Source organism: Gossypium hirsutum, chromosome D09 (assembly GCF_007990345.1).
Source record: "Gossypium hirsutum isolate 1008001.06 chromosome D09, Gossypium_hirsutum_v2.1, whole genome shotgun sequence".
Taxonomy (NCBI): domain Eukaryota; kingdom Viridiplantae; phylum Streptophyta; class Magnoliopsida; order Malvales; family Malvaceae; genus Gossypium; species Gossypium hirsutum.
This window is the reverse complement of record NC_053445.1, coordinates 25,317,634-25,461,812: the sequence shown is the minus strand read 5'-3', so window position 1 is coordinate 25,461,812 and position 144,179 is coordinate 25,317,634. Positions and strand designations below refer to the sequence as shown.

The 144,179-nt window shown below is 32.6% G+C and overlaps 5 protein-coding genes and 2 long non-coding RNA genes across 8 annotated transcripts; 2 read left to right on the top strand and 5 right to left on the bottom strand.

Moving 5' to 3' along the window:
- Window positions 1–15,792: 15,792 nt before the first annotated feature.
- Window positions 15,793–17,626, bottom strand: LOC107892988 (transcription factor BEE 1). Its single transcript, XM_016817990.2, has 5 exons — window positions 17,216–17,626; window positions 16,942–17,127; window positions 16,776–16,844; window positions 16,207–16,284; window positions 15,793–16,084 (listed from the first exon to the last, which is right to left on the bottom strand). Exons 1-5 carry the CDS (start codon window positions 17,576–17,578, stop codon window positions 15,971–15,973), a joined length of 810 nt encoding a protein of 269 aa, XP_016673479.1. The 5' UTR covers window positions 17,579–17,626; the 3' UTR covers window positions 15,793–15,970.
- Window positions 17,627–61,093: 43,467 nt separating this feature from the next.
- LOC121221151 (uncharacterized) lies at window positions 61,094–62,890 on the top strand. The gene is made up of 3 exons (XR_005918584.1): window positions 61,094–61,228; window positions 61,671–61,746; window positions 62,676–62,890. It is a non-coding gene; the product is annotated as an uncharacterized lncRNA (long non-coding RNA).
- A 4,477-nt stretch (window positions 62,891–67,367) lies between these two features.
- Window positions 67,368–75,498, top strand: LOC107892033 (uncharacterized). 2 transcript variants are annotated; one of them, XM_016816999.2, is made up of 11 exons: window positions 67,368–67,759; window positions 67,845–67,906; window positions 68,305–68,523; window positions 68,736–68,964; window positions 70,519–70,688; window positions 71,973–72,115; window positions 72,274–72,451; window positions 72,629–73,214; window positions 73,573–73,685; window positions 74,761–75,004; window positions 75,097–75,498. In XM_016816999.2, the coding sequence occupies exons 3-11, from the start codon at window positions 68,360–68,362 to the stop codon at window positions 75,322–75,324; spliced, it is 2,055 nt and encodes a 684-aa protein (XP_016672488.1). In that variant the 5' UTR covers window positions 67,368–67,759; window positions 67,845–67,906; window positions 68,305–68,359; the 3' UTR covers window positions 75,325–75,498. The 2 variants fall into 2 exon arrangements, with proteins under 2 accessions (XP_016672488.1, XP_016672487.1); XM_016816998.2 differs by having other exon boundaries at window positions 68,278–68,523.
- A 3,165-nt stretch (window positions 75,499–78,663) lies between these two features.
- On the bottom strand, window positions 78,664–82,359 carry LOC107892032 (cleavage stimulating factor 64). The gene is made up of 7 exons (XM_016816997.2): window positions 82,144–82,359; window positions 81,944–82,021; window positions 81,409–81,447; window positions 80,760–81,329; window positions 80,572–80,667; window positions 79,173–79,355; window positions 78,664–79,079 (listed from the first exon to the last, which is right to left on the bottom strand). Exons 1-7 carry the CDS (start codon window positions 82,234–82,236, stop codon window positions 78,954–78,956), a joined length of 1,185 nt encoding a protein of 394 aa, XP_016672486.1. The 5' UTR covers window positions 82,237–82,359; the 3' UTR covers window positions 78,664–78,953.
- Window positions 82,360–102,848: 20,489 nt separating this feature from the next.
- Window positions 102,849–104,040, bottom strand: LOC107892986 (uncharacterized). Its single transcript, XR_001682687.2, has 3 exons — window positions 103,892–104,040; window positions 103,545–103,665; window positions 102,849–103,103 (listed from the first exon to the last, which is right to left on the bottom strand). It is a non-coding gene; the product is annotated as an uncharacterized lncRNA (long non-coding RNA).
- Window positions 104,041–104,339: 299 nt separating this feature from the next.
- LOC121220749 (ankyrin repeat-containing protein ITN1) lies at window positions 104,340–106,948 on the bottom strand. Its single transcript, XM_041100191.1, has 3 exons — window positions 106,598–106,948; window positions 106,079–106,177; window positions 104,340–104,350 (listed from the first exon to the last, which is right to left on the bottom strand). Exons 1-3 carry the CDS (start codon window positions 106,845–106,847, stop codon window positions 104,340–104,342), a joined length of 360 nt encoding a protein of 119 aa, XP_040956125.1. The 5' UTR covers window positions 106,848–106,948.
- Window positions 106,949–123,952: 17,004 nt separating this feature from the next.
- On the bottom strand, window positions 123,953–125,486 carry LOC107892031 (NAC domain-containing protein 100-like). Its single transcript, NM_001326794.1, is given in 3 exon segments — window positions 123,953–124,590; window positions 124,673–124,941; window positions 125,282–125,486. Coding segments are annotated over 3 exon segments (972 nt in total). The 5' UTR covers window positions 125,433–125,486; the 3' UTR covers window positions 123,953–124,038.
- Between the last annotated feature and the right edge of the window lie 18,693 nt (window positions 125,487–144,179).

Here is a 144,179-nt window from a genome sequence, read left to right as displayed (position 1 = left end):
CAAACCATTGGTACAAATTGACGGTACCTTTATGTTCAGTAGATATACCCATCGGCTATTGGTAGCAGTGACACAGGATGACAGTGGGAGAATTCTTTCACTTGCGTTTGCAATAACACCGGAGGAGTCAGCTGATGACTGGGATTTCTTTCTATCTAGGTTAAGGAGGCATGTGTGCCCCCAACTTGGCATCTGTGTTATTTCGGATTAGGGCACTGGCATACTAGCTGCAATTGATCGACAGGAAAGCTTATGGCAGCGCACACACCATCGGTATTGCCTAAGGCACGTTGCTTCCAACTATTATAGGCAATATCCATCTAAGAGTGAACGACGACAAGTGACCAACATGGGTATTTAGTCTCAATTAATATAATTTCGTTTGTCATTTTTAATTTATTCTAATTGAAAGAGTGGTAAGTAATATTCACTATGAACTTATATTGGCAGGGCATGAAATAAATAAAGATCGTTTTCATGATATGTTAGCAGTTTTGTGTTCAATTAACGGTGAAGGTGAGGACTACCTTTGCAACATACCTTTCAAACAGTGGGCACAAGCATACAACGACGGCCTACGATATGGTCATATGACCTCAAACGTGGCTGAATGCATAAATTTCATTCTAAAAGGAATGCTTCATCTACCGATAACATCGGTTATACAAGAGATATATTTTCGTTTAGCGGCGCTATTTTCAAAGCGAACAGGGAGTTATACAGGCCAGATACAGGAAGGCTATGTGTAGTGCAATAAGGTAGTGCAAGAAATTAACAAGGCCAAGGCGCGGGAGAACACCATGCACACAGTCTGTCACGACCGAGACAACTTATGGTTTCGCGTGATAAAGTTTGACAGACCGCACCAATGTGTTATTGGCGGGCAATATCGGGTATACTTGCGAAATAGGACTTGCGATTGTGGGATGTTTGACGCACTTTGTTATCCATGCACTCATGTAATTGCAGCTTGTCAGAATCTCCGTCTAGATCCGATGAGCTATGTCGACGAAGTCTAAAAATTAAAAAACATGTACAACGTCTAGAGACACGTATTCCCACCAGTCCCAAATGAACGTAAGTGGCCGTCTGTATCACTTGCTCCCTTTAAGCTATTATCAGATAGCAAGCCAAAGGGTCGACCTTGCTCGACTAGAATACGTAACAATATGAATATCCGAGAAACAACCAGTCAATATAAGTTGTGCAAATGGTGTAGGAACCCAGGCCATACAAGCCGGTCATGCCCAAATCATAATAGTTAAACGTTATTGTAAAAAATTTCGATTATATTAAAAATATTAAAGTAAATTACAATTATTTTATTCAACATATTGCCTTATTTAAAAGAATTTCTATTATATTAAAAATGTAAAAGTAAGTTTCTATTTTAGTACATGAAATAATATAGAAGAATTTCTATTTTATTACATCAAATAATATCAAATTATTCAAAATGTTTGTACAAATATATTAAAATAAAAATCAATCTCCGTGCCTGCCAGATTTAGTGCCACATGGCGATCTTGACGGCTACGCGCTAGATTCCTCTTTCGTCCAGCTTCCGGCGGGGGTTGTGGTTGTTCCGGTTGGGATCCTGGTTCCTCCGATAGGGTATCTTGTTGTCGGTGTTGGGACGATGAGCCTCTTTGATAGAATAGTGACTGTAGAGGTGTTTGCATGACCAACGGCAAAGCTGTTTGAAACTCATATGGTGATAGCGATTGGTAAAAAGAAGAGCTCCCCGACGGTCCTTCTTGTGATCCCTCGTGCGACGCTGGCATATATATCGGCGGCCCACTCGGCGTAATGAAAAATGGAGATGAACCGGGCCATTGACTCCAACCTGCCATAGGACTAGAAAAAGGAAACATATAAGGGTTAGGATACATAAAAGGGCTAGGATACGCACCTGGCATCATCTAAAAAGGCTGTGCCGTGGATATCATCGGCAGAACTGCTGGGTAAGGTGACTGTGCCAGTGCTCTCGTTGGGCCTGGTGATTGAATGGCTGCTGATGATGGGCCGAGTAATTGTCTTGGCCTCGTTGATGGGCTTGCGTCGTTGTCTCTTCGTCTTAGATTTAAAGGGCCACGTCATTCCCTTTGGACACGTAATTGCCGTTGCCTCTCCTCTGCCAACAGTAAATACGGCTTGCCATGTATCCTAAACCATGGCATGTATTCTGGAACGCACGCTAACTCAGGAACGATGATCGGTTCCCGAATAGGTATATAACCATACTGATCTTCTCACATTGGGATGTAGTGTGACCAGAATCTAGGCCAATCCGTATGCAATTGCCGTAGGTCAATTTTGTGATGATCATCCAACACCTTAGGTGCCACGGGAATCGGTTGTTGAAATCCAAATTACCGTAATACTTTGTCCAACTGGTGCATCTCCACGGTCTAATAGTTGACCAACGCGACTTTCACGTGCCAAGCGTTTGGATTTTGCAAGTACTCATCTGGAATTACTGCCCGAATTGCTGGATCCTCGTATGATGTCCATTCAAACTATATGAACATGATGAAAATATTAGTTATATACATAATACATAATACTAAATACTAAATACCAATCGACTAGCTCATGATTGAAATATCAATTTTATTTAATACTTACTTGTGCTTCCGACTTTTGGTCTAATTAAAGCCGTATATCTTCAAGACAGCTAAGTAATCCAGCATAACTTGCCAGATGGTTCCACCTAATTAAATAAATTTTTAGCATACTATTATATTTTAAATCTACGTAATAAATGTAAAATCGGTAGATAAAATTTACCTCGTTATGAGTGAGAATGTATATGGGTGGTCCACTTGAGGACGTAAAAATAGAAAGCGAAATCGTGCCCATGACTGCAGTAGTGACAGACAACCTCCGATTTTCACTTTATTGGGTTGCGTCGCCTCTCACATCTCCTGGTCCAGTGTTGCCAACACGGCCGACCCCCAACTCAATTCACCGGCTGCTCTAAAATCAACGAGTTTCAGCAGCCATCTTAGATGTACGAGGTTTCGTGACAAGTCCGGCATCAGATAACCTTCAATTATCTAAAGAATGTATACCCGAGCATATTAGATTCTTTCTAGTTCGGTTGAATCATCATCCAGATCTGGGAATATGTCTCGTAACCAGCCCATCTCGATCCGACCTCCGTTAATATTCTCCAGAATAGCACCCAAAAGCTCGTAGCATACGGCTCCCCAATCGCCAGATTGAACAGACCCGGTGACTGGGTACCCATCCATCAGCAATCCCAATTGCAGATTCACATATTCCAAAGTGATAGTGCACTCTCCACATGAAAGATGGAATGTGTGCGTCTCGGGTCTCCACCTCTCAATCAACGCACTGATAAGTTTCAGGTCTAAATTGCATCCCCAGCCTACCGCCACGTGCCAAAAACCCGCTTCCCACAGGTAATTCTCTACCAACGGTGATGGACGACCATGCATGTTACGGATATAACATTGCAATATTCGATCTACAGACTTTTATAACAAATAATAAATTAATAATTATTTAAAATTACATAAATAAAAAAATCTTAAATAATATTTAAAAATTAAATTTAATACTTACCATTTTCATTTGTTCGACGGATATGTGTTTGTCATCAAGACGAATCAATTCTCCGGCCATTGCTAAATTCGTACAAATTTTTACGATTTAAAAAAATCAAAACAAAAATTAAATTTTTTTTTGAAATAATTAAAAAATTGAAGCTCTTTTAAATAGGAATTTGAGAGAAATTTGAAAGGAAATTGAGAGCAAATTGAGATTAAATAGGGATTTGAGAGAAATTTGAGAGGAAATTAGAGAAAGAATTTATTTGAGAAAAAAATGAAAGGGTGGGGGGTTTTATAGTTTTTTTTTAACCGTTGGAGGGGTCACCAACGGTCAAAAAATTAGCCGTTGCTACTATTCACGCGCGGCCAAAACGCGTCCCTAGGGGAGCGCTTACATGGCAAGAAAACGCGTCCTTGAAGGCGCGCTTTGTTGCCATGTAGGTAAAGTGCTTCCTTGAGGAAGCGTTTTCCTGCCACGTCCCCTGACATCGCGCTGATGTGTACGCGCTTTCGGGGAATTTGATCATTCCAGTAATTAATTTTTTATCAGGCCCATTTCAATAATTTAAAAAAAAAGACTTTTATTGGTATTTTGCCCAAAAATTTCCAATAACTTAAATAGAACAATTTAATAATTATTTTATAATTTTTTAAAATTAAATAACCAAAATATAAATTTATTAATAGTTTTTATCCTAAAACTTAAAATATCAATGTTATTACGAAAGTTCTTTAGCAATTCCCCTCCCTGAAAAAAAAAACGATAAATGATATTGCGCGTTATGTATGACTTCCGTTTACCAATTGAAATTCTCATAGTATAAGTGTCATATTTAAAACAAATTTACATTTCATGTTTTTGTCTTACCTGTTTAAATTTTTTTTCAAACATTTATTTGGTATGGGTTCAATTTGCATTACTCATCCCCACCCCCAAGTATTATATATAAAAAAACCATGCTTTTCCTACTACCATTGGGACTTTCAAAATTAAAACAATATATGTATAATTATCCAATTTTAAGCGATTTTACATCTTTAATAGAAAATTTAGATTTGGCAGTTAATCAAAAAGTCTAAAGCTGCATTTTAGCACGTTTGGTTCACTGGAATATAATAGAGTTGTAATAGAATGAAATTGAATAAGCATAACAGTGACTTGATTAAATAGAATGGAATGAGTATTATAATAATATTCATGTGTTCGGTTAAGAGAAATAGATATGTAATAGAAAAAAAAATACTAAAAATGATGAACATGCCCTTTTACTAAATTAAATTATATTTTTTATTTTTGTAAAAATATTAAAAAACCAAAAATGTTAAATGCTGGAATAACAATTTTATCCTTAAATTTAAAAAAATATATTGTTATTTAATTTAATTAATAAGATATAATATAAAATATTTATATAAAAAGTAAAACCCAACACCCACAATACTAATGCAAAATCCAGAGACAGTTCAAATCTTTTCTATTTTCTTTTCAAAATAAAAATAAAAATAAAAATATTAATGGACTCTGATTGTGGATTAGGGTAGTAGTTAAAATTTATAATTTATTAAAGGATATTTTAGACTCAAAAAATTTGTTTTGATTCGATGGTAGGTTAAATAGTTATTTATACCCTTCACCATTGAATGTGTATTATGGGACTTCAAGGAATAGAAGAAAAATGATTATTTTGCAGAATCCCTCATGAACCAAGTTATTGTTTTATTGTAGCGCATTGAATAGTGATAGAATAAAATAGCCATTCCTTCCAAACGTGATGTAAACGAAAGGGAAGAGGGAGAGGGGTTTTCTTATGTTTAAAGCAAGGGAATTTCTCAGTTTGGATCACAAAGGATGACTTATATAATTCCTATGAGACAAGTGTTGGGCACATAAGGCCACTAGTATGTCATGTATGATCCACGTGTTTATAATCATGTAGCACTTAGTAAGGTAATCTCCAAGATTGATTGAGCCAAGTCTTTTTGTGTAGTGATTGATCAGGTCTCTCACACGTAGTGCAGACATATAACAAAATTATTTATCAATGGCTTGAACGGCTAAAATTAAAACTATGCAAAAAAATTAAAATTTAATTCACCAAATAGGTAATTTACGTTTATTTTTAATTCCTAATTAAAAAAAAAAACTTAGAAGGTCACTCGACATATTAGACTATATAAAAAGACAACATAAGACAACATAAGTTTGCTGACTCAACCTTTCATTTACCCAAATAATATCTGGGTAAATTACATTTAATGTTACTAAACTATTAATAAGTTTATGTTTGAGCCACTTAACTTCAAAAAGTTACAAAATGGTCATTGAACTATTCAAAAATATTTATTTAAGTCACTATTAAAATCACTATTGAAAGGTCTTCTCTGTTTGCATCGTCTGCACTAATCAAAAGCTCTCATTCCCTTCTCTTCTGCAGTTCATTTTTTTTTCATAAAACAGCTTTGAACATCACGAATCTACAAACCAAAGTCCAAACAACTTTCTTCTTCTTCTTCTTCTTCGATCTTCGACACTAACTGTTAGATTGGTTTGTATCTAATGTATGTTCTTCTACTTGTCGATAGATATTGGTCTACCGTACTGATCGTCGAATTGTCACTTGGAGCTCGCTAGTGGTTTAAAAAAAAAACTTAACAAACTAGTTACTTAAATAAAAACTTTTGAAAATTTAATAACCATTTTATAACTTTTTGAAATTTAATGTCCATAACATAAACTTACTAATAGTTTAGTGTATTAAGTATAATTTACCCATAATATTTAGTGCATGATTTTAATTGTATCATTTGGCTAATATTATAATTAGTGGGATCTTGATATCTCCATCATTAGCTCCTTTATGCCACAATGACATTTACTTTTACCCCGAAAATTGTTTTAACGCTGAGATGACACATAAAGCTACTTTGGGATCAAATTAATGGGATTGAGCTATAGCTTTTGAATGCTTGAAACAAAGATATGCAAACATCCAAGAAGATTTAATACCATTTTTTCTATAGACTAGCTAACAACCTCATGCACTAGCTCCTCCACAACCCAAGGATCCTTGAACTTGTCCCCATTTAATACCCCTATTTCATAACCTCCCAAATCCACCTAAATCTAAATTGGGAATATATATATATATATATATATAGATGAAAATGACATACCCTTTGAGTTCATGCATGTTCCAAGAGTAGGTCAAAAGGGAGTCAAAGAAGAAAGATTTTGATAGGGAAAGAGTAACAAAAGTGGCTTTAAAAGGTTCATAAGCTCTTATCATAGATGTTGGAGAACCCACATGGCCTCATTGCCCATCCTCTTGTGGGAATGGTAAGGTCCATTTCAAGCTGTCCTCCTTTTGCAACCCCAATTTATTGTATGCACTGCATCTGCCCCTTTCACTTTTATTTTACTTTGCACTATAAAACAAAATATAAATTAGAAATAAACAACTAAAAATTGTTCCCCTCCTCCAATCATTCACTTCATGAATTGGCAACATCCATTAGATTTTATGTATCCTTCTATTCTGTGGGATCCCTTGTGTTTGATCCATGTGTATTCGACAAATTGGCCATTGTTCCCATTGCCCTTCCATTTACAACAATTTGTTGTAACCTGTATTTCCATCAAAATCTCACTAGGATTCTTTTTTATCGGAATTTGCTTCTTGATTAGTTTTTGGTCCTACAAGGTCATGGAGCTAGCTATGTCTACCTCATCCACAATGATACCCTACTTGTAATTTAGCCATGGGAGTTATAATGAGAAAAAAAAAATCAAATATTTTACAGCACGTTTCATGAAAGTTTTTCAATATAGCTAAACTACTCAATTACCCACCCAAATATTAGTGTGTTTTTATTTTAGTCACCAAACTTTAAACATTTTCAATTTCATCACTAAAGTTATCTACTTTTATTGTCAGTCCTCAGTTAAATTGTTAATGGCAGGATGATATCAACTTTCTTTAATTACTATATTAATAAATTTAGCCTTCAGCATTGGTAATTTTAGTCATAATTAAAAAAAAGATTAACTTTTACACATTTTGCCAACCGAGTCAAGATTCTCAAAACTAAAATAAATTTTAAAATACAAGGATGCGCCTATTTCACAGAAATGACTTAGTAAAAGGTTTTCTGTATAAAAAAAATATTTTTCTTGTAAATTGATTTACTCCTTTGAAAATAGTAAGTCATTTTTTGTAAAAAATATTCTTTTATGACTAATTTTATTATTATATAAAATTTACTTGAATCAAGCATAATATTACTATATTAATAATATTTTTATTTTAATTTAAAAAATATTAAAATATTGATATCAAATATCATAATGTTAAATATTATTAAACATAAATATTTAATTATTTATATTTAATAATATATTTTCAAATAACATTCTTAATATATTATTGAAAACTATTTATACTGATATTTTAATAATGTGTCATTATCTACTTTCATATATCTAACATATATAGAATTTAAATTAAGTTTTAATTAGACATTTTTTATTATTAAGTTTATATATTATATTTATTATAAAATATTATCTTATTATAAAATAAAATTTGATTGTTAAAAAGAAATGTCACTATAACATTTTGTAACAAATACATTTATAGTGTGTTTGTTTCACTAAGAACAACTTTTAGAAAATGATTTCAGGTTTGTCAAACAATAAAAAATATTTTACACAAATTTATCCAAATATCAAAAAATATAAATTTTTCCAAAAAAAAAATCAATATGTTTTTTAGAAATCATTTTTTAAAAGTTATTTTTAGTGAAATAAACGCAACTTAAATTTTAAAAATAAAAAATATTAAAATTCAAATAATTAACTAAAATATATAAAAATGCTAAATATATATATATATATATATATATAAACTATCTTCAAAGTTCCAAACTTTCTTCCAACAATTCTCTTCACCGAACTACCTTGTGTTAGTATTAATCAACCAAATTAAAACAACAAAAACAATGGTCAACAACATTTTCCTTAAAATTGTATTTCCTGCCAAAACAACAAGCGATGCTGTCCTTTTACTTGTCTCTCTAAAAGCAAAATTTTAAAATCCTAATCCTAATTAAATCCCTTAAGATAAAATTAAGAAATTATCTAATAAAATAGATAAAAGGTAAAAGATAATCTTAATAAAACTCTTAAAATATTATTTTTACAAATAAAGTTAAAAAATAAAAATATCCTAATTTCTTTGTACGTCCATTTAACTGCTTTTGTTCTAAAAATTCTTCTAGAGATCTACATTTTTTTTTATTATTGTCGATTTTTCAAGATTTGTTTCGCACTTAGACAAAAACCAAGTAATGAACCTAAAATTAGCGACATCATATCCAAAAATGTATATGTTAATCCCGCATAACATCAAAAATTTATTCTTTCATTCCATGAATGAGACTATACAATTCTTGGAAAAAATGAAAGATATAATAAACACCCACTATTCGTAGTGAAAGACAAGTTCTACCAACTCGAACAAAGGTTCAACCTCAACAAGAATAGAACATTACAATACGTTAACTATGAGCTTTGTTACACTTCAAGCACGACATATCTAGGGTGACTGTAAGTGTAACACCCCTTGACTCGAGCCGACGATAGTCTCGACCAAACGACGTGTTTGATCCTACTTCTCAGTTTACACTTGGAATCAACTAAACCTATAGTTTTGATACCACTTTATGTAACACCCATTGACTTAAGCCAACGATGGTCCTAGTTAGACAATGTTACATTTGATGCCTAGGGCAACTTTGGTGACTTAGTCATTGAATGGAGAAGAATTACAAGTCTAAGTATTCTAGTATCCTAATACAAACAACTTATGATGAAATCAATGACTTTGCCCATCTATGTACGTGCAACTAAAGGATAGGTAGATTTGTTTTACTCAGCGAAAATAAAATTTATTCATAGGAATTATCTAAACTAACCAAAAAGTTAGTAACAAAAAGTTTGTTGACAGTTACAATATGCTTGAAACAAATATCTGAAAAGATCAGTGAAAAAAAAACATAAGACTTAAAATGTAATACTATAAAACACCAAATCACATAAAAAAACTTGAACACTTCAAAAGTGTCACATCCTAAAAATTGGGTTAGCAGAAATTGGGTTAGTAAACCGAAAGAGAGGTCACGCCCTATTTTTAAATAAATGCTGTGATATTGCTTCAAGTGAGTTAATTTGGTCTAATGGTTGAGTGTTGTGTTTGTGTGAGAAGTCTTGTGTTCAAATTTTTTCCCTTAAATTTTTGTTATTTTTGTCTCGACCCCTATCTTTTAACATCTGGCTTATATATTATTTTCGATCAACTGCTAGCAAGAATGAGCTTGCTGGTTCAATGCTAAGATTTTAGCTTACCCTTAGGTTCTAAGTTTAAATCTTGTTGTGTTTAAGAGGTATCTGTTTTTGTTTTAAATTCTAAGGAAAAAAATCTAATATGGATAATTTATAGGATTTAGTGGGTAGTTATCAGGATTGTTGGGGTATTCTTTTAAAAATATTTTTGGAAATATTCCCCTAAATCTTCTCCCACTCTTTGTCGTCCCTCTCTCCCTCTATCTCTATCATTATATTTTTTTTTTGTTGATGGAAACATCTCTCTGTCGTTTTTTCCCTTTTTTTGATTTCTCCTTCTCATCCTTTCGCTACTCATAAAATTTCTCTTTTCTTTTCACAATAATACTTCTTGTGTGTCGATCTTCCTATGCACTTGCTTCCATTCAGACGTTTAGTCCTAAACTGTCGCTTCTTCTGTATTCATTCGTAGTTGTAAGGGTTTTGAGCTAGTTGTTAGGGTGTTCTTGATCGAGGTAAGTGTTTTTTGTGTCCTCGTTAGTGGTGTTATTTATTTTCTCTATTCTTTTTCAAGGAAGGTATGAGAAGTTTTGGTTTGGTTTGTGGGATTTTGGTCTAATTGATGTGGTGAGTTTGATAGATGAGGAGCGTGAGACGCACTAACCCTTCTGTGAATTGAGAACCTTGTAAAGGTTGATTTTCGATGTTAGGGCCGAATGCTTATCGCTTGTGGCCAAGTAAATTGATTGGATTTTGGTGTATCAATGCTAATTAGCCCATTTTAAATGTTGTTTTTAGGGTCTGGAAGTGTGCCGTATTGTTGTTTTTCAGAAATAGTAAGGTTTGTAACAATACTATCAAAAAACAGCGAACGTCGCTAAGACAAAAAATTCACTATCGACATCACACAGCAGTGTGTCAGACCATGTAAGCCACACCACCGTGTGCTAGGCTGTGTGGGCCACACAGGCGTGTGGGCCTATTTTTTTTTATAAATTTTAGATAAGGTCGTATTTTGAAATGCACTTCGAGGTTAATGATTCTGTAGGGTCGATAAGTTATATGTATTATGTTTGTTAAAATAAAATTATTGTTATGATATGATTGCATAAATTCTGGAGATATGTTGCCTTATACAATGTGGTTATGAAATGTAAACTAGTGAGCATAATTGGAATGTTTCTGATTAGTTAAGAATACACGATTATTGATATGTTATGTTTTGTTCAATTCCTATAGCATGTGACATTGTGGTTGTTCTAATTAAAGTGATTTGTAATTATTGAAATATGATATATTTGTTCTGCAAAGCATGAAATCGCATGTTTACTGGTTTCTGTTAAAAATATGAATGCATGTTCAACATACTTACTATTCTAATTCTGTATTTGCATGCCATGTCACATTGCGTGGGGTTGGGATAATTTATAAAGGAGGAAGTTCTGGCAGTTTAATGATCTGCACTATCTGGTGGTTTAACCACATATTCGTTGTGGTAGCTTGATTGCAATATAGTGGCTTGACCACATATATCTGATCTGGCAGTTTAACTGCAACTCTAGTGGCATTGTCCACAAATATCCGTTGGTGTGTCTTTGGATAGACGAGTTTTAGGGAACTCTTTTTGGTGTCTAGCGGAGTTGGGGTACGAAGTTTTTTGAAAAATCTGTATTATGTTTTTCGAAAATATTGCATTGACATAACCATGCATGCACAGTTTTGCCCATCTGAACTTGATGAGATTCACTACGATGTTTTGATCTGTTTATTATGTTATTTGTGTTTCTGTTTGAATTAAGTTGCACACTAAGCTTTATAGCTCACCCCTTTCATTTCACCATTTCAGGTAATCGATATAATTAGGATTGGGCGGCATTTGGGAACTCGAATTAGTTTTCTCGCATAAAATGGATTGATTTGTTAATAATCAAAATTTCTGGACTTCTGGTTGTTGGACTAATTTTTGGATTAAATTTGTTTTCGGGTTTTGTTGTGGTTTTTGTTATTCAATTAAAGATTTCCACATGATTTTTGTTAATGAAAAATAAATGCTTGGTTTTCAAAATTAAACAAGCTAAGGATTTTCCACTGTAAATTTGAAATGAGTCTTATGGAAATTAATAACGAAAGTTTCAGAATATGCTCAATTGACAAAACTATATGTTTTCACTTATCGAGATCATGGTTTTCAAATTATTGACTCTGAAATTTTTCGCTTCAAAACTAAGTATTAAATTATGAGTTTTTTCGTAAAATAAATAAGTTCTGCGTGTGACTATCTAAACAAAAACATATAAGAGTATTGCTAAAAATAATATTTTCAAATTAAACGATTTTCAAAAGCTAGTTTTTAGTTAGGGTTTTCAAACGGGAAACGTAATACCTCAAGATCTGACCATAACGATTAGGTCAGGTATGGGGTGTTAGAAAAAATCACGATAACTACAAAAAACGATACATGCATGGCAGAAGTGACATGTAAAGAGAGAAATAAGATCAAAAAAAGAAAACTGTAAGCAAAATACACCTTCGTACTATAAAGTATCAATCAAGACACTCATTATCTCCTCCCATCTCTGCAACTGCAAACTTTAAGAAAAGAACAAACCACACAAAGTAAATGAAAATGCAAAATGGAATCTTGCAAATTCAAAAAGAATTCATAAAATCCACATTAAAAAATTCAAAAACTCAAAACCAAAGTTACAAAAATCAAATACTTGATGCAACAAAAAGCAACCAGCATTTGAAGATCCAATGTACGTTGCAAATTCCCCTTAAGGAACTCAACTTATCATCGAAACACCCAACCCAATATCTTACTCATCTGTAGTACCTTTTGCCTCCTTCCCACCCAATTGAATTGGACATTGGTCACAAACACCTAATTTTCTATGGATCCCAAATAGTGAGCTTCGTAACTTGAAGAAGAATCATATATGTCTTTCTTTCATCCTTCAAACCACTAGCCAACCCATGCATAATCCAGGAGAGAATGAAACATCATTATAGCCTCGAACATTCAAAGTTCTAAAGGCGAAGTGACAACACCTTCCAAAAAAATCAAAACGAAATAAACAACCACCTAGAGAACAATACAATAAAAAAATCACCCAGTAAACCAAGAACCCATTACCCCTAATATTGACACTAATGCATAGATTGAACATAATTGGTATGAATCTTTATTAAAATTCACAAAACCAACAATAGCCTAAGAGACAAGCAAAAACATACCTTTTACACTTACCTTCTCTCCGCCTTCCTTTACATTTCCTTTATTTTACTCAAAATGATATTTTTTCTCCTATCATAATTAATCCTAACTCCTTTCCAAAAGACCAAGTAGCAACAGCCTTATAAACCAAAACCTCCTCCTCTAACTACTTTTTAATTAGATTATTCCTATTCAAAAAATCACCGTAAGATAGAGAAGCATTCACTACCCTACTATCGGAATCATCCACACAACAACATTTTCTTTTCTTCCTTCCTCTTTTGGAAATCAATTTCTATTTTTTCCTAACCACTTCCGCTAAGTAACAATCCTTTAACTTGAAAATGCCCTTGACATTTTATTCATGTTTAGGCTTCAAGCCAAGCTTATTAGAGAGACCTTTAGTAATTTTGGCCTCCATCTCATAAAGATTTTAGATTGGCCCAAATTTCATATCCTTCTTAGAGCCCTTCCAAGGAAATCCATCTTGAGGTTGACTAAAAGTCCTTGAATGGTCAGACAATCCCAGCCCATCATCCTTATCACTTAAAAGATTAATACCTTCAATATTTGGGCAATCCAAAATTAGATTCAGATTAGAAATAAAAGTAAGTTGCCCATCTTTCTCACCAAGATGATTAAGATTATTTTTGGAAGAAAGGCCCATGACATCATTCTCTTCCATATCAACCATCATCCTAGTTCCATTAAGTACATGATTCGATTAAGGAACCGAATCCAATTGATTAACCAAAACTCTAACATCATCATGCTACATGTTTTCCATCCCCGTTACCCTTACACACTCTCCCATACTCATAACATGTTGTCCCTTATTGATTGTATCTCTTTGCGCAATGCCTTCATTTGAGTCTTTCTCAAACGTTAATTCATTGCACCATGACCTTATCTCCTCCACAACCCCTTCAAAATCATCTTTATCTTTGCGTAATAGATTCCTACTATGGCCAGAAAATCCATCTTTTCCATTCATCTCTAAGCTCTCTTCAGGAGTACTCTACTCAATTTCACAGTTATACATTAAATTAGGAAGAATAACAAGATTATTTTTAGAGATCTTGATGTTGAAGAACTCATTCCTCAACTTTAACTCGATGATTTCTTCAATCTGATGCAAGGTAAAAGTCACAAATATACCAATCAAACGAATGTTTACTTATAGTAGTTGTGACTCGCAAGAGGTAATGCAACTCTTCAAGCTTGTTTTCAACTCAATGACTCATGACTACTATAAGTAAACCTTTGTTTGATTTGTATATCTGCCTATCCTTTAGTGGCATGTACATAGGTGGTCAAAGTCATTAATTGCACCATAGGTTGCTTGTTTTAGGATGCTAGAATAGTTAGACTTGTAATTTATCTCTAATCAATTGCTACATCACTAAAATTGCCCTAGGCATCGAATGTAACATCATCTAACTAGGGCCATCATTGACTTAGGTCAGAAGGTGTTACATAAGGAAACCAGCTCCTGAGGGTCTAAAGCAACAGGCAAAATTACCTAAAAAACTGAGCATCCACAAAACTAAAGAGAATAACGACAAATCCATCCCTAAAAACACTTGCAAAAGCAAGATTATTACTTCCACATGACAAGAAAAAAATTTCCACCATTTTCGTAAGAATTAAAAGAAAAAATTATTAAACAAAAGAAAATAACATAAAAACACATAAGATTTAAAGCAACACAAGACGGAGTAATAAATATTATGTTTTTAATTTTTTTTAAGATAAGCATATAAATTATTTTTAATCTAAACATAAAATTGTCATTTTTAGTCTATTCTTTACCTATTGAGTAATATTATGTTACCCAACAAAGTAATTTTATTACATATATATTTCATTCACCCAACTAAACTATCTAGTACATGGTAGTTCAATTCAAATGATTGTACTTTGGATTCAAACAAAAAGATTTCATGGGAAGCATTGTAGGGTTGATGTACAAGTTGAGATGAAATCCCATCATAAAAAAAATCAAGGCAAGCAACGTGTGATGCTTCTTTCTGTTGTTTCTTGTACATTAAAAAAAATGTCAAGGTTACATGTCTCTCTACTCAAGCTTTTTAAATGACAGCGTGGGGCTAGCTTTACATATTGAAGACTAAAATAGTACTTAGTGAGTTGAAGAGATGAGGCTATAAGTAATAGTTTTTATATATTCCAATAGATAAGAAGGCAAATCTATAGGAGCTTGATTTAATTAATATTGGATGCATGAAAACTCATGTCTGCTTCAATTTGTTCATTTGTCGGGGTTTTTGTTATCATTTCTTAACCAATTAACGATGGGGTTTCTCCTAATTTGTCATTAAACTTGTGTCTTAAATGCAAGTGAAATCTATTCAGAAAGGAACTGATTGGGATTATTTAACTTTAGTCCTTATTCATATAAGCTTATTGTCTCAAAGTCCAAATTTTGTTTTGGCTCTTATGTGTGCTGTCATTAATTTTGATCATCAATCAACCCTAATCACATCAGTAATGGTTTATAAGCTTTGCATGATATGTCTCCACTGAGAAAATTTGTCGAATTTAGTGGTCATGTTTTGATGCTAATTGTCAGCTTCAAATCCAAGGAAATTGACCAAAGAAAGAAGAAGAAAGCAATGTATAGAAATAGTAAGTTAATCTGTTGTAAACATTGAAATGGAATTCCATAAATGCTTTGTGACTAACAATAAATTACAAGTAAAAAAATTTCACATATGCTAGTGGGGAACATTTGTGACACTTTATAAACTTGAAAAGGTGTTGAAAAATATGGCATCTTCCTCTTGTCATGTGTTGTAAGGCAATATATATTAGGTTTTAAGTCAAAGAGGACCATGTTGATGATGATGATGAGTGGAAGCAAGCTAGCCCTCCAACATATCCTTCTCTCATTAATCTTTCCAACTCTTTTGCCTCCTGTGCCTTTTCCCTCTTAAATTACATTGCAAAAAAAAAAAAAAACAAAGTCATTTGTGAGATTAATTAATGAAATTTACATTTAAATAAAAGAAAAATATTGAAAGATTATGAGCTTTATAAGAATAATATTTTACCTGCATTCTTTCCAAGGCATCTGGCTCTGAGTTGAAATCATAATATGTGCTTGCTGCCGTCAGCTTCATTGAAAGAAACTGTAACATTTAGGAAACAATAGGTCAGTGAGATTGTGTTACAGCTATACAAAAAGGCACACATACAATTTACAATACAAATATGCATGCAACCATACATACATAATAGATTTATATTAAATAAAAAAAAGTATTTATATTAAATCAAAAAATAAATTGATCATTTTGTTAGAATTTTATTTATTTTTGTTGTTAAAAACTGATCTTTACGTTAGCATGACATATCCATAACACCCCACGTGTTATTATCGGGTTATTTTGTCAACTATGTCGGTAATTAAAAGTACAAATGAATAAAACTTTTAACAAAAATAATCAATTTACTCTTTGATATAATGTACAAAGATTATTTTATCTATTTTTTTAATAAAAAAATCAAATGCAATACACTCCTAATACAAAATATTCATGATACTTTTACCATAGATTTATATTCTACACTAAGTTGACAATGGGCCAAGGCAAATGAGTAATCTTTGTTTTAAACCCACCTCAATTTGATTCTGCAAAGATTGTACATAATTGATTATCTCATCTAACATTACTGCCATGCCCATGGTCTGCACAATATCAAACACTATGTGTAAGTGTATAAATAAACTTCCCAGTTTTTCACAAATTCCTTGTCCTTGAAGAAAGAAGAAAAAAAACGTTTACCCTATGGCACCCTGGAACAATATCTTGCAAGCATCTTAACCTTTCATTAATTTTCCCTCTTCTAACCCTTTCTGCCAAGCTGTGACTATCTGTAGCTTGACCTCTTCTGGCTCTAACATGAACTACATCTTTTGGTTTCTCTTCTTCCTTTTCATTACGTTTTGCTCTTTTCCCTCTTCCTGAATCCTGCATACCAATCAAAAAGTCTAATTGAAATTAAAACCCAAAAACATGAAAAGGAAAAAGAAAAAAAAGAAAGAACATATATATTTACATTTCTTCTCTTGACTTCAGCTTCAGAAACCTGAGGAGATGATAATGAGTTCCCAAAACTACTACTTTTTGATACATCCAAAGCTTTTCTCTTCATGCTTTCATGGATTAATTCAGTTTTAGCAGAGAGAAGGGGCTGGAAAACTGATGCTGTGCTCTGCAAGTTTCCTCCCTCGTGGCCTGGGATAGCCTGTGCTTGATTGCTGAAGAAGTTGTCAATGGAGGAGGGCAAGAAGCTTTGGTAATTCATGACTGAATTATCTAAGAGACGGGGGTTTAGTTCAGTGAAATGGTTAAGTGATTCCATATCCAAGAAAGAAAATGATTGTTTAAAACTTTGAAAGTCTGATGTAAAATCAGCCATTGGAATTTATGAGACAAGTGTTTTTATTTGAAGATGGGGAATGGGTATTTTGGATAATGAGGAGTGGGACTTGTATTTATAGAGTGGAATCAAAATTCAATAAGCACACACGTAAAAATGTTTTATGAAAGTAAAGATGCATTCTGAGAGGACCACGTGGCGTTTTAGGCTTCTGTGATTCATGTTCAGAAGCTTTTAGCTAAGGTAGAAATCTCCTTTAACTTTTTTTTCCTCCCACTATATAATTATGAAAAGTTATGAAATAATTATTTTATTATTCTAAAAATTCATAATAATTAGATGATAAAAAATAAAATTGAATAATTAATTATAATTTTTCAAAAACATAATTTAATTATACTAATATAATTTACCCTTTATTTAATTTTAAATTTAATTTATCACTAAAAAGTTTTTTAAAGAGAAAAGAATTATCTTAGAGAGTAAGCATTTAAAAAAAAAAGAAAACTAAGAAAAGAAATTGAGAATTAGTGTAGTGGGGCTTTCATTTTTCCTTCTTTTTTGTTATAATAATAAGATTAAATTCACCATTGGATTCATTGAATTATTTGGATAAAATAATATGTATGGTCCATGGTGTGATTTCCTTTCCTTTTCTTTTTATAATATTATTATAGATTCCGATTATATTTGTTTTTTGACATAATGTCTAAAAAGTTATCCATAGGTCTTCCTCAATTCATAAATAAGAGAATAATGCACTTTAGAACACTCAAATCCACATTCTCTTGCGTTGACAATAAAACTCAATTGACTTTCCTTTATGATTATTTCACAGTTCACACACATATACATATATATACACATTTAAAATTTTGTTTTGAGGGGCTTATCACCACCACCTCATTGAACAAACTCATGTTATCATAACTTTTTTTTATTCATATTAAACACTTATATTCAATAAATATTTAAATAAAGTATGAAATATAATATTTCAAGATATAATATAAAACGGTCCCTTTTATCTAAGTTTTACGTCCTTATGTTTTTTTTTATATACTTCTATATTGTGAAGATGCTGAAATTTAATTGCAAATATTTAATAATTCTCATATTGTGTCATTTATTATTGTGTTTGTATTATTCTTTTCATAATATTTATCAAGATATGTTTTATTTATTGAATATTGAGTTTAAAATCTTATAAATTAAAGGAGACATTTTTATTCTCCTAAACAAATAATTTTAAGTGAAAAATTAAAGCTAAAATTTAAAGAGTAAATTCTTAAATGCATTCACATAAATCCAAGTAACAAAAGCTATCATTTCTGTTTAAGTGCATTTGGACATAAAATGGGAAATATCAAATGCATTTTGCCTTTAGTGGTTACAAAGGTGTGAAGCTTTAATCAAAATATTCAATATGGAACCATGTATTCCTAATTTCTATTTTCTCCACTTGAAGAAAATATATGTCAACCTCACAATGCACTTACCATTTACAAGTGCCCATCCTTTTCCAAGTACCATGATCAATTTTATGGTTTTCTTCACTAAATCCTCTCTTATCAAGATTTTTTTATTTATTTAAAATACATAGTATCTTTGAAATACAAAATGGGGTTTACGGATGGGCTGTTTTTAGTATTAAGGTTTTTTTTTTTAACAATCTCATTATATAGCTTCTAATCGTATCTGTTATTTTTGATATAATGCCTAGAACTATTTATAGTTCCTCCCTAACTTATAAATAGAAGAACAATGCGCTTCAGTGCGCTCGAACCCACGTCCTCTTGCATTGACAATAATGCCCATATTAGTCGAATTAAGACTCAATCGACCTTTTTAGTATTAAGGTTAAAAGCAATGGTAAATATTTTTTAAAGAAAAGGATTTCAACCTAAATCAAAAAGTTAAAATATTTTAACTTAACTTTTGCAAAAGTGTTTTTAGCTAAAATTACTTTCATATCCTTATTAAAGAGGTCCAATATTTTTTTTTACTTTACAACATCATGTTAAAAATGAACATTTATTTTTTTCAAATAAACTTTTTGATAATGATGATAGACAACTAAATTGACTCAGTAGTAGAATTCGAATCTAATTAGACTTTTCAAAATATAAAATTTATTCACTTTGTTTTTTTTCTCCATCTACACAATGGGTGCTTTATAATCTAGCATATGTAAACTCTAAGAAAAAGATTGTTCCCAAGTAAATATTTAAGAAAATGGTAAAAATACCATGGAGGCTTTTGTATTAGGAGTTGGATTGTATTTTTCCTCTACTCAAAAAATGGACAAATTAGTCATTGTGCATCAGATCAAAGAGCAAACCGATCCTTTTGCTAAACATTCCATCCATTTTTCTATTAAAAATTGGTCTTTATACATTAACATAAGATACACGTGCACACCACGTGTAACTATCTGGTTATCTCATCAACCATACCAATTTTTAACAATAGAAATGGATGAAATTTTTAATAGAATAAAACCAGTTTACATTTTAATCTAATGTATAAAGACTAAATTGCCCTTTTTTTCACCTCAAGATAACATAAACACGGTATAAATATACTGTGTACGGGAGGATGAAAATGAGAGAGGTCCGCCCCATATTGGATCCTTATGTGCCGACGTCTTGAAAGCTAAATCTGGCCAACAATAATAATGGCCATTGCCAATCCATTTCCATATATTGCGCGACGAGCGACCAACTTGCATGGGCTCCTTTTGCTTTTTCCACTGTTGGTTTTGGCCGATACCCTTCCTTTTCATCTCCATAAATCCATATTTACATATGTCTATGGTTTATTAATGGGATTCATACAAAAATAGACAACAAAAGCAAAAACTACATCAACAATAATTAAATGAACTCAATTTGCACGTGTGATGTGTGTTTGGCATACGTGGAAAAAACCCATTTATTTCCTTCTAAATGCATAAATTGCTAGGTTTCCACCATGATTTATAGTAGCTATAATTAAAATGATTTCGTTTGTAAAATCTAAGCCCCTTTCCCCAAAATGGGATATGGTTTCACAATTTGATTATTATTAGACTTGTACAAATATTTGGTTATAATTGGATTTGGATATAGATTTTTATGAATTAAATTGTTTTAGATAATCTAAATTTCTATTTAATTATAAGCATGTCAATATAGTAATCTAAAATTTATATATTTAATTTGTACAAAAAGCTTTCAAATTTTACTATTTTTTACTAAAAGAAAAATCTTACTCAAGTTCGATTTGGACCGAACTTATACAAGGAAAAAAAATTAATATTTCAGACCTAATCCTGTTAATTATTAATTACGAGAAGGATTTGGCCTCCATTAAACATATAATAATGATTCCCATTCCTCACAAAGTATTGGATTTTAGCAACCATTGAAATTCGTTTGGTGTACAAATTTACTACTTTGGGAAAGGTTTTGTTTGACTTTAGAAGCATATGATTTTGAGGCCTAACCCATTGGGACTTGGATGTGGCTACACGTTATTTCCAAGTTATGGGGATATTAACTATGAAAATGGGGAAGAAACATAAAAGGAAATTAATATTCTATTCATATGTACACGTTTGTTTATCTCTATGATCTTTTTTTTAAAAATCAAACTAAAGACATGCTGACCATGAATCCAAAATGTAACTCAATTATTTCATTTTAAGAGTCTTAGTTTAATTGATATAAACATTGTTGTTAATGTAAGAGGATGCAGGTTCAAGTGCACTAAACCGAATTATGTCACATCTAAAAACCGGGTTAGTAGAAATTGGGTTAGTAAAACTAAGAGTAGTCACATCCTATTTTTGAATTAAATTTGTGAAAATTTTGTTAAGAAATTTAATCTAGTTTAGTGGATAAGTGTTATGAGAAGAATGTGAGAGGTTTTGGGTTTAAATCATTTCCCTTTGAATTTTGTTAAATTTGTTTTTTCTAATCCCCTACTTGGACCATCTAGCTTAAGTAATATTTTCGCTCAATTGATGATAAGAATGAGCTTGTTGGTTCAATGGTAAGGTATTGACTTATTGAAAGGTCTTATGTTTGAAACCCTATGTGTAAAGTTAAAATTATCTTTGTTTTTAACTCTGCATAAGCTAATAAATTGTTAGAAAATTAGTTTGGTTAGGATTTAATTTTAAAAAAAACAATAGTTAGTTAATATTAATAAAAGATTTAACTTTCCCAACTTTCTTCTTCCATTACCTCACGTTCTTTTACCCATTTTCCCAATTTTTCTTCTGTTTATTCTTTTTCCTTCTGCCATTTTATATTTTGTTTTTTCTTTTAGCTTCTTTGTTGGTTTGTACCTTTACCAGGATGAATATTACGATATTATTTCTCCAGAAAATTGTTAATCCGACACCTCTGATACCAATAGGAGAAGACACATAATATCCCTGTTTAGGATAAAATGGTATTTGAGCAGGTACAAATCCTTTTTTAGAGTTTGATTCTGCTTTCCCTTTATTAGATTTTTTGTGAACAGTAGTCCATTCACCAACTATTTATTGTAGAGGTTTTTTACCTTTATCCATAGGGCTTGCTAAGATAATCAACAACAATATTATCAGTACTTTTTATATATAAAACTTCAAAATAAAAAATACATAAATCATTGTACCACCTAATTCTTCTTGGTACAGTTTTCAAACTGTTGTTAGTTAGGAATTGCTTTACCGCCTGATTATCAGTTTTTATAATAAACTTTTCGGGTGCTAAATATATAAAGAAAGTTTTTATTGCCTTTTTAATTGCTAATAATTCTTTTTCATATATAACATAATTAACCTCATTTGGTTTAAATTTACCAGAACTATATCCACATATTAATTCTTCATTATTAGCAATTTTAGCTTTTAAAATTCATCCCCAATAGTTTTGCGATGCATCAGTTTCTAAAATTAATTTATCACATTGTTTAGGTAGATAAACTTTAGGATTCTGATTTATTTCAGATTTTAAATTTTTTATAATTTCTGAGTCTTTTTTAGACCAGCTAAAAGGTATATCCTTTTTTAATTTCTCATATAACTCACCTATTTTTTCGTATAAGTTATGAAAGATATTTCTTCCATAGTTAACAATTCCCAAAAATTGTTGAAGTTATTTTTTGTCTTCAATCTTTTTAGGAAATTCTTATTTTTACAATAATATGATCTTGGAGTTTAAGATCATCCGCAGATAATTTTAATCCTAAAAATTATGTCTTTGTTTTCTCTAGCTCTATCTTTTTAGGGCTTAATATAATTCCATGTTTTAGGAATTCTTGAGAAATAATATTTAGATTATTTCTATGCTTTTCTAGTGTTTCTGAAAAGACTAAAATATCATCTATATATACCACACAAAATCTTTTATACTTATGGAAAATGGAATCCATCCATCTCTGGAAGATTTGTGGAGCATTAAATAATCCAAATGGCATTACCTTCCATTGATAATGACCATTAGGGGCACTAAAAACCGTTAAAGTTTTTGACTCTTCGTATAGCATAATTTGCCAAAATCTCGATTTACAGTCAAATTTACTTAAGTATTTAGCTTGTTTAGCCTGATTAATCAAAACTTCTTTTCTTGGGATAAAGTATCCGTCAAAAATAGTATATTGATTTAATCTTTTATAATTAATTACCATCCTAGCTTTTCTTCTTTTAATTTCAGCATGGTTTCTTACCTTGAAAGCTGGACTAGAATGAGGACTATTAGTTTTTTCTATTAATCCTTTTTCTAATAGTTCATTTATTTGAACATCAAACTCATCTATATCTTGTTTAGTATAGATCATTGGCTTAACCTTAATGATTTTTTTAGGATTTTCTAATTTTATCTCACAATATCTAGGGCTATTTTTTCCATAATTTTAGTGGTTCTTCACTAAAATTATCTTCTAGGATTTTAAACAACCAATGATTTGTTCCAAGTTGTTTAATTTGTTCCTTTTGAGTTGGTGTAAAGTTTTTATCATACACAAACTTATGGTTTTCTACAAGTGGTATTTCCACTGAGAAATTTTCTACGGATAAAGTGACTAGATTTTTATCTATAGAAAATGGTAGATGTTGATATATAAAATTATTTCCTAGTAATATGTCTCCATGCATTTCAGGAAAACATAAAATCTTAGGAATTACAAATCTAACATTGTTTATGTAGATTGGTATATTTCTAGCTTTGAATTGTATTATGGTTTCGTTACCATCTATTCCTATTGCTCTTATAGGATTATTCATAGGTTCCATTTTTTCTATAGGAATAGCATTTTTTCTGCAACTACTGGTTGTAGCTCCAGTATCTAATAAAGCATGTAAAGAATATTTTTTATATTCTCTAAATTGAAAATTAATTTCAATATATGTATAATATTTCCTGGGTTGAAAATTTGAAAATGTAATAATATCATTTTTTTCAATTTTCATTTGTTGAATAATTGTTTTTAACTTTCCAATTCTAGTGTTTCTAGAATTTTCTAATAGAAATATATTTTCATTAGTATTAATTTTAAATTCTAATTCATAACATATTTCTAAATCTTGTTTTTCAAGACTTTTAATTCTTTTTCTAACTTCTTTTCTTTAGTTAGAAAAGTTTTTGACTATATGACCTTTCTTAATATCTAAAATACATTTAAGTTTTCTAGAAGTTTTTCTTCTAAAAGACTGACTATTATAACCAGAAAATTTTTTATTTCCTGTTAGGATCACCCCAATTAAGCAACAAACAAGTAAAAATTGTAGAAGAAATTGAGAAGATGAACACACAAATTTAACGTGGAAAAACCCCTCCAAAGAGGATAAAAAACCACGGGCAAAGATAATTTTACTATAATGGCAAAGGAATGAAGAGTACAAAAGATGGAGATAAAAACTAAACCCCGAAAACCCGAAAACAAAGAACCCTCAAAACGTAAACACAAAATTCTCTGAATGTGTTATGAGTTCTAATCTAATGGGTGTATTTTTCTAAGATTGTAAAAGAGCCTATTTATAGGCTAAATTATTAAGTCAAATAAACTATGCTAATAAAAACTAAAAATATATTATACTAATAAATACTAAATCTTCTAGAAAGAAAATATATTTTTGTTTAACTTGACTTGCAAGCAATCTCTTAGAATTTGGGTCACACAACTCTAACAATGTCTACCTTTACACAAATTCTTTCAACGCCATATTTGCCAAAACCTGCCACGGGCCTATCTTGAACTATGCAGGAAATTAACTGAGTCGAATCTATGCTTAGAAGCTGGAAGACTTCTAGCCTTCAACTTGTGCACTGTCAAATCAAAACTAACCCCGGTCTAATTTTCACGAACACAGTGCCCTAACTTTTCAAAACCTGCATCCAAAAGAGAACCTCTCTTCAACGAAACGGTCATACCTTTTTCCCTCCTATGACCAAGTTGTCTTTGCTCCAAACGAGTTGACTTTGACTCCGTAACGGATGAGGGACGTTCGATTTCACCGGTCACTGTAGAACCTTCCAGAATATAAAGACTGCCGTTCTTTTACCTATTAAAAAAACGAGAGCTCTACGAGATACTTTAATGTCGCTCAACTCGATATTGATTCTGCATCCTTTCAAGTCTAAAATACTCAAGGAGATAAGATTCTTTCGTAAATCAGGTACATAACTGACATCTGAGAGTGTCCTAATCGTCCCATCGTGTATCCTAATTTTAACAGTACCAATACCAATTATCTTACTAGATGAATCGTTTCCCATGTGTACAACTCCACCTTCAATTGAACTGTATGTGGAGAACCATTCTCTATTGGGACACATGTGGAAAGAACATCCTAAATCTAGGATCCACTCAGACGTAAGCTTGGAGTTATCGCTTGTTGACACTAACAAGAAATCATCACTCCTTCATCGACCAAATTAGCACCAGCTACATCTTCCTCGTTACTCTCAGCAGCTCTTTTATTTCGCAGTTTATAACAATCTGCTTTGACGTGACCTAACTTTTTACAATAGCGATACCTTTTATCTCTTTTCTTTGATGCTACCAAAACAGAAGCTTGACTATTTACTTTACTATTCAAACCAAACTCATTGTCGAGTTTGTCTCTACTTAACAAATGACCCTTCACATCTTCGAATGAAAGTGTGTCTCTGTCATAAATCAGGGTCTCCTTGAAAGACTTGTATGAAGAGGGTAAAGAGCACAATAATAGCATAGCTTGATCTTCATCATCGTCAATATGAACCTCAACATTCTTTAAATCATTTAAAGGAGTAATGAATTGACTGATGTGATCTCTAAGAAGCTCACCTTCGTTCATGCGAAATGTAAATAGACATTGTTTCAACACTAAACGGTTAGTCAGAGACTTATTCGCATAAAGAGTTTCTAACCTTTTCCACAAGGCAGATGAGGTCTTCTCCATCAATACCTCCTGCAATACTGTATTCGTGAGGCACAACTGGATTGCAGACAAGGCTTTTTCATCAAGCTCTTCCCATTCTATTTAATTTAGATTCTCAGGCTTTTTCCCTGTAACAACATTTTTCAAGCCGTTTTGAACTAGAATTACCATAATTCGAACTTGCCACAGATTAAAATTTGTCTCACCATCGAACTTCTCAATTTCAAACCTTGTTGCTGCCATCTCTGAACAAGCTGATCTATAAAGATTGAACTAGCTCTGATACCACTTGTTAGGATCGTCCCGATTAAGCAACGAACAAGTAAAATAGTATAAGAAATTGAGAAGATGAACACACAAATTTAACATGGAAAAACCCCTCCAAAGAGGATAAAAAACCACGGGCAAAGATAATTTTACTATAATGGCAAAGGAATAAAGAGTACAAAAGATGGAGATAAAAACTAAACCCCGAAAACCCGAAAAACAAAGAACCCTCAAAACGTAAACACAAAATTCTCTGAATGTGTTATGAGTTCTAATCTAATAGGTGCATTTTTCTAAGATTGTAAAAGAGCCTATTTATAGGCTAAATTATTAAGTCAAATAAACTATGCTAATAAAAACTAAAAATATATTATACTAATAAATACTAAATCTTCTAGAAAGAAAATATATTTTTGTTTAACTTGACTTGCAAGCAATTTCTTAGAATTTGGGTTACACAACTCTAACATCCTAGTTTCCATTTGACTAGCTTATAGTATTTTTTCTTTTTATACTATTTTCTTTTGCAAATTTAACCTTTGTGCAATCTGTTTTCTTTTTCTATGTTGTGCTTATCGGACGAATTTTTAACGGTTTTATTATTGTATAAGTGCCCCGTTGGTTTCCTCTTTCCATAGCATGCGCCTATTTTTTATGTTTCCATTAATTCATGTATAGTCATTGTTCTAGGTCGCGTTTGTTTCTAATTTTATAGGTAAAACATGTAAAACATCAATTTCTTCAGAGGGTTAATTGCGATTTAGAATGTTGTCGTTCTTTCAAGGGTAAATGGCTAATCATCTTTGTTAGAGACTGATTTCGTTGTAATGAAGTTCGATTATTAATAGTGGTTTTTGAATTAGCGTTTCGAGTTTGGTAAATTCATGTTAATTAATTCGTGTGAATTGTCAATTTAGGGTTCTAGAATTATTGTCGTGATGTTTGCTTCAGAAATTAGTAAGGTGTGTAACGAAAACACTAGAAAACAGCGAACGGTAAAAGCCAAAATTGGGACTGCCGACGCTACACGGCCGTGTGTCAGACCATGTGGTAGGTCGTGTGTCGTGTGACAGGCCATGTTCTAGATCCTGTGAACCATACAGTCTGGGTTAATTGGGTCGTGTGAGCCACACAGGTGTGTAGGCCACACAGGCATGTGTGAGATCTTGTGACAGGTGGTGTGGGCCTAGTTAGAACACCGGTACACCCCATGGCATAGCGAAAAAATTAAATCCGGTGATCACATCCAATGATCTATGTGCGAGGAATGAATCGGGGTAAGAAAGGTATGAACGAATTACCTTTAATTGTCTAGAAAAACAAAGATAACTATTGTGAAACTGATTACGCAATTGTATGTCGATTCCAAGCCGCTATGAAAAGTTTCGCTCTCTACGTATTCCGCCCAGTGTGACAACGAACAATAAGAACTCTCTTAAACTTTTTAGAGAATTCACTATATAACAGCTGCTAGACCTCACTCTTTTTATTTTAGGTATATTAGGTTCTTCTAAAAATCCTTATATTTCCTAATTCGAGAATAGTTTATATTTAAATATGAATCAAATTTTATTATAATAATTAACCAAATATAATAATTATAATTACCATAATTATAGTAATGTTTGACCGAAAATTACAATTACAATAATTATAATAATATTCTATCGTAAATTATAATTACAATAATTATAATAAGGATTTCGGTAAATTATGTTTAGTTAAATTTTATACGAATCAAATTCATATATATTAATTTAACCAGGTTCTCATTATGTGTACAACATACTTTTACATATAATTCATTCGATATTTAATTGCCTAATTAAATTTATTCTATAATCAATTTAATTCATGTGACAGCTAAAAACAATACCAACTATGTTTGGATTCCATTCGTTTTAACCATAGAGGGTGACCTTGTAGGTTATTGTAACATTAGTAGTAATACTAGAACGATTCTAATATTACAAACAATGAGTGACATCTAGTAATGCATCATTGTCACCTAAGTTACAAGAAGTCATGATTCGACATAGCCTCTATGTGATTGACCCTTCATGTATTAAATTCTTTTGTCCTTTATATCTAGAATGGACACAAGTCATGGAATAGTCACACTTGTATAGTGCATCTAATGTTTTTTGATATCCTGAGTAGACTATGAGAAACAAATAAGTATGATATCTCATATCAATTTATTCGAGCATGACCATGCATTTCTAGTCTTACACAATCAAGTGGTCTAAGATATTACTCTCAATATGTAGGAGGGACAAATCCTATTTGATCAACCATATCCCATTACATAGATTGTGGTTTATCCAACATCATCATTTATAGAACAACCAGTTATGATGGACATTTGACTATATCAAAATATATGACTCACGATGTTGGGATAATGATGATTTTAAGTCTGAGGATTGTTTGTATAGTAATCACTATGAGTAATGTTGTGATTATTACATAATAATCCAAGAAACATACTCATAGCGGGTCAATCCAATATGCTGTTCTCTAACACTTACTCATATATTGATTTTAACATCCCATGCCAATGACAACACTTTGTCATCAATAGACTACACGTTAGTCTTAATGCATTATTATTGTCCAAACCCACAATAATACTCGACTAAGAACTTTTTAAGAATAATAATATTATTCTCAGGACATTATTAGAAAACAGCTTATTTATATATACAGAAAAGAAGCTGAAATAATTATGGCAATGCCTTATATGAATAAACAAGGTAAAATAAGCATTTTATTACAATCATCTCATGACTGGTCTTTGGGCATACTCTAAAAATCTCCCACTAGCACTAAGACCAATCACTCATATATCTAATACCAAGTTATTTAGTGTGACGATCATGCTTTTGCTGTGTCAGAGGCTTGGTTAGTGGATCAACAATGTTATCTTCTATAGGTATCTACATATCTTCACATCCCATCGATCGATAATCTCTCTAATAAGATGATATCGCCTAAGTATATGTTTAGATTGTTAGTGAGATCTAGGTTCCTTGGCTTGTGCAATGGCTCCTTTGTTGTTACAATGGAGTTCTATAGCATTTAATATGCTAGGCATTACCCCTAATTCAGTAATGAACTTCTTGATCCGAACAGCTTCTTTTGCTGCCTCGCTAGATGCAATATACTCAGCCTTTATTTTAGATTCAGCTATTGTATCTTGCTTTGAACTTTTCCAGCTCACAGCACGACAACTAAGGCAAAACAAAAAACCTGATTTCGATCGAGAATCATCCTTATCGGTTTGGAAGCTAGCATTAGTGTAACCTTTTACACTTAGCTCTTCCTCACCTCCATACATAAGGAATGTATCCTTAGTCCTTCTCAAGTATTTAAGGATGTTTTTAACTGCCACCTAATGACCTTCACCGGGATCTACTTGGTATCGACTTGTCATGCTTAAACTATACGACACATCTGGATGAGTACATAGCATGGCATACATGATAGACCCTATAACCGAAGCATATGGAATCTTACTCATGTGTTCTCTCTCTTGTGGAATTGAAGGACACATTTCCTTCTTGAGTGAAGTATCATGTCTCATAGGTAGGAATCCTCTCTTAGATTCTTTCATACTGAACCTTTTCAGTACTTTATCTATATATGTACTTTGGCTTAGACCTAGAAGTCGTCTTGACCTATCTTTATGAATCTTGACTCCTAAAATATAAGTAGCTTCGCCCAAGTCTTTCATAGAAAAACAACTTCCTTACCAAGTCTTAATAGACTAGAAGATAGGTATGTCGTTTCCTATAATAAGTATGTCATCCACATACAATACCAAGAATGTGATAATGCTCCCACTAACTTTCTTGTAAACATCAGGTTCATCTTCATTTGTGATAAAACCAAACTCTTTGATTGCATCATTAAAACGAAGATTCCAACTTCGAGAAGCTTGCTTTAATCCATAAATGGATCTTTGTAGCTTGCTATAAACTCGAAATTATATAGGACTTTTCTATATATTTTTACCACCTTTTTTTACATAATTATTATGTTTATCTCGAGTAATTATTATTAAAATAAGTTAATTTTACTTAATTAGTAATTTTAGACATGAATTCGGAAGTATGTGAAATTATGCTTAATTATATGATTTTCATGCATATTTTATATTAATTCATGTTAATTTATTAATGTATGTATTTTTCACTATGTAAGTAGGCTATTGGAAACATGATTTAAATAAATAAAATATGGTCATGCACAAATTATCCATGTGGATGGCAAGACCATGTAATTTTAGGCATGGGGTTGACTACTTGACCTAGTAAAGAAAGGTGATAAAAGATGGACATGTCTGCTAAGTTATTGGACTGAGAAAATCATCCAACAAGGAAAATTAAAAGTCCAATTTCGGCACTTGATGTTGGCTGCCCAAAATGTATTTCAGGATATTTAATTGAAGGTCTCTGTAGTTGAAAAAAAATCAAAATTCAGCCCAACAACTTCCCTGTTGAAACCGTCCACTCTATAGCTATTTTTAGCTTGAAATTCAAATTCAAATTGAGAAGACTTGATCATCCCTTTTCCTTGAAGCACAGCCGACCACATAAGAGAGGCAAAGAAGGAAATTTAAACCTGTTTTTAGTAAACTCAAACCCTTACCTTCACCTATAAATACTTTGTCATTCCTCACTCTGCCATCATCCTTCATCACTCAACATTTCTATTTCACTCACATTAGTTTTCTCTCAATTTCTTTTCCCTTTTTCCCTTGCATAACCATCCATCCCCTCTCCCATCTTTAGCCTCAAAAGCTTTGTCTAAAGTGCTCTTTAGCTTGCTACCTTTTAAACCCTTAGAAAAAGAAGCTTTAATCAGAATGGAAGAGTGCTTCAGTCAGAATAGATCCGAAAGGCTGTTGAACTGAGCAACTTCTTTCCTCTTGTCATTTATTTTAAACATGCTTGTTTTTTGTTTTATGTTTTTGTCATCAACTATGAAGTTTTAATTCCTATATACTAGGATGATTATATCAATTTAATGAGATTTATTTAATTCATGTTAACATGTTTTGTGCCTCATCCAATTATGTTTTCAATTAATATCATAATTCATTTCATTCATACGTGATTGGGTGCACTCAGATTACCTGAGCTATCCTAACCTGACAATGGCTAGTAGACGCATAATTGAAAAGTGCAATGCTTAATTTAGGTCATTAAAATCGACTAAGTTAAGGTTCATAATATCTTTAGTTAACTCTATTATCTTACATGGTTTTTAGATTTATGTAATTAAACTGTTGCAAACGTAAATGTCCCTATGACCATGCATAAATTGTAACACCCCTATACCTAATTTGATTACCGAATCAAGTATAAAAGTGCTACACTGGTTTTCAGGAACTCTAATAATAATATCTAAATAGAAATAACATTATAATTTGTACATATTAGTTTCGTTGTTCCAATATATTAATTATTGGTATTCGAGATAAGCCGAAATAAAATTTTTCAACCATTCTTATATTTAGAACAATATACTAAAGTGAAAGAAGGGCCATTGTGAAAAATAGGGAACATGGTTGTGTGGATTTCAGAAACCATGTTTAAATTTGAAATTCAAGGGATAATTTTCCAAATTAAATCCTAAAGTTTACCTAGTTTAACCCTTGTTCACATCTCAAATTTTAAGCCAATTTAATTCAAATATAAATCGTAATTAAGCATTTTAAAAATCCAATTTTCTTATATTACTTAATTAACATTTAAATTATTTCATATAAATTAAGCAAATATCGAGTCTTGCATTTAAGTCCCATCACATTCAACTTTAATACACACACCTAGGTACATGCCATTTACTGAAACGACATAAATTAATACTTTACCCCTTTCTCGGATCCACTGATGTGATGAGATAAGGTACCTTCAATCTTCAAAGATCCTTTTCCTCTACTTTTAACCTACGCGTATAAACACTCGTTAAGCTATTGCTAGCTTAGTAAGTACAACTAATATTTAGATCATAATCGATATTATAAATTATAACTTATTTATTATTACTACATAGAATCATTTAAATGACCTGTTTGTATTCATCATACATAATTTACCAATCAATTCACTTATTCTTACAATTAGGTCTACATTTATTATTATGTACTCATTAATCACCAACTAAACATATTGATTTAATTATCATCTATATAATACTAGAATCACATGATTTATTTTAAATTCTCATTTACTCCATTTAGCTAAAATTTATGATCATTTGCTTTACTTATTTCAACCATATATTTTCTTATTTTCCTCAATTTCAAAACTTTTCAACACATAAAATCTATATAATTCAATAATCACCAAAATAGTTTTGTACCTTTTTCAGAGGCCTAGAAGACTTAATAGAATACACAGGATATATGGAATAGAACAGAACACCGCCGAAACAGATAAACAGAGAGCACAAATGTGCTAATCGGAGAGCACTGATGTGCTAATAATCAGAGAGCACTAATGTGCTAATAATTAGAGAGCGCACTAAGGTTTCTTAATGGCATGTCACTAATATCTCAATAGTTCTTATCTCGTCTACTTGGGCAAGTCGTAAAATACACATGTCACTTTTACACTTTTACCATTTAATCCTTTTAACAATACTTCATATGATTATATATTCCTCTTTCATTAACACGTGTAACTTGTCTCAATATTTAATAATCTTACATATTTTCATTAATAATTCTTATTATACATTTCACCTATCACTTTTACTTACTTTACAATTTAGGCCTCATCATGACATTTCATGTAACAATGTCTTTCACTATATATAACATATTTCATTTCTTAGTTTAATTTTCATATTTCACCACGAATTCTTATTATCATATTTATATATTATTCTTAGTCCTTAGGTCATCAATTCACTAAATAAAACTTTCGTATCTTTTTAATACATGTAGCATGTTTCGTATTTAAATTTCCATAATTCATCATTCATTCATATCTTATCTACCTTATACAACTTTTACATTTTTAACATTTTAGTCCTCGTAACAATAGTTTATTTAACATTATTTTCCACTAACAATAATACATGTAATCCTCCATAATTTACTATTAATTCTTATTATATATATTTTTCATATTTCAATTTTACATACTTTACAATGTTATCCCTTTCTTTCTCATATTTTATCATATAATCTCACAACATTAACACATCAATCTACTCATCAATTATATACATATATCATTTCATAGATTCATTTTATTATTTATAAAAAAATTTAGTTCTATTAACTTTTGTACCTCTTTTGAATTAGTCATTTGTACACTTATAATCTTTTCCTTACTTTTCTTTTATTTTCTCTATTACATTTTACTTAGTCAATTCATCATACCAATATACTCAATCTTTATCGCATTTTATTATTTAATTATATAATATGTAAATTTCTAATTAAACACTATATCTAGATTTATCCTCAACAAATTTTACTTAATAATTCATCACATATTTAAAATAAACAAAACTTTAGTTGTACTTACAACTCAAAGTATGGAATCAAGCTTTCTTCCTCTTATTCCTCCTTTAGCTCCTCATTTGCTTTAATTCTCTACTTGTTTCTCACTTCCCTTTACTTTTTCTTTAATTTTCCATATCAAAATACACAATATTTGCACATTAAAATCATATCCACATATCATATTTCATGTTTTTCAAATAAAACCAACATGTATTTCAAGAGAAGTTTAACTTTCTTACCTTAATCACTTGTATTCAACACTAATTCTTATTTTCTCTCTCCTTCATGACAAGTATGGATTCATTTCTTTTAACAGTTGGGTAGTTAAAACACTTCTCTACTAATTTTACTCACTAATTGTGAAGAAAATTGGAAGAAACTAGCTTAATTGGTTTCTATTTGATGAAAAGGACTAAATTAAAAGAAAAATAAAAGTTGAAATGGTGTAAAAATGGTGGCTGACGTGAAACACTATGGCTGATGGCTTTTTTATAGCCATCCCATCCTTTCTTTTCTCCATTTCTCTAGTTTCTTCCATTAAAAATATCTCTTTTATTTTATTTACCATTTTGTCCCCACTATTCGCACTTTTACTATTTATCCTTAATTAGTACATTTCATAATTATCTTTTCAATTCATTTACCATTTTACCCCTTTACTTTTTTTTATAATACCACCCATATGTCCTATTTCCTTTTAGTATATTTTCACCTTTTTCATCAATTTAATTTAATTCTTCAACACCCAATTTTCTCACCTTGTCCTAATACTTTCCATTAATTTCACTGTTTCCCCCAAATAAATTTATATTAATATTTATACTTTTCCAAATAGCTTATGTATATCTTTTTTATTTAAATTTCCAATTTTCTAACTTTTCTCAAAATTTCTACTAATTTATTGTATATTTATCACTATTCAAGACTTTAGAAATTTTTGGGGATGTTACATAAATGCTAAGAAACCCTTAGTCTAATATGATTAGTAACATGCATATTTAACTAAGTAAAAGATCCAAGAGGACTTAATTTGGTTTCCAAACCCATAAGAGATCGAGTTGCCATGGAAGTAATTTCGAACATATTAGCATGATGAAAGTAAGTTGATTTGATTAATATAATTATCCTAACTCATTTAATGTTGATTGTTGTTGTTGCTAAAGCCTTCATTTCATACATTTAGGTAAATTGCGTCTATATTAGTTTGCATTAGGAATCACTCTTACATTTAATTAATCTAATCATCACTATCCAAATTTATTGAGTTTTTTACATCAAATTGTTAATTATAATTTTGCAATTAATTGTTTAAGCTTATACAGTCCATGTGGAGACGATAACTCATTTTTACTTACTTATTACTTGAACGACTACGTACACTTACGTAACACGTTACAATTCATTACAAATTTTTGGCGCCGTTACCGAGGACTGTTGCCTTAACCATTTTCTTTATGAAATTATTTTTACAATTTGGTTCGTATTTTTTTTATTTAACCCTACTAATTTATTATTTATTCTTTTTTGTGATTTATTCTCATGTGTTTTATAAGCATAAATCGAGTCATTGATCTATTACCCGTGGACCCTGAAATCGAGTGGACTTTTAAACAAAGAAGATGCGAGAGATTTGCTCAAAGACAAACCAAGATGGACATTGTAAATCAAAATGAGGAACAAGGTAATGGAGTCAATCATGCGCACAACCCAATCCTTATTATTGATGATAGGGATCGTGCTATTAGAAAATACGTTGTGCCATTCTTTAATGAGTTAAATTTGGGAATTAGAAGGACGGATATTGAGGCACCCCACATTTGAGTTGAAACCAATGATGTTTCAAATGCTCCAAACGGTGGGTCAGTTCAATGGTATATCCACAGAAGATCCATACTTACACCTTCAATTATTCATGGAGGTTAGTGATTCATTTAAGTTAGTTGGTGTGACTGAAGACGCACTAAGGTTGAAACTATTTCCATACTCGTTGCGAGATCATGCACGAGCATGACTGAATTCATTGCCACCAAGTTCAATATCTACTTGGAAAGAATTAGCAGAAAGATTTTTGGTTAAGTATTTTCCACCAAGTAGGAACGTAAAGTTGTGTAATGAGATAACAACTTTCGATTATTCATGGAGGTTAGTGATTCATTTAAGTTAGTTGGTGTGACTGAAGACGCACTAAGGTTGAAACTATTTCCATACTCGTTGCGAGATCATGCACAAGCATGACTAAATTCATTGCCACCAAGTTCAATATCTACTTGGAAAGAATTAGCAGAAAGATTTTTTGTTAAGTATTTTCCACCAAGTAGGAACGTAAAGTTGTGTAATGAGATAACAACTTTCCAACAATTAGATGACGAATCTTTGTATGAGGCTTGGTAAATATTCAAGGAATTACATCGTAAGTGTTCTCATCATAGGATTCCTCATTGTATCCAATTGGAGACGTTTTATAATGGTCTCAACGTACATACAAGATTAATGGTGGATGCTTCTGCAAATGGTGCGATTTTTTCTAAGTCTTATAACAAGGCTTATGAGACCATTGAAAGGATTACAAGTAACAACTGCCAATGGCCGACGAATATAGCAGTTTCAAAAAGTCGAGTAGCCCGAGTCCGTATCACACAAGTGGCTTTGATACTACATTAAAACACCGGTACACCCTATGGCGTATCGAAAAAATTAAATCCGGCTATCATATCTAGGGATCCATGTGTGAGGAACGAATTGGGGTGAGAAGGGTATGAAGATTACCTTTAATCGTCTGAAAAAAACAAAGATAATTGTTGTGAAACTGATTATGCAATTGTATGTCGATTCCAAGCCACTACAAAAAGTTTCGACCTCTACGTAATCCACCAGATGTGACAACGAACAGCAAGAACTCTCTTAAACTTTTTAGAGAGAATTCACTATATAACGGCTACTAGACCTCACTCTTTTTATTTTAGGTATATTAGTTTTTCTTTAAAACCCCATACTTCTTAATTCGGGAATAGTTGATATTTTAATATGAATCAAAATTCATTATAATTATCATAATTTTAATAATGTTTGACTGAAAAAATTAAATTTACAATTATTATAATAATATTCTATCGTAAATTATAATTACAATAATTATAACTAAGATTTCGATAAATTATATTTGGTTAAATTTTATACGAATCAAATTCATATATATTAATTTAACCATGTTCTCATTATGTGTAAAACATACTTATACATATAATTCGTTCATACTTAACTACCTAATTAAATTAATTCTATAATCAAATTAATTCATATGACAGATAAAAACAATATCAACTATGCTTGGATTCTGTTCGTTCCAACCATAGAGTGTGACCCTGTAGGTTATTGTAACGTTAGCAGTAATACTAGAACGATTCTAATATTAAAAACAATAAATGACATCTAGCAATGCATCATTGCTACCTAAGTTACAAGAAGTCATGATTCGACATAACCTCTCTGTGATTAAACCTTTATGTATTAATCCTTTTGTCCTTTATATACAGAATGGACAAAGTCATGGGATAATCACACTTGCATATTCCATCTAATGTTTCTTGATATCCTGAGTAGACTATGATAAACAAATAAAGATGACATCTCATATCAACTTATTCGAGCATGACCATGCATTTCTAGTTTTACTCAATCAAATGGCCTAAGATATTTCTCCCATTATATAGAAGGGACAAATCCTATATTGATCCACCATATCCCACTACATAGATTGTGGTATATCCAACATCAGTCGTTAGAACAACTAGTTACGGTGGACATTTGGCTGTATCAAAATATATGACTCACAATGTTGGGATAATGATGATCTCAAGTTTGAGAATCGTATATATAATAATCACTATGAGTAATGTTATGACTATTACATAATAATCCAAAAAACATACTCATAGCGGGTTAGTCCAATATGTTGTTCTCTAACACACATACTCATGTATTGATTTTGACATCCCATGTTAATGACAACACTTTGTCTTCAATAGACTACACATTAGTCTTAATGCATTATTGTTGTCCAAGCCGACAATAATACTCAACTAAGAACCTTTTAAGAATAATTATATTATTTTCAGGACATTATTATAAAACAATTTATTTATATACACAGAAAAGAATCTGAAATAATAATGGCAATACCTTATATTAATAAATGAGGTAAAACATAGGTGTTATTACAATCATCTTATGATTGGTCTTTGGACATACTCTAACAAGCCCATTGTCTGAAAATTTCCATCTAGGCCTGTTTTGACACGTAATAAGTATTTAGACTTTTATTAGGGTCCATACTACATAAATAAGGTGTCAAAACATGATATTTGTTAATATGCTACCGTAGGTGATATGATTAAGGTATGTGAATTAAGTACGCGTGATCTGTCTACTATTTATTTTGATGGTATGTATTTGTTCTACTATGTTTTGTATGATATTTTTTCTACTAGGTGATATGATATTTCATAAGCAAATGATGATGTCTAAATATGTTATTATGTATTTCTCTGAATTTTCTATATGACCATGTAGGTGACGATATGGCGAAACTAATTTGGTTTTGTTGAGTTTGTGATATATCTGTTTACAAAGCATGTAATTGCATGTGTATTGGTTTCTGTTAAAGATATAAATGTATGTTTAACATGCTTATCATTTTGTTTCTGTATTTGCATGCCATGTCACTTTACATGGGGTTGAGATATGATAAGTGATGGAGGAAGTGTGATTCTGACAGTATTATTACACCTTCTGGTAGTGTATTTGCAATATTTGTTCTAATAGCTTGACTACTATTATAGTGACTTAACAACATATATATTTGATTCTGGCGGTTTACCGTAACATCTCTGTTTGGTAGCTCAGCTGCATTTATATGAATGGCATACCATCACGACCCAGTGTGATGGAATCTCGTAGTCCTAATTGGTGTGATTGGTTGGATGGAGTTGGTGTGTAGTGGATAGGGGTAGGATCTGTGTTTACATCTGCATTTGAATCTATGTTTGCATTTGTATCTAAACATGTATACGCATTTGTATTTGATTATGATAATACATCTGATTCCGTATATGAGAATATGTTTGAATTTGTAACTGAAAACGTATCTGTTTGTGTATATGCTTCTGATTTGTTGCTTGAGATGTGTTACACACTAGGCTTCTAGCTTACTCATTTGTTTAATACATTTCAAGCGGTCTTCTGACTTAGGATTGGACGGCGTGTGGGAGCTTGGATTGTTTTCTCAGTTAATTAAAATATGGTGATTTTCGTAATTATCTATTTTGAACTTTTGGGATTGTAATTTGTTTTGGGCTTGTTTTGGTTTTTGTTTAAATCGTCGATAATTAATATTTTTGAATGTGAAACTGCAAAATCACACGAGTTAACAAAATGGACTTCGATTTTCAAAATTAAAACTCTGAAAATTTTTCCACTACAAATTAAGTAATCACATAAGTGTTTTTCTGTAAACGAATAAATAAGCTCTATGTATAATTTTCGAAATAATATGCAAGTGTTTTGCTAAAAATATTGTTTTCAAAATTCTCGGTTTCTAAAGTTAGGATTTAACTTTTGGTTTTCAAACAAACCAATGTAATATCTCCAGATTCGGCCATAACGTCTACGCCGAGTTTGGGGGTGTCACACATTATCTTCCCATTTATGGATTGGAGAAGGGCTATGGATAGTTATGGGCATTGTGTAAAAAAAAATAGATATGATCAAAACAAATTATATTGGGATAATCCTAAAATATATAGTTTTTAGGCACCAATAATAAAATGTCACATATCAACTTTTAAAATATAAAAGTCTTATTATACATTCATCCGTATTTAATATATTCTCTAACTTAATTTAACTTTAATTAAATAACTTAACAAATTAAAAATTTTAATAAATAAACAAACATGTTTTCTTCTTTTATAAAGTTTAGGTAAACTACAACCATGGTCATTTTTGTTTACCTCAGGTTACATTTTAGTCACTTAAGTTTGAAATGTTACATTTTAGTCACTTATGTTTTCGTGTTGTAACATTTTAGTCACTGAGCTGTTAATTGTTGTTAACGGTGTAACGGTAAGCTGACGTGACACGTTAAATCATCATTTCAAACAAAAATTTTAGGTTAAATTATTCAATTGGTCCCCATAATTTTTTGTTTTATGTTCTTTTATTTTTTTTATTTTCTATTCTTTTTTGCTTCTCCCTCTGTTTTCCTACCTTCTCCATTTTTTTTAACATATCAGGAAGTTGAATTGGCAATGAAGAAAGAAATATGGTATGGGTTTATAGGTTTTGGTTATAGGCAATGATGACTTTTGACTTCCTACTTCTTTTTTCACTGCCAATTCGATTTCTTGATATGCTAAAAGAAATGGAGAATGTAGGAAAACAGAGGGAGAAATAGAAGAGAATGGGAAAAAGAAAGAAAAAAATAGGAAAGTTTAAAAAAATAAAAGAAAAAAATTAAATTGTTCAAAATGAAAAAAAATATGGGGATTGATTGTATAATTTAACCTAAAATTTTTGTTTGAAATGATGATTTGACGTACCAAGTCAGCTTACTGTTACACCGTTGACGACAATTAACGGCTCAGTGACTAAAATGTTACAACACGATAACGAAAGTGGCTAAAACTTAAAATTTCAAACATAAATGACTAAAATGTAACCTAAGATAAATAAAATTGACCATGGGTATAGTTTACCCTAAATTTTAAATAATTTTAGTTTTTTTTAATTTAATCGTCTTTTATTTCTTTATTTTCAAATTGTGTTTTATTTTTATGTAGTAAATTTTTTTTAATTTTTCTAATTTCTAGACAAATAATTTATCTTTTTCAATTTTAGTTTGCTTTTTCTTTTAATTTTAATCAAAATTCAAATTTTTATAAAACCACGAATGATGGTTATAATTTTTCAAATTTTGATTTTTCTACTAGTGGTTTTTTTTAGATTTTTAATGGTTTATTTTTTTTTTCAATATATTTTTTGGGCATGTAATTTCAACATTTTTAAAATTAATTATTTTAATTAAATTAGAGATGATATCATGATTGAATGTAAATTGACATTTTTATATCTTTAAAAATTAATGACATAACATTCTTTGATACCTAAAAATTATAAAATTATATATTTTAGAATCTTATTCTTTAAAAGAAAGCATAAACATTGAAACCTTTACTTTTATAATGAAAAATTCCATGTACTAAATTAACATTAGAATTAAAGTCTACGAAAAAGACATGAACAAAGTTCATCAAGCAAATGAAATGATGATAAACAATAAACAAGCAAATATTGGAACATAAGCCAAATTACATCCCACAACCAAAATCTACAGAAATGCTTCAGCAAAACTACAAACACTAGCCATACTGATTCATATTCACTTATTATAATGCTCAACCAAGTTTATGCTAATCTCCTAACAACAATCCCCTTTTTGCCAAACTGATGAAATAAATCATCTTTTCAAACAAAATTTGTCTGTCAAAGTGGAGACAGCTTGAGGAAAATGAAAGTCTGATTTCTCAACAGCGCAATGAAATCCAAAGCCTCGTCAAATAACTATCGCTAAACAAAAAATCTCAACAATGTGTAGTGTACTGCCACCTCCTCTCTCTCGATCTCAACTAAAATAAATGTCTTAGCATGCAATAATATGATGAGCAGAGGACAGTTGAACTGAAGGTGCTTCCACCTTCGGGTTCTTGAGTTGGGGGCGTTGGCCAGAAGTCTGCAAAAGATAAGGCTTAGTTTGGATGAGCGGTGTGTTTACTTCCGGTGAGGTTAAAAACAGTGGTGGCGGTGAGATTAGTTATTGTAGCGGTGAGATTGGATACTGTAGCGGTGAGATTAGAAACAATGGTGGAGTGTGTGTTTGGATTCAAACGCAGCTGTAGCGGTGAGGTGAAAAAAAATTGACTATTAAGGACATCAGATTAGAATTGATATATAATAGAAGTTTTTTAAATTATTTTACTTTTTTAAAATTATTAAAATATGTGAATTTATAAATTAATTTAATAAAATATTAAAATGTATCTTCTAATATTTTAATGAATTATATAATTAATTTAAATTATTTATTAGATAAAATGATAATTATTTTTAATTTTTTATAGTTAAATATTTTTTATAACAATGATAAATATTATTTTCACAAATAGTAACATTATATTTGGATCAAATTTTGAAGTATCTATATGGATGATTTTTAATAAAAAAATATAGTAACATAAGACATAACAAGTTTCATTATTACTAGAAATTAGGTTATGATACAAAATGTTTTTACAAATATGGATTCATTAAACTAGTTGGAATGGTTTCTCTTAACATCGTGATTTCAAGGTCACTTTCTCTGTTAGAAAAACTCGATTCACCTCTATCAAACTAGCTTGAAGAGACGAACACAATTTAACTAAAATCAATTAGCACCAGCAAATTACAACATCCAATCAATTAGGAAGGGCACTGTACCGAATAACACTTGTTTTTTGGTTAATGGGAAAGTCTGAACCATCCAATGATCGCAAAACAATCAAGGGGAAAAAACACCAATTTCACCCTGAAAGAGATAAGGAAAAGATACTCAGCCATCAGACAAAACTGGTGTGTATCACAGCACTAATGCGATGTTCAAAAGAACTAGATTTAACAATCTGTCAAAATAATAATCATACTTTAAGACACTCTCAGAATCGCAACAAAAGCACAGCAAATATCCCAGTAGCATATTGCCACAAAGAAATAAACAGTCAGACAAATTCTCGTAGCAGATTCTTCCCACAAATAGAGTACATAAATGCAAGATAACCTGAAAAATGACAGGGGACTGCGAAACTGAAGCCCTCAACAAAGCATATGAGAGATATGCTTTCACTGAATCAATGAAATGAAATTTCTTTGTAAATGAATGGCTAACCCCTTCCAACAAACCGTGAAATAACATAGGCTAGCAAACATGATGAATTACATAAGCAATCACTCCTTTGTTACCTTTAGAAAGTAAACAAATTTTGGCATTTTAAAACGTTATTTGTGCTGATAAGATTATTTTAGAGATACAAATGAAAGTCTACTCTACAATGTCAAAAGGCTTTCCATCTATTCAAACTCAAATACAAAGATGCTACATGGATGCCTTTTCCCCAGAGAAAGAAAATATCAAAAATATCATATTAACAGAGAATTAATATGATGAGGTGCAACTGAGAAGTGAATAGAAAGCACAGAATATCCTATTTGAATAGAAAGCACAGAATATGCTATAGTTTCAGTCATGGCAAGAATACTTCTCAAACTTTGACTCCCATTTGATAACTTGAGGAAAGCATCTAAACTTTGACTACCTTGAGGTTCCGGATAAACACGCCGTCAGGCTTGATTCTTCCAAAATTCCTAAACTCTTGCTCAAATTCAGTAGCAAAATTCCTAAATTCCTAAGCAAATCAATTTTGTTGCTTTTATTTAAAATAAATAACTAAATAGTTAAAAAGAAAAAATTGATTAACACCTACACCAAAATCCTAACTTTCAAGCTTAAACAATGTATTCAAGTACTGAGCAGCCAATTGCTTCACAGTCAAGACCACCCATAGCTATTCATTCACGAAAAGCAAAGCAACCCAATGTTGTTTCATATCTAAAAACCAAGCTCAATGCTCAAATTCAAGTCTTTATTCTCCCAAAGATCCTAGCTTTCAAGCTAAAAGCGATGAAATAAAATTAAGTAGAACACAGCAAATCACAAGAACGCAATCATTACAATAGATAATTGAACAACTCCAGCTCTTCAGTTGGGATAAAAAAAATAAAACTTTTAAATTAGATCCAGGCATGATAATCATGTAAACAAAAAACAATAATTCAAACAACTGGTGGAAGCATTGAATTAAAATCAATGAACAATAGAAGCAAAGATAGAAAAAGTTTGAATCTTGGGTGAATATTTAGATGGGTTACCTTAGATTCAAAGGATTTATCTCTGTTCTTGGTGAGGAAGTCAGGAGAAGTAAATTTCTGGCATAGAAATGAGGGAACCTAACCTCAATGAAAAATAAAATGTCTGTGAAGTTCCCAAATTTAAAAACAAATAAAGTTGGGAAAGAAATTACTTTACCTTTCAAGGATAAAATGGTAAAATAATAAATAAAAATATGAGCATTTTTGTCTGCTAAAAAAGTTGACTGCCCACTGTGTATAGACTAGAGCTTTTAGCTCCAGTCCAAAATGAGGCTGGCAATGAGGTTGAAATTTTCAACTGCACCTCACCATTGTTTATCCAAACATCAAAACAATGCAGTAAAAAAGAATATTCCCTCAACATTCCATCTCACCATGGCTGATTTTGCATCCAAATGGAGCCGAAGACGATGATGGTGAAGGACGAATGACGGTGGTTGGCTGGTGGCTTGATGCTGGGGGACGTCCGACTAGTGTGGTTGTGTGGCCTCCAGTAGTGGGTAACTGTTGGGGAGGGGCTGGTGGTGGTGCAAATATGTTGTGAATTCGGTCAGTTCGATTTTTTATGCAAAAAATTGAATAAAGCGGATTATCTATGCAAACTGAATAACCGAACTTACTTAGGGAACAAAATCAAATAAATCGAACTAAAAATTTTGGTTCAGTTCAGTTTGGTTTTTCGATTTTTTTAGTTGGAAAAAATTTCTAATTGAAATACTTATAATTTTATTTCCTTTAAATTTTTTTCACATAATTACCTTATTTCTTCAATTTAGTATATCATATTACTTTTACTTTTATTTCTAACTCATTACAAAAATATTAAATATTAAATCAAATAATTTTAATGAACTCAAAAAATATTTATTTTCTTATTGGTCAATATACAATTTCCATCTCTTCTACTATTCTTAATAGATATATATCAATTTGGGTTTTTTATATATTAATAATAATAATTAAAATGAATATCATAAAAAATTAAAATTATTTATGTATTATATATATACATTAAAATTATAATTAAATTAATTATAAAATTGGAATTATAATTTTTAATTTGAACTTGGATTTTATTTGTTATATTTGGGTTGAATTTTTAGTTTATATTATTTTTTTGGATTTGATTTATATTGGGTTGGGTTATAAGTATAATTATAAAATTATTTTTTAATATTTAAAAAATTTGTTTATTCGGTGATTTTGGTTGAGATAATCAAAATCAAAATTAAACCAAGCTAACAATTTTAATTGATATAGGTAATTGAATATATCAAAAATTTTGAAAAAAAATTATCTATTTGATTCAATTTAATTGGTTTAACATGGTAAAAATTGTTAAAATTTGCAGCTTACCGTAAATAAGAGAGGTCCAAATGCAAAGAAGAAGATGATGGTAGATGGATGCTTGATTTGCTGTCGTTTAAGAAGCTAAATTTTTAGGGTTTTATCTTTGGGAAAAAGTTGATAGAATAGATTGAATAAACTGAACTGGGGCAAAACTCTGTTTTCTTAAGTCTAGAAAGCTATACGATAAGTTTTGCTTTTAGGGTTGTTTTTTTTGTACTTAGCTTATATATTAAATGATAAAATTATATCATAAAAAAATAAAATTATTATTTCAATTTGGGTTTTAAATTTTAATGGATATTGGGGTTTAAAGTTTTTTTATTGGATTTTGGCTTTTAAGAGTATTAAGTTTTAAAGGGTATTTAGTTTTAAGGTTTAAATCTAAGTTTGGGTATGTAAATGGGTTATGACCTTATGGGTTTAATAACTAAAATTTTAATCAGATTATTTGATTTAAAATATAAAAATTGAAAACTAACTAAATAAATTAGTTAAATTGAAAAATTGAAGAAACAAAAAACATTAATTTTTTCAATTTAAAATATTTTTATCACCCCTACTTAAGACAAGGGGATACATTGTCCCCTATCATTTCTTATCATGTATTAAAAGGTTCTCAACTCTATTGAATAATGCACAAAGGGTGGTCTATTGAAGGGAAAAAGGGTTAGTTAGAATTGCCCGAGGGTAAATCATTTTTTTTTCTGGGGATAGTATCTTGTTTGTCCAGAATAAAGAGGTGGAGGCTAGAAAAGTAAGGGAGCTACTTGTAGCCTTTGAGGATACTTTTGGTCAGAAAATCAATCTTGAAAGTCCTCTTTTTATTTTAGTCTTAATGCCCTACTAGCTAATCGTCTGGAGGTAAGAGTGGTTGTTGGGCTAGAATGTATAGGGGATCAACTTTGACAATTAGTTGTAATAAGATGAATGCATTTAAGCTACTGATTGATAATTGCATATGTGAACCAAAGGGTAACCAAAACTTCTTCTCTTATATGGGGGTAAACAAGTCAAAGAAAGGTGCCAAGAGGAGTTAGACTATATTGGAAATAATCCATTCTGATATATTTTGCCCATATATGGATATGTAAGGTTAGAAGTACTTCATCACTTTCATAGACGATTGCTTACGATACATGTATCTCTACATGTTCCAGCACAAGAGTAAAGCATTAGAAACTTTTAAAGTTTTAAGGATAAAGTAGAGAAACAACACGGTAAGCAAATTAAGATTGTGAGAACCGATAGAGGTGTTGCGTATTATAGTAGATACACTAACGATGGACAAGCACATGGTCCATTTGCGAAGTTTCTTCAAGACAATGGTATAGTTGGCCAATACACCATAACGGGCTCACTTGATCAGAAAAGTGCTATGGAAAGAAGAAACCGAACTTTAATAGACATGGTGTGAAGTATGCTTAGTAGCTTTAAACTACCTAAGTCCTTATGGGTTGAATCTCTCAAAACAACTCTGTATATATTAAATCAAGTTCCAACCAAGGTTGTCCTAAGGACACCTTTTGAGTTCTTCATAGGTTGAAAACCGAGTTTGCGACATATACACCTATGGGGATGCCCATATGAAGTAAGAGTTTATAACCCACAAGAAAAGAAACCAGGCCCCAAAGATCATTAGTGTGTATTTCATTGGATATGCCAAATGTCCAAAGGATACAAATTCTATTGTCCATATTATAACATTATAATTGTAGAATCGAGAAATGTAAAATTTCTTGAGAATGACTCAATCAAAGAGAACGATCTGTCTCGGGATACGATTTCCGTAGTTCAACTTTCCACTTCAGATGAGAGATTGGTTATCATGCATAACACTCATTAAGCTCAATTGGGTGTTAAACAACTAATCAATGAAAATCCACAAGCTGCTGAAAACACTCCAATAGATCAAGCTATTCAAGAAAGTTTGAAATTTATTGAACAATCAGTTAAACAACACAATCCACAAGAAAATCTTGGTTCAACATTGAGGAGATCTACTAGAGAAAGGAAGTCAACAATTTATAGTAACTATATTCTATATCTGTAAGAGTCTGACTATAATATTAGAGTTGAGAATGATCCTAAGTCATTTTCACAAGCCATGAGTTGCAAAAAGTTAGAATTGTGGTACAATGCTATGAAAAAAAGATATGAATACCCTGAAAAGTAATAATATTTTGGATCTTGTGTCGTTGCCTAAAGGAGTAAAAAACATTAGATGTAAAAGGGTCTTCAAAACAAAAAGAGACTCAGTGGGCAATATAGAAAGATATAAAGCTAGACTCATTGTGAAAGGATTCACTCAGCTAGAAGGAATTGATTATACTAAGACTTTTAGTCTTGTATCTTAGAAAGATTCCTTGTGCATTCTGTTAGCATTAATAGCTCATTTTGACCTTGAGTTACAACAAATGAATGTAAAAACTGCCTTTCTCAATGGTAACCTAGAGAAAGAGGTATACATGAAATATATTTAAGAATTCTTCTCTAGTGATGGTGAACACTTGGTATGCAAGCTAAAGAAGTTCATATATGGATTGAAACAAGCCTCCCAATAGTGGTATTTAAAATTCCATGAATTAATCTCTTTGTTTGGTTTTGTTGAGAATATCATGGATTAATGCTTATACCAGAAGGTTAGTAGGAGTAAAATTTGTTTCTTTATTCTATATGTGGAAGACATTTTACTTGTAACGAATGGCAGAGGTATGCTACATGAGGTGAAACAATTTCTTTCTAAAAAATTTTATATGAAATATATGAGTAATGTATCTTATGTCATTGGCATTAAGATTCATCGTGATAGACATCACGTTATCTTAGGTCTATCTCAAAAAACCTATATCAACAAAGTTTTAGAATGATTTTGGATGAAAGATTGTTCACCAAGTGTTGCTCCTACCGTGAAAGGTGATAAGTTCAATTTAAACCAGTACTCGAAGAACGAATTTGAGAAGGAGCAAATGAAAAGCATTTCATATGCTTTTGTTGTTGGAAGACTGATGTATGCTCAAGTCTGTTCAAGACCTGACGTTGCATTTGCAGTTGGAATGTTGGGAAGATATCAAAGTAATCTAGGCATTGACCGCTAGCGAGTTACAAATAAACAATTACATATACCTCTGAGAATAAATGAACATATAGAATACCTAACCTAACAATACTCTCGTCTAACATTATAGTTGGTTGGCATTCTTTTATGACAAGAATCACATCTGAAGATGAACAATTACATATACCTCTGAGAATAAATGAACATAGGGAATACCCAAAAGAGATCGTCGTAAGATACTCGACTATAACCGTTGCATTCAGATATTTTTGCAGTTCAAACACTATTCCACTAACTACTAAAGTCATCGATGATCTCACATTATTTCGTTTCATTAAAGAAATCAATTCAGAAGAAATTCTGGTTAATCTGTTCTTTAGATACCATACCTGAATAAGTCGATTACCTATGAATAACCTCTTCTTTAACAGTGACATTACATACCCCGAATGATCTTCAGAAAAATCTAATATCCCTTCTAGAACTCTCTTTATTTGCTAACCCATCCTCGGCTCTAAACGCATTATTATTCATTAAGCCACTGAACTTTTCGATTTCATACTTGTGGGCTTAATCAACATAAATCTTATGAATTTTGTTGTATAAGATTTTGAGGGTGAGGGGGAGGAGATCGTAAAGCCTCTAAATTTGACTATCGTATATACACATAACCTAACATTCATTAATAACATAACATTATGAACTTTTTCTCTTACCTTTATGAGTTCTGACTCATCATAAGTAACTTTTTACTTATGCCCATGAATATCGCTTCCAACATTATCGGAATTAGCTCGATTGGAAACATCTATGTTTATAAGTAAACCAAATCTCATCAAAGTCAAGAGATATCACACTATCATAGGATATATAATGACATGTATTTCTAGACTTCATACATGTTACGCTCAATCCGAGAATTGACTAAATCGTAGCTCTGATACCACAAAATGTAACACCCTTAACCCGTATCCGTCGCCAGAATAGGGTTATAGAGCATTACCAAAAAAAATTTAACTTAAAACATTCGTTTACAATCATTTATAAAACACATCATATTCCATTTAAACACATGCATAGCGTCCCTTTTTTGAGCCCTTAAAGCCTTAGAAACACTTTAGAAATGATTCGGGATCAAATCGAAAACATTTAGAACTTCATAGCAAAAGATACAAAAATTTATACTACAAGGGCCACACGGTCTCACACGGCTGAGACACATGCCCATGTCTTAGGCCGTATAGGGACTCAAAGTAGGGATACATGGCCGTGTTCTAGCCCGTGTCTGTGCCCCTATAACTCTCTGACTTGGTTTACACGGCCAAGCCACACGCCTATATGCCAGGCCGTGTAATTCTCGAAATGCAACCTTTAAAAACCTATAAGGGACACACGACCGTGTCACATGGTCGTGTGTCACACACGGCTGAGACACACACCCATGTCTTAGGCCGTGTGGACAAGAAATAGGCAATTTTCAAGCCATTTCTTTCACCTAAAACATGCTTATACATACAAACCCTTGTACCTATTTCAAGCATTCAAAAATATACGTAAAACATGCATAATAAAGCTAGATCAATATGGTATTTATCCATACAACCAATATGCTCAAAAGGCACCTCAAAGCAAGCACTCAACTTAACAACACATATGCATAATTGATCACCTTGCTACCATTTTAAAACATGTCATGCTTAACTTATACCTTGTCATTAGAACTTATCATTTGAACTATAGTTTTCATGCATCCCAAATATACATGTATCTAACTTATACATATTTGACCATAACTTATCCATATATATATAGTTTAATTCCATACCAAGTTATACCATAATTGACCACATGCCAAAATCACATTCAAACATACCGATTTGGTTATTCAAAACACAACTTCAAATGACCATTTCCACTCCAACCATCAAGGCCATCTAAATTACACTAATCTAACCGTATTTAGATGGTTCCAACAATCAACATGTATAAAAACCGTATTTCAATTATGCACATCTATTCAAAACCTTACCAAAGCATACCATATCTTGACCATCTTGAAGTCAATTCATTATATATCACTTTGGCAATTCAAACATGTTTTAACACATTATCAAATTAACACATATCAACAAGGCACCAAATTTACCAAGGCTTCATCACCCAAAATGACCTATACATGCCAAACTCATCAACCAACATTCAACTAATCATCAACCATAAGTCCACCTATACATGCCATTATAACATTAACCAAGACATCAAAATCTATTGATATAATCGATGGATAGTGTGATAGATCTCCGACTAGCTTCCAACTCGATCGAGCTTCCAATAATCTAAAAAGTAAAAGAAAAACAACTACGTAAGCAATGCATGCTTAGTAAGCTCATATACTTTAGTCATATCAATTCATTTCAAATATGAAATTTATACATATCAAGAATAATCCTATACCAATACAGCAAGATTCATGAAACCATAATCAACAACTCACAAAGTGAATAAAACCACAGCATCACATATACATATCATCCCTAACTAGGATTTTATAAAACTTTAAACCCTTTCAAATTTTCTTATTTTCATTTGCATTTCATTACTTTCTATTGCATTTACTTTCTTTAGCTTAAACAACAACATCAATTCAACTCATCATTCCCTTTTTCATCAATTTACACTTCAAGTATGGACTTACAATTTCATTACCTTTCCACACTCGTTTTATATGCATAACACACAAGACATAAGCATATCATCAACCATAGCCACAAGCTAGTGCATTTAAACATAGCTCTTTTGGAATTAACCACATGATAAACCATTTCATAAGAAATTACATAATTTAAATATTACCACTCTTTCATGAACACAAGCTTATTTTCATTTTGACACTTACCATTTCAATGCATAACTTATAAGTAAACATAATACAATCCAACCAATAGCTTGGCACATGCCTAAGCATCAAACAACAACACATGTTAGCATACTTGAACATATTTCACATGAATTCAACATGGATAACCATTATACTTGAATATGATTCAATTTGAATATAACATCCTTCATAACATAACATGGTTTCCATGTATCTCATCATTTCAATGTATTTCATGTATACCTGTATTTGCTTATATTGAACATTTACCATTTCCTTTCCAATTCATGCCCGTTGAACCGAATAGAATATCGTTGGATACCCGGGATAGCTCACACAAAGTGTGCTAATTCATATAATCGTAACCCATCAATTCATGTACATATATGCTCACACGAGCTGTGAATAAGTATGTTCACATGAGCTGTGAAAATGGGTCTGCTCACATGAGCTGTGGATCGGAACGTAGCTACACGATGCTGCTCACACGAGCTGTAGAGTATCCGCAACACATGCCGGACCTCAGCCACCAGTAAGACAATCAAGACTAGCACCCGAATCATGTAAACCCTAATGACATGTCATTTGTATCCTATGAATTCTTAAGGTTCAAACGAGGCTCGATAGTCGTCGTATGTCGTTGAATTTCTATCGTTTCATGACATAATAAATTGCATAATCACATCTATATATTAATTCATGTAGGGGTGAGCATTCGATCGAATCGAATAGAATCGAATCGAAAATTTTCAAGTTAATCGAGTTTTCGAATCTCATTTTATCATCCTAACTTTATTTGAAGTTTTCTCGAATCGAGTCGAGTGAGATGGAATTCGAATTGAATCGAATCGAATATATTTGTTCGAGTTAAATTTTAAAAAATAATTTTGGGTCCTTGTAACCATTGTCACCCATCGTAATAAAATTTGTCCACCTTAATCAAAATTTTTATTAATTTCATCACTTCATAATTTATTTATTAATTTTTTATATATTGATTAGCTTCTTTGCTTGCTTAGTTGTTTCAATTATCTTCAGATTCTTGTCACTATGTATTTTAGAATTAAAAAATATATTAAATGTAAAAATATGATTTTTAATAAAAGTTATTTTAAAAATAAAATGTGAAATTGATACCAATATAAAATTTTAACACGAATATTTTATGGCATAATTAATAATTTAATTTTAATATAAATATTCAATATGACTAAACAATTTAATAATATAAATAATATAAAATGTGAAATTTAATTTAATAATATAAATAGTAGATATAAATAAAATTATTACTATTTATGTTTAGTTATTTTTTTTGGATAATTTTGATTTTTTATTTGAGAGTAAAAGGTGAGAAGTAAAAGTTTAGGGGAAAAATAAAAAGTTTTGGAGAATAAAAGTTTGAGGGAAAGTAAATAGATGGAAGGAAAATATTAAAAAAAAAAATTGGAGGGGGAAGGGTTTGGGATAGATGGGAGGTGGGATGGGAAGGGAATAAAAGTTTTAGGGGAAAAGTGGGAGGAAGTAAAAATTTTGGGGGAAAATAAAAGGTTTTGAGGGTTTTTGGGAGTAAAATTTGAGAAAAAATAAATGGGAGAGTAAAATTTTGGTGGGAAATGGATTTTGGGTAGATTGGGGGGTTGGGAGGGGAGGGGAATAAAAGTTTTGGGGGAAAAGTGGGAAGGAGTAAAAGTTTTGAGGGAAAGGTAAAAAGATTTGGGAGTTTGGGGTAAAAATGTAAAATATTATATTTTGATATTCGAACTATTCGAATTATTCGAGTTATTCGAATTCGAAAACTCAACTCGATTCGAACTCGAAATTCGAAAAACAAATTCGAGTTGATTCGAATAACTCGATTAATTCGAATAACTCGATTCGTTTAACTCGAAATTCAATTTTTTTTTCGATTTTTTCGAGTCGAATCGAGTTTTGGTCAACCCTAAATTCATGTACAATAGAATAGCATATTAAATAGTCAATTTAACTCACAACTAAGTGTTTATAGCTCATACAAACTTACTTGGCTAAATTGCAGAAATGTCAAAGTATAGGGGTATTTTGGTAATTTTTTATCTATTCGATTTTTCACCCGATCTTGATATAAATTAATAATTTCATTCAATCTATCAAATTAAATAGTAAAAAATATACTTTATGCAGTTTAGTCATTTTTGAAATTTTTATAAAATTTCCCTTAAAGTTTTACTTTTATTCAATTTAGTCCCTAAGCCTAAAACATGCAAATTAACCATTATTACCCAAAATTGAGCCTATCCAAATACTTATAGCATCCAAAACAGCTCATTAATTCAACAATTTCACATCAAATCCTTGTACTTTTACTATTTAACAACTTAGTCACTAATTAAAAAATTCATCAAAAATCACTTAATAAAATACTTTTAAATAACAACTAATATTTCAAATTAATCATTTAACATCTAAAATCACAAGTTTCATCAATGGAAACATTCAAAATCTTTAACACTTTCAAAATCGAAGGTACAGGCTAGCTGGACCTAGTTGCAATGATCTCAAAAACATAAAAATTAAAAGAAAACGGGGCTAAAACGAACTTACATGCACCATCCAAAGCAAGGCCAAAGCTTGAAGCTTGTCCCATTCTTTTTCCATGGCAACTTTCGGTGGTGAAAAACAAATGGGGAAGAAAACATTTTGCTTTCTTTATTTTATTAACCTTTTATTTTATTTTATTAAGTAAATAACATATAAAACATTATAATTAAAAGAAATTAAGCATCCAACCGCCCCACTATCTTTAGGATGGCTAATTTACTCAATAAGCTCTTTCAATTATAATTCATTAAGCAATTAACACCTTTAAACTAATAGCAATTGATTTTTTTCAACTTTTACAATTTAGTCCTTTTTGCTTAATTAACTATCGAAACGTTAAAATTTTTTAACAAAACCTTAATACCACCTTAATGACACTCTGTAAATATTTATAAAAATATCTACGACTCAGTTTATAGAAACAAGATCTGATACCTCATTTTCTAAAACTACCTGACCTCAGGGTCATACCACTTGAACTTAATAAATCGCTTAAATAACATAAATTATCAACTCAAAAACCTTTCAAAAATCACGTTTGACTCGTAAATATTGAATAATAATATTTACGATAAATATTAAATAATAATATTTACAAACTTACTCGTCGGATTTGGTGGCCTCAAAACCACTATTTTTGACACCACTAAAAAATAGGTTGTTACACTAGAAGTTATAACCGAATTTGGAGAAATCACATCCCCTTGTTTGGAAAACTAATTTCAAAAAGTATTTAGTAAATATGAATTTCGCAAATAGTCATTAGAAAACTATTTGTCCGCTTTCAGAAAACACTTAAGAAATTACTTAATTTGCAACGGAAAACCATTTTTGGAGTTTTAGTTTTGAAAACCGAAATTCGTTTTGTTGACTTAAGTGATTTTGCAATCTCGCGTTAGAAAATATCAATTACTGACAAATTAAGCAAAAACCCAAAACAAGTTCAGAAACATATTACAAACTTCAAAAGATCAAAACAAATAATTACGAAATTCACCATATTTACATTAAGTGCAAAAATAATTTGAGCTCCCACATGTTGTTCGGTCCTAAGTTAGAGGTTTACCTGAATAAACAAAGATAAAACAAATGGGTGAGTTATGAAGCTTAGTGTATAACTAAACTCAAACAGAGATTAAACAAAACACAATATACAAATTAGAGTAATACAGAGAATTTCATAACGATAATATAACCAGAGCGGAACAAATCAAAGTATCACAGAGATTTTCATAACAGTCGTATAACAGAACAGAGGATGTATGGTTATGCCAATGCAGTGTTTTTCAGAAAATTAGAATGCACATTTATCTCAAAAATCCTACCTAACTCTGCTACACACCAAAATAGAGTTCCCCAAAACCCATCTAGTTAAATCACACCAACAGATAATTGTGGACAGTACCACCAGAATTGCAGTCAAAATTGCCAAATTAGATATATGTGGTCAAACCACTATGTTGCAGCCATGCTGCCAGATAGAATTGTGGATAAACCACCATATAATACAGATCATTGAACTTCTAGAAACTTCCTCCTTTCACATCACCCAGAACCTCATGCAATGTGTCATTGTATGCATATTCAGAATCAGAATGATAAGCATGTAGGGCATGTTGTCATACAATAACAGAAACAGAAGACAAGGAAATACATGCTTTACAAAACATATTAATCAAATATTAATGAATCATAATAGATTTTTCATGAAGTCACATGCATTGTTACATATCAGAATCAGTATCACACACAACAACTTATTCGGATATCACATGTTCACAACCAACTAGGTAACACAGAAAAGAATCATCAAAATTAAAAGAGACCAGATCGTACCTGAATAAATCACATACCTTAAATACTTCCCAAACAAAATTACATTATACGCTAACAAATCATGCTTACTTAGCTTATATCATATCAGACATACGTACAAATAACAAATTATACATCAATAGATCAACAAAAATTAAGTTTTATAGCTTATTTTAGATCATACAGACTCAACAGAAGGCTTACGTTCGATTCGAACGATGTCTACGACCCTAGGAAAAATTTTCAATTTTTTGCCCACACACCCATGTGGATTTACACGGCCTACATGGATGGCGCATGTGGCCCACATAGCCTGGCACATGTCCATATGGCTTATCTTAGTATCTCACACGGCTTGGCACACGACCGTGTGGCTCAAGTCAGTCCCTCACACGACCTGGACACATGCCCATGTGACCTAAGTCGGTGCCTCACATGGCCTGACACACGGCCTGACACATGGCCGTGTGGCATCGACAACCTCAATTTCAGCTTTCGCAGATCGTAGATCACTCGGGTTTTTGTTATACACCTGATACAGTTTTGACATAGAAGCAACAAAGATGAGCTCGGAACTGAAAAATGAATCAACCAACATGTAATTCTTAAATCGTTAGAGGGACGTAAATCTCAAGATATTTCGCAGTTCGATTGAAAGATCGACAGCACAACGGAACTTAGAGTAATAGATTTGAAACGATTCAAACAATAAACAAAGGGTGGAAAAAGATCACAACCAAAAATAAAAGAAAAAGAATAAACGGTAGAGAGAATAAATGGAAAAGGAATGTGAAAAAGAGAGGAAGTTTTTGGGAAAAACTTCAAAAATTTAAGAAAAAAAAAACTAACTTACAAGGCAACAAAAAAAGACATTTTCTTATTGCTTTCGTAGGGACTCAAACACAAGACCAAAAGGTATACAAAAGCTTAACCACTGAACCACTAGGCTCATCGTTGTCCTTAATTGAGCGAAAATAATATATAAACCAGATATTCAAGAATAGGGGTTTAGAAAAAAATAGAAAAATTTCAAAAGAAATGGTTCGAACCCAAAACCTCGCACACACAAACACAACACTTATCCACTAAACCAAATTAATTCACTTATCATAATTTCACAATCTTAACTCAAACTCAAGACGTAATCACTTTGAGTTTCACTAACCCAATTTCTTCTAACCCGGTTTTTGGGATGTTACAATGGAACTTGTTCCTACCTTGTAAATTTTCATTATAAGAAAGATTATAAAGAAAATATGTTAAGTTTGATGTTTCTCATATTTTGTGCGCACATTAATTTGATTATTTCGAGAATTATCACTAAAGTTTGGATCTAGAATAAACATTAGGTTTATTCATTAAGAAATTTGGGCTAAAGTGTTGAGACATGGTAGATTATGATATATGGAAGATGCTACTCAAATTCTAAGACAAAATATCACCATGATTCATGCATTATGTTTCGACTTAAGTCTTGATGGGAAATATGAGCCAAGTGGGAGAATGTTGGAACTGTTGTGGTTCATGAGGTCATTCCCACATTTCCCCTGCCCCTTAGTTTCATGTTGCATAGTGGTTAGTGTGAACTACCTTTTTATGTGTGATAGTGGGACATGTAGTTGGTGGTTTTTTATGTGGAACTGTAACACCCCTAACTCGTGTTGTCGCTGGATTAAGGTTACGAAGCACTACCGAACAATCATAAACATTTAACATCATAATATTTAAATAAATTAAACATATCATAATCCAATCAATCACATGTATTATCTCCCTAAATCGAGCTCTTAAGGCCCTAAAATAGCTTTGAGGCAATTCAGGACTAATTTGAAACAAAACGAAAAGCTTAGGAAAAAGTTACAAAAATTGGAAATAGGGGTCACATGACCGCGTGGTCAGGCCGTGTGACATCACCCCAGGCCATGTAACAATCGAACAAGGGATACACGGTCATGTCCTAGCCCGTGTCCTCACCAGTGTAACTCACTGAGATGTGTCACATGCTCGTGTGCCAAGCCGTGTACTAGGCCGTGTAACTCTCTAAGTTGTCTCACACACTTGTGTGCTATGTCGTGTAACTCACTGACTTGAAACATTAAGAAACTCTCAAAAGACACACGACCGGGTCGTCAGCTCGTGTCTCAGTCCATGTGAACCCAAAATTTACCTAAAATCAAGTCATTTCAAAACCAATTCCTAGCTAACTATTCATACCATTTGGGCACATATTCAGGGGGTTCAAATATCATCCAAACATACATAAACATGCCATATCAACCATTCTAAATCACATAACCAATATGCCATTTAAAGGCACCACAATTGTATCAAAACATTAATTACCAAGACATACCAACAATGCCATATTCCAAACATACCAACCTAGTTCAAATAACCATTACATGAAACCATAAAAGACCATTTCCAAACCATCACTTACATACTAAAAGAGCCATATAAACAAGTACTTAAAGATGGTCAAAATAACCTAACTTAAACAAGTATTAAAAGTTCATCAATTTCAAACTTAAACTTCACAAGTATGATCATACCAATTCACCATTTACACATTCACAAAATATCTTAGTCCTAAAGACTCTTCGTATTATATGCCACTTTAGACCAACTTCAAACAAGTATAAAATGACTACTAAGGTATAGATGATAGTGTGTGAGCTTCCAAGTCGATCCAATCGATGCAACGATTCCAAGAGTCCTACAAAATCAAATTAAACGAATAAGCACAAAGAAGCTTAGTAAGTTCAATAAGTCAACTCATTTACTATAAATTTCCAAATTTCCAAGGGACGTTAAAATACATTACACCGGCAATAAATCTGAATAACACTGGTACTAAGCCTGCTAGGCACTAAGCCTAAATAACATTGGCACTAAGCCTGCTACGCACTAATCCTGAATAACACTGGCACTGAGTCTGCTAGGCACTAAGCCTGAATAACACCGGCACTAAGCCTGCTAGGCACTAAACCTAAATAATAGTATGGTTCAACATTTAAATATCAATACATAACAAAATTTAAAGATTAAATCACTGATGTGATCTCAATCGCATCATGTTGTGGCACCACTCGTTGCTATCATGATTGGCCTAAACACGAGGGCCCCAAGTGCAAGATGAAGAAGCTCAATCTCAGCTCAACAAGCTCAATCTTAGTTTTTCCCAGCTCGATTTAGCTCACATGAGCTTAATTTAGCTCGTTTGAGCTCAATTTAGCTTACTTTAGCTCGTTTGAGCTTGGCTTAAGTTTATTTCAACTCATTTATTTTAATGTCTGAATAAATTAAGTAATTTATTAATTTAGCTTAAATTACTACAGCTCATAATTATGTTTTGACTTATTACATGTTTTAAATGTGTCTTGGCCGAATTTAATATGTCTTGTTAAGACTTTATTAAATTTGTCTAATTTAATTTATGTTTAATTAGTGTGTCTAAATTATATTAATGTTTGTTCAGCTGAATTTTATGTGATTTAATTTCGGTTCATGTGTTTTTGTAGGTGAGTTGAATTTGGAGAGTAATTAAACAAGGTTCATGCATGATAGGTTCAATGTATGGGACGGAGCATGTAAGGCCTCTTTCAATGAATGGTGGCTGATCCATTTGGCTCCCCAAGGCACCTATTTGGCCAAAAGGTGTCCAGCAACTTAAAGCACAAGCTTGGCCGATCGTATTCCCAAGGCAGCATCTAAGCCATTCACACCTCAATTTGACCAATCAGCTCCTACACATGTATGGGTGGATTCATGAACGTCCAAAGGGAGGGAATATTACCTTAATTCATCACATTGAATGTATAATGTGCATGTACAAAGGGGAGAACGAATTTACAAGGTACATGCTTCCATTCATGAACCAGCCCATCATTAAAGTTTTAATTAAGAGAGATGCATGACCCATGCACCTAGCATTCGTCCAAGAGGGGTTGGATATGAATTGAAGATGCACATTCATGGAACAAGGAAGCTTTCTTATTGGTTAAGCATGCATGAACGGGTTTTGGGAAGAAACATGACTATTCAACCATGCATGAACTTACACTATCCATGAACAGAGATTTAATGCTTGAAGTGTGAACATTTTTAATTGTTGTGTGAACACATTAGTAGCTGAATTTTAATAGGCATTAGAGAGCCTATAAATAGTTTATTTTGTTTATTGTAAAAGGTTACAGAATTTGATTATTGAAAACTTGATTGTGAGGTTTCCTCCTATCTTATTTCGTACGAGTCTCGTTCTTACTTATCTAGCTAGCTAGTGGCGTCAACCCGACTTCTTGAACTTATCACCATCCTGGTGTGGCGTTCATCCACCTTTTTATACCTTTGGTTCCTACCTCTCTATAGGTAACGGGTCAAGGTCCATCTTCGACAATCCATTAAACCCACCTTAAGCAATATAAGTCCCGGGGCAATACTTCATATAGTATTGAATCGTTCTTCGCTTGAGTTCTATTTTCCATTCCATTTTAACTATTAAATTATAAACAATATTTCTTTATTTCACCGAGCCTATCAAACATCTATCCAAACCATCTTGTGAACCCATTTTCTCAACTTCTGCTATAAAAAAATCATCTAACTCCATCTATCTACAAAATCGAACAAACTTCTCGTCGACGATCGGGCAATCAAGTGAATCGACTCAATCAACCGAGCCGGATCACATCAATCACTAACAAGGAATTGAATTCAACTATACATAAACATAAAACGAACTTATTGGACTAGTTTGCAGTAATCGCAAAAGCACAAGAACTACTCTAAAGTCTTTTGTTTTCCACAATCGTCAACACGCTCGTGATCTAAAACAATAGTTTCATTCAATTAAGTACTTCTAAAACTTTAATTTAATTAATAATTCATGTTTATGTAAAATTACAAAATTACCCCTAACATTTTAATTTTTCACAATTCAATCCTTAAGCCCATAACTTGAAATTTAACTATTTCAATAGAAATCCAATTTAACCAATGTTACAAAGAACCTTGAAACAATCCATATTTACCATCATTTCACAATAAAACTGCAACGACCCAATTTTCAGTAGTGTCAGAATAGTGATTTGAGATCACTAAATCCGATGAAAAAAAGTTAGAAACTTTTATTAATTAATAATTATAAGTTAAGCATGATTTTTAAAATATTTTTGAATTAGTGAATTTTGTGATTTAAAAGAAATTATTAGGTAAATTGGGTCGAAAACCAGGTATCGAGACCTCGATATTATAAACTAAGTCACAAATAATTTTATAAATATTTACGGAGTGTCATTAGAATAGTATTAAAGTTTTGTTAAGAAATTTTAGTGTTCCGATGGTTAATTGATTAAAAAGGACTAAATTGAAGTAAGGGTAAAAGTTGAATAATAGATTAAAAAAAGTTAAAAGGACCAATTAGGAAATTATGCCTTTTTCTAAAGTTGAGTGGCATATGCATGATAAAAATCTTAGATTTTTTTTAAAAGTATGTTATTATTTTATTGTAAATTATATTAATTATATTATTATATTTTAAATAAACAAAATTGTTGACTAATGTATGGTGCATGTGATGACATGTGGAAAAATGAAGTACATATATTAGTAATTATTACATATTTACTTAGTATTTAAGTAAAACTATTATATTATTATATTATATTATTAGAAAAAGCAAATGAAAAAGAAAGAAACAAAAACAAAAAGAAACAGAGGGCAAAACGAAACAGAGAAGGAAGGAAGGAAAGAAGAAAAGAAAGAAAGAAAAGGGAAAATTGAGGTTTTAAGGTTTTAAAGCTTTAAAGGTAAGTTTAATCAAGTCCTTTTCTTTTAATTTTAAATGTTTTAGAAGTTTTAAAATAAAGTTTTGTTGAAAATAAGTTGAGGTTTTGGAAGTTTATAGTTTTTTTTAGCATGGGTCATGTTGAATAAATTGTTAAATTAGGGATTTATTTGATAGAAATTTTATTTGGAATTGAATAAAGGATTGAATTGTAAACTAAACTATAAGTTTTGAATTTTAGGGATTAAATTGAAATAAATTCGAAATTATGAAAAATATGATAAAAGTTAGATAGTTAAATGTGAGTTTGGTAGGAAATTAAGTAGTAAAAAGGTATGGATTGAGAAAGAAAAATATATAGGTTAGTTAGGATTAAATTAGAATTAAAGTAAAAGTTAGATAAAAATTTCGGCAATTAAATTGTTTTGTGCTAATGATTGTGAAATTATCTTAATTATTCGTAGCTAATATCGAGCCTGAGGCATCGGCCCAAAAAGGAAAAGAAAAGATCATCGAGGATTAAATCCGAAGAGAATTCCGGTTTGTATTACTATAATTCAAATCTATTTATTATTAATTGTTATATTTTAATTAAAATGCATGGTAAGTAAAATTAGTTAAGCAATTGAAATGATAATAGTGATTTGAATTGAATGATGGAAGTGTGTGAGTAGTAGAAATGTATATTGATGGAAAAGTAATTAGTGATTTGAATTTAGTTGGAAATTGAATTTAAAATATGAATTAAATAAAGTGAATTAATTTATGAATATGTGTGAATTGTGCATTGATTGAAAAGTGGTTTGAATTGAATCGAAATATGATTATATGTGATTATTTGAAATATGTATTGGTATTAAATTGTCAATTGATTAGAAAGTGGAAAAGTGATCTAGAATTGAAAATAAAAGTGAATTGAGAATTTGAATACCCTATTAACTAGTCGGGCTAAGTCGGATATAGTTGGCATGCCTTAGGATTTAGAAGAGTACGAGATTTATCGGCTTTGTCGATCAGGCACTTTATGTGTCGTATCCCAAGCACTTTATGTGTCGTATCAGGCACCTCGTGTGTCGTTTCAGGCACTTATGTGTCGTCTACTGATCAGGTACTATGTACCGTTTTAGGCACAATGTGCCGTACTGATGTGTTGGGTTGGAATCCGTGTGTCCGTCAAAGTCCAGCTTGTTAATAGGGTGAATAATTGAAATGAGAAAATCAAATGAATTTGATCGATTGTCGTATTAAATATGAGAAAATTTAAAATGGTGATATGTGATTGAAATTGAAAAATAGCTAAAAATTGTATTGTTATTGTCAAGTAATGAAAATTGATGAATTAATTGATATTTAGGAAATTGGATAGTTACATGCTTGGTAATTATAATTCTTTATTTCTATTATAATTTGAATTATGGTAATACCACTGAGTATACTCATACTCAGCGTACGGTTGTTTCCGTGCGCAGGTTAAGTTAAAGTCAGATCGTTGAATCAGCATCCAAAGCCGATTCCGAACTAATTGTGGTGGTGAACATTTCTTTTGGTAATGGCATGTACCTAGGATGTTATGTATGTCATTTTACAAAATAATTGTAACAAAATTAATGATGACATTGGTTACTTTATGTTAAAATATATGTATGTTATATTGTGATTAAGGAATAATATGTTTAAGTTGTTATTTAAGTGGATATTAGATAAGGGATAAGAATATTAAATTGTGATGTGAATGTTAAATAATCTTATAATGTTTGAGATTTCTGACTATTTGATCCGATGTGTCTGGTAATGCTCCATAACCCTATTTCGGTGATGGTTTGGGGTTAGGGGGTGTTACAAAAACCTATATATTTACACCTTTAAAAATTTAATCTCTAATTCCAAAATTCATCAAAAATCACCTAACAAAACTTGTTTATTTTTCAACAAGGATTCATAATCTATCAAATAACATCAAAACTCATTCAAAAACATTCATGAAAATCCCCTCAACCTTTAACAATTTTGCAAACTAATCCCTGGGCTAACTATATAAAGCTAAAACGGACTCAAAAACATAAAAATAATTAAAAACAAGACACAAAGTCATACCATGCAAGGTAGACGAAGAAATCAAATGCTCCCCCCTTCAAAAATGGTGATTTTAGCCAAAAAAGGAGAAATGGGGAAGATGATAGCATTTTCATAGTTTAATTTAGTTTTATTTATCAATTTACCATTTTACCCTTAATAATAGTCAAAATTTTCACTAAAACCTTGTCCATAACTATCCACTAACACATTAAATGGTCCATTTACCATTCAAGTCCTTTATTTTAAGATTTCATAGCCATTAAACCCCTTTAGCTAATAGAACCTAACTTTTATACTTTTTATGATTTAGTCCTTTTTACTTAATTAATCATGCAAACATCAAAATTTCTTAATGAAATTTTAATACGACCTTATTATAATCTCGTAAACATTAAATAAATATTAAATAATTTTTTTTGTATATAAAAAAATTAATATCGGCAGATTAGGTCCGGCTCGAGTTTTTTCTTTTTTATTTGAGTTGAGCTTAAGTAAAATTTTAAGCTTATTTTTCAGGTCAAGGTCAAACCTAAAAAACGAGCCTAAAATTTTATTGAAGCCCGGCCCGACCCATGATAATTTCTAGACCTATAGGAGGGAAGATAGGAGACAGAGAATTGAAAGGAGAAAAGAAGAAGAAGAAGAAGAAGAAGAAGAAGAAAGAAGAAGAAGAAGAAGAAAAAGAAGAAAAAGAAGAAGAAGAAGAAGAAGAAGAAGAAAAAGAAGAAAAAGAAGAAGAAGAAGAAGAAGAAGAAGAAGAAGAAAGTTTTGAAACAAAGAAAGAAAAAGAATATTTTGTATTTTGTATTTATATATTATTTTTATAGGCTAATATACAAAAAAAAGCCCTTAAATTATTAAGGTTGATTTAAACAAGTCATTATATTTTTTTTACAATTAAATAAATTCCTATCTTACAAATTTTACTCTTTTTTTTTTAGTTTTAGGCTTTTAATTTTTTATTGATATAAATAAAATTTTATATATTTTTAACATCGATATAAAATTTAAAAGAGTAATCAAATTTTTCAAAAGAGTGATTGTATTATGTATATAAGCACTTTCAAAAAGTTTTAAAATATTATTTTATTTTTATTTAATAAACTATTCTCGTCAAATTCATATTAACATAAAATGTAAATTGGTATATGTAACGACCCAAAATCTGTGAGCACCGAAAAAGTGTAGTATCGGGCCTTCGTCTTAGAAAATTGAACTTGTAGATAACTATTAGGAATATTTGTGAGCCTAGTTGTGTGTTTAGTTAGGCTTTGATTAGGTGAATTTAGCTTAATTAAGAGTAATTGCGAAAAAGGATTAAATTAAATAAAGGGTAAAAGTCTAATTATAGATCAAAAGAAAATAAGAGGGACTAAATAGGTAAATAAGCCAATGACTTAAGATTAGGCGACATGGAAAAATCTTAGATTTTTCTTGATTTATATTTATATTATAGGAAATAAATAAGATAAAGATAATTGTATGGTAATTAAATTGTATATGTGTAATATATGTATTTGTACACTTGTAATATAATTGTATATTTTTCTTAAATTTTAATTAAAGGTATTTATATATTATATATTAAATTATTATATTAATAAAAATCTAGATTAGTTAAATGTTAAAAGAATATAAAGTAAATAATAATAAAAAAGCAAAAGAAAGAAACAGAAAGAAAGAAAGAAAGAAAGAATAGAGACTTTCGAAAGTAAGGAGAAAGAAAGAAGAAAAAGAAAGAAGAAAGGGAAAATTAGGGTTTTAAAGCTTGAAATTTAATTGTTAATATCAAGCCTAAAGCATCGGCCCAAAAAGGAAAAGAAAAAATCGTTGAGGATTAAATCCGAAGAGAATTCTAGTTTGTATCACTACAATTCAAAATTTATCATTATTATGTGTGTAATTTACTAATTATGTGTGGTAAGTATTTTAAGGTAAGTGTTTAGTAAAATGAAAATTTATGATTGGGTATTGAAAGTGAGACTGATACTGAACTGCATTAAGGAATACTGAATATTGTTTTTGAGTACTGAATTGAATTGTGAAGTTACTGAATATTGTTATGTGTACTGCATTGAACTGTGAAATTACTGAAGTAATGAATTATTGCAATACTGTGAAACTGATTTAAATAAGGAATTATCATTGATACTGAACTAAGATGGAAATTGTACTGAAAAGTGAATTAAATACCCTATTAACTAGTCGGGCTAGTCGGATATAGTTGGCATGCCATAGGATATGGAAGAGTACGGGTTTTTGCTAGCTTATTGATCAGGTATTTATATGCCGACTACTGTTACTGTTACCGATTCGACACTTTGTGTGTCAAATACTGTTACCGTTACTGTTATAGATTCAACACTTTGTGTGTTGAATACTATTACTGTTACTGTTACTGCTACCGTTACTGATTATTGTTTAGATGCTGTGTACAGTTAAGGTACAATGTGTAGTACTGGTGTGTTGGTTGGAATCCGTGTATCAGCCAAATCTGAGTCAAGTTAATAGGGGCAAATGAAATAAATTTACTGATAAAATTAAATTTGAATGATATGACATATGTGAAAAGGTGAGAATTGAAATAAAGAAATAAGAATGGTATATATATAATCAAATGATAATATAAAAGACTGAATTGTTCATTAAGTGATGATAAATGTAATGTAAAAGTGTGTGTGGGTGTGTGGATTTAATGTATTTAAATATAAATTGAATTATAGTGATACCATTGAGTATATGCATACTCAGTGTACGGGTGTTTCCGTGCGTAGGTTGTAGAAGTCAAGTACTAAACCAGCATCCAAAGCTAAACCCGACTTCAGCAAACTTTTGGTGATGTATATTTTCTTTTGGTAATGTGGCATGTACATAGGATGTATATAAAAGTTATTATGTTTTGAATATAAATGGTTAAAAATGTTAGTAGTACAAGTCTAAGAATTATAATGAAAGAAGTTTATCCGTTTCAATTTAATTAGTACATTGATAAATGTAAATTGATATTATATTGAATTGGTTGAATTGGTTATGTTTGGAAATGGATACGGTTTTAATTGCAGGGAGTTTTATGTAAAAATAAGTAGAAATACTGTCGAAATTTTTAAAAAAAATTACGAAATTTTTTTCGGAATACTTGAACAAGTTTCGTTCTACTTTTAATACATGTTATGGGCTTCGAGAGTCCATTATAGGGATTTAATTATTAAATTATACTATGAATGTTCTTTTAATTATGAATTATTCGTAAGTTGTCTATAGGTCCGGTAATGCCTCATAACCCTGTTTCGACGATGGTTTGGGGTTAGGGGGTGTTACAGTATAAAAATTCAATTTTTTTACTTTAATATTAAAATCAAGAGCTTTCATGAGTAAAGATTATAGATTTGAGGCTTATTTAACTACAAAAATAGCATAAGGCCTATTTAAACAAGATTAATAGTTTAAGGGCTTTTTTAGTATATTAGCCTTTTTTTATATGTTTAAAGCATTATTGTAAATTTATATTTTATTGTGTATATTTTGACATATAAATATTTTATTTTTTAGAAGTAATTTATTCGTATTTTATTCATTTTACTTTTTTATGTAATTATTTTTCCTATGTTTAATGTATCAATTCATCTAATACTTCAGATGGTTTTCTTAATAATATTTTCTAAGCATATTTTTTTAAAATTATACATAATATTGATTGATATATAAATACATTTAGCACTTGATGTCTATATATTCTGTTAAATTTATCTTAATTCTAAAAATATCAACCTAAATTTTTAAATCATGACCAAATTAACCGAATGCCTAAATTTTAAGTGCTAAACTTGTTATTACACCAATCAAAATTATGTACAACTGATATAAAATATTAATCTCATAATTAATTGCCAATCGTTGCTGATTTTTAAAATTAATAGAAATTAAATTATTTAAAATTTTTTTGAAAAGGACTAATTTACTAAATTTTCAGAAATGGTGTACCAAAGAAAAGAAAATGATTAATAAGCTGTTTTTGGGCTTTGAATGTTTGAAATAAAGTTGGACTCATGTTTTAAAAGGTCTCATTGATTTTAACTTAATGGACTGGAATTGGAAGTTGGATGAATGAATATCCGGACAGGAACAGAGTAGGGATCGACTGGAACATGTCCGCATCACCAGGATTGTGATCCTTGCTCCAAACTTCCACATCTCTGATCCTTTCCTCTCCTCTGACTTCACCATATCCTTTCCTCTCCTCTGACTTCACCATATCCTCCTGCCAATCATATACCCTGCCACGTTGTCCCACTAGCTCAATTTCATCTCTTCAGATCACCGCACAATACAACAAAACCACCGTTTGAAGATCTTTAAACTTCCTTTACACTACTTCCTCAACCCCCTGTATTTCACTCTCCCTCTTTTCTTTTGAGACCCATCAACCAATTATGATTTTTCTTCATAACCAACTTCTTTTAGGACTCTTGTTTTTAAGGTAATGTTGTGAATCTTGCTATTTGTAGAAATGGGTTGAAGGCTAATCAAACTAGGTAATCTAAGATGAGGGTTCTTGAATGCAGGAATCAGCAGAGTGCACATGTTTGGGGTTGTACAAGGGTTTGACAGTTCGATTTTTCTTTAGGTAAATGCTTTCTCTTTCTTTTTCCCTTCTTTAAGTAAGTCAATGGAATTCAGCACGTTGGTTTTGGGGAAATAAAATCCAAAAATTTATATATTTTTTGTATAGGGCTTAGATAAAGATATGGAGATTGAGAGTTTTATTAACTTATCCCTAGTTGGATTTCTAAAGAAGATTTGGAGTTCTTAGCTAATATTTATAACTTGGGGAGCTTTCTTTCTGATTCTTTTAAGATTTTGGTTTCCATTTAAAATTGCTACTGATTGTTTACCACTTAGGATTTGCTAATGCTAGTTTGATGCATTGAAAGATTGCTAAACTTAAAAAGTTTTATTTATGAAATCTTGACATCTGAACTTGCTTCCGCGTTTTAGGAATCTCATTGTGGAATTTATTTTCAGTGGGTATGCATTGAGGGGAACGGTAGAAATTGCGGTGACAAGCAAAACTAGAAATATGCTTGAGGCTTTGATAAGAGAAGGATCATTCAAATGGTTACTTAGCAAGCGAAGCTCCTTTGCAGAGGAAGTTGAGGAGCTGCAGAGGTCTCCATCTGCTGGAAGGAATTGGATTCCTGAGCTCTCTCCGGTTGCTAATATCGTTGTGCGCCGCTGCTCAAAGTAGGTTTCTTTTGCTGCTACTTTGCTATTGCTGCATGCCTGTTATAACCACGAAAAATCATTTTGCAAGTTGCACCTTAAATTGAATGTTGTTTTGTTAAATTATGTCCATATGCTTCTAATTCAGCCTAGATACAAATAGGAACAATGTGCATTTCTGTTTGACTGAAATACATTGTCTCCTTGTGGATAACAAAAACAAAATGATGCAGAATGCTGGAAACTTCTTCAAATGAGCTTCTAGAAAGCTTTAATGCCGAGGCATCAGATTCTGTGAAGTCACAGCATGCAAGGAATTTTTTGGAATACTGTTGTTTCAAGGCTCTTGCTCTTTCTACTCGAGTAATGGGTCATCTGGCTGATAAAAAGTTTCGACGCCTTACATTTGACATGATGGTGGCCTGGGAAGCCCCAGCATCTGCCAGTGAATGTCTAGTTAATGTAAGCTTCATATTTTAAGTCTTCTTTATTTTTATATTTGTTTTGAAAAGGGGTGGGGGGATTGGCATTTTGGATCATCTCGCAAACCTTCCATCATGTCGTTGGGCACATGTCCGACACTTGGGGACTTTCACCCCACAGTAGTGTCCTGCTTCATAGAGGGATCCTTATCTTTGTTAACATGACATAACACAGATACGTGTGCGCAATATGAGTTGAAATCTACTCTTGAACATGTGGACTTGGCTACATCAGACGAGTCTATTCACTTATAAAAATGAGATGCTAGAAAAAAAAAGGATAGAGATGATGCAGGAGATTGAGATTGTTAGCCTAAGGGAGTGGTTTTTTACTGGAGGACCAGCATTTGTATGAACCTAATTCCATTAGATCCCAAAAAATCCTAACCATGAGTTAAACATAAAATTACGCCAAAAAGTTATTAATGAACAGAAATTGAGAGGAGGTTTTATTTTTTCATTGTCTTTTGAGTAGATACGTGACCTTTATCTTTGGCTATGGGTTGCCACAAACCTAATTATTATTTAACAGTTTCATCTTTCAGCATTTAAAGTTCAAAGTTAGTCTGCACGGAAAAAGCTTATGCTAGTCTTGGGTTTTCCAAGAGCTAATGCTCCTAATTATCTCTTTCCAATTGGTCTTAGCTTGGTCCAAATTCAATTTTAGTTAAAACAATGTTAGAGTATCTTGTATTAATATATTTTTGTGACATTTTAAAATAACAGATCCCCGTATTATATCCTATTTCAGTCACTTTTTAGATGACTCCATATGTCCAAAAATTTAAGCAAATGATGACTCTGACCTTTACACTATGATTGGATTGAACTAAAACAAGGGAAAGGAAAGGAAAGTAACATCCTATCCCTTGTTTGGATAACTTATTTTATTTAAGCAAGGGAAAGTAATGGTAGTTGAATATCCCTTACTTTCCCTGAATTACTTAGTTTTTATTTACCCCAATTTGAGGGAAAAGCTAACGAAAGGAAATCCTATCCCTTGTTTGGATAACTTATTTTATTTAAGCAAGGGAAAGTAATGGTAGTTGAATATCCCTTACTTTCCCTGAATTACTTAGTTTTTATTTACCCCAATTTGAGGGAAAAGCTAAGGAAAGGAAAGTGAGTTTTATTTTAAGATGCAAAATATTATTTTTATCCTATTAATTTTTTATATAAGTTATTTTATAAAAAAATATAATTAGAAAAAAAATTATAATCAATCATTTCCTTTACTTTTCACAGTTTAACCAAGCAAAAGGTTGTAAATATTCCTTTACTTTCCCTTACTAATTTTAGCATTCCAAATAAAATAAACATGTATCATTTCCTTTCCTTAGCCTTCCTTTATAATTATTTACCCATGCATACCCATATTGGACTCCCAAATCTGAGTACATATAACGTAGCTTTTCTGTACACATTTAAACAGTTTTCATGCACTTGGCTAATGGGTTTTCCAGTGCTATTACTAGTCCTACAAACCTAAGATTTGATGCTGAAACTTTTTGTGATAATTTTGTCTTACTTGCAGTTAGATGATGACCTCTCAGTTGGGGTGGAGGCCTTCTCTCGAATAGCACCAGCAGTTCCAATTATTGCCAATGTGATTATTTGTGAAAACCTTTTCAACGTTCTTACAATCTCAACAGATGGTCGACTTCATTTCTCTGTCTATGACAAGTACCTAAATGGACTAGAAAGGTAAGGACCTTTACTGTGTGAGTTTCTATATGCTTTTTTTCCCCTCTTTTTTCTGTTTTGTTCTAGTTATGCATTTCTATTGCAAAGTTTTATGGTCAAATGAAAGGTCTCTTCTTAGCTTATATTCCTTGAAGGTTTAAATAACTGAACAACCTAGAGGGAGATACTAGAGGACATATAACCAAACCTAGGGGGACCATGTTAAAGGGTTTGTAAAGTCTTGAACTGATTTTTTTAAAAGTATAAACTAGTCTTGAAAGGGCTTTGGCTACCATCTTAGGTAGAACTAAAATAGTTTGTCCAGTAAAAGCTACTGGAACAAGTGCTGAAAGTTTTTGCGAGAAAGGGAGATGCAGATTTCCAGAGAGTAGAAAATTATATACAATTTTTAAATTGTTCTAAGGTGCATATCTAATATGACTAACTAAAAAGACTGACTTGATGGGTGTGCAACCAAGTCTATTTCACACTAGCTTTTGGGGCATGACTTCTGCTGGGAATTGCAAAGTAGCACCTCCATTAACCTCAACCCAATATGTTTGGTGGGAAAACTTTTTCGATAGGTTTTAGTGCCGAACCATATAAGGTCAGAACTACAGATAGGGAGGGACATTGATTTTTCCCTATCAAAGATGTCTCTGGAAGGTTAGAGGCTGGGAAATGTGAATTATTACTGGTAAAGGAGTACACTTGTAGTTTAAATTGCATTTTAATTTATTTTTGGTTAGAACAGTTTGCTTTAGTGCATGATAGTGAAGCTCGTATGCTGTGTCCTATCTCTATAAATTGCCTGGTTAATCTCTTTCTTATGGCTTTTTACTGAATGGATCTGATGGATAATCTGCTGGCTTAGTCTTGACTTTTTGGTTATACTTCACCTCAACATAATAGAAACTCGTATATCTAGTTTGAAGGGTTCTATAATACATGATAATACTTGTTATGCTGTTATGTGATATTATATTAATTGAAAACTATCTTTAAATTTAAGATTGTGCAAAATCATTAACATTCTCCTTTGCATGTAATCCTGATATAAAAAAATTGAAACAAATAGGTCTATGAATAACTTGGCCTCAATACTATTCTAAGATTTAACTAAAACCAATTGGCTTATATGATATGCTAGGTTCTTCTCAGAAGCATGGTATAATCTATTGACTATCTTTTTTATTCAGTTGCTCACTACACCTTGTTTCAGTTTTTAGTTTTAACTTTGTCTGTAACATATCCTTTTAGTAGGTTTACGCATCTAAAAATTGTGTTCTAAAATATATTCTATAGAGTGATAAAAAGGATGAAGAGCCAATCAGAATCATCTCTTCTGTCTGCTGTTCGACGGTCAAGAGGAGAAAAGATACTCGAGGTGGATGGGACAGTCACTACTCAACCAGTTCTTGAACATGTTGGAGTATCAACTTGGCCAGGTAAGTTGATTGGATAGCAAACATTGTAATTAATAGAATATGTTCCTTGATGATAGGCATTTCTGCAACAATACCTTTTCCTCTCCCTTTTTCCTTTGATTCTCTTGCTCTATTTTTGGCAAATAGCCTTCTCTGAGGTTGTTCTTTCATGTTTGCAGGTCGGTTAATAGTGACAGATCATGCATTGTACTTTGAAGCCCTTAAAGTTGTATCTTATGATAAACCTAAAAGATATGATTTGTCAAATGATCTAAAGCAAATCGTTAAACCTGAGTTGACTGGACCATGGGGTACTCGACTTTTTGACAAGGCAGTCTTGTACAAATCAATTTCCATGTAAGGCATGGTGCAGATTTATTTTATTTTCTTCTTATAACTGTCTATCCAGTAGAATTCTGTAATATTCTGGTGTTAAATCAATCTTGAAATTTATTTCTTGCTTTGGTTTTAACATGATGCTTGTCTGAGAATATATAATTTATTTATTGACTGTTTACCATCTTTCCCTTTTAGATCAGAACCAGTTGTTATAGAGTTTCCTGAGCTTAAAGGGCACACTCGGCGTGATTACTGGCTAGCAATAATCCGGGAAATTTTATATGTTCATAAATTTATAAATAAGTACCGTGTAACGGGAGTTGAAAAGGATGATGCACTTTCAAAAGCTATTCTTGGAATTTTACGTGTGCAAGCCATTCAAGAAATTAGTTCTTCAAACCCTGTTCAGTTTGAGTCTCTTCTCATGTTTAATCTTTGTGAACAATTACCTGGGGGATATTTTATACTGGAGACTCTTGCAAAAATGTCAAAGTCTAGGGAGCTAGATCGAGGTAACAATCTTGTGGCTGGAGGTGGCATGTACTCAATCTCAGCCTTGGCAATGGTTTCAAACTTGGGTTTTGTGTTTGATTCATGTTCAAGTTCAAGTAATCCAAGTGAGGCTGGACTTCTTGTTGGTGAAGTAGTTGTGGGTGAGATGAGTTTATTGGAGAAAGCAGTTAAGGAATCCAGAGACGACTATAAAAGGGTGGTGCTAGCACAAGAAACAGTTGCTGGGGTTAAAGTAGATGGTATTGACACAAATTTAGCTGTTATGAAGGTATTTGCTTTATAATGTACAAAATGTCAAACCTTGTTCCTTTTCATTATTCAACTGAAATTAAGTTTGTTAAATTAGTGAGTTTGAATAACGGTCCGCTTTTGAATTTTGAGTACCGAGTAAAATGTAGTTGGTTGACATTGTAAATGCTTCATGCACACTTGTCTATCTTTTCATGCTGCCATTAAATTATAATTCGGTGTTAGTTAGCAGAAGAACTAATTTGGACTGCAGTTTTGGTAGTATCATGAACTCATATTATATGGGTCTGCCTTTCTCATCTTCTTTCTAGTGTGGTTCCAACTTTCATGACTTGTTTGGTGGTCTCATTATCTTTTTTAAAATTTTGTACTTGCAGGAGTTACTTCTTCCAGTATTGGAAGTTGGGAAGGGCCTTCTTTCTTTGGTGTATTGGGATGATCCTCCAAAGTCATTAATGTTCTGCTTGATTTTCACGTTCATAATTTTCAGGTAATTAAATTGAATAAAAACTTTTTTCTTTATTATTAATTGTTCGGTGAGCACATGGTATCAAAACCACTATATATCTGTGGGGTTTATGTGAGGTATATGTTTAATTTCCAGACATTATATTTGGATGTATTCTGTATTGAGGTCTTAAAATGATCAATGTTGGCCTTATTTTGTTTTTATGCTTAACCATTGACATGAAACCTTGATTCAAGCTGATGTAGTCTAGTGACTAGATTACAAACCTGGATTCAAAATTATGTTAATCCTTTTGTTTCAGATATTGTCAACTCAGATACTTAATGGAAGAAAGGAATACGGAAACTGTCTTGGACGTGAAATATAATGTTTTAAAGATATTTGTTGGGGTGTTTATGTCCTTGTTGCTTTCCTGACATGTTTTACTACTGTTTCACTTTCTTCTGTAGTGCATGCTTTTCTTCTTAATGCTAATGGCTGGTTTTACTTCTTTTATTAACGATCCTTAGTTAAGCTGGTGTAGTTCTACTGATGTCTAGAAATCATGTAAATATTTTGATACGATACTTCTTAGCTTACATACTCTGTTTAGTTGAAGAAATATGTTTTAGACATGATTACAATGATCTAAGGATTTGTGTGAAAGAAGAGTCAACTTTGAAGTAGAAAAAGTTCCCTGCTCTACCTCAAGGGAAAGGTTCATGGTCTAGTGCCTTCCTTGGTACCTATTTGAGAATGGAACTGTCAACTGATGGGTTCATTTTCTAATGCACATCTTCTAAATGCCCCCGGTGGCTGGTTTTGTCCATCTATCTGAACTTAATATAAACAATCCTGAGTTAAGCTGGAGTAGTTCTACTGATATCTGTGAATCAAGTCAAGTGTTTGAACGAGTACTGTCAACTTAGCTAAGTCGAAAGAAAATGTCTTGCTCATGAATACATGGATTGAATGAAGGGTTTACGTGAAAGTATACTTGAATTAAGAAATGTTAAACTATGCTATATTACAAGGTATAGTATGGTTGATCTAATTGAAAAGATTTCATCGTAAACTTGCATGATCTTAATGGAAGTTCTCTGTTATCCGTTTGCAGGGGATGGGTGGGTTATGCCCTTGCATTGATGGTGTTATTTTTTGCGATCTTTATGGTTCTTACGCGATTTTTCAACCAAGGCAGGCCTGTGGATGAAATCAAGATAATAGCACCTCCACCTATGAATACAATGGAGCAGCTTTTGGCTGTTCAGAATGCAGTATCTCAATTTGAACAACTTATCCAAGACGGAAACATCATTCTTCTCAAGTTCCGTGCCCTGTTGCTGTCTGTTTTCCCGCAGGTTGTTCTCCCTACTTGTCACCGTAGAGTACATAAGACTGATTTTATTATAGTCTGCTTGACTTTGTAGCTACACGATGTTTAATCTACCAGGCAAGCGAGAAAGTTGCGGCCAGTCTTCTGTTGACAGCTTTGATGGTGGCATTATTGCCTGGTAAGTACATGTTTCTCCTGATCTTTTTGGAGATATTTACGAGGTATTCCCCGGCGAGGAAAGCAAGCACAGAAAGATGGATGAGGAGATTGAGAGAGTGGTGGTTCAGCATCCCAGCAGCTCCAGTGGTACTTGAAAGAGAAAAGGAAGATAAGAAGAAAAAGTGATTGTATGTTCAAATTTGTTTTTCTTTGAACTGTACATAATTTTTGTATATGTAAAGTAATGATTTTTATATTACATTACAGAACTCCTGAAAACTGGATGTCAGAAATTGAAAAATAGTAAAACACAATAAGAGAACAATAAGATAAATGAATGACACTTGTTTGTGCCGAAAATTGATGTTGTGGCCTTTGTTGTTTTGATCGGATGGTAAAGGTTTTCTTCTGACATACTGTTGTGCATTTAAATGTAAATATCAACATGCCAATATATGATACCAATAAGAGGAAAGTATCCAAGAAAACAATAATTCAAACATTCAACTGACAATCTTTTAGCTACAATATTTAAACAAGAGACTTTCAAGGATCTATCATGGTTTAAGTTTTATTTCCATGTACTCTAAACTTCACGACAGATTCTTATAAACTCTTATTCAAATAGATGACTCAGAAAAGGAAGATGAGAATTTAGAAAACTGAATCTTTTACTGATAGGTTGGAAGGCTTTTTTTTATAAAAATATCCAAAATTTTGTATTATTTCACTTTAAAAATTATGTACGTAAATGACCTGTTTTGAACAATAAACATTGTTGATGTCATTGTCATTGGCGTCATCAAATTGAAGTCTGAATATATAAAACATTTAGGGACCTAATTGGATAAAAAAAGTGGTGAGGTAATTCCTTCTTTGCACCAATTAAATGCTTTTAAACTATTGATTTATTTGCATGTTAAGTCGTTCTCTTTTAAAATTTAAATTTAAATAGCCCTTAAAAAATATAAGAATAACAAAAAAACCTCTTTTCAATTTTTACTTTTTAAGAATAATAAACTTAAAAACTATATAAAATTTTTACTTAAATTACTTAAATATATCCTTCAAGAATTTTCGTTCAAGCTTACGAATTTTCGTTCAAGCTTAGAAATTTCTGAACATCAAACGTACAAAAGGAAACACTAAGAATTCCTAACATATAGGATTCACGACACCCTTTAAATACAATAAAAATTCTTGACACCCTTCAAATAAAGTAAACCATAAAGATTCTTGACACACTTCAAATAAGTAAACAGCAAGGATTCCTGATAGAAGTAGACTAGTTAGTGTCTTCATAATCAGTGTTTTCTTTTCTTCTAGGTTTTTTCTTTCAAAATTGACCCAAATAAATAAATTATTTATGAAAATGGTCCAAATGCAAAATCTTTATGGAAACTGATCTGTTTTCTATAGTACATATTGGTATCGGCCATCTCAGCACCAGCACCAGCACCACCCCCTATCATCCCCTAATGATTGCTCGGTTTATAAAATTTGATTTTTTGTGGCAACATCAATATGTATTTTTTTTTCAAATACAATTTAAAAGCACTGGTATTACAAGATTAAAAATAAATAAATAATAAAATTTTAATAGGTGTCGACATTCACGTTATCGGCATCGGTTCAAATTTTAAAAAAATTGATTTTTTGCTTTTTGTGTGCTCTGGTTACCATCTACGGTGGAACATTAGCCTTGAGAACATCAATCTTATTCTTGAAGTGACCGGCATTGACTTATTCAATATTGTGGCTTGATTTGAAAAAATTAAGGAAAAATGAAAAGAAGAGGGAAAGAGAAGGGAGCAAGAACAATATAGACTTGAGAAATATAACAATTAATAATAACAGTAATAAGATTAATTAATTGTAAAATAAATAAGAGGCTAATAGGGTCACAGGAAAGGACAATTAAAAACAAAAGGAGATTGTAAAATAATTATTCTTGAAAAGAAAAAGAAATTGGGTTGATAAATTTGACTTTCAATGTACGTTACTTAATAAAAAATATATTTTTATTCTCTAAAAAAAGGGTGACTAAAAGTTTAAGGAATTGAAGAGTTGGGAATGAAATCTTTATTGTAATTAGATTTTACATTAAAAAGAAACCGGTATATATTTTACTTAATAAAATTTTATTTCAAACTCTTCAATTCCTTAAATTTTACCTTTTAAATTTTCTTTTTTTATCAAAAATCACGACACTGGTGTCAATAATGATAACACCAACCTAAAAAAAAAGCAAAAAAATCATTTATTTTAAATGTGAACCAATGTCGACAACGTTAATACCGATACCTATTAAAATATTATTTATTTATTTTTAAATCATGGAATACCAGTACTTGTGTATTTGAAAAAAATATATACGGGTGCCGGCGAACACAATGCTGACACAAAAAAACCATTTTTTATAGACCGAGCAATCATCTAACAATCATTAGGGGATGATGGAGGGTGGTGTCGACAGTGAGATGGCCGGCACCAACATTGTAGAAAACATGTTTTCGTACAAAATTTTGCACTTAGATAATTTCCATAAATAATAAATTTATTTAGGTCAGTTTTGAAAAAAAAACCTCTGAAGTGAGGTTGAGATTTATTTTCATCCACTCCCTTTTTTGTTTGGCTGTGTATGCTTTGATCTCCATTTCTTCATCGAGATTTGGTTCAGTCTCTGTGTCTATCCCCATGTGAGTAATCTTTTCAATTGAGTCATCGTCTATCTATTTGGCAGAAATACTGTAATATCATGGATAATCTTGAGACCATTTTGATGGGTCTGGAATGATTGTCCTGTAGTGCTTTATTATTGTCATTATCTCTTGTTGATAAGGTCCTAGGGTGTCTGGCCAAAGATCCCATGGTGCATCCACATCTAGTGGTGGCCATATCTCAAGGGGGATTGTTCTGTTAAGTTTACATGAATATTTTTGGAGTTTTCTGTATTCTTTATTTAGATTTTTAACATTGTGTAGGTTTTATTATGCAGTTTTTATATTTTAATTTTATTGCTATCTTTTTTATTTTATAAATTTCGAAATTTCAATTTTGACTCAAATAGTAACTATTAAATTTATTAATTAAAACATGATTACTTTTCTACAAGTAATATAGCATTATATAGATATAATAAGCTAAACATATCATTACACATTTAATGATACAAAGATTTTGAAAGACACAGAATTTAACGGTTGAGCTAATGATTGATCAAGACTTGTAAAAAACATACAAAAACTGAAAGTGAACAAACTAGATTATAGTAATGACAGAATTTGACCTAAAAATGCGAGCTCAAGCAAGCATGGCCAGATTGATCCGGTTTCTGAACTCACAGCAAGCGAAGGGATGCAATTTAATTGTCTCGATTGGGGCCAGGGGCATATAGTCTCTCCTTCCCATCAGAAAAGCACTTGGTTCTATTATACTTTCATATTTTGTTGTTAACACAAATATGATACATAATTAGGCAACATATACACTCGAGTGTCACATTCCTACGTCCAGAAGTGTACATTAGTTTTCAATTTTGATTAGCTTAAGCCAAATAAACAGCGGCAGAAAAAGATACTACATCATCACAGTACAAACAACACATGAAAGAAATTTAGGGCCTTCAAATCTGCCCCTAGAATTCAACTTTCAGAAGCTATCAACCTACAAATAAATAAACAAGGCAGGCTCAAAGGAGATGAATACTGAATTGGCAGCTGAATTAAAGCAGCAAATCAATCAATTTTAGTCAGCTGAGATTTGTCTTCTTTTATCAGTATATGGCATGCAAACATAGCTGAAGTAGAGTCTTGTCATTGGCGCAGAATTTGCTGGAGCTGAAGCACTTGATTCCTTTGCTCTGTAGGCAAGAGATTAATCTGTTCCGGAGTGAGGCTCATCACCTGCTGAAGTAACGCCTTCTCCATCTCAGGAGTCAACTATAAAGAGCCAATGGAAACTGTTAATGGAACTACTCAAACTACTGACCAATTCTATTTGCTTGTATGAAACTCAAAAGTTTGGATAATCACCGATGCAGGACGAGGGGGCTGATTTCCTGGAACCATCTGACTGGAAACCAATGGTGAGGGTCCTTGCAACTGAGTTAGTGTTGAATTATCTGGTTGACTAGGTGTCCACGAAGATCCTCTATCTGCCTGCATCGAACCTCCTACTTGGTTGCCAAACTCGGATCCTAAATGCAAGGCTCCTGCCTGAAAGAATAACCATAACACATACAAAAGATGTTGTCAATTGGCAGAGTCTAATAAGCCATAGACATTTCCCACAGGATACTATTACATTAGAGATGGAACTTTTGTTTCAACTAAAAATTGAAAATCAAGTGCAGGAGTCTAAAACTCCAGTTAATATGTAGCTTTCCTCATTAAGATCTCATTATTTGCTCTTTGATTACTCAAAAATTAGTAAAGTTTGAATAGTAAAAATATTTGATTAAAAATGACTTATAGTAAAAAACAAACCATATTTGATTAAATATAAGTAACTTTAAATTTAACATTAATCCATATCTTTTAGCCCCATGCAAAACTAAAATCATGCTTCCTTATAATGTTATTATTAACCTTTATTCTTTCAGAAGTACCTTTTTTAATTGGTATCCAAAACACTTTTCTTACTTCTTTTTGCTTTTGGTGGTAATGTAACAAAAACAATAACTAAAAAAAAAAAAGAAAATAATTTAACTACTTGCACACAAATTGTAAAAGCAACTAAAGAGCAAACTTGAAAACAATGAGCCCATCTTGCATGTTAAGGATAATTTAATTCAGTTATTAAAGCTTTACCTTTTATTAAATCAAGACCAGTTACAAACTCATAATCTTTCTTCACCTCATTCAATGGATTATAATTACTCCAGCCTGAGCCAGAACTCTAACTTACATAGCTAGCTGAACGAATTTAATCATTCAAAGACAGCAAGCTCTGCTCAATGGTAGCTACAAATACATTTCCCCTTATTGACATGTGTGCAGTGGAAGAGATACCACATGTAATCAGACATTTCTCCACCTTGAAGTACATAAATTCCACCTAACTACTATTGCAATCACAATTGTGTGCACTTCTAACTTGCAATTGTGTTTTCATCTACATGTACAAGAATTATCAAGGAAAAGGGACTCAAAAACAGATTTTCACAATTTTAATGAAGCCCGAAGCCAATCAGTTCAACAATCTGTTAGCAGTGGTGTGAATAACAAGGCAGATATTTGTCAGACTTTTTCAGAGAGACAAAAAATAATCTATTACACACACGAGGTAAACTATGGAATGTTTATAGCCTGCCACTTAAACCACTAGCGTGATTAAAAAAATGAACTCATTTTTTTTAATAATCAACCCAATTAGAATGGTCCACTAAGTGATAAAACCAAAACACATCAAACAACTAAAATTTGCACATACCTGATTTTGATACACTGATTGAGCTGGCAGCTGATTTGCACGCGGTGGCTGCCCTTGTGGAAACGAAGGTCCAAGGCTAGGAGGTCTATTACCTGACTGAGTAATTCAAAAAATAAGAGAAATTATTGCAGAATATGTTATGAAGGAGACACCCAAGACTGACTTCCAAACTGCAACTTTTGACTTACATGGAACATCGGCTGTGAAAGATGCTGAGCACCAGGGTGTTGGAAACCAACATTAGGACCCATTTGTGGGGCATGCTGATGATGGAAACTCGGAGCTGATGAAAGTCGTGCCTGTGGTTGTATTGGTGGCTGCTGATGCATATGAGGAATTCCAGTTGTTTGAAATGACTGCTGCAACTGGCTAGAGGATGTTGACATATGGGTTTGATGATGAGCAGGAGGATGTAAAGGTGACTGCAGAGGAAGTTGAGGTGCATTTGGGAGTTGGGAGGAATGTGGAAGAGACATTGGAGGATTCAAATGGACCTTTGTTTGCTGTGGTGTCTGTAGGGAATGTGGTGGTATGGATTGAGACTGAAGATTTGCAGCAGGAACAGAAGCAACGGAGATTCTTGTCCCAGCTTGGTTTTGATGCTGTTTCCTTACAGGAGCTTGGATCTGGGATGGAGCAGCTTGTTCTTGCAAGCGAACTTGACCTGGCAACAAATGTGCTGGCTGGATATTTGGCTGAGGGGGTGGTTGTACTGATTGCTGAGATTGTTGTGATGCAGGTGGCTGAATAGCTGGAATCTAAACACAAACAGTAAGTACACTAGCACAGTCCCTAAACATAATTTCAAGGATGATATTACAGAGATCAAAAGCATACCGCTTGAGGGGGCTTAACCATTCCGAGCATAATCTGAGCCTGAAGAAACAAGAATAATCAAAGAAACCTAGTCAGGCATGGAAGCTACTAAATCAACAGTACACCATCTAAAAAGTAGATGCAATTTAAAGCAAAAGAAGGGTAATTAACCCATCAAGCTGTGCAGCACTCTAGAACAAGTCCATCAAGAAAGATGGTTAGCAACTTCTTATTTTGAGTTGCAACTAGAACTAAACGCATCTCATTACTACAAAGCTAACTCCAGAGACCTAATTGTCCATACAAAGGTTCCGAAATGCTTGATTCCTAGTGACAAGCTAACATCAACCTCTATACCAAGAAAAGGCAACAAAAAATTACAACTTCAGCCTACAAGGGATATCAAGAGAGTGTAAAGCTAAAGGGTTACGCGATGCTAATAGTAATATCAATCAACAGTCAGTCATGCACATAACTAGTATCAATATTAAAACAAAGGAAGAAGGGAGTTTTTTTCATATTTGAAAAGTAAATAAACAAAGAAGAAAAGGGAAACCTGGAAAAGGGCTTTCGTCAAGAGAGGATTTTGGATAAGGATCTCCCTCGCCTGCTGCTGGTTTTGTTCTATAAGTGTCTGTATATACCCAAAATAAAGAAGGAAAAACCACTAATTAGATTTAACGGCTGAGGAAGTGGCGTTTGGAAGAAACGAAAATAAAATTTTGAAACCAAATAGAAAACAGAAAGAGAGAGTACCTTCATGTTTGACATAATATCATAAAGCTGGTTCTTCGACATTCCGGCAATGTTGGCTGGCAAACCTTCGTCAGCAACTTGCTTTCCCGCCATTGTCTCCGCCGAGTGTTACAGCAAGCAACAGAGATCAGGGAGTGGTTTTCGGCTTCAGTCTGAGAACTTATAGCGATGTGGTTTTGAAAGGTATTAGCCCACTAAAATGGAATCGACCTTAAAAAGAGGTCTTAGGCTTAGCCCAGGCTTTTTTTTTTTTGTATGAGTTGAAAAAATTAATTTACTATACACACACACACACACACGAGGGAAGTCATTAAATTTTTTGTAGGGTTAGAGGTTATGTTGTATATTTTTATGAGTTAAAATATAATTTTTTATTATATTAGTTTATATTATAATTAGTTTATATTATAATAGTTTTTAAAAGGATTAAACCAAAATTTTAGTATTTGGAAGGCAACTAATAATTTTACTTATATTAAACAATGTTTTCTAAATCGAATCGTTGGTCGGACCGATCAGACTATTGATTCGTTGATTCAATCGGTATAATGGGTTTGATTAGAAAATTATTAAAAATTTAAGTAATAATAATATTAAAAAAAATCTAGTTCAACCGGTCTTTCACCTAGGTCAACTAGTTCAAAACCCTTTCCGGGTCGATTCCCGATCCGATTGGCCAGTTTGGTTTGGTTCAAACAACATTGATATTAACTTAAAATCTTATAAATTTTGAGATTAAAAGAATCATTTTTTTTCATTTTGTGGGTTAAGGGCCCTACCCCCTCCACCCTTAGTTATATAGTTGATTTGTTGAATTATTTGGCAAACTAGTCAGTTTACAAAAGGGAGAAGTGAAGTCCATATTAGAGGACCGACTTCAAAGTTGACATCTCGAAAAGTCGACGTCAATGGTAGTAATATCCTGGAGGTGTCGACTTTAGTGTATAAACTATTTACCTTGCATGTATGCACAATGAAGGAGCACATGAAGGCTGAGAAATATAGTTTTCTCATGCATGCGTGAGAGGTTGAAAAATGCGATGGCTAGGTCAAAAGAAAATTGTTTGGAAATGATGGAACAAGGCAGAAGGTTGAGATGGTAGAACAAGACAAAATGCTATTTGGAGATGATGGAACAATGTAGTGTCTGAGTAACATGTAAGTGAAATAGTAATGGTAAAGGTGGGGGAGGATGGAAATTATGTATATACATATACCTTGACACCATGGCAAATTAGAATAGTGAGTTTATTCAACAATTTTTATTGAGTATTATTATCTTCTTCTATCTATTATCTTTTATATATTATGCAATCTTCATATATCTTCTTCAATCTTTGTAAGTATTTTTTCCATGATATTATAATTCATGTACTGATACATTAACATCTACTAACTATTAGTGTTAAATATACAACAGATTGTTGGGATTGTTGTTGAGCATAGTTTATGACATTTTTTAATATATGTTAGTGTTGTTAAAAGTTTATATTTATTAGTGTTGAATATCTATTAGTGTTAAATATACAATATAGTGTTGAATAATTATTTACTAGTTCATTATTTGATTGGCGCAAAAAATGATGATGACATTGTTTTTTATTCTGTTCGAAATTTGACATTGTTGTGTTGTTGTATATCTATGGTGAAGGAAAATATTATTAAGGAACATATTTAATAAGCTTAGTGGTACTTTGAATATAAAATAGTGTTGTTATGTTGTTTGAACTATAAAATCTACTAAACATAGTTATATTTTAGTATGAAAATGTTTATTTTTTAGTTAAAGATATTATATTAGCGAAGAAAATATTTTGCTTTATTGGTTATATATTAATTATTTTTTGTTTTAAATTGATATTATACACATGAAATCTATACAAAATGAACAACAATTTTATGTTGTAGTGAACTGTAATGACTCGATTCATGATACGAATATTGGTGTAATATTAAAGTTTGGAAGTCCAATTAGCATGATGTTCATAAAGGACATCACGTTAGTGGAGATGAAGTACAAAATTGGTCGAAGCTCTTGTTGAGGTATAGATTTATATGATAATCCAATGAGATATTTTATAATTAATGTAGCGGATGATGATGATCTCCAAATAATGAATGCACTTTATGAGTCAAATGGTAATGGAAGAGTTGAGTTGTATGTTGAGCTTGACAATATTGAAGGACATAGGAGATCGATATTCCTAGCTTGATGACCGGTTGCGTGCGTGCACATTAAAACACTGAATTTATACAATAAATTTTAAAGCCCGGTTTTACTGCAAGCGTACAGGTCAGTTGTAATATTTATAATGTTACAATGAAACACTGAAGTATTTCAAGGATCGAACCCAAAGGAAGAGGCGATTGAGTAATAACTAGCATACACAATAGAGTCTAAGTGGTTACTAATATAATATTATAGTACGACAACCCATAAAAGATGATTTTTGTAAGAAAATTAAATATTCTACCCTAAAGACTAAATTGCAAGAAATGTAAACTAAAGGGACTATCCAGCAAATCAATAATGGGGATTAGTTAACTTCGATGTGGTTCACCAAATCTTGGACTCAGGACATAAATCACTTAAATTACTAAGTGGCTCCATTTTATCTTCCAATATCAATTTTATCGACTTAGACGAATTAGATTTGGCTTATCTTCCAACCTCACCGGTAATCCAAGACTAACGAATGAGTGCGCGATAAGATTACCTTTCTGTCTCACTTTATCTTAATATTCCCTTAGGGGCGTCACTACCTAAGTTCTTAGTTCTATTCAAATTAGTCCAATTTGCTACGATTCAGTTCTTTGTCCAAAGAGTTTAGTTTATCCACATCTCTATCAACCAACCTCCGTAAAGGTTTAGCTACACATGCTCAAAGTGAAGAAAATAAACATAGTAATGGAAAACAAGGAGAAATGAAAGAAAAGCTTGAAAAAAATATAAAAGTTGAAAATTTTATGCAAGAAACTTAAATAACATGAAACCAAAAGCATTTAACAGATAAATCTAAAGCTAGAAACATAAAAGGAACAAACTTTGATAGATTTAAAGTAAAATAAATTGAAATACATTAAACTAGAACTTAGAGAGTCTTAAAAAAGAAGTACATGGACTGGAAATGTAAATAAACTTAAGCTACAGTGTTAACCAACTTAACTAACATAAATAACAATAAGAACAATAGTTATAGGCAGAAAAATAAACTCTAACCTAAAGTGGGAGAAGAGAACAATAAAAACCCTAGAAAAAGTGCAGAGAAAATAAAAGAAAACCTGGAGAAAACTAAACCTAAAACTAAGCTAATGTGTGTGTCTCATCTCCTCAGCAATATTTGGCTGTCTTGAAGTGTATTCTGATGACTTTTCGATGCCACTACACGGGACTTGTATGATTGGTAGGCCGAGTAGACAAAGGTTTCCATTTTTGTCCAAGTTTGTCCCCCTGACGAAAGTGATAACGTAATACCCAAAAGAGGATAGCGCGATATCTCGAGCAATATTGAAACTTGGGATCTTCCTTAGGAGGTGGATATCACGATACCCAAGGGGATATCGCGATACCATAAATGACGTCCTTAGTTTTCTATACCGTTAAAGGTATCGCAATCCCAAGGGTTGGATATCGCAATAACCTTTCCCTCGATGCTATTTTTGCTTGTTTTCGACATTCGACATGTCCCTACAGCATTCAAACACACGTTAGGCCTCCAAATGGCACTAGCGACAAATTTGGGTAAAAAAATAAACAAAATTGAGACATTTTCACTTATTATATGAAAATATTAAAATAACGAAAATAACGAAAAACCAAGCTAAAAACTTTATTTTGTTCGAGAAAAAGTTCCTTAAGTGTGTTGGAAAAGCCTAATTTACCACGTCAATTTGTGGTAAATCACTTGTCTAGGACCTCTGTATCAATGTCATGGACGTCTCATTTAGTGGATTCACAAATTGGAACACTTGACCCGACATATGGGTTGATTAATAGTTTCTTATCGTTATTGGAAACTCTTTTTAACTCTAATGGATACACTCAAATGAAAATGTTATCACGATTTTTGCATTGCAATTTCTAGAATCCGAATTTAGTGGTGCTTCGAATTCATATGAAGTGCCATCAACTTCTATTAGAATACACCATTCCCAATAAAAGCTAACGGTGCATGAGAATATCATCGGCTTGTTGTTTGGAGAATGCGTAGGAGACTTTAGCGATTACGATTCTAAAACCAAGAAAAATGTACATGGTGGTGTTGTTGCTAAGATATCCTGGAATATTAAACTCTAGCCCATATGCTCGAAGTAGTATTACGTGATCGGATTATAGTGGATACATTTTGCTTACATTTTGCTTTGCGTGCAAAAAGACAACTTTGCTCAAAGTAGTGACAATTTGCTTCCATGTCTTTACTCTAATTGGATCATAGTGAATATTAACATTATACTAAGTAGTATTACATGATCGGGTCATAGTACAAAAAGACAGGTTGTATTAGTAGATGAACTTAAACATGTCTTTACTCTGATTGAAATGAGCAAACCAATTGAAAGACTAATATGTCGTCTATCAAGTCCAATTGGGGAGATGTTTTCTCTTGAGCATCCTAGATAAATGGTACTGATTGACCTTAAACATAAGTTTTTACAAATAAGTTTCATATATTGTTATTTTTCCAGAAAGTAGTGGGAACTTATTTTCATAGAATAAATCTTTTGGGAATTACAATTCCTATTGGTTTCTATTGAGAGAATTACGTTCCTACTGAAAGTAATTAAATTATTTCTTATTTTGTGTTAGGTTCGTGTTGCTCGAGCCCACACTCAGTACAATTCGAGGTATGAGGATAGTAGAGAAGATCGTTCAATTGAAAGCCAAGAACAATACAAATCTATCTTGCACATAGCACAATTACTTTTCAGAAAAAAGTATTGATATAAATATCACAAACCAACTCGATTTTAAAAAATTTTTAAACTTTCATTGTAATTGAAAGCCTTTTTTTAATCAAAATTTCCAACAATGACTTGGTACACAGGTGACTTGGCTTCCCCACTTTAATTTTTGAGCCTGGAGTTGAGACCTTGGTGGTTTGAAGTTACGAACATAAAGGTCACTGTTGCGGCAACCATTACTTGGGGTCATGACTTCATAGGCAGGCCACTTTGGATTGTGAATTGTTGAAGTACAACTCCTCGAGTGGCAACGAAGCATTGGTGTTGTGATACCGAGACTACATTGTCGTAAATTTACCCATAATAGAGGCTTCTTTTCACATTGTCACCTCAATCACTTCCTCGTTTCACGGACTACAAATCAAAGATCGTGACCATTATATACAGAACATCCCATGAAGGTCAACTTTTTAAAAAGGGCTTATTTAACCTGCTTGAACTGGCCCAACTCATGGAACATATGGAGAAACCTATCTACTTGAAGTCTTAGTGGCCTAGAGTAGCACTCAAGTGAAACTAGAGTTACCAGGTTAGTTAATGTAAATCTTAAAAGATAAATATTTGTAGAGTTTAAATCCCTTAAGACTCCTATTTGTAGATAGACACAAATCCTAACCGCAGATTTAACTCAATCTGTACTGTTGGATCTGGGAGAGCTCGACTTTAAATAAAGGTATTCCCCCTCATTTGTATTCACTCAGTTGTAAACCTTCAAAGTAATAGAATACTGTTGAGAGCATTTACTTAAACACTTGGTGTACGCTATTTTGTTCTGTGGCTTTTTTGTTCGTTCTTTGCTGTTTCGTCTCAAGTTTGCTTTTGCTTTGCTTCGGTGCCTTAGAGAATTTCTAAAGCAATTCTCATCTTTTGAGAGTAGGCTGACTTAAGTAGGATTTGAACCCAAGAAATCACCTAAGACCTCACTGTTTGCCAAACTAAAGTTCTAGCCTTATGACAGTTGGTATCCGAGCTAGTGTTCGAAGGCATTGATTAAGATGACAAAATGAGGAGACGAGCAAAATGCCTCGATAGAGACCCATGAGAGGTCTAGGAAAAATAGTAGATTGATGGATATGCTATCAGCTTTGGAAGGTCAGGTGACCAATCTCAAGGAATCCATGAGTCGTGTGAAGGAAACACTTGAGGTAGTTGAAGGACGCATCGATGAGTTAGACTCAATGAGAGTGCAACTTAAGGACTATGTGGCGGAGGCTTTCAGTTCAAATTAGGATACGATGAGAGAGACCCTCAATACCACCATGGATAATCAAACAAATAAGCTGATAGAGAAGAATGGTGCTCTTGAAGCTATGACCATGGCTTTGAAGGAGAAAATTGAGGAGCTTGAGGGAGAGCTCGCTATGTGTGGAGTTGCTGTAGAAAAAAGGATGTTGGATTCAGTTCTTAAGTAGCTTAGAATGGATGTCCCCTAGTTGAAAATAGATGTGGAAAATTTTCTCTCAGGGATAGAACAATACTTTCGTGCGATGGGAATTGAGGATAATGCCACTAAGGTAAATATTGTTGCTATTTATTTTTCTGATGTCGCTCTCTTATGGTGGCGTTATAAGACTAAAGATAAGAAATGAGGTGGGACTGCAATCAAAACTTGGGAGGGGTTCCAAAAGGACCTGAAAGAGTAGTTTTACCCGTAGTATACTGAGAAAGAGGCTTAGGCTAAGATGCGTTGGTTTATGGAACAAGACATTGTTTAATAGTATGTTTGAGAGTTCGGTGAGTTGATGCTTCAAATATTTAAATTAAGTGAGAAAGAAGCTTTCTACTTGTTTGAAGACGAGTTGAAGCCTTAGGTAAAGAAAGAGTTGCGTTAACAAGGTATCACTGAGATTACTCTAGCTATGGCCGAGGTAGAATTCTTTGTCGAGCTTGGTTTGAGGAAATACAAGTTTGACTTTTCCAAGACCAAAAAGATGAGTAATGATGGGGGAGACCATGAGGGAGATAGAAATGGCAATGATGGAAATGGTAAGAATGGTGGCAATGAGAAACCACCTAATAGGAAGTGGAAGCCCAACAATCGACTAAAGGGTCCAATCAAATGCTTCCTTTGTGATGGTTAGCATATGGTGAAAGACTGTCCAAAATTTTTGCTAACCAATTATTGGGTCATGACACATGACAAAAATGGTGAATTTTGACTGATACCTTAGGGATCTCAAAGTAATTAGTCCAAAATATTTTTTCTTTTAAGGGTCTATTGGTTTACATGTAAAAGATTTTACAAAAATAATTTTCATTATTTTTCCATGTTTTTTTGGTGGAAAATGAGTTACCAAAGGTAAACCACTTTCCAAAATACGGTAAAATGAAGGCTTTTATTAAGAAAGTGTCTTACAATTTCTAATCCCGTAAAATATTTCCCAACCTTTACTCCTCTTCACATCCCTTGGCAAACAAACCAGAAAATTCACCTTCTTCCTTCCATTTTACTTGTCCCTTCACCGCCTCCAATCCTTAACCCAACCCTTCTCTTGCTTTCAAGTTTTTGGCAACCTAGCTAAAGACCATAAAATTTACCACTACTCTGTGCCAGCCTCGTATTCTCTTCCTTCCATTTTACATGTCCCTCCACCGCTTCTAATTCTTGATCCAACCCTTCTTTTACCTTAAGTTTCTGGAAACCTAGCTAAAGACAAGAAAAACAAGGTAATTTTCTACTTCGAGTTATCAGATTTTGAACTATGGTCCAGTTGGTGTTCTCTGGTCTCTACCTCTGCATTACTTTGCTATATTTGTTTTTTTGTTTTTGATCGTACTATTATTTCTCGTTACTCTGCTATTTGTGGCCATGATCCGCCGCTATTGACGTGAAATTTGTTCACTCCAATATTGAGGTCTTTTATAACACTCCACCCTAGATGATGGTTTGTGTGGGTCAATAGTTGGCTAAGTTTAAGCTATGGAAAAGCTGATTTGTTGTCACATCCTGAAAATCGAGGGTCAGTAGAATCGGGTTTGTGAATCGAGAGAGAGTGGTCATGCCCTAATTTTTGGGATTATTTGTGTTTTTTAGGAAATAAATCAGTTACTAGTCTGCTAGCTTAAGTGTTAGTGAAACTATCATTGAAACCCAAGTTCAAATTCCTTCTTTCACACCATTTTTATTATTTTACAAATTTTGCATCAAACCCTAGTATGTGACATGCCTTGTTTTTAAAATAAATATTGAAAAAATATTTCAAAAATGAGAAAATAGCTCAGTCGTTAAAAGAAATATGAGAAAGTATGAAAATTAGATTAAGTCTCAACTTTGATTCCCTTCCCTTGTAAAATGGCTTAATTTTTGCCAAAATTTCTCCTCCTTATTTTGGTCTGCCCAAGCCTTGAACCCTAGGTATAAAGACAAATTTTTATTATATTTTTAGCCTTTAAGTCAATTTTTCCCTACCCTAGCCATTCACCCTTTTCCTCTCCTCTTTTCTCTTCAATTTTCTTTCTTTCTTCCCTTGTGTGTCGCTGTCCAGGCAGCCAAGATTCACTATCAATTTCTCTTCTTTTTGCAACAAGTTCTTGCACCATTATTTTCCTCTTCTTGTTGTTATTTTATCATACAATTTCCAGCCTTAAATATGAAATTTTAGCACTCAAGATCAGCCTCCATTGATGCCTCAAAAGAACTCAATTGTCGCCTCTATCTTCTTGCTTGAGTAAGTGTCATTTTCTTTCATTTTTCTTGATGGATCTTTCAATAAAATACCAAATTTTCCATATTGGGCATTGGGGTGATTTTTAAAGATTTAATGGGTATTTTTCCAGCCTTTGAAGTGATTTCAATTGTGGTTTTAAATTATCCCCGATTTCTCCATTGTTCGTGGTGGTGTGCCACGCCTAAAGGTACAAAATGGGCTGTTGTTTCTTTAATTTTTTCCATCTATTTCCAGTAATATCTTAGTTTCTTAAACCCTTCCTAATAAGTCTTTAATCATGTGTAATTTATGAAAAATCAATCTTGATCATTCGGTGAATCAGATCTGTCAATTCGGGTAGCGTAAGTACAGTTGATCATAGGCTAGTGCATAGTTTCATTTTAGATGTTGGGGAAATTGTTAATTGATCGAATTAAATATTTTAAATATGGAGTAACTAATTATTTATCAGTATTTAAATTCTTTAGGTTCCGACTTAAATTCCCAAATCAACAGTGAAGACAATAAACATTCGTGCGTGCTTTTCACATCAAACCAGTATCAGGAATCTAACTAGTTTGTATATGAAAAACCATTAATATGGTGAAGATTGAATTGAATTCATAAAAGGGAGTTTGGGGGCTGTTTAAGTGGTATATTAATTGAGTTTAATGATGATTTTTAATTTAGGTTCATTTTAAAGTTTTAAAGAGAAACCACGATATTTGGAAGTGAGCCGCAATATAGCATAAAATAAGGTGTGGGTCCTAACTCGTTAACTTGAATGTTTAAATATTATTTTTAAATGAAATAATTGATGACTAAATCTTGCTGGTCAGACTTGGCTAAATGTTTAAGTAATTAAATTGTAAGTGGTCGAACCAGGTATGTTTCGAGGCCTAATTGTTTGACAAGTTAGCAAAAATGTGAGAATGACTGAATGATTGCATGATTGAAATTGTTTTGGATGATTAGTTGATATGATGAATGTTGGTTGTGTGTATAGCATGTTTCCGATTGAGAATGAGGCTTACGCAAGATATATTTGTATGGATGATTTGCTATGAAATATTTGAAAGATTGCTATACATGCACTCAGAAAAGTATTTTAAGTTTAAATGAAATTGTGATATGTTGTATGACACCATCTTAATGGTGAATTGAAAGTTGGAAAAATAATCCTATTTACTGGAAGTATTTGATAATATAAGGGCGTGTTGATCACGCTAAGGAAATGTGAAAGTATTGAATTCATGACAACATATGAGATTGTATGTCATCTTGCATGTGCATTGGGGTGGGTTTGTTATTGGGGTTGACGGAGGAGTTCTGTGGAGTACACATATTAAGTTTGTATTTATTTGTAGTCAGTGCACTGTACTAGGAGTCCCGTGGAGATTGACTATTTTATCGCATTTATTTGTTAAATGGCAGATTATCTGCAATTACATTCATTCGGTGGTTTTACCACATCAAGCTTTGCTTGCATTTGTTGGAGTTTGGCAGACGGGTTCTGGGGAAATCATGGTGTGTAGTGAATGGTTTGGGTAGGAACTTTTGCATTGCATTACCCCATGCTTATACACTTTTTGACATCAATTTGATAATGGCTACGTAATGATATGAAAGTCCAATGATGGTTCTATGTTCTTTTGTTAATACTAATATGCTTCACTGTATTTGATATTTATGTCTGTTTAAATAACTTTTTGACTCACACTGAGCTTTCATAAGCTCACTCCCCCATAGTGTTGAACTTTTCAGGTAAACCTCAAAACTAGGACTGGACTCGACATGCGGAGAATCACCTTAGAACTCAGACTATTTTTAATAAGTATTATTAAGTCTCTATTGGTTTTGGTTTGCAATTTTTTATTATTTCTGGTATGTGGCTTGATAACTTTTCATTTGGGGATTTTTGCATGCATGGATTACTCAAGCATAATAACTGAAAAATGTATGATATTTGGCCTAAGTAAAATTTGACATTGTTCCCTAATTTCCACTGTATTACAAAGAAACTATTTTTGAAAAAAAAATCGATAAGACAATTAGATTTCCAAAACGACATGAATAATGGTTTTTCCTCTGCATTAGTTAACATCAAGTTCTTACAAGTAAAGCAACGATCAAACGATTTTTCTTAAAGAACACTATTAATAATAAAATGAATCTTAAGTATAGATGACCTAATAAATAAATGTTTTTAAACTAACTCAAAGTACAACTACGATTTTTCTCTAAAATGAGTTTATTTAAGGTCTTCAAAAGTAACATAAGTTAGCTTAGCCATTTCAGTGGCTAATGTAGCCTTCTCAATCTAGCCATAACATCTAGGCCGGATTAGGGACGTTACATTTGTGCTCTATCCACCAGTGCTGTATTTGTGTGTTGCTTGTTGCGCCATGATTGGCGAACTACTTGATTGTCTGGGTAAGTCTTTGATGATTTTGGTTGAAGGGTTCACCTTTTGGTGAGGTATAGGTGTCTGGTCTTTAAGTCTTGGCGTAGTCATTGTGAGAAACCCACCAATCAATGTTTTCTCTTAGTAAGTTTTGTGAGATAGGTCCTTCTATTTGTATCAGTTAGTAAAGGACTATAGGATATTGAAATCGATAGTTTTTGTTTATGAACGTGTGTTCACTATTTAATTTTAGTTAAGTTCTTATTAAGATTCGGTTAGGAATTAACCAAAGTCCCATGATTATTTAATGTAAGATTTACCTAGAATGACTATGTTGGCCACATTAAGTTGGTGAGTTAGCTCTACATGTTAGCCACGTGTTACTTCTGTGAGAATTGTGAGCTATAAATATCGGTGAGACTTTTGTAAGGGGGCTTCTTCTTTCCTTCCCTTTTACTTTATTTTATACGAGTCACCTATGTAAGGAAGAATTATTCGTTGAAGAGGAACAAGCAAGGGTTTGAATGTTAGAATAAGATTGTGAGCGTAGTGAAGGTCTTCGTGAAACCAATTTCGTTGAAGTTATTCTGTGAGTATCTAGTCTATATTGATTTTCTCTGAGTTTCCTTCTATTTTGGGTATATTGCTAAATTCTGGTTGTTATAGTTTAGAATTTAGGTGAGATGTTTCCATGGAGTGTGGTAAGCTCCTGCATGTGCTTGTATGTAACTTGAAATTGATATGACTTCCTTAGGGTGTAAACTCGGTATCCAAATATGATAAGCCACTGGTAGGGCATGTTAGTTGTTAACCAAAAATGACAGATGTGCTAGACCATTGATGGGGCATTGATAGGGCATGCTAGTTTTTATCCAGGTGGGAGAATATCATGGACCATTGGTAGGGCATGATAGTTGCTAAACAGATTGACGTGTATGATGAGCCACAGTAAGGTATGTTAGTTACTAACTAGATTGGCGTGAATACTAGGTTTCTAGTAGGGCATGTTAGTTGCTAACCAACCTAGCATTACGGGTGTTGCCTACGGTAGGACATGTTAGTTGTAACCATAAAAAATAGCCCTGAACTCATGGGAACACAGATGTGTTCGAAATGATAAGAATTGTGATATCTATTCTGATGTGTGATTATAGAATTGTGATTATAGGATAAGAAAAGAGTAATAAAGTTTGATTTTGGATGTGTTGCATGATATGCATATTTTGTTAATATGAACTTTTGTAAGAATGAATGCTAAGTGGTAAATAATGTTTTTGTTCCCTTTTTGTTGTATTGAGCATGTAGCATACTCGTTAAGTGTTGTAGTTTGCGCATTAAAATCCGTTATAGTGGAGGAGAGCTCAAAAGAAAGGTAAGAGTAAATCTGGTGGTATGTTTGTGAGGAAAAAGGGTAGTGTTGATAGAGATTAAGTTTTGAGAGAAAAGTGTCAGCTCTATTAATGTAAAAGTCTCTAAGGCTGTAAGGAAGAAAATATATGCCCGTTATTAGAGTCCTCTTGGAAAGGCTATTTGCCATGGTTAAGTATCCGCCAATAGTATGCGAGTATCCGCTCGAATGTCTCTACGTGTAGTCGTTGATGTATTAGCTTATGTGTATGAACTTGCAGTTGTTTTTGTAATTCGTCATAAGGGTTGAGTTTCTATTTCTGGAGCTCACTAAGTTTTTTCAAACTTACCCATTTTTGTTTCCCCTTTTCCAAGTGGTACTTCATTATAGGATTGTTGAGAGGACTAAGCCAAAAAGGGTGACCTCTGTAGCGAGCTTTGTCTATGTTAGTTTTGTAACATGCATATGTTCTTTTAGGGGTGGCATGTAATTCTGTTTTGAATCTAAATTTGTATTACCTTTTTATTTAATTATAGTTTTAAAATAATGTTACCCTTGAAAGGATTAGTTGAAATTTTATGAATCATGATTTGTGAAGTGGTTTCTACTTGTATCCTCCAAATTGTTTCACATGTTTTTTTTACTGCCAGTACTATATTTCCAAAGAAAGAATTTCAACCGAAAGTTTTAAACTCAATTATATTTATAGTATGGTGCTTACTAGTTTGATTACTTGTGTTTCGAAACTTTTCTAAGTTAATGCCCCAGTTAAATTGTTGTACGTTGAACTAAGTATAAGTTGCTTTCTGTGTAACGCCTCAGTCGACCATTAGGGATTGGGGTGTTAGATCTTTAACTGTGTGGGATATAGATAAATGGAGAAAAAATAATTTTTTTGTTATGATTTTTTTCTATTAATGTTTAAATGTATCTGGATTATTATTTGTTTAATGTTATATATGTGATTTCTTTTGTTCTTGTTGCATAATTATTTTTTGTCTTATACCTGGTTATTTAACTATTATTATTATTTTTTTTGAAGGTTGAAACAAAGAAGAGAGGAATGACAGTCTTTTTCTTTTTGCTTCATTGCTTTTGTTTTTGAAAAGGTTTTATTGATGTGTTTTTTGAATTGTCTTGCATATTTGCATTGACTTTGATTGTGTTTTATTCATTTAATTATGTTGGCGTATCTTTTCTTTGATTTTTTTATTTAAGATATCTTAATTTCAATAGAATAAGTTCAACTTTATACTTTTATGCGTGTAATTGTCATAAGCCAACCTTTGGTTTTAGATTATATGTTTACTGTGGTGGTTTATGTAAAGTCAAGCTTCAATTTTTGCATCTTTATAGAGCTTTGCATTTTAATATGAGCTTCAACTTGGATTAGCATTACTTTGTATGTTGTTTTCTTGAGCAATAAGGAAAATTAGAGCAGATTGGGAAGCTTATTTTATATTTTATATAATCAATCAAACTAGGGTTCTACACTCTCACTTGTGAGTTCAAGCCACAACCATATTTCAAGGCTTATATATCCCTTTGAATATCTTACTAGTAAGAAAAACCATTTTATAGTAGGATGAGCAAAATGCAATTGTATTAGCATTTTAGCTTATTGTGGTCGGTTAATCAATTCCTTAATTTCTTCATTGTTTTGATGCATATGTAGGCAAAATCTTAATAATCCCTTCAACAATTAGTTCTTAAGAAGAGTCTCCTATTTGTCTTCCTATTTTTCTAACTGCTTCTTTGTTGTCTCCACCTGAAAATTTCAATAAGTTCATCAATGTTTCCCTCTTTTAAGCTTTGAGGATTACTGCCTCGTATAGGGTGTTAATTAAGAACTTATGATAGATGAAAACTTCATTGAATGCCTTCTAAGTTACAAAAATTATAGAAAATTATGATTTTGGTTCCTCTACTATGTTTAAATTTGAGATTTAGTTGGTTTAAATAGTTAACGAAGTTAAGTACTCCTGTTAAAATACTGATGTTGATTTTCCCCTTAAAAACACTAATTTCAACTTGTCATACTAACTGGCGTCTATATATTTTTATTGGAAAGAAGTTTGTAAGAAAAATTAACATTTACATTTTAACCGATATAGTTAGACCTGTTATTTATTTCGACTTATTAATGAAATTGTGTCAAATAAAATCATAGTGACTAAAAGATCTCAAATTTGAATATAGTAGAGGGATGGAAAATTATAATTTTACTTTATGTTCTGTATTGCATGGTTTATTATTATTTTGTATTATTGAAAACTTTTTGTCTGTTAATACCATAAGTACATATTGAAGGCTAGAAGTTGAGTTAACTTTCACAATCCATATTGATATAAAATGAAATTTAAAAATTTTGCTTGAATTCATTCTATGAGCTCAATACTCATACTTGAATTTATTCTACTGTATGATGTGATCTTTTGCTCTTTATTGTCAATCTTTTTTATTTTTGATGCTGGCTTTGTTTGTTCTTGAGCTCAAACACAACTTAAACTTATTTTTTGTAATGATTAAATATTTGTGATACCAAATGATACGAAAATACGTGCAGAACATGATCATAGCTTGTTTAAGTTGCATATATATATCCTAGATCTATAGACGAATGTAAATTGAAATGAGAAACAACGAAAACAGATTAGTTGTTACAAAGGAGAGTCAAACGAAATTAAAACTAAAGAACGATGGTCCGGCTAGTAAAGAGTCCAATAGAGAACAAATTAGAGTTTCTTGGATGGAAAGAAACTGCCCTTGGACCTCAAGAAAACACCCCAACCAGGTCTGGAAAACAAAACACAAAACAGATTTGTTAGATGTGATTTTAAAAACAAAAGCAAACTATTTTGTGCAAGAATATTTGAAACTCTTAATTTTTGTGTTTCAAATATTCTCGCACAAAATAGTTTGCTTTTGTCTTTAAAATCACGTCTAACAAATTTGTTTTGTGTTTTGTTTTCCAGACTTGGTTGGGGCATTTTCTTGAGGTCCAAGGATAGTTTCTTTCTATCCAAGAAACCCTAACTCATTCTCTATTGGACTCTTTACCAGCCGAATCATCTTTTTATTTTAATTTCATTTAACTCTCATTTGTGATAACTAATATGTTTTCATTGTTTCTTGTTTTAGTTTACATTTGTTTATAGATCTAGGATAAATTCGTAAGTTAGACAAGCTACGATCTTGTTCTGCACGTGTTTCTGTATCAATTTGTGTGGCATTATTTTTGTTAATAAAGATCATAATGTAATTTTTAGGGTCATGGCTTCAGTTTTAGCGTTTTGGGCTTTTTGGATTAAAAAGATTAAAAACTAGGAAGTAAATTTCTTGTCACCCTCGTGTGAATCAAGATTATGAAAGAAAAAATTATATTAATAGTATTTTATATAGAGTTGACCAACATTGTATTGATGTGATAAGGATGAGACCGATTACTTTTTCTTAATTTGTGTGACATTCTTACTGGCAACAATTTGTTACCATCAACTAAATCGGTGAATGTTAGGGAGCAAGTGGTTATATTTTTACATATAATTGGTCAAAATGTAAGGTTTCGTGTGATTGGATCAAGATATTATAGATCAATTAAGACAATTCACCATTACTTTAGGGTTGTATTGAGAGCTATTTTGAAATTCTATAAACTAGTCATTATATTACTTGATGAGTCAACTCCTAGTGAAATCATAAATAATATAAGGTTTTATCCTTATTTTAAAGATTGCATTGGAGCATTAGATGAAACTCATGTTCATGCATCCATTCCACTTAGCATCCAAGGAAGATTTTGTAGTTGTAAAGGGGGAACGACACAAAATGTATTGACTACTATTACATTTGATTTGAAAATTTCCAATGTTCTAGTTGGTTGTGAAGGTAGTGCACATGATTCTTTTATTTTAAGTGATTCACTTACATGCCCAAGAGGATTTAAAATTCTGGAAGGTAACAATTAACATTATTTATAGAAAATAGTTCAATTAAGCTCATAATTTATTAGTAATAATTATGTTTTGTAAAATTATAGGTAAATATTTTCTTGCTGACGCTGGATATAACATCTGAAATAGATATATTTCTCCATATTGTGGTGTTCGATATCATTTAAAAGAGTTTAGTGATCAGGGGCCAGAAAATGCAAAGGAACATTTTAATCTTCTTCATTCATCATTGCGAATCACTGTTGAGTGTGTTTTTGGGATTTTGAAGAAATAGTTTTGTGTGTTAGATGCTGAACCATTTTGGAATTTCCAAACCCAAGTAGATATAATGTTGGCTTGTTGTATAATTCATAACCATATAATGGGAGTTGATCCTAATGATTTACTTAATTAAGGATTATATGAGGAGTCTGAATCTGATTTGATAATACTAACTCTTACGGAGCGAGAAGAAAGAGAAGAAGAAGAGAATGGTCTACTAAGAGAGGAAATTGCACAAACTATGTAGACTGATTATATGGCTAGAAATATTAGGTAGGTTTAGGGCTTTGGGTTAATGTTTATATGTTATGTATGTTTTAATATTAAAATTGTTGTTTTTTTTAATGTTGGTGGATATTGATACTGAAATTAGCTTGTTGGATATTGAAATTATTGATAATGTCAAATTATTAATGTAGAATGGGTAATGGCAACAAATAAGGGACAATAAAACAATTCAGGTGGACAAAACCAATAAAACATATTTTTCTTGAAATTCTTACAAATAATGCCCGAAAAGGAAATAAGCTTTTAACACTTTTAAAGTAGTTTCTATTAATCGAGTTGCTGCAGCTATTTCTGAAAGATTCCAAGTATAATGTGATGCTAAGCATGTGGAAAATCACCTGAGGACTGTAAAAAAGACATAACAAATTATATGCACAATTTGGTCGAAAAGTGTTTTTGGATGGGATAATAACATTAAAATGATTACATATGATATAGCGACATATGATACAACAATGATGGTAATATACATGTTAAATATATTTCAGTTGTTTTTTACTTGTTATTCTAGTTGTGTATAATATCCAACAAGTACACATGAAGTATGAACCATTTTTGAACAAAAGAATTGATCATTATGATGAAATGACTTCGGTTGTTGGCAAAGAAATGGAAACAGAGAGTTTTGTCAGAACATTTGTTGACATAGACTTGGATGATGGTGACTAGGATTTAGTGCCTGTAAACTGCGACAATGAAGATGTTGAGGAGGTAAGAACAAAAGCATCTTCATCAGCCACATCAAACGTAAAAGGAAAAGTACTCAAGAAAGTGTTGCTGATGAAAAAATTCAATTTATGGGTGAGCAACTTAGTAATATTGCACATGCATTGGAGCAATTTAGCGAGGATAAGACAACACATTTTTACGAAGAAGTGACATCAATGGAGGTGGAAGGATTTGATGATGACTTATTTTGTAGTGTGTTTGATTATCTTACAGGTCGTGAATTTGTGACCAAAACTTTCTTGACTAAATGTACGAGGCATAGAAAAATTTGGCTTCAAAAAATTTCCCAAGGCTAAAGATATCATTGTTTTAATGTGGTGTAATACTAGTAATGCACTTGGACAATATTATTATGTGGTGTAGTACTTAATACACTTGGACAATATTGTAGTCATCATGTGGTGTACTACTAATTATGCACATGAATAATATTATCAATTTTATGTTATGTGCGTTGGAAAAAATTCGATTTGAAAATGGTTTTCTTACACATAGAAAAATAAAAATATTGAAAATTGATTCGGTTTGTGATGTTTATAGCAATAAACCCTAGATCGAAATCGTACTTGTGTTTTCGGATAGACGAATCCTTGTCGTCGTTATCGGCTTTCAACAAAATGATTTTCTCCACTATTCTAGTACCACGAATTACCTCGAGTGTGGGCTCGATCAAATCGAATCAAACACAGAAACTAGAATTAATTTTCTTTTCTTTTTTTGTGAAAATAAAAATTCTCTTCTCAAATAGAAATCGGAAAAATCATTTTTCCAAAAAATATATTTAATTCTTATAGAATAAAAGCCTCTATATTTTCGGGCAAAATAACAATATCTTAAAGTTGTGTAAATAACTCTATTGGTGTCATCTATTTATAGGGAGAGAAGACATTTGTTGAACTAGAGAAGTTTATTTCAAATAGAAAAATGCTCCCTACTTATTGTAGGATTAGGTTGGGCGGAGCACCCCTAGTATTCTTACTAAGGTTGCCGCCCCTTCATATTCTATGAGGGGATTTTGGGCCTCTCTCATATTGGGTCTAATTACGAGTACTTCTCAGATTTTTCGAATCAGTACTCTGTAATATGATCCAACTTGATTCTGTTTTTCTATTTCCCAAATAAAGTTCAATATTTATATTTAATTAAATAATTTTCTCATTCCAATTTTATCCCTAGTAAAATTATTATGATTTTACCCCTGATAAAATTTCCACGAAAATATATTTAATATTTCATCATTCAACTTATTCAATTTAATCAAATGATTTATTTTCATTTTCAAGCTTTAAAATAGCTCAAAAACATAAACTCAATCTTTCGATCATTTTTAAGAAATCCTTGTTCATTTCAAAATGAATTCATTTTTCATTTTCATTTTGAGAAAACCACATTCATGTTCAAATGATTTCATTTTCTCCATTTTCATTTTGGAGAAAACTATAATTATTTCTTGAATGTTTTCCATTTCTTCATTTCTATTCATTTTGATTCAACATGCAATTCATTTCTAGTTTTAACGAGCTAGTGGAGGGACAGATTGGACATATGCAATTGAAGCTTAAATAATTTATAATGAAGTTCCATATTTTCACCTATTAATTATAAACTAATTTAGTTATGAAGTCATTCCACTATTGTATCGTGATTGAGCTCTCCCCAAAGGCATGTCATTATGAAAGCAACTCGATTGGTGCTCGTCCAATGACCTTGTCATAAGTGTGTTACACTCATAGGATATCCTTAATCTCTTTGGGATAATATCCGTTCTCCCTATATGATCCTATTTTATTTCATGGTAACCATTACATCTTTCTTCATGAAAAGTTAATCACTATCAAATAGTGATCAAGTCATCCATCACAAAGACGAACGACCAGTGACCACATTTACTTTTCATCAACCATGTAATGCTAACGAGAGGATATCATTTACACATGTCTAGGATTATGAATTTCACTGTTATGAATGGCGCTGCATACTACAAAAGTCGTACACCCAACGCACCAACTTTCAGTTCCTTATCTATTCGAACTCAGGCTTTTACTTACATCAAAGTGTATGAGTCATGCCTACATAGTCCGTCACCCACTCAGGATTTAGGTATGACGCACTATGAACATCATAAGTGAATAAATTCATGATCTATTCTTCTTAGGTTCGGTCTAGTGTACTACTAGTCCAATCAGTCAAGTCAGATCTATGTTTAAGAGAAAGCATCTCCCCAATTGGTTTACTTATTTTTATTAGACTAAGGACATGTTTAGATTTGTCTACTAATATAAGTTGCTTTTCGTATTACAATCCAACCACTTAATACTGCTTAGTATTAATTTAAACGTTAGACAACGAATGAGCAACATTTTCTTTCATTTTGCTTTGCGTGTAAAAACCATATGTGGACAATCATACAAAGTATATTAATGTAATCATGAATAATTTTATTAATCAATTTGTTCAAAAAAATTACAAGTGTACTTAGATGAAAATATTATACTTAGAGCACTAGATCCAACAATGTAGTACTAATTGTGGTTTCACTACACCAAAACAGGTTTTTAGTGGCATTTTTTATGCCTTTAGTGGCGCTTTTTAGCGCCGCTAAAAGTATTTGTGGCATTTTTGAAAGCGCCGCAAAAAAACGTCACTGTTGTAAACGCTGCAAACATTTGAATAAACGCCGCTATAGATCAGGACCTTTAGCGGCGCTTTTCCACAAACGCCGCTATAGTTCAAGATCTTTAACGGCGCTTTTTCTACAAACGCCGCTATAGATCAAGACCTTTAGCGACGCTTTTCCAACAAACGCCGTTATAGATCAAGACCTTTAGCGGCATTTTTTCATACGAACGCCGCTATAGAACAGACCTTTAGCGGCGCTTTTCACAAAAACGCCGCTAAAAACATATCTTTAAAAAAATATTTTTTTAAATAATATTTATTTCTATGATAAATATTATATTATGTTTTAAAGATAAATAAAAAATATTTTTAAATTAAATTTTCTACGAAAATTTTAACTTTAAAACTAAATATAAAAATTAATGAATTGAAATTTAGAATTTAAAATAATAAATTAATAACACAATTAAAATCCAAAAGTTAGAACTCTTAAGTAAAAATAAAAATTTAGAATCAAAACTAAAATAAATAATACATATGCAAGGTAATAAAACATACAATGGATTTTCTTAATCAAGTAAATCTTGATAATAAAAGAAATAATACATTTATTTAATGAACTCAAAGCAATGAGCGTCAGAATTGAGAAGAAAAATAGAATCACGATACACAAACAAGATCCAGAACTTCAGTTCCTTTGGACGCCCACACTGGATAGTCCCCGCTTCAACGCCATTGGCTATCAGAGCCTAATGACAACAATAGCAGCAGCAAAATCACTCATCAAAAGGTGGAAGAAGGTTAATTACAAGTTAACAGTGAGGAGATCGCGTGAAACAGAAAGCAGCAGATCCGTATCGAAGCTAGTTGAAATGGAAATCCATGGGAAAGCAAGCATAGATTAAAACTCCATAGAACTTTCTCTAAAAACTTCATAGTAAACTGCTTCAGTCTACTTTTTACTTTACTTGTACAACAATTACATGAAATGCCAAAATAAAAAATATGGGTCTGCGCCACAGAATCCATTAAAAACTTCATAGAACTTTCTCTAAAAATTTACTTGCCAATGTTCTCAACCTTTTTTTCAAGAATTTGGAGCATGCAGAAACCATATAATTTAGCTATCCCATTTTACAGTGAAAGCTAGGAACACACAAGAAACAGATGAAAAAGGATAAATCTAATACCAATAAAGCATCAGTAACTTGGCGTCCTTGTAGCCCATCTTTTTGAAGAGACCATCTATTCTCAGCATTTTTCTTCTTTGAAAAACCTGTAAAATATGGGTTTTGGTGTTAAATAATGCGACTGCCATCAACATCAAAGTCGAAATCATAGCTTATTCTTCTATATTAAGAAAAGTATGCTAAAAAATAAGGGTTAGAAAATAAAGTTTGAAACATACACCATTGATGTAAGTATAGGGTTGGAACTGTATGAACATTAAGCAAAATAGCCAATTTAAATTCACTTAACAACATTAAGAAAAATAAGTCTGGTTGAAAGAAATGGAGCCAGGAGAGAAGAGAAATACCTGTTCAGCAATGCTAGCTGCCTCAGCATAAGCATCTTCGATGTTCTCAGCAAGCCTATGAAGAAATATATTAGATAAGCCTAAATTAGCTAAGGCTCTCCATTCAATAAATTTCTTGTACTAGCTTATTAAACCAGAGAAGTACAAGGAGCATTATGGTACTGCTTGCATGAACATGGAAAACAAGTTGCCATGAAAAAATGAAAACACGAGTATAGGTCTTAAAAAAATAATAAGATAAATAAATAAATAAATTATAGTAAACAGGAGATTTATAAGAAAAAACCATGAACCTTGAGAGCCAAGAAAACAGGAGAGTTAAAACAAACCAATTAATAATATTTACCAAGTTTTATTAACTTTATATATATATATAATGAGAATAAAAAGAAAAAGAAAACAATACTTATTCTTCTCTATATCTGGGAGGTCTGTCCTTGAATACCTTTCAATGATCACCTGGAATATAAACAAACATATAATAGACAGACAAAAAAAAGTGATCAATAACCATCATTTATGGTTGAGGCTGACACAATGTTTGAGCCTATAGCTGTAATTAGCAAGTTAATAACTCAAAAATAAAGTGACCAAATATTATTACATCCAAGAAAACCCTTTTCAGACCAAAATTTGATTAATTAGATACTGTAATAGAAAAGATCATATAGCAATTCATATGCCTAATATTTTTTAATAACAATTAGGAACCTTGGCCCCCTTAGTATAGGCAAACTACACTTCTAGCCTCTTCTAAAAATTCTTAACTTAATTTAAGCCCTTTAGCCCCTTAAATAAATGTTAAAATTCCCTTTTTGGCTACTCCAAAAATTTAATAAATATATTATGGAAAAATAATATGCAGCATCCATGATACATATGCTTCTACCTCTATAGCAAGAAGGAATGAGAGAAACGTTATACCTCTGCTCTCTTTTTCCTAGTGGTTAGGGGTGAGCATTCGATCGAATCGAATCAAATCGAATCCAAAATTTTCGAGTTAATCGAGTTTTCGAATCTCATTTTATCATCCTAACTTTATTTGAAGTTTTCTCGAATCGAGTCGAGTGAGATAGAATTCGAATCGAATTGAATCAAATATATTTGTTCAAGTTAAATTTTAAAAAATAATTTTGGGTCCTTGTAACCGTTGTCACCCATCGTAATAAAATTTGTCAACCTTAATCAAATTTTTTATTAACTTTCATCACCTCATAATTTATTTATTAATTTTTTATATACTGGTTAGCTTCTTTACTTGCTTAGTTGTTTCAATTATCTTCAGATTCTTGTCACTATGTATTTTGGAATTAAAAAATATATTAAATGTAAAAATATAATTTTTTAATAAAATTTATTTCAAAAATAAAATGTGAAATTGATACCAATATAAAATTTTAACACGAATATTTTATGGCATAATTAATAATTTAATTTTAATACAAAAATTCAATATGACTAAACAATTCAATAATATAAATAATATAAAATGTGAAATTTAATTTAATAATATAAATAATAGATATAAATAAAATTATTACTATTTATGTTTAGTGACTTTTTTTGGATAATTTTGATTTTTTATTTGAGAGTAAAGGGTTAGAAGTAAAAGTTTAGAGGAAAAATAAAAAGTTTTGGGGAATAAAAGTTTGAGGGAATGTAAATAGGGAGAGTAAAATTTTGTAGGGAAAATATTTAAAAAAATTGGAGGGGGGAGGGTTTGGGACAGATGGGAGGTGGGATTGGAAGGGAATAAAAGTTTTAGGGGAAAAGTGAGAGGAAGTACAAATTTTGGGGGAAAATAAAATGTTTTGAGGGTTTTTGGAAGTAAAATTTTTAGAAAAAATAAATGGGAGAGTAAAATTTTGGTGGGAAAGGAATTTTGGGTAGATTGGGGGGTTGGGAGGGGAGAGGAGTAAAAGTTTCGGGGGAAGTGGGAAGGAGTAAAAATTTTGGGGGAAAAGTAAAAAGGTTTAGGAGTTTGGGGTAAAAATGTAAAACATTATAATTTGTTATTCGAATTATTCGAGTTATTCAAATTCGAAAACTTAACTCGATTCGAACTCGAAATTTGAAAAAAAATTCGAGTTGATTCGAATAACTCGATTAACTTGAATAACTCGATTCGTTTAACTCGAAATTCGAATTTTTTTTCGATTTTTTCGAGTCGAATCGAGTTTTGCTCACCCCTACTAGTGGTGACATGCAGTGCAGTACTACCGAACTTGTCCGGGAGCACCACAATAGCCGCATCTGCCTCAAGAGGATGGCACCGCATCATTCTCACTAGTCAATAAATCATATAGCAGATGGCGATAAGCATTTCATAACATTAGTATGACAATATTGAATATGTTGTCTTGCACTTCAAATCTCCATCATAGTTCCCAAATAATCATAATTTCTTTTGTTTTGTCGTAGACAAAAAAACTTGCTGCAAGGAATGGATTATATATGACATTAATCAAAGGCAACCAAGTAAAAGTAATCCATTTTTACTTTTTGGTTCAAAATATTCTATCCCCCATTTATTAACACCTTTCGAGCTATCAAACATAGCTTTATCATCAAATTTATTCATCAGACTTTGAGACCAACTTGAACCAGTACTTTTACTAAATACCATATTCGCAAGAACTTGACTAATCAATTGAAATCAAATAACAACACAAGCAAAATCACAAAATGAAAGCTAAAAATCATTACCATGATGCCCTTGGCTTGCAGCAATATGCAATGGATCAAACCTAGATTTGTTCTTCTTAGTAATGGTCTCTTTGTTTGAGTATTTTAACAACTCCTTGACAACATCAAGATGCCCTTTCTTTGCAGCAGTAAACAAGGCAGTCTCCCCCAACTCATTCACCTCGTTTACCACACTAGCCTGTATCTCTGAAACCTCTATATTAAAATCTTCCCCACTCGCAGTCTTCATCATTTGAGAATCAATGTCCATCTCAGGAATCTTCTAGCATTGATCGATCCACGTGAACTCCACACCTTGTAAAGAATCACCACTCAAACTCCTACAACTATTATCAACAGAAATAATCTAAGAAATATGAAATCTGAATCCGTTGATGAGGAACGCACTATATCTTTTAACCACTCGATTTAGACCTTGGGAGAGTCATTTAACTTCGTCGTTTACGTTCTTCCCACTCCAAACCTATTGACTGGAAAGTAAACTGAGTAATAAAAAATGTTATGAGAAAACATTATTATTTGTAAGCGGAAGCTCCAACTGCATACCGTTTGGATTAACCATTCATAAAAAGATTCTGTAAACAACTTATTGATATCTCGATGTTGTGTTCTTCGGGAGCGCAAACGAGATCTCAATATTTGTTTATACTCACTACGTTAAAAAAATGTTCACTTTGTTAGAAGATAAACAATTTTCAGTTTGATAAATATTTATCAAATTTTTAGAACTTACTTCCGTAAAGGTTCCATTGATTCGTGGTGAAACAGAATATATCGATGTGCTTGTACCCACGATAAATGATCTAATTCTGCAATTTCAACTTTGCCGATTGGTTCTCCAAAACTATGGAACAAATAAGTGTCGGCTAAGTTATGGTCCGTGAGTCCAGTATTCCTATTTGGTCTGTTCAACCTTGTTTCAACATCTTCCAAATATCTTGGGCAGAAGGTCATACATTCCTCTGCCAAGTAGCCTTCAGCAATCGATCCTTCTGGATATCGCTTGTTGCGGCAGTAAGACTTTAATTTGGATAGGAACCTAAACACAATATACAACATTACCAAAAGTTGTAACTAATGGCATAGAGGTGAATGAAGGAAAATTTTAAAAATTTTAATGTTGACCTTTCTATGGGATACATCCATCGATAGAAAACGGGTCCGCCAAGAATTGCTTCATGCGGGAGATGGATTATCAAGTGAACCATAATGGTGAAGAAGGAAGGTGGGAAGATTTTCTCCATGTTGCATAAAGTCAAAACGGCTCGATCCTGTACCTTCTGAAGTTCTTGAACATCCAAAACTTTGCCACAAATGGCTTTCATTATATTGGATAGTTCAATTATACAAGACGTCACCTTCTTGGACATACAACATCGTAGAGCAACTGGCATTAAATCTTGCATCAAGATGTGATAGTCATGTGATTTTAGCGAATATAATCTTTGATCTTTAACACTAACACATCGAGATATATTTGATGCATACGCATCTGGAACCTTTATATCCTTCAACACCATGCAGACCAGTTCTTTTTCCGTCTTGGACATTGACAAAATAGAAGGCGGCAACCGATATTTCCCATTCAGAAGTGGATTCGGATGAAGATCAGGTCGAATTCCCATCTGAACTAAATCAAGTCGACTCTGAAGATTGTCTTTTGATTTTCCGTCTACATTCAAAATTGTACCGACAATGTTCTCGCAGACATTTTTCTCAATATGCATAACATCAAGATTGTGTCGTAATTGGTGGTGCTCCCAATAAGGCAACTAAAAAAAAATACTTCTTTTTTTCCACAAGTCTGCCTCGTTAGGATCATCCTCTTCATCGGAGTCATCATCAACTTCATCATTTGATCTTTTATTTCTTTGCGTGTTTGCCGGTTAGCTCATCTTCCCATAACTAAAGTTCATATCTTCCAACATTAACAAGATTTCAGATCCACTTGTCTGCGAGGGAGCTTCTCTGAACTCTTCAGTACCGTCAAATGCCGAACTCTGAAATCTAAATCTATGATTTTCCGGTAACCACCGACGGTGCCCCATGTAAGAGAACTTCTTCCCATTGTATAACCATTGTGAACATGTTTGTGCAGCACAACAAGGACACGCATAACGACCCTTGGTACTCCATCCGGATAAATTGGCATAAGCGGGAAAGTCATTAATGGTCCACATCAAAGCTGCACGTAAATTAAAGTTCTCCTTTCTCAGCACATCGTATGTCTCGACACCAGCCCATAATTGTTTTAACTCTTCAATAAGTGGCTGTAAATAAATGTCGATATCATTCCTGGGTCCTTTCTCTCTAGGGATAATCATTGATAACATAAGGGAAGATTGCTTCATGCAAATCCAAGGAGGCAGATTGTAAGGAACAAGCACTACTGGCCAAGTACTGTACGCAGTACTCATGATCTTGTACGGATTAAATCCATCAGATGCTAAGCCAAGCCTCACACTCCTAGGATCGCTTGTAAAGCTTGGAAATTTATTGTCAAATGATTTCCAAGCTAAAGAATCTGCCGGATGCCTCATCTTCCCATCATCGGTTCGTCCATCATGGTGCCATGTCATAGACTCCGCTGTGTTCGACGACATGAAAAGCCTTTGAAGCCTTGGTATCAACGGAAAATACCGCAAAATCTTGATCGGCTTCTTTCTTGGCTGTGCATCATTTTCATCGTCGTTCCCATCTTCTGTGTTTCTATTTGTCCAACGTGATTGGCCGCATATGTGACAGCACTATTGGTTTCTCCGATCGCCCCAATACAACATGCAGTCATTCGGGCAACTATGGATTTTGGTGTACCCAAGACCTAAATCTTTTTTCATTTTCTTCATATCTTTGCATGATTGAGGGATTTTTACAAACGGAAACATCTCTTTCAAAAACTCTAACAGCATTGTCAAAGAGTTCCCGGTCCACCCTCCCAAACACTTTAAATGAAAAAGACGAATACAGAAAGACAATTTCGAGAATTTTGATCCCTCAAACAGTTCTTCGTTCATGTCATTAAGTAGGGCGTAGAACTTTGCCGCTTCTCGATTCGACTCTTCATGATGTACACTTCTTCCGGGTTCAGTAAAAGTATTTCCACCGATATTACAATCATTAGATGCCACAAAGTCGGCTGGGAAAAACTGTAAACCATGATTGTGAATATTAAATGCTTCCCGCAACATCCCTTCCATGTCATCCCCTCTAACAGACTGATGGTAAGTAGTACTGTCATAAGATACATCCATCCTTGAAGAGGAACTACTAGGCGGGCATTCTCCATGAAAAAGCCATTGTTTATAACCCCGAACAAACCCATCAACAATTAGATGCTCTTATACAACTTCACGATAATACCAATTTGTGTTGACACACTTCTTACATGGGCAAAGAATCATGTTCTCCTGGCTTGCATATTGAAATGCAAAATTTAGAAAAGTCTGTACTCCATTTCGATAACCGTCGCTTACTCTTGACAAATTCATCCAAGTCTTGTCCATTTCTTATTTTTTGAAGTCTGATTTTCACCAGAAATTACAAGGGTAAGTTAAATGTAAGTTATGTACGTGTATAAGTTATTATGTAAGTTAGGTAAGTTATGTAAGTTAAATGTATTATGTAGGTTATGTAAGTTGTGTAAGATATTTAAGTTATGTAAGTTTTGTATTATGTAAGTTACGTAAGTTAAATGTATTATGTAGGTTATGTAAATTGTGTAAGATATTTAAGTTATGTAAGTTTTGTATTATGTAAGTTATGTATGCTATGTATTATGTAAGTTATCTAAGATATTTCGTAAGTTACGCAAGTTTACATATGATTAATGAAAAGAAATAAACACTTTAAAAAGATGACCATTTGCTCAAATTGATGTTATATTTTCTTAATTAATCATATCTACTTTATGATGATGTTAACGGTTTTACTTATGTAAGTATAGTATTCACTTTATTTTTATTAATCATATGTTTTAGTTATTTATTTAATTTAATTTTTTTTGTTTTATATAATTTTTTCACGTAATGTTATGTCGATTTAAAGTTTAGAAAAAACAATTTACATATGATTAATGAAAAGAAATAAACACTTTAAAAAGATGACCATTTGCTCAAATTGATGTTATATTTCCTTAATTAATCATATCTACTTTATGATGATGTTAACCATTTTACTTATGTAAGTATAGTATTTACTTTATTTTTATTAATCATATGTTTTATTTATTTATTTAATTTAATTTAATTGTTTTTTGTTTTATATAATTTTTTCACGTAATGTTATGTCGATTTAAAGTTTTGAAAAAAATTTACATATGATTAATGAAAAGAAATAAACACTTTAAAAAGATGACCATTTGCTCAAATTGATGTTATATTTCCTTAATTAATCATATCTACTTTATGATGATGTTAACGGTTTTACTTATGTGAGTATAGTATTTACTTTATTTTTATTAATCATGTGTTTTAGTTATGTCGATTTAATGTTTTGAAAAAAAAAATTTACATGTTCAATTTTCAATAATTAATTTACTAATACCCATAATAATTGCTGTAGTTAAATTGAAATCAAATTTTTACTATATTTAATAAAATAATAATAATGATTTTTCAGACAGATTGAGGAAACAAATTTAAGCAGACATAATAGTGTAGTAGGAAGTTCCATGTTCATGTTATTTCCATTACAGTACATGAATATAACCGCGTTGAAAATAAAAAGCCAAAAAACAAATATTCCTTGCACAATCTTAAATAATCTCTCTCTCTGTCTTCGTCTTCAATTAACCAGTAACCACATCCCATCACCCATTTCTCGATCCACTCTTTTCCTAGAGTCCTTCATTAAACTCTTCTTTTCCTTCTTCTTTATATAATTCAACGATTTTTTTACTTAAAACAGCTCACCTTTTCCACCCTAAAAAAATATACATCTTTTTATTTTATTTTCTCTTTGTTTATCTCAGTGTTTGATTCTTGTTCACCGAATAAAAAAATATGTAGTGTTATTATTATTATTATTATTTTAACAATGGGATCTGGAAATGGGTTTTTTCCAACTGAAGAGTTCAATTTAGATTTTAAATGCTTAAGTGATCCTCAACAGCTTCCTGTTGGTCCTAAAATTGATGAAGGTGCTAATGCTAAAGTATATGAAGGAAGTTGCAATGTTATCCAAAGTTCAACACATCAATATGCATAACGACCGATGTTATCATCATGTAAGGCATAAATATCCTATTTCCTACTGCCAATTACCGAAAAAATGATTCTCAAGTAAATTAAGAAAATAGAAAATAGCAGTGTACTAAATAAAGAAAATAGAAAGAATAGCAAACCAGAAAAGAGCAGTATACCGGTTTGAAGGGTTACTGTTGCTGCAAACTAACAACACCCAATTACTTCATGCATTGTTTGGGGACGGTCGCAAAACAAGACAACATCAATGTAATATTACAACCAAGCAGACGAGGCATAAAGTAAAAAAAATTTATAATTTTTTCCCACACTAAAAATATAACTTACCGGTGGTTGCGGGAGCAGAGAGCGACGGTGACGGTGATGGTGATGCAGTAGATAAGACGGCGATGGTGATGAAGCAGGCGACGGTCATGGTCACGGCGAAGCTAGTCGGGTTTAGGGGGATTAGGGGCTGAGGAAGCTAGGGATTTCGGCTAAACAATTAGGGGTAAGTGATGAAGAGGAATCGGGTTTTGCCTGGTTAAAAGGGCTGGAAAGGAAACAACATCGTTTCCACAGATAAATGAACCCACTGATAGCGGCGTTTGTAAATAAGTGCTACAAAATGTCCACAGAAACGAAGTCGTTTCAGGAACAGACAGTCAAATTTGTGGTGTTTTGGCATAAAATGCCACTCACAACATTGAAAAACGACGACGTTTTCAATGACTAAACTAACAAATTTGTGGCGTTTCTAAATAAGCGCCACTAAACAAACCCGAAAACGATGACGTTTCCCAAACAGTTATGACAAAAGTAACCCATTTACGGTGTTTATTCCAACGCGCCACAAAATAAATTACAAACGATGTCGTTCCTCAGCCAGTTAGTCAAATTTGTGGCGTTTAGGCATAAGCGCCACTCAATTAACAGTGACTAAACGACTAACTTTGCGGCGTTTAGACAAAAGTGCCACTAAATTAACCGTCCAAACGATGTCGTTTTCCAAAAAACTAGGACAAGTTTCTGGCGTTTTGCCACAAAACGCCACTAAGAACATCGAAAAACGACGACGTATTCATGACTAAATGAACCTATTTGCGGCGTTTATAACCTTTCGCCACTAAGTAACCACCGAAACGACGTCGTCTGCAACGAAATATAAACGAAATGCAGTCGTTTTCCTGATAATTAGGATAATTTTGTGGCGTTTTTCGTAAAACGCCACTAAGAACATGGAAATTTTTAAAAAATTAAGTTAATTATATCAATATTTTTTTATATTTTATATTTTTATTTTTAATAAACATAAATATTTATGTATATATGTCATATTAAATAAAAATTTGATGTTAATTTTATCAATAACATGTGTTAACATTTTACAAGCTCTGTATCAAATTAAACTTTATGTATACAATTGAACATTTAATCATTATTCATGTACGCTTTTGGGATTTAACCCATTTTGGTATATATTTATATTTTTTAAATTGATAATTTATATATATCTTTTTTAGATTAAGAAAATATAAAAAACTTAAATTAAACCCTAAACCCTAAATTAACCATAATTAATCCTAAACCATATTTTCAGGAATTCGTGTTGCTAATGCTAGTGTGTAGTACAAAACATATATTTTAACCTTAAATTATAAACTGCAAACCGTTAACCACAAGCATCAAGCCCTAAAACACTAATTAACCTCTTAACATGACTAAAACGGGATAAACCCCAAACTATAAACTCCAAACTTCTAAACTCTAAACCCAAAACACCAAAACCTACATCGTAAACCCTAAACTCAAAACTCTAACATTCACAAAATAATAAACATTATATAATGATTAAACCTAAAACCCTAAACTATATACAATATTAAACTTTTTAACTTATAATAATCACTGAACCTTAATCACCAAACTCTCAAACCCTAAACCAAAAACACTAAAACTACATCATAAACCCTAAACCCTAAACTGTAATTCAAAAATAATAAACATTATATAATATAATAAACTACATTATATAATAAACTACATATATAATAAACTAAATATATAATAAACTACATTATATAATAATCTAGCGGCGCTTCCCACAGCGCGCTGCTAATAATATGTTTTAGCGACGTTTTACCATAAGCGCCACAACTGCTAGTATACATCAAGACCAAAGCACTGCGTTTTGGTTAATATTTTGCGGCGCTTTACAATACGCACCGCTAATACTATACTTTAGCGGCATTTTCAAATAAGCGCCACTAATCCTAACGTACCTCAACACCAAACTCTGCGTTTTGGTTAAGAAAGATTGCGGCGCTTTTCAGTACGCGCCGCTAATACTATGCTTTAGCGCTGGTTAATATTTTGCTGCGTTTTCCAATAAGCGCCACTAATCCTAAAATATAGCAAGACCAAACTCTGCGTTGTGGTTAATATTTTGCGGCGCTTTACAATACGCGCCGCTAATACTATGCTTTAGCGGCGTTTTCAAATAAGCGCCACTAATCGTAATGTACCTCAAGACCAAACTCTGCGTTTTGGTTAAGAAAGATTGCGGCGCCTTTCAGAACTCGCCGCTAATATTATACTTTATCGGTGTTTTAACATAAGCGCCACTAATGCTACTATACATCAAGACCAAAGCGTAGCGTTTTGGTTAATTTTTTGATGCGTTTTCCAATAAGCGCCACTAATCCTAATATACCTCAAGACCAAACTCTGCGTTTTGGTTAAGAAATATTGCGGCGCTTTCTCTACTCATCGCTAATACTATGCTTTAGCGGTGTTTTCGTATAAGCGCCACTAATGCTAGTGTACCTTAAGACCAAACTTTGCGTTTTGGTTAAGATGTATTGTGACGCTTGGTAGTAAACGCCGCTAAAGATGTTCTTTTACGACGTTTATTCAGAAAACGCCACTGTATGTCCGACTTTTAGCGGCGTTTTATTAGAATCGCCGCTAATGCTACATCTTCAGCGGTGTTTTATAGTTTGCGCCGCTAATGCTCGATTTTTAGGGGCATTTGTAATCCAAACGCCACAAAAGGTGCCGCTAAAAGTCTGTTTTGGTGTAGTGAAATGAATTCAATTAAACAATGAAAAGATAAGAAAATCTCAAATGTATGTTTGCTTATTGATAACAACTTTTATAAATTATTTTTAAAAAAATTTGCCAAATAACAGAAAATATTATAGACATATTCATCCAAACACCAAAAAAAATATTAATTTTTTCAGAAAAATAAATCATTTTCTGAAAGTAATTTACAGTCAAACAAACAGAGCCTTAAAATCATTTATACTTCCAATTTAATTTAAAAATTTATTAATTTATTTTTTTCCGTTCTTCCTTTCTTTTTCCTTATAAAATTAAATTTATTAATTTCATTTTTTATTTTTTATTTTCTTAAAATCTTATTATTTTTCCATTTTTCTTTTTTTTTACTTCTAAATTTAAATTAAATTCTCAATAACTACTTACCTTCTTCCTAATTAAAAATTTTAATCCAAATATAACTAAAAATTAACCATAAAATCATACCAATTTTTATTTTCCAGAATCATTCTTGTTCTTCAATCACTCACTACTTTCCAGTTTAAGTGTTTAAGTAACAAACACAAATGATAATTCAATCTCAAAGCATTAGACGAACCTATCCATATAACCAAAAACATATACACTTAATATGCAAAACACTGAAAACTTTTCTTCCTCATCTGCAACTAAGAGAAATAACATGTCAAATAAACACACTTAGCTTTTGTCTTATCTCTCAAATCCCAACGTTGAAGATGAAGTTGGGGTCATCGAAAACCAGATATCGAAACGGAGGAGATCCTACGGTGGACGATAGAGATCGAAACTTTTCAGTTTCAGAATTTTAAACTTTTTTGTTGGATTTCAAGTTGCTGTCAGGGAAAATGAGGTTAGAATCAGCTTCAACAACCCTAGATCTATGGAAAATGAGGGCCTTGGCTCAAATGGATGAAGGTTGTGGAGGAACACGGTGGCTAAAGGCTCGTTGGTGCTGGTTTCTACCATGAATCAACGATACCTTTTGACAAGCCTAGTGTTGTTTTGGGGTTGTTCAACCAGTTAACCACATTGAGGTTGTGGGATTCAATGCTAAGCTTGTGAGTATTGAACCATCTTGATTCAACAAAAGTAATAACAAAAACCTTGATTGGCAACAACTCGGCAGTAATAGGGTCCTCTTCATTGATTGCTTTATAAAAAGACAACAATATCACCATTTTCATCATGCAAAACACCTCCAAGGCTAGACTTATTAGGTCCAAGAATGACTCCATCACCATCAACAATGAAGTTCACATGGCCACTCAGAGAAGGTTCCCAACTTTGAACCAAGTTGACAAGCTGCTGCATTTTTTCAATCTATAAGTACTATGGAAACCGTGCAATGTCATCAAAAGGAAATTTCATGTCAGGCCACTTGGACTTGCAACACCAAGCCACCATTGCACCAATGATGTCATTACTTGCTTTCGGTCCCAAATTTTATCTTTGTAGATCATTTTATTTCTATGATTCCAAAGAGACCAAACAATCGCAAAGAACACTAATCTCCAGAGTTTGTCACAATGACTCCACATTGAAGTGAACTGCCAAGCCATGAAAAATGACATTGGGTCTCTTGGTGCCACTTAATGGACCTCCTATAGCTTTGCAAACTGTTTCCGAATACCCCATGATTCTTGCTAGCTAAAAATCGGGTGACGCACAGTTTCCTCTTCACAACCACAAGATATGCCAGAACAAGCTTCCCCCGGAACAATGTTACTTTTTGCAAGTTCACTTTTAGTAGGGATCCTACTTTTAAATAATTTCCATGCAGAAAGCCTCAATTTGAGGGAGGAGGAGGCCGGGATTGCCCAAATGAGTTTGATACGAGTCATAAAGGCCCAACCCAAATTCAAGAAAGTGATGGGCTCAAGTTGCCACAAGGCCCAATAACGAGATCAAAGGCCTGAAAAATGCGGTCCAAACTAAATGGGACCATTCAAGAGTTTGTTAGCAAGGCCTTAGATGCATACACGAGAGAACAAGAAACTCAAGATTCACTTTCTTGTTTTCAAGAAAATCAAGAAACCGAATATTGGCCCAATTATGTTGTTCGAAGAGATTTCAAAAATAAAGAAAATCAAGATTTCAAATCTTGGAAATCTTGGTCCAAGAAACCAAATCTTGCAGCCAACACGCATTGGATCTCCGTTACGAGCATCAACGACCCAATTTCGGAAGGAGATGGACCACGAGCCCAAATTCTTAAAGGCAAGGCCCAATAACCAAATTCCAGCCCAATCAAGAAGTTCCTTCATACTTAGTTGAAAATCAGGCCAAAATGTCAAAGGGCCCAATTTATAAACATTTTAATTGTTTAATTTAATTTTTTAAGCTTTAGGAACATACATGTAAAATTCAGCCAAAAAACAGCCCATATATATGCTTGGCCGAATTTTCCCTTTTTATGTTATTAATTAGGTTTAATTTTATTAGTTACTTGTTAGATTAGGATTACTTGAGGCCTATTTAAAGGCATGGCTGGCCACCCCTTGTACACAACACACTTAGATTTATTCTTAAATTTCAGATTTGTTGAGAGTAGAATTTTCTTTGAGTTTTCTCCAAGATTTCTCTCTTGAGATTTCTTTAGAAGTTGTTTTAACAATCTTTTGATTGTGGGAGCCATCTTCAACCTTCTTCTTGCCATCGATATTCTTTGGAGGGGAGATTAGAGCCGTTTGAAGGAATTTGTGAATTCTTTCGGGAATTCAAGGGTTCTTAGGACTTATTGTTATTTCTTGCTGTTCAATTTATTTTCTTTATTATTGCTTGTGCCGATTCTTCTTCTCACTTCTTTGCTGTTCTTGTTTGTGTTTCAGCCTTGATTAAAGTCCAAGATCGCCTCATTCAATTGATTTCTTATTGACAACAATTACTTGATCCAAAAATCCTCAAATTTTAGGAATTTGCCGATTCTTGTTTAATCTTTTTAGGGTGTTTTCAGTTGCTGTTATTTGGGGGAATTCATCTTGGGAATTCAATTAAACATATTCGTAATCTGATTTGGGGGTTCAAGATTCGTTTTACTTCATCAATTTTTCTTCCTCTTCTACTTGTCGCACTAAGCCCTAATCTTTCATTATTAATCTGATTGTTATTTTTTTCTATTGATCTGAGATCTGATTCATTGTTTCTTTCTTAATCTAATAGGTCAGCTGTTGGGAAAATCACTTTCTAAGCATAAATCGGTTCTTAGCTTCCAAGAATAAGCCGTCTTTAAGAGTTTCTTTAATCTTGCTGTTCATTGATAATTTTAATTCCAGATCTGATTGGTTTAAACTTATCTTGCTGTTTCGTTTCAGATCTATTCGTCTAGAGCCTTTCGTAGGAGTTTCCCGTGACTTGACGACTCGATCTTGGTCCGCGCGCGCCTTTATATCAGAGTTTATTGTAATTCACCTTTGGGTGTGATTTTTCATAAATCATATTACAACATGACTTCGAGTAGTGTGTTCCGCAGCTAACTAGCTTCTAGAGGAAACTTTTTTTTCTCGATCGATATGCATATATTAATAATAGAAAAAAGTTGAGAAATGTTAATCTCATTCCTAGTTAAAATTACAAAACACCTAATTAAACAAGGAAATAAAACATCCTACATTTGACCAAACTACTAAATAATCAAGAATATATCACCTCCAAGCTTTAAATAACGCTGATCTTCTCACCCCAGCAATAGCCAACGTTGTAGCCATACCATTACTTTTCGTATAAACCAATGCGAATTTAACACTAACCAGTTGGTGTCACAACTCCATACCGCTTCCTTAATCTCCTCCAACATGAAAGATAACTCGAGTTTCACTGCATCTTCCTCGGATATCTTCTTAAAGTTTAAATCCATATCCACTATCCATTTTCTCGATGAGAAACTAAAGTAATTACTGAACGAATTGAACATTTTTTCCTTCAACAACTTTGTGTCATTGCACCATGAACCCCCGAATCTTAAACCATTCACCATCTTCTTCTTCAATTTAATCTTTACTACTTTATGAAACAAACATAATTGGAGTCACCTTTTCTTAACCAAATAATTCTTATTTTTGACACCAAATCGATTCACGACATTTAATAGTTACCCACAGCTCTAGATTCGATCGTCTAAGCTCATCCATTTACGATTCATTTAAATCTCTTCGATCACTGATTTTATTAAATTCCATTATCTTTTTTTTTCAATTACTTCGATCCTTTTATCCACTTCACTTTCAGAATTTTCATTCCACTTTTTGAGAGTGACCCTCAATTTCCTCAACTTTCCAAACATCTGCATATTCGATCTTCCCATCTCTCCCCATACTTCGCTGATAAGGCTCGAACAATCCTTTTTGGTGAGTCACGCTTTAATAAACTTGAACGGACTCGATCACCAATCAGCTAATTCATTCAATAATAAGACCAGGATATAGTGAAAAACATATCTATTTAATCCCTACTACTAGAAGTCATTGAAATGTAACAGCCATTGCACTTCCAATAAAAATTGATCCAATTTGCTCCTCTTATTATTAGGTCCATACCAAGAAGAAATTTTCCCCGTCAAAGTTAAATCCACCATTTTGTAGTTGTTGATAAAGCTATTGAATTCCTTTGACCATTCTTTAAACTCACACCATTGCTTTTTTCACTTTTATTTCTCACTACATTGCAATCACCACCTACTCCAAAGGCAAGCAAACGAGTTCTTTAAGGCTAAAAGATTCATCCATAATATCTTTTGAACCGAAATAACATTATGGGCATAAACATTAATCAGGGTTGCTTCTATGCCTTTGGCTGACCATTTCCTTTTTACTACTACGAACCTTTCATCACAAAGATCTTTATCCACTTGAACACTACCTCTATCCCAAATCTTAACCACACCTCCTGAACACCCAATAATTGCCAAAATCTACCATATTTTCCTTGTTATGTCAATAGTGATTGTTTCTAACTTAGTTTATTGAATAAAACACCTAATCGCCCTTACTTTGATATGACTCTTCTAACAGATGATATCTTAGCTTTCGAGCCCATACCTCTAATATTCCACTATACAATCCTCATACCAACTTACACCACAAATATGCAATTGAATAATGACAAAGATAACCCGAGTAATAAAAAAAAACCACACTTGTTTTAGTTCTGGTCGACCTCTAAATTCCTTCTACTCCACAATGCTATAGTCCCTCCAACCTCATTATTTCATCTATTACTTCACGTTTGTCCCCTCTTATGCTAAATCCCAACCTCTTTCCAACATCCCAAGCTTTCTTTGCTTCCCTGAGGATCAACTTCCTTCTATTGCTTATATCAGAATCAGAAAGAGAAGCATTTACAACAGTCTCATCTCTAGTCAATATTCCTTTCCTTTTTTCTCTCATCAATGCCTGATCTCTCTTATTTTTCTCCTTTATTGAAAGGAAACGATCTTGAATTTCAATAATGGAATGTATTTTTCTACCCTATGTTTTTTTTCTTTCTTTTTTGATTTGATGAATCCACGACTATTATTACCCTATCTTCACTATCCTCTCCTCCCAACTCCGTTCTATCTAATTGGTCGTCCAAAATATTTGATTCTGGACTCCCTTCTGGTCTCAATGTTTGGGCTCTTTATACGTCCAGACTTTCCTTCAAGCTCATAAACACCTCGTTTCCCTTTTTGTTTTTCCTGTCTCCCGACCTTACCCTGTATGTTTAATTCAACAACAACCAGACCTTTATTTTTAACATCTTCTCTAGCCCATTCACTACAACAATTATCATCCTCCTCCTCCAAATTGGTACCAGCCCTAAACCCACACAACTATTCCACTCTCCAATTTGGTTCATTTTCCCAAGTTCTCTGATAGCCACCATTCTCGTTTTCTTTTTCAAGGAAAATAACATTAATTGCTTCATCATCCCCTGTTTGTCTCTCTTCTGATGTTTTTTTCGGTCCCATTCTTGTCGTCGATCCCAACTCAAACACAATCTTATCACCATTCTCCTGTATTGATTCTAACCTTTCTCTTTCCTTCACTCTATCTTTCCTATTGATATTGTCGAATGATTTTGACAAGCCTATCTTTAATCGAAAATCTCACCTCTTCAACCTCTAGAAATATTAGTTCATCGATATATTCTGATTGTTGATTAATAGCAGCATCATTTTTTTGTTGAAACTATTCACCTTCATCATATTCTCGCTAAGAGACACTAACACTCCCCACAATCCTACTATTATTTTGAAATATGTGTAGTTCTAGCAATGCAAAGGCAAGCCTGATAGTTCGATCCATGTCACTCTCTCTATCGAATCAGTTTTCTCCGACCATGGTTCTATTTTGACAAAATTCTTTCAGATATGTCCAAGCATTTTGTTTTAAAATACCAAGTAATTCATCATCTGGTATTTCAATCAAGAAATGTCTTCCGTTAATCCTTCTAGTTATGATCTCACCTAATCCATTTCAAACTACTCTTTCTGTAAAACTCTTTGTTTAGCAAAACGTAGCAATTTCTCCCTCCAGACATTTCTGAAGTTTCCATAGTTGTTCATCGTCTACATGTCCCTTGATTAGTTTAATTTGATTTTCCCCTTACCATCCATAACTTCTTTTAAACTCAGATCATACCTACTTTTACTAGATGCTTCTCCCATAATGAATCCAATATCCATCTCTTTCTTCCCACTTACCATCCGTTATTTATGATTTTCCATATTCTGTTTGAATCCCCTGTAATTGATACTTTTCTCCATACTTTCCTTCCTTTTAATCTTGCCAAATATACCGATATCCTGTTCCCTAAAATCACAAAACGGTTTAACCTGTTGATAGCCTTTTGTGCACCCACTATTTTTGTTAAACCTCACGAATCCAAACTTTCTTCCACTCTTACTCTTCTTAGCTGAAATGAATGCATCAATAACATCTCCATGATACCGAAACAACGTCCATAGGCCTTTCCAATGTATGGTTGCCGCAACATTATAAATGAATAACGTAACATAGGGCTTCAAAATTTCTCAGTTTCTAGACGAAACTATTTATAATGGATCCATGTATGGATGCTTTATTTATGACTTTTAGGTTCACATCATTGATGGTTTTAAGTGTAACATTCCAAGGCCATTTACCATTGGCGTAATAGCCAAAGTTAGACATTTTCTCACCCTCTTGGGGGCCATAGCATAAATTCAGTCAGCTCCAACATGAAGGCATAAATTATTGGAGACCTTATGAAACAACCGGTTGAAACTTGTAAGAACAGGGGAACAATACTACAAGCAGTGCCCATTACTTTTGCCATTACGAAAGAACAAAGATGAACACAATGTAATTGTTTATGTAGTTCAATTTCTCTATGTTTGTGAGCCATTTCCCAAAGAAATAATCTACTATCTCTTAAACTCATGCTAACATCATGCTAAAAGTGATTTAAGTCCTATCGCACATATGTTTCCAAGTTATCCTCAACACAATTAGCAATGATAATATCTTCATGAACTTGAGGGTAAGTCATGGATCCACGAGATATGTTTCCAAGTTATCCTCAATAATCTCCTTAATCAAGGAATTCGATTGCGTAATTCAATTCGGTCCATTGTTGCTTCATAAGATCGATTGGATAAGCACATGTTCATAATATCATCTAAGTCATGGTCCAACTCTTTGGGTTCAAAGGATTTGTCAATTCTAAATAAGGTAAGTTATATGACTTGCACAGTGCCAAGTGTAGTAGGTACTACTCACATAATTACCTCAACAATCTCTTTCAACAAGACTTCATATATGGAGCTAGAATCCAACTTCATTAAGTAATCATCATATCAATTACCCTTTATATAAGGATACAAAAGATTTTGATATATATTTACAAAGTTAACCCATATATTCTTGGAATACATAACATGGTATATAAAGTAAGTAGATCACATTAGAATTCTTTGAAAGTAATTGTGCTTGATTCATCTTCTTCTCCAATTATAATCACAGAATTGGATGCACAAAATTCTCAAAAAAATACAAACAAATCACCATAATACTTCAATAAAACATGCACACAAATAAGGCAAGTTTTGACACTTGAGCAGTGCCAAGAGCACTTATAACTGCTCTTGTCATTGCTTTTAAAACTTGCCTCAACACCCTAGAATGAATAATATTCGATGGAGATAACGGTTTGGTAATATTCTTCCTAATCTAAGATCTTTTACCCCCCGAATATGAGCAAAGGGGAGAATAGTTTTTTTTGTTTGGTTGTTGAATATTGTATTCACCTTATATGAAGCTTTTCTATGAAAAAAGAAAAAAAAAGTCAAGTACATCATAAAACTGGATGATTACAGAAATTCAGTAGTAAGACATTAAGAACAAAAGTTTCAGCACGCACAAAATTTGCTAAAAGGTTTTTATAATTTTTCACAAATTTTATAACATTACATATTATATATTAATTCAACCTACTGCCTGACGTCATCACATAAATCAGTGTTATCCTGTTTGGATGCCATGAGTAATCCTAGAGATTTTGTCACCTGTTTTAAAGAAAGCTAAGGTGTAACTTTTCCTTGTTTTGAACCTAAGGCCTTTATCAACATAGAAGATCCTTACGCAACTCTCTGATACTATTTGATCTAGCAAGTGATTAAACCATGAAGAACCTAAGCTGTTTTAAAAGTGGGTAACCGAAGCAGACAATGCCCATTTGTGTGATGGTGATACTGACCACTACGCAACAGGTGCCATCAATGATATATATATATGTAGAGAGAGAGAGAGCGAGAGAGAGAGAGAGAGAGAGAGAGAGAGAGAGCATGAAATAATGTAACATTAAGTTGCTAGGCCGAAAGAGAGCAAGATTTCTTATTATAGAAATTGGAATTTATGGACAGGACATTGATCAGTACTTTCCGATGGAAAAGGTATGCTAGCAACCTAGCTATGAGGAGCATTCTACTTCTAGAAAAGATAACATATAGAACAGGAGATCACTAGGGTATTTCTTTCCCCCACATTTACCTACGTACATAAACATAGTAATTAAGATCGATACTCGGCAACTGCATGCTCATTACAGCATTGAGATTGTTTTCATCTTAATCAACCCTTTCATGTCACATAGAATATTGAGATTTTGAGACGGAAAACAAGTGTAAATGTGTTAGTTTTTTCACACTTTAGATTATAATTTTCACCACAGGGAGTCCATATTGAATGGTTGATCCTGTTGTTGTTGTTGTTGTTGAGGCATAGGAACTACGACCTTAGAAGAAGCCACCGCGCCTTGGAAATTAGAAGCTAGATCTGTTCCAAATGGAGGAATATTAATCCCTTGTGTCGACGACAGAATCGAATAATCCATACCTGAAACATCTCTTGGTTGATAATTCCTAAGCTGCAACGCCTTAAAGAGAAAGGAATTCATGGAAAGATTAGGGCTTAAAATGCTAGAAGGCCATGAAAGCGACGATGGAAGGCTAGCTGCTCCGAAATCCAGGTTTAAGTTCATGGCGTTCATATGGCCATGGTTAACAGTATTACTGTAACTAGGTGTTGCAATGTCGTTGAACCCACACGATGGGTTGGCATTGATGTTCAAGTTTGGTAGCTCAACGTCTCCAAACTCATTCACAATTGAATTTGCATCACATGGAGATCCAAGCGAGGGTTGTGAGGATGAACTTGGCTGCGGTTTCTTCACTGCTGCACTCTTTTGGAATACCCTACACACCACCCATTCCTCCTGTACAAATTATTCAAGGATTAAAAACAAAGTAGATTATTATATCATTAGAAATGCCTTCAATAAATCAAGTTATACATACCTTTGAGGCTTTGAAAGGGTGTTTGTTTTCAAGCCTATACTCATGCATGACCCAGTTACTTTTCTCACCCTTGGGGGCTCTGCCCTTGTAGAAAACTAGGGTTTTCTTCATCCCAACGAGAACGCCACCTGCACGGAAGATTTCCTTGTCTTTGCCTGTTGTTTTCCAATACCCTGCTTCAGTAGCTCGGTTCGTTCGAAGCCCAGTTGGGTATTTTCGGTCTCTCAAGCTGAAGAAGTACCATTCTTTCTCCCCCATCGATGCCTTGGCTGCATTATTATAGAGAAGCAAAATGTTTTATACTCATAATTGGCCAACATAACCTTAATAGATTTAATTAATTTACTAATCATAGTTTTATTTTCCTTCCAAGACTTATCTGCATAATTAGTATGTTATTCCAAACAAAAAATGTCAAATTACCCCAGAAGGAGGAGAAAAAAAAAAGAAGAAAACTTGTTTGATTGAAAACTTATAACTATTTGGACATTGAACAAGAAAATTAACAATAGCTTCTTATGATTATTACTACTGTCAAGTTAAAGCAAGCATGAAGAGTAGAAAAATCTGGTTAGAATTTAGAAAGAAATGATTCAAAAGCTATATTACCTGGAAGATCCCAAGGTTCACATTTATTGAGATCAACATCGACAATAGCTTTGGAAGTGAAGGTGATATCAGAGACCTTGTGGGAAAGATAGTAAGTGATGAGTTCTTCATCTGTGGGATGGAATCTGAACCCTGGAGGAAGATTCTCCATTTGTTTTTCTCCTTCGATAAAACCAGAGGTCTATATGCAAAAAACCCAAAACCAAGTTCCCAAAGTAAAGATGACGCTATAAGAAGGCCTTATAAACATCAAATGAAAGGAGATATGAAATGGGGGTAGCGTGTACTTTATGTTCTATAACTTCCCTCTTGAAGAAGAAGCAGCCATGACTAACCTTTTATTTATTCTTTATATTATGAAAATTACATCTAACACTTTGACAAAACATGATGCAAGAAAAATACTTGGTTTTGAAATTTACAACAAACAACACTACTGTACAGTGAGTGAATAACTAGATGGTGGATTTACTGATTTGTCACTAAGCTTTTCAAATTATTACTGAAAAAGCCAAGCAATTGTAGCATTGACTAATGGAGGGATTGTTTTGTGTAAGAGGGAGGTTGAGTCTTTGATACACTCTAGGGTTAGAGATTTTAGACTGATTTTGTTTGTTGTATCATATTCTTGCCCAACCACCTTCACCCATTTCTACCCACCCAAATCCTGGTTCCAATGGGAACATATCCCTAACTTTATAATCATCAACAATTGATCACCCATCTCTTTCTCAATTGATTTGGGCTTTCAGATTAATTAATTGTTTTCAATCAATTTATATATAAATATTACGTAATTTGCAGATGATAGATTAATTAATATCCTATAGGTGGTGAGTGAATATTAATTTAATTGATATCTTTGTTATTATATCAACAAGAAGACATGAGTTCAAACGTGTTTAATCGCATTTTACTTTTGATTTAAGGGTTGAAGAGAAGTTATGGTAGAAGTAACTATTATATCAAAATAATTAACACCTTATAAGTTCCTAATTAGGGTTTATGTTCTAGACAATTGGAAAGAAAAAAAAGATCATGGGTATTTAACCTTGTGCATAACGCATCTTATTCATATATTTATATTTATTTTAAGTGTTTTATTGAGTTAGTATAACAGGTCAATCGAGCATTAACTCAATTATGAAATTATTATATAATACCTTCTCGTATACAAATCAAGTTAGATTTTTACGAAGGTGATGTTATTTTTATTTTTGTAATAAATCTAACATATTTGATATTATACAATGATGAGATTCCAGCATTAAACCCCATCTTCTAAATTTGCTGGGAATTGCTGTAGTGTGTGTGTGAATAGAAAGGGCGATATTGTCTACTATCTACATAGTTTCTAAAAGTTGTAAACGTAGACTTATCCATCAAATCAATATTAAATACCTTGATAATGAAAAGTCATTATTAATAATCAAATACACATTTAATTATGTATGTGAATGAGCTGTTGATTTATAGTGAGAAAAAGAAGTTATTTTTTTGGTAAGAATAGGGGGGATGACATAGAATATTTGACAATGGACACTACCATGGCTGCACATAAAATTTAATTTAATTTAATTTAATTTAATGGCGTGAATAGACCAATGCAGGGAAAAAGATAATTAAGAGTGGTTAAAAGGGTCACCAACCCACACGACTGTATCTAAGGTTGAACCATTTTTTGTTTAGACCTTTTCCTTCTTTTCATCTCATTTGTCTTCAAACCCCCAAATGTCAATCCTAACCACAACCCTTCTTTTTCCCCTTCACTTTTGTTTCTAGAAAGAAACACTAACTCCATGTTTCCCTCACAAGACTACCCCCATCTTAACTTTCTATAAATTTATTCCCTAAAAATAGCAGCATTTATTTCCTTCTATTAACTAAAAGGGTAAACTAGTCATAAAGAAAATAAATTGGTCCTTTTATTGAAAATTTTATCCATCTATGCTATTAAAAATGGATACCTAGACGCCATGACGTACAAGTGGTATGTCACATGTTAGTACTGTCTAGTTATTTCGTCAACCACACCAATTTTTAAAAGTATAATTGGATGAATTTTTTAACTGAAATGCTCAATTTGGTCTTTAATCTAATGTATGGAGACTACTTTTCTTATTTTTTTAGTAGAGGGGACAAAATGTAATCTGACTTCTAGTACAAGAGCTTTCACGACACTTTTACAAATTTATTCATAGGTCGGATTGAATTTCAATTTTTTTTTATTTTTCTTTGTCCATATTTTTTTCTCAACCTAGTGGCTTGATTTCTCATTTAAAAGAGTGAAAATAGTTTGTATCCATATTTATAATTTAAAGAACCCCATGTGTTGGCCTGATGGTTAAGGTGTTCATTGCCCAAGTGTGGCTTGAGTTCGAGTCGCACTAGCCGTCTTGTTGTTAAGACTTTACCCTACTATAATTCACCAAAAAAATTATTTATATTTAAAAAAAAATTAATCATTAAATAGTATGCACTCGGTCCATGGTCAAACAATTATTTTTACCTAATATGAAAATAAATGAATTTGTTTTATATTTTAAATATGAACACTTAAATGAAACAGTCAATATGAAATTTCTTTAAACAAATTGTACATAAAAAATCCAAGTAATGCAATAATATATATTTTAAAAATCCTCTTTTCATAAGAAAAAAAGAACATTTTTTTGAATGTGCGTGGGAACTATTTCAACTAATCTTAAAACCATAATAAAAAGAGAACCGTTTGAATTAGTAAATAGTCTCTGTACTTTTGTAAAATTTAAAATCTAATCCTTGTATTTCAATTTTAAGCCATTGAATCTATGTATTTGTAACAATTTAATAATTTTTATCCAATTGGTGACACCATCCAAATTGATCGTTAGTCAGTTGAAGGGGCAAATGTCAAAAAGGGTAGAAAACTTTTTTAACCCTCTACTTTACAATTTTTATCAATTTCATCCTTACTCTGTAAAAGTACAAAAAAATTAAAAACATATCACAGATAATTTTTTTTATATTTTCAATAAAAATACTTAAAATTTTAAAATTTTAAAAAAAATTCCAAAAATTATGAAACATGCTAAAAATTTTTTAAAATAAAAAAAAATCATTTTTTGAAAACATTGTAAAAAACTATAAAGAAGTATCAAACATTAAAAAAAAATTATATAAGCATCCCTTAGGTCCCTACCAATTTCAAAATTGAGTAAATTAATTCCTTTTAAAAATTAAAAATAAAAATTGCAAAAAAAAAATCATTTTTAAAAATTTTCAAACATTATAAAAACTCAAACAAGTTCCAAAAAATAAAGCAAATTTAAAAAGTTGGTATAAATATTTTTTAGATCCATATCAATTTTAAAATTAAACAAGTTGGTCTCTCTTAAAAATAAGTCACTACGATAAAATAGGTCTTCAGTGCCCTTTTTTTTTTTACCTATTTGCGGCATTTGTAACACTAAAAAAATTGTGGTAGAAACTAAAATGCCGCAAAAAATGATGTTGTGAAAAGTAGCGACATTTCTTTAATAAATGCCACCATAGATACATAACATTCAGCGGGGTCTATGCATAAACATTTCTTAAGTAACACCTTTTGTGGCATTTATCTTTAAAAAATCCGTAGAATGTAAAACTTATTGTGGCTTTTATCTATAAAAAAACACCACAAAACAATGTTGTCGTGGTGCTCCCTCAACAAATGCCGCTAAATTTTCAAAATTAATAAGAAAAATTGGTAATTTTTTTGTATAATACAATCCAATCATATATAACTTCACACATACATGATAATATATAATTCATAAATAGCAAAAATAAAATATTTTATACAAAGTCTAGTACAGTTAAAAAAACATATATTAAAATATTTTAATGTATCATTCATATATTAAAATAATTTAGAAATCATTCCAAAACACCAACACTCACCTTCATGGGGTTGTGTTTCTAGAAAATCGAAGAAGTAAGGCGTGCAAGGTGGTAAATCTGATCGACCTAAACCAACAATGGCTCAGTAACATCTGCAAAAAATAAAAAGGAATATAATTAGTAGACATTCATTAGACCTTTATGGTAATGGAAAAGGAAAGCTTCGATGTTAAGAAAACCTGAAACAATAACCTCATTTTTCTCATTTTCCATCAATTTGTCAACTAAGAGAGAGCCAATAAAACCAGCACCTCCAATAATCAAAATCCTCATGCTGGACTATGGTAAATAGTAAAAAAAAAAAAGAGATAGTATTAGAGATATAAATGGAATATTGTAAATGAAGATAAAATGTAATGCAACCAAAGAAACAAAATGCTTATCACAAGAAGTAATCAGATCAAGGGTATAAAGATCAAGAAAGTAATTAGATAAACAAGATCTTAGACAATATTCAAATATCCAAGTTGAATATTGAACCTGCTCAGGAGGGGTAACTATATTGAGATTCATCAGCAAATTATCTGAAGAATGATGCTCAATAGATCTGAATGAATTGCTCTTGAAGGATTCTTTATTCTTATATTAAATCTCAATTATCTCATGGCATTTATGTTGAAAAAGATAGAAAAATAAACTTTAAAAAATCAAAAGAAAAGAGGTCATTTTTAGAACATGGCTTACCATATGTTCCTCTGATAATCTTCTTTGAATATTAACTGAATTATCCGACAATTAAACACATTTAATCAACTTGGTATAGTTTAAAGTGTAAATAAAATGAGATAGGTGAAGCTAAGAGTATTTAGTCAACTGTTCATTTAACGAACCGATTTTCAATGGTATCAAAAAATGCGGTTTTGGAACCTTATTTCTGTAAACTGGGTCCGTAAATATTTAATATGAATATTTACAAGGATAATATAAAAAATGTTACACCTAGAAATGTTAAAAGTTAAGTTCCATGGAAATTATGGGTATTAAATTAGAAAAAATTTCTATTTAAGCGGGTTCTAGGATGATTATGAGAATCTTGCGGAGTGTTCGGTAAATAGTTATAATCCAAGTTTAGTTTCATTAGAATAGAACCATAAATTTTCTTTTAGTGGAAAACATTATGATTAAGGATATTAATAATACTGTCTGACTTAGGATTAAGGGAAACGATAGTGGAATATTATATAAGGGAGGATTCTTCCATTTTTGGTATTCATTTTTCTTTCTTCCATCTTTTTCTCTACTTTGTTCTATAAGAAAGAAAAGCTAATAAGCAATCTGCATGGAGGGAGAAAATAAAGTATCAGCTTAAGTGACTGAGGATTTAGTAAACTGGTAATCTTTCTAAGCTTTAATGTATCTTTTGATTGAAGAAAAGGGAAGGAAAATTGAATATTTTAGTTTAATTTTTCAAGCTTGTATTGAGATGTTTAGGGTTGCAGCTAACTTTTAAAACCTTTTTGCATATAAATGAATTATGGTTTCCTTACATATGAATGTCTTAGTTTTGATCTTGATATATTTGTTATGTTTAGCTAGCCGAGAAGGAGGAGGCTCAGGTGATAAGGAAAAGCTAAGCAAGTGAAATCAGTTTCAGCTTTCAAGAATTTTGCTGGTAAGTTTCTAAACTCAAGTTTTTTTATGGTTGTTTTATATATATCAATATTGTGTTATTGTGTTATGTTTGACTTCATATTCTGCTGATGATGACTTGAATTATTGTGGGTTGTTTGTTGTACGGTTGAAGTAAGCAAAGTGATGATTTACGATGCATGTCTGATTGTACGTTTCAATTTGTTATTTTTTTAAACTTTCATTGGTAAAATAATTATTGAAGAAGTTATCATTGAAATGATCAGCTAGATGATATATTTGGTATGGTCTATATTATGTTATTAATAGAATGATCAATTGAATGATTGTTATATGTCTATCATAAATAATGAATGATATATAGAGTAAGAAGGGATGTTTTGGCGGACAAAGGATGAAGATATGTCACGTTGTTCACTCTATACGGAGATATATGTGCACAAGTATATGAAAACCCTACAAAGGTTCTATGTAAGTAAGAGACTCTATGGAGTCTAAGGCTTTAAGCCTCATGTGTATAAGCAAGTCCATAGCCATGGGATATGTACGTTATGAAAGTCCATCGAACTTATTCTTTAAGTTCTTCATCAAAGTTATATGCGAGAATTCATCATACGAAGTTCGCGACAAATTTCACATATGAAAGTCTGCCATATTTATGAATCTTCTTCTATAAACCTGTATGCATGACAATCCGTCGGACTTGTTCCTTGGGTTTCATGACAAATATTTACATGGGATTCCTTCATATGAAAGTCTGCGGAATAGTCCGCGTATAATAGCAGTCTGCATCTATATGTAAATATTCTTTTATGGATTCACATGTATGAGTTCTCCATATATAAGTTCGCACCCATGAATTTTCAATATAAATCCATATGTTTGGTAGTCCACTGGATGTATTCTTATTATTCAAGTTATAGTAGTCTGCTGATCTTGTATCCATGATTCAAGTTAAGAGCTCAAAGAGGCTATTTTTCATAAGAGTCAGCATAGACTATTATCCAAGCAAGAGACCGCATGGGCTTATTCTTTTGTTCAAGCTACGAGAGTTTTTATAAACTAGTTATATCAAGCGAAAATTGCAGGGATCTTCTTCACGTAGGAGTCTACCAGGGACTATCTTTAAATTGAGAGTCTATAGTGGCTATCCGCCTACAAGAGTTCGGCAGCAACTATTATTTAAGATGAAGTTCACAAGTAAGAAACCTTATGTATGAATCCGCGATTATGATTCTGATTATAAGGTACGTAAGTAAGGTCTGCAGGTATATGTTCGCCAAGCTTGAGTTCGCGTATAAATGACGTTAAGTGTAAATCTGCATAAAAGAGAAATTATCCAAGTGTGAATCTCTATGCATGAGTTTTTTGGAATTAATCCGCCGTAAGTAAAACCATAATGACAACAATTGCTAAGCTTATAGCACGATCAATAGAAATTGAGGATTGTGTCAATGTAGAAAGTGTACGAATTCTCAAGAAGATCCAACGCAAGGAAGGATAAGAGTACGCTAGGAAGATTGTGTGAACCCTACTTGTGCAAGCGTTGTCAAACAGGAGATCAAACCTGTGAAGTTCTTACTTATAATTCATAAATGATATATTACTTTGAAACTCACTAAGTTCATTTGAACTTACTTAGTTTTTGTTATGTTTTCCAGGTAAAATGGGTTGTTGTAAGGAGTTAAAAAATGATCAAGCCAGAATTCATTTAAGTTTTGTCGAACTAGAGTTCTTACCTGTAGCATGCATATAGTGGAGCGTCATAAATGTAGAGTCTCAGGGTAAGAAATTTCTTTTTATAACTAAGTATGAACCGTAGTATTTTAAATTACAAGTAGAGAATTCGATTCAAAGTATTAAAACTATTATTGTAAATTTTCCATAAGTCCGCCTGTTAAGATTTCTAATCTAAGAATTTGAAATTATAAGTTTGTTTAATAAGTAAGTTATTTAAACATGTTAAGTTTTTCTAATGATATGTGAACGAAGCTATGTATGATTAAGAAAGCATATTTGTCTGATTTAGTTATGTTAATTTTAAATTTTAGCTAAAATTTGTTTGTAGTTTATTTTGGAGTTGATGTGACATTTTTTATCTGGACTCGTCGATAGAGTCGAGTAAAAGGTGTTACAAAAACATATTAAAGACTAGTCCAAACTTTTTTCCAAATTAATAGTTAATTAAGACCTAAGGACTAAGTTGTAAAAGTCCAACAGCTATCAATTTTTAATTGGTCAAAGGTAGACCTGTCCATGGGCCGGGCCGGGCTGGGCCCACAAAAAATTTTCAGCCCATTTACTAGGCCCGGGTCCGGCCCAAAATATGGGCCTGAATTTTGCCCAGGCCCGGCCCGAATAAAATGGGCCTGAGTTAATTTCTATTAATTGTTAATTGTATTAATTGTTGTAATAAAATCTAACATTTGATTAGTAAATTTATCAAATTATTAATTTTTAATTGTATTAATTGTTGTAATAAAATCTAACGTTTGATTAGTAAATTTATCAAATTATTAATTGTATTAATTGTTGTAACAAAATCTAACATTTGATTAGTAAAACAAACTTGATGTTTTATTATTATCATTTTGTAACACTAGTCAAGGAAATGAAAGTAAATAAACTTAAAATAAAAAACTATTATATTTTAAAAATAAAAAAAATATATTTAATATTTTTCGGGCCAGGCCGGCCGGGCCCGGGCCAAAAAAATCTTGCCCGAGGCCCGGCCCATTTTTTAAACGGGCCTAAAATTTTGCCCAAGTCCATATTTCGGGCCTATATTTTTACCCAAACCCTCCCATATTTCGGGCGGGCCGTCGGGCCAGGCCGGGCCGTCTGGCCCATGGACAGGTCTAGTCAAAGGTTTAGGGACCTAAATAGAAATTAACTAAAAGTCCAAATTAGTACCATGCATATTTGAGAATTAGTGGACATGAGTGCCAAACCTTATCAAGAGTAAATAATAAATAAATTAAAGTTAATAAAACCAAGTTAAGTTAATTAAACGAAATTACCTAAGTGATACGATCATGGCTCAAGACTCGACTAAAGCTACCGAAGAACCCATGGAGCTGCCAATATGAAACTTAAGCAAATTGTGAGTTATTCAACTCTTTTTTTTCGTTTAAGACTCGATTGACTTATTTAGCTCCGTCTAGTGGCGTCAAACTGATTCCTTCTGAACTTATCACTTCCAGCAAATGTGGCATTCACCCATATACCATAGGTTCCTATCTCGTTAGATAGAGGGTCTTAGTTTGTTTTCTTTATTCGTTGCATTATTAAGTGTTGACTTAGGAGTTGGGTCAATTTTCACCTATAGAATTGGTTCGTCCTTCAACCTTACCTTTTCGAATCACAATTTAGCCAAATTTTTCATCCACATCTTCTTTGCCAGCCGAACATTCAGATTAAAACCTTCAATTATGACACTTCTGAATTTACGATCGGAAATCTTAGCAACTCGTAATCAACTCCGAGCATGGGTTCACATCATTTGGTATCAAAGCTAGCCAAATTTAGTAAGTAATTTCATTTTTGAAGCTCTCGGGATCGAGAAAAAAATTTTGAATTAAAAAAAATTACAATTACAATTCTGAAAATACAACAAGGGGAGATGTGATTTGTGTAAAAATAAGAAGAAGAGTTAGCTCGAAAGTTTAGATTTCAGAAAATAAAGTTTCTTACTACAAACCTGTTCAGCCACACTTCCGTCTTGTTTTTCTTTCTCAGCCCACCTTATTACCCAACATCTTCCCTACCTTTGCAACAAATTTTTGAAGCCAACCCACCAGATTATGATGATTAAGACAAAGGTAGTCTCTTACGAACTTTGGGAGGCAAATTCGAGTGGTAAAAGGCAAGAGTGAGTGTGAGTGCATAGAGTGATGAAAAAGCCTATAATTGAGTGCAAACACGAGTGATGAGTGTTAATTTTTTTCTTTGTGAGTGAACTTGTGAGGTTTGTGGTGAGGATTCTTTCAATAACATAATGTCGATAAGTCCTGAATGAAATACAGTGGGTGGCGGTGTATCCAATACTGTCGGGGTGGTGGCATACAGCCTAGAAAAAATGTAGCCTTAGGAGGAGTCCCTGATCTACAAGTACAAGCCATCATAAAAGAAATATCTCGATTGTTCCAGGTACAATTTGACTCAATCCAAGAATGTATGGATCAAATGGAAGAGAGAAATCAGTGAGAAAACACCCCTCAAAACCCTAGACGTGAACGAAGTCGACAGTGGCAACATGATAATGACCTTTACGAGGCTAGCGACGTGGAGAACGACCAAGCCTCCAACCAAAGCGGAAGACAGTGAGGCAATAAAAATTGAGGGCCTAGGGAACACGAAAGAGTGGATGATGACCTCAAGAACATCAAGATGGCCATCCCTCCTTTCCAAGGAAAAACTGACTCGGAGGTGTATCTCGAATGGGAAAAGAAGATAGAGCTTGTCTTCGAGTGCCACAATTACTCAGAGAGCAAGAAAGTCAAGCTTGCGGCCATTGAGTTCACCGATTATGACGTTTTATGGTGGGACCAATAAATTTAAGTCAGAGACAAAATGGTGAATGACCCATTTCCACATGGGCCGAGATGAAGGCCGTCGTGCGAAAACGATTCATCCCTGCGTACTACCACTGTGAGCTCTACCAATAGCTACAACACTTTACATAAGGCAATCGTAGCTTGGAAGATTATTACAAGGAGATGGAGATTTCCTTGATCCGAGCTGATATCGAGGAGGACTAGGAGGCAACTATGGCAAGATTTTTAGTCGGGCTTAATAGAGACATTACCAACATAGTCGAACTACAACACTACATTGAAATTTAAGATATGGTGCACATGGCTATCAAAGTAGAGAAGCAACTCAAAAGGAAAAGTGTCGTTCAGTCATTTTCTAATTCCAGTCCTACAACGAAATAGGGCCAAGGGACCGGCAATAAGATACTTTCAACCAGGCGTGAGAACCTGTTGCAAACCCGAAGGCCAACAAACCGAGTGGATAAATGAGTAAAGGTACAAATGAAGCTATGTGCAATTCCACCCGAGATGTCAAATGTTTCAAGTGTCTCGGTAGAAGCCATATTATGAGTCAATGCCCAAATCGATGAGTAATGATTGTGAGACCTGATGGTGAGATCGAGTCTGAAGATGAGCAAAAAATAAATCTGACTCTCTCATCGAAGAAGAAGAAGAAGAAGATCTCGAGTACGTCGTTGACGGTGAAATACTCGTTGTAAAGTGGAGCTTGAGTATTCAAAGTGTCGAAGATGAGCAGCAACGTGAGAACATCTTCCACACACGATGCCACGTTCAAGGCAAAGTGTGCAGCATGATTATCAATGGAGGAAACTGTACAAATGTTGCTAGCAGCATGCTAGTAGAAAAACTCAGGCTGCAACGATTAAACATCCTCAACCGTAAAAGTTACAATGGCTCAACGAAATAGGCAAGTTGAAAGTCACCAAACAAGCCGTTGTCACTTTTTCCATCGGCAAATACAACGATGAAGTCCTATGCAATGTGGTGCTGATGCATGCGGGCCATCTGCTTTTGGGGAGGCCTTGGCACTTTGATCGAAGAGCCATTCATGACGGTTACACAAGCTGCTACACCTTCAAGTACTTAGGCAAGAATGTGACATTGGCACCCTTAGCTCCCAAGTAAGTCTATGAGGACCAATTAAAGTTGAAAAACTCCGTTGAGCAATCAAAAGTAAAAGAGCAAAAAGAAAAGCTTGATAAAGAAAAAGAAAAAAAAAAGAGTGGAAAACAAAAGGAAAACAAGAGGTAAAATCGAGAGAAAAAAATAAAGAGAGTGAGTTAAAAGAGAGAAATGAAAAAGAAAGAAAAGATGAGCAAGAGGTTGAAAAATTGAGTGTATATGCCAAAGAGCGAGAGATACGAAAATCCCTTCTATTAAGACAACTGATGGCCGTGCTCATGTACAAGGAAAACTTTCTTAACGTTAATGATTTAGATGTTGATATTTCGTTTTTGATTGTGTCTTTATTGCAAGATTTCAAATATGTATTTCCGGAGGACATCCCTAGTGGCTTATCGCCTATTCGAGGGATCGAACACCAAATTGACATTATTTCTGGAGCTACGATTCCAAATCGTCCAGCATATCATAGCAACCCCGAAGAGACAAGGAATTGCAAAGACAAGTAGCTGAATTAATGGAAAAGGGTTATATACGGGAAAATTTAAGTCCTTGCGCCGTACCTATGCTTTTAATGCCCAAGAAGGATGAAACTTGGCGCTTGTGCATAGATTCCCGGGCGGTTAATAAAATCACCATCAAGTATAGGCATCCAATTTCGCGCCTTGATGACATGCTAGATGAATTAAGCGGTACTCTAATCTTCTCCAAAATCGATCTTATGAACGGATATCATCAGATCCGGATGCGAGAAGGACATGAGTGGAAAACTTCTTTTAAGACGAAGCATGATTTGTATGAGTGGTTGGTTATGCCATTCGGCTTAACTAACGTACCTAGCGCGTTTATGCATTTAATAAATTATGTGTTACGTGCTTATATCGGTAAATTTTGTGTTGTATACGTTGATGACATTCTAGTCTATAACAAGTGTTTAGAAGACCATTTATGTCATTTACGATCTATTCTGGGAGTATTACATAAGGAAACACTCTATGAAATTTTTAAGAAATGTTCCTTTTGTACTAACCAAGTTGTCTTCTTAGGATTTGTTGTCAGCTCAAAAGGACTCAAAGTTGACCAAAAGAAAGTCAAGGCGATTCAAGAGTGGCCAAGACCTACGAGCATCAGCCAAGTTCGAAGCTTTCATGGCTTGGTGAGCTTTTATAGACATTTCGTTCCTAATTTCAGCACCATGGCTGCTCCATTAACCAGTATTATCAAGAAAAACTCTACTTTCTATTGGAGTGAGGAACAAGAGAAATCTTTTAATTCCATTAAAGGTTGTTTGATTAACGCCCCTTTACTTGTTTTGCCTGATTTCAACAAAACATTCGAAATTGAGTGCGCTGCCTCGGGCATAAGCATAAGAGCTGTGTTGACTCAAGATGGGCATCCTGTAGCATACTTTAGCGAAAAGTTGAATGGTGCAACCCTCAATTATCCTCCCTAAGACAAAGAGATGTGTGCATTAATCCGAGAATTAGAGACATGGCAGCATTACCTATGGCCCAAAGAATTTTTCATCCACACTGACCATGGAGCATTGAAAAATCTAAAGGGCCAAAACAAATTAAACAAATGACACACCAAGTGGATGGAGTTCTTAGAATCATTTCCATACGTAATCAAGTATAAGAAAGGTAAAGAAAATGTCGTAGCGGATGCATTGTCACAGAGGTATGCCCTTCTTAACTATTTGGATTCGAAATTGCTTAGTTTCGCACATTTGAAAGAACTATATGTAAATGACCCTGAATTTGCTAAATTATATAAAGTTTGGGAACTTGGAGCCTTTGAGGAATTCTATCGACATGATGGCTATCTTTTCCGAGAAGGTAAACTTTGTGTTCCTCAAGGTTCTATTAGAGATGTGTTGGTGAACAAGGCACATAGCGGAGGCCTCATTGTGCATTTTGGAGTCGCAAAGACGTTGGCCACGCTGCACGAAATTTTTTTTGGCCGAGAATGAAACGAGATGTTGAGAGAGTGTGCAACCGTTGCATCACTTAGAAGGCCAAATCGAGAATCAAACCCCATGGTTTGTACACACCGTTGCCCATTCCTAAGGGGTCTTGGATCGATATTTCGATGGATTTCATTCTAGGCCTTCTTAGAACTAAAAATGGCAAAGATTCAATAATTGTAGTGGTAGACTGGTTTTCTAAAATGGCACATTTTATAGCTTGTAACAAAACTGACGATGCTTTACATGTTGCCAATTTGTTTTTTAGAGAAATTGTGCGCTTGCATGGAGTCCCGAGGACTATCGTATCTGATCGAGATGAAAAATTCCTCAGCCAATTTTGGATAACTTTGTGGGGAAACTTGGTACAAAGCTCTTATTTTCGACGACATGCCACCCATAAACCGACAGACAAATGGAAGTGGTGAATCGAGTTTTGTCAACTTTGTTGCGAGCCATTATCCGAAAGAATCTTAAAACATGGAAATAGTGCCTGCCGCACATAGAGTTTGCCTATAACTGCTCCATTCATTCGGTAACATATCATTCTCCTTTTTATATTATTTATGGCTTTAATCCTTTGACATCTCTCGATCTAATTCCTTTGCCTAACGAACAACTTATGAATGCAGATGCTAAACGGAAGGCTGAGTACGAAAGCATTTACACCAAAAAGTGAGGAAGAATATCGAGGAGAGAACTAAAAAATCTACGCACAAAGCCAATAAAGAAAGAACATGAGTCATCTTTAAGCTTGAAGATTGGGTGTGGGTGCATATGAGAAAAGAAAGATTTCCAGCCCAACAAAGGTCTAAGTTGCTTCCAAGGGGTGATGGTCCTTTCCAAGTCTAGAAAAGGATCAACGACAATTCATATAAACTCGATCTGCAGGTGAGTACAACATAAGTGTTAGCTTCAATGTATCTGATCTGTCTCCTTATCATGTAGGTGACAATTTAGGGACAAATCGCTTCGAAGGGGGAGGGGATGATACAATCATGGCTCAAGACTCGACTAAAGCTACCAAGGAATCGATGGAGCTGCCAAGGGGCTCGATCACTCGTGCTTTATTAGAATGTCGGCACCCTCACGGTGCAACAAAAATTAATACATCCGGCGGCCCAAATAATGGATCCATGTGCGAGGAACGAATCGGGGTGAAATAAAGGTTTTGAAATTACCGAATCTTTAAACTAGATAGACAGTGACGCTTCGACAACGAGTATTTTGATCTACTATCGAACCAAGCCGCAACCTTTTATGACTCCGACCTCTACGTAATCCACCCAATTAACAATGAACAGAAGAAATCCCCAAAACTATTTTTAGAGAGCTACTTTGCTTGACGGCTGCTAGACCTTTTAAGCAAAGAAAAATGGGATTTTTTTAATTTTGTTAGGGTTTTTTTAAAAACACACACTTTTCCCTCTTATAATTGGTATATATATAATGAATCATAATTCATTAAATATTGATTCAAACATAATAATCATAATTGAAATTAAATAAATATAACAATTTTTTAAACCAAAAATTATAATAACATTAATTATAATAATGATTTCGGTAAACTATATTTATTTGAATTTATATACGAACCAAATTCATATATTAATAGAACTATGTTCTCATTAAGTGTAGAACAACCTTGTACATATAATATGTTCGATATTTGATTACCCAATTAAATTAATTCTACAATTAATTTAATTCATGTGACAACCAAACACAATACCAACTATGTTTTATTCTGTTCATTTCAACCATAGGATGTGACCCTGTAGATTCTTGTAACGTTAGCAGTAATACTAGAACGATTCTAATGTTACAGACAATGAGCGGCATCTAGCAATGCATCATTGCTACCTAAGTTACAAGAAATCATGATTCGACATAACCTTTTTGCAATTAACCTTTCATGCATTAATCCTTAAGTCTTTTATCTCTGGGTTGGACACAAGTCATGGAATAGTCACACTTGCATAGTCCATCCCATGTTCCTTGATATATTGAGTAGACTATGATATACAAATAAGTATGACATCTCATATCATCTTATTTGAGCATGGCCATGCATTTCTAGTCTCACTCAATCAAGTGGCCTAAGATATTACTCCCATTATGTAGGAGGGACTTATCCTATATCGATCAACCATATCCCTTTACATAGATCGTGGTATATCCAACATCAGCCTTTATAGAACAACCAGTTACGGTGTACATTTGGCTATATCGAAATATACAACTCATAATGTTGGGATAATGATGATCTCAAGTCTGAGGATCATATACATATTAATCACTGTGTGTAACGTTGTGACAATTACATAATAATCCAAGAAACATACACATATTCATGCATTGATTTTGACACTCCATATCAATGAAAACTCTTTATCATCAATCAACTACATGTTAGTCTTAATGCATTATTGTTGTCCTAGCCAACAATAATACTTGACTAAGGACCTTTTAAAAATAATCATATTATTCTTAAGACATTATTATAGAACAGTCTATTTATACACACAGAAAAGAAACTGAAATAATAATGGCAACGCCTTATATTAATAAACATGATAAATCAAGTATGTTATTACAACCATCTCATGATTGATCTTTGGCCATACTCTTACACATGCCACGAGGTTCAAGAATGGTGTTGCGGGTCTTATCGATCGAGTTTGGGGTGAAATCATTGCTGGACTTATCGATCACTCATGGAGTTACAATTCGAGCGTGCCATGCAATTTTCTCCAAGCACAATTTTAGCTCAACTTTAGTTTGTTTTAACTTAAAGTTTAATTCCTGGAATAAAAGAGTAATTCGGTCCTAGCTAGTTAATTTAATTAGTCTAAGTTCCATAAATATGTCATGGTTTAATCATCAATAATTAGAGTTTAAATGTGTTAAAATTTGGACATTTTAAATGTGTTTTAAACTCATTAATTCTGCCCTAATTCATACATGTTATTTCTGACCTATTAATCATGTTCATTTTCAGACATAATTAATTCATGTTAAGAAGTCAAATTTATTAAATGTGTATTAGTCTATTACATCTTTAATTATGTGTTTAATCAAGTGTTTATTATGTTTTCTACAGGTTTTCTCAAGGTTCGGCTAAACATTCATGTTGTCTTAAATTCGACCAAACATTCATCCATGTTCAGGTTTATTGGAGTTATTTAATTGAGAGACATTGCATCTGAATACTCATGTACCTGAAGCTGATCCACGCACTCTCCTAGGTGCCTGTTCGGTAAGAGCATGGATGAACATTGAACTGAGCCCTTTGCTGCAAAGCCAACTCTTCAACAACCGGTGTTTACACTTAAGTCTATTCCTTTCCAAGTGTTCACATTGCTGACTATTCAGTTGCCACCATTGCTGTGCATGAATTCGGTAGCTTTAAGGAAGGTTTAATTCAAGCTTTAATCACTTGGCTGATTGAATACAATGCTCCCACATCTCAACCATTATGTCTATTCATATTGGCTGTTCGGGAACTTCAAATGACAAAATACCAAGTCTGTTCGTGGATAGCAATGGGCAGCTGACTATTAAAGTAAATCATTGAATCATTTCAGCTGACTATTCGAGGATGGCAATGGTCATGGCTGGTGGCATCTTCAAGGAGTAGAAACACTCACAAAATTAAAGCTCAATTAATTAGCTGCTAGCTCAACTTAGCTGACATGAACTTGTCCATTCGACTAGCTTTGTAATAGCCTATAAATAGATGATTCAAATCTTGTATTCATAACTTTTTGCACCTATATGAACTTAAGCAAATTGTGAGTTATTCAACTCATTTTGTTCGTTTGAGACTCGATTGACTTATCTAGCTCCGTCTAGTGGCGTCAAACTGATTCTTTCTGAACTTATCACTTCCAGTAAGTGTGGCGTTCACCCATATACCATAGGTTCCTATCTCGTTAGATAGAGGGTCTTGGTTTGTTTTTTCATCCGTTGTATTACTAAGTGTTGACATAGGAGCCAGGTCAATTTTCACCTATAAAATTGGTTCGTCCTTCAACCTTACCTTTTCGAATCACAATTTAGCCAAATTTTCCATCCACATTTTCTTTGCCAACCAAACATCTTGAACATATTCAGATTAAAACCTTTAATTACGACACTTCTCAATTTACTATCAGGAATCTTAGCAACTCGTAATCAACTCCGAGCACAGGTTCGCATCACTAAGACTAATTAAAGTATAAAAAGGTTGTGATAGTGGAAAATTCCACTATCTTCTTCAATCAATCATCATCCACCATTAATGAAAATAAAGGAAAACACTCCCAAGCTTAGTAACATTAGAACAAGGAGAAACTAGGGTAATTAGGTCATTTTTCATGAAATTTTAATAGATTTGAGGTCATGGGAGCTTGATTTAGCTAGCCCGTATACCTATTTGTGAAACTTTGAAAGTTTTAGAAGTTTTCATTGTTCATTTCTTGAATAATTAAGCTTAAAATTGATAGATTTTAATCTTATAATATGAAAAGGACTAGATTGTAAAGTTAATTTAGCTTATTGTTAACTTTGTTGCATTAGAGACCAAATTGAATAATGTGAAACTTGTCATGAAATTATGTTAGAAATAGGATGTATAAGGTCCCTAATGAGAACATATGAAATCAAATTTTAATCTGAAGTTAGGAATCAAAAGTTATGTTTATCTCGATTTTAGGTACTAAATTGAATAAAATGTAAAACTTGAGGAAATCGAAAAGTAAATTTCTACAAGATCATGCATATCATAGCATAGTATGAAAATATTTGGTATTGATTGATGATATAAAATAATTGTATAGATCAAGAATTGGATCGAAGTGAAGTTAATCAGGGAAAAACTAAAATTACGAATTAGTCCTTAAAGTATTCTTTTTTCACATTTTGGACAGTATATTCATATAGAACTTACTATATTGTTTTATATTATGTGTGAATTGTATTTGATTTCATTTATATGTTTAGTTATAAGTAGAATTTAGTGACTTTGGCATGTGTGGCTTAAAATGGACTGAATTGAAAAGTCATGTGAATATACCACTATTATGAAATAGTACAGGGTGAAAAATGTAATATTTGATTGATTATAGAACTTGTAAATGAAATATGTAATTGTGTACCTGGAATGGTAATGACATATATACGAAAACGATGCTAGTGTGAACTTAGTAAAATGTTAGGATACGTATGGCATGCCGTTGGGGTTATACGCGCGCTTGATCAGGGATTTTACATGTTATAACGAGGTCTAGCATTTGATGTAGATTTTTAGGTTATATATATCGCATGTTTAGCCTGGATGGGTAATCTCGATATAATGTCAGCTTGTGTGAGTAACCCTGATATATTTTCAGCTTGTGTGAGCAACTTATTCCCTTGTATCCAAGTCTGTTTTACTCTAGTTCCATCAGGCGATATTCAGTTGAATGGAAATGGAAACTTAAATGTGAATTGGAAATGAGATAGTATATGTTGATGTTTAATATGTCATTAAAATGCAATTCCCTTAATGTATTGATATTACTTATGAGATGGAAACATGACTAACACACTTGATTGGTAATGTTGATATATGACAAGTTATGCCATTATGTGCCAAGGATAGCCATGTTGAATGCTAAAATGATTAGTTTAATTATGCTTAAAATGATCAAGGTATGTGTACTGATTTGATTTGAACTTACTAAGCATTCTTAATGCTTACTCTAATTGTTTTCTTTCC

Coding starts and splice junctions, on each gene's coding strand:
- LOC107892988 (XM_016817990.2), bottom strand. CDS start 17,578: ATGGCTGATTTTACATCAGACTTTCAAAGTTTTAAACAATCATTTTCT. Junction 16,845..16,941: donor TTGTTCCAGGGTGCCATAGG/GTAAACGTTTTT, acceptor GATATTGTGCAG/ACCATGGGCATGGCAGTAAT. Junction 16,085..16,206: donor ATGCCTTGGAAAGAATGCAG/GTAAAATATTAT, acceptor ATGTAATTTAAG/AGGGAAAAGGCACAGGAGGC.
- LOC107892032 (XM_016816997.2), bottom strand. CDS start 82,236: ATGGCGGGAAAGCAAGTTGCTGACGAAGGTTTGCCAGCCAACATTGCC. Junction 82,022..82,143: donor ATATTATGTCAAACATGAAG/GTACTCTCTCTT, acceptor GGGTATATACAG/ACACTTATAGAACAAAACCA. Junction 81,330..81,408: donor TGGTTAAGCCCCCTCAAGCG/GTATGCTTTTGA, acceptor GTTTGTGTTTAG/ATTCCAGCTATTCAGCCACC.
- LOC107892033 (XM_016816999.2), top strand. CDS start 68,360: ATGCTTGAGGCTTTGATAAGAGAAGGATCATTCAAATGGTTACTTAGC. Junction 70,689..71,972: donor TACCTAAATGGACTAGAAAG/GTAAGGACCTTT, acceptor TATATTCTATAG/AGTGATAAAAAGGATGAAGA. Junction 73,215..73,572: donor CAAATTTAGCTGTTATGAAG/GTATTTGCTTTA, acceptor TTGTACTTGCAG/GAGTTACTTCTTCCAGTATT.
- LOC121220749 (XM_041100191.1), bottom strand. CDS start 106,847: ATGGACATTGATTCTCAAATGATGAAGACTGCGAGTGGGGAAGATTTT. Junction 106,178..106,597: donor TGCAAGCCAAGGGCATCATG/GTAATGATTTTT, acceptor TTTATTGACTAG/TGAGAATGATGCGGTGCCAT.